This window comes from Botryllus schlosseri, chromosome 15 (genome assembly GCF_051294905.1).
Source record: "Botryllus schlosseri isolate E-star chromosome 15, Bs_hap1, whole genome shotgun sequence".
Classification (NCBI taxonomy): Eukaryota; Metazoa; Chordata; class Ascidiacea; order Stolidobranchia; family Styelidae; genus Botryllus; species Botryllus schlosseri.
This window is the reverse complement of record NC_137250.1, coordinates 9147430-9291608: the sequence shown is the minus strand read 5'-3', so window position 1 is coordinate 9291608 and position 144179 is coordinate 9147430. Positions and strand designations below refer to the sequence as shown.

At 40.3% G+C, this 144179-nt stretch overlaps 9 protein-coding genes and 5 long non-coding RNA genes across 14 annotated transcripts; 7 read left to right on the top strand and 7 right to left on the bottom strand.

Annotated features, from left to right (window-relative positions):
- Positions 1 to 2342: 2342 nt before the first annotated feature.
- LOC145456655 (uncharacterized) lies at positions 2343 to 3911 on the bottom strand. Its single transcript, XR_013920673.1, has 3 exons — positions 3577 to 3911; positions 3057 to 3187; positions 2343 to 2548 (listed from the first exon to the last, which is right to left on the bottom strand). It is a non-coding gene; the product is annotated as an uncharacterized LOC145456655 (long non-coding RNA).
- Positions 3912 to 32970: 29059 nt separating this feature from the next.
- LOC145457623 (uncharacterized) lies at positions 32971 to 41602 on the bottom strand. The gene is made up of 2 exons (XR_013920936.1): positions 39198 to 41602; positions 32971 to 33522 (listed from the first exon to the last, which is right to left on the bottom strand). It is a non-coding gene; the product is annotated as an uncharacterized LOC145457623 (long non-coding RNA).
- A 6406-nt stretch (positions 41603 to 48008) lies between these two features.
- Positions 48009 to 54598, top strand: LOC145457242 (uncharacterized). The gene is made up of 2 exons (XR_013920811.1): positions 48009 to 50866; positions 52668 to 54598. It is a non-coding gene; the product is annotated as an uncharacterized LOC145457242 (long non-coding RNA).
- Positions 54599 to 64441: 9843 nt separating this feature from the next.
- Positions 64442 to 86242, top strand: LOC145457238 (ephrin-A1-like). Its single transcript, XM_080335430.1, has 5 exons — positions 64442 to 66429; positions 82547 to 82704; positions 82827 to 82952; positions 83940 to 84140; positions 84988 to 86242. The coding sequence occupies exons 1-5, from the start codon at positions 66305 to 66307 to the stop codon at positions 85098 to 85100; spliced, it is 723 nt and encodes a 240-aa protein (XP_080191556.1). The 5' UTR covers positions 64442 to 66304; the 3' UTR covers positions 85101 to 86242.
- Positions 75224 to 77404, bottom strand: LOC145457244 (uncharacterized). The gene is made up of 2 exons (XR_013920814.1): positions 76401 to 77404; positions 75224 to 75640 (listed from the first exon to the last, which is right to left on the bottom strand). It is a non-coding gene; the product is annotated as an uncharacterized LOC145457244 (long non-coding RNA).
- LOC145457245 (uncharacterized) lies at positions 84572 to 86902 on the bottom strand. Its single transcript, XR_013920815.1, has 2 exons — positions 86825 to 86902; positions 84572 to 85495 (listed from the first exon to the last, which is right to left on the bottom strand). It is a non-coding gene; the product is annotated as an uncharacterized LOC145457245 (long non-coding RNA).
- Positions 86903 to 98622: 11720 nt separating this feature from the next.
- Positions 98623 to 104183, bottom strand: LOC145457597 (uncharacterized). Its single transcript, XM_080335818.1, has 3 exons — positions 103564 to 104183; positions 103138 to 103177; positions 98623 to 102978 (listed from the first exon to the last, which is right to left on the bottom strand). The coding sequence occupies exons 1-3, from the start codon at positions 104165 to 104167 to the stop codon at positions 99279 to 99281; spliced, it is 4344 nt and encodes a 1447-aa protein (XP_080191944.1). The 5' UTR covers positions 104168 to 104183; the 3' UTR covers positions 98623 to 99278.
- Positions 104184 to 113259: 9076 nt separating this feature from the next.
- Positions 113260 to 123021, bottom strand: LOC145457063 (flavin-containing monooxygenase 5-like). Its single transcript, XM_080335221.1, has 13 exons — positions 123003 to 123021; positions 120946 to 121077; positions 120704 to 120875; positions 120562 to 120645; positions 117564 to 117679; positions 117188 to 117330; positions 116466 to 116551; positions 116284 to 116410; positions 115237 to 115425; positions 114950 to 115100; positions 114226 to 114329; positions 114023 to 114121; positions 113260 to 113732 (listed from the first exon to the last, which is right to left on the bottom strand). The coding sequence occupies exons 2-13, from the start codon at positions 121052 to 121054 to the stop codon at positions 113520 to 113522; spliced, it is 1593 nt and encodes a 530-aa protein (XP_080191347.1). The 5' UTR covers positions 121055 to 121077; positions 123003 to 123021; the 3' UTR covers positions 113260 to 113519.
- Positions 123022 to 123472: 451 nt separating this feature from the next.
- LOC145457064 (solute carrier family 67 member A2-like) lies at positions 123473 to 127054 on the top strand. The gene has a single exon (XM_080335222.1). It carries the CDS (start codon positions 124010 to 124012, stop codon positions 125261 to 125263), a length of 1254 nt encoding a protein of 417 aa, XP_080191348.1. The 5' UTR covers positions 123473 to 124009; the 3' UTR covers positions 125264 to 127054.
- A 4803-nt stretch (positions 127055 to 131857) lies between these two features.
- Positions 131858 to 132820, top strand: LOC145457036 (ragulator complex protein LAMTOR2-like). The gene has a single exon (XM_080335192.1). The coding sequence runs from the start codon at positions 132006 to 132008 to the stop codon at positions 132381 to 132383; it is 378 nt and encodes a 125-aa protein (XP_080191318.1). The 5' UTR covers positions 131858 to 132005; the 3' UTR covers positions 132384 to 132820.
- A 37-nt stretch (positions 132821 to 132857) lies between these two features.
- Positions 132858 to 133343, top strand: LOC145457596 (mediator of RNA polymerase II transcription subunit 22-like). Its single transcript, XM_080335817.1, has one exon. It carries the CDS (start codon positions 132858 to 132860, stop codon positions 133341 to 133343), a length of 486 nt encoding a protein of 161 aa, XP_080191943.1.
- LOC145457033 (protein ecdysoneless homolog) lies at positions 133339 to 137682 on the top strand. Its single transcript, XM_080335188.1, has 6 exons — positions 133339 to 133816; positions 133881 to 133995; positions 134064 to 134151; positions 134216 to 134394; positions 134650 to 134842; positions 135518 to 137682. Exons 1-6 carry the CDS (start codon positions 133621 to 133623, stop codon positions 136550 to 136552), a joined length of 1806 nt encoding a protein of 601 aa, XP_080191314.1. The 5' UTR covers positions 133339 to 133620; the 3' UTR covers positions 136553 to 137682.
- Positions 137683 to 137809: 127 nt separating this feature from the next.
- Positions 137810 to 140075, top strand: LOC145457034 (uncharacterized). The gene is made up of 7 exons (XM_080335189.1): positions 137810 to 137937; positions 137980 to 138241; positions 138295 to 138466; positions 138529 to 138698; positions 138756 to 138910; positions 138967 to 139054; positions 139205 to 140075. Exons 2-7 carry the CDS (start codon positions 138116 to 138118, stop codon positions 139589 to 139591), a joined length of 1098 nt encoding a protein of 365 aa, XP_080191315.1. The 5' UTR covers positions 137810 to 137937; positions 137980 to 138115; the 3' UTR covers positions 139592 to 140075.
- On the bottom strand, positions 139872 to 140949 carry LOC145457035 (E3 ubiquitin-protein ligase RNF181-like). The gene has a single exon (XM_080335190.1). It carries the CDS (start codon positions 140745 to 140747, stop codon positions 140250 to 140252), a length of 498 nt encoding a protein of 165 aa, XP_080191316.1. The 5' UTR covers positions 140748 to 140949; the 3' UTR covers positions 139872 to 140249.
- Positions 140950 to 144179: the final 3230 nt, after the last annotated feature.

The following is a 144179-nucleotide window of genomic DNA, read 5'->3' as shown; positions in this document are numbered from 1 at the left end:
GACGCTACTATATCTGACCCGTGATTTGAACTTGCGAAACTTTTCAAAGGGACTATCCACTCTGTTATTTACTACCATGATCGGTGGTGTATGGTCAATGGTAATTCACTTTCACCCCGATAAAATCAAATAGAAACTGTGTCAGTCGATACCTGGTCTGCTGTTCACGTCTGACAGGCATACAAGCGAAAGGTTGCAACCAAATGATAGAGTAATCTCATCGGTAAATATTTCACACCAAATTCCGGTGTCAAGCTGAGAATAAAGGATGCATAATATGAATTCCGTAAAATGAAACAAAAACCCATAACATGCGCGGGATACCAGTAAACTACTGATCTGGATGATTTAGCTTTGAACACTAAAGTGAACATTTATTTCTAGCATTTCGCTGCATCGGTGCCATAAAATCGAAACCCTATGAATTTATATTCGTTTCGTTGCAGTTGGTTGGCAATATATATGTAACATGCATGGATTTACCGTAAGGTGTTAATTCAAAGATGTGAAGTATACACGTTTTGTGGTTTGTAGATTCTTCGTAATTGGGAGAAGTGTCTGTTATAACCGCAGCGTGGCCCGCTTAACGAATAAATAAGATTAGGTATATATGCTCGATAGCGTATATCCCAACACCATCCATAACGCCCACTATATCCGCCCATAACTGCATCATAAAGTATAGCTATACTGTATGATGCAAATCTGAGTGGGGCGGTGGAAATTCTGTGGGCCCGAAATTTCTCAACGGCATGACGTCTCAGAATCATTGTGACGCCGTAAAAAAGGTGATTCCACATTGTTCAACCGTAAGCTTTGGGGGAGGAAACGCGCCCCCTGGCTACGCCTATGGATGACATATATATTTCTGTTGGCCCATAGTAAATAAGAATATGATTTATTGCAGGCCGTGAATACTATAACATCTTCGGTGTGGTTTATTGCGGTTGTTCCCAACCAGTGGGTCGCGAAACATGTATACATACTACCACTTTCCATTCAAGATCTCATAAAGATGGCTTATTTTGGTTGTTAGAATGACACCAATCTTCCAAATGATATAGTGTCATTTTTTTAAGTATAAATAAAAAACTTTATGGCCACTGACGGTCTTACACGTGGCGGTAGGTCGAATATAGTCCTACCGCATTTCTGAATATTTTCCGAGCAGTAAAATCAACCCTATCAAGCCTAGATTTCAACTCATAATTTCTGATATGCAAACATAACTTTAATAAATAATAGATTGTAATGAAGCTTGCAGTAAAAGTGGGTCGCTAACTGAAAGAGGTTGCGAAGCCCTGCTTTATTGGCATCTTTTCATAAATATTCTGTACTCTGAGTATATTTTGATAAAATTATCAAATTAGAGAATTGACATATTTCACCAATGCAGAAATTGTTCCGACAAAAACGAATGTGATACGTTGGGTTCATTCCTGGTCAATATACCCACCACGCCAGATCGTCCGATATGCGTGACTGTGAGTCAGGATGTCAATGTTATCAGACGTTGTAAAAATTTTATTGTGTGAGCTTCGATAAATCTCTCACGCCATTTTCACGATAGCCGCCGTTAACTTGCTAGGTTGGCAACGGAATAAAATATCGGAACGGCCAACGATAACCTTTGTAGTCTAATCCGTCAATACCAACTCGTTAAATACCAGCAAGTGTTTTTCTTGGTTATTCGCTCAATGGTGTATCGTAACGAATCGTAGTGGGATATATTTCGCTACTGTTTTGACGCGTTTGTTGCGTTGCAACGTTGAGAACATATCTACTTTGAACGAAAATATGTGTTCAGGTGTAGATGTGTTTACTCTGTTTCGTATTTAACAGAGAGTTTGTTGATAGTCTGATCGAACGGGGCGAGTCGTGGCATCTACAAACAGATAAGCACATATGTTAATATTCGGAGAATTCGCATTGGTCGTTATAATATTCTACCAATCAGTCGACGACAACTGTATGTCACAGGAACAAGTGTTCTGCACACAAAAAAAAATTTACCTCGATTTACCGCGAAATGTCTGGAAGCAGGGTGGCCAGCCACTTGGCAGTAATATAACATTACCGTCACTCAATGTAAATTCAACTTACACCCGTCCGGTAATCTAGCTTTACACGCCAGACTGTAATGTTACAGTCACCTCTGGTATATTCAATCTACATTCTCTCCTGTACATTTACGAGGAGACTGTCATTTTACCTCCTACCTACAACCCTACATGCTGTCCTTTGTAAATCAGATTACATGCCAGCTTCTAAATTCACGTACACCCATACCTATCCCAAAGCAACGCGATGCCAAAATACAGCAAGTTTCTTCACGCTCTAAAAACGACATTGGGACAACTGTATATTCATTCATGATTCACGATGAAAAAGTATTGCTGCTGGAGGTCTAATTCTTCTGTAGGAGGAATGCAAATATAGCACAAGTGGTCCCAAGAAAAGGTGAATTAATTCCACCGCCGGATAAACTTCCAATTGTTTCTTTTTCTCGTCTTCATTCCTTCTGTGTGACTAGTATCTTGCAGTTCCACTAAAAAGAACTCATGCGTAAGTCGCTATATTGAGCAAAGTTCCTAATCTAGACATGACATTACAATAACTACTAAGACAAATAGGCTAACAAAAATATAACAATTTTTGAAGTACCGGTACTGGTACATTTTGTGACGACGGCTCCGCCTTTTACATGATATAGCAGAGATTCATGACTTACTTTATCTAATGCAGTGGTTCTCAACCTTTTTGGACATGCGCCACCCTCGGCGATGGCCAAAAAGTTTACGCCCCCCTGCACTTATCGTCACGTCAAAAAGAGCACATCATCTAATACAGAGATAGGCAACCTTTTTGCTAATCACGGTCACATTTCAATTACTTAGGTAGCCTAAGGCCGCATTCCAGGGCATAGCCGCCGCATAGCAACCTATATTGCATCCAAGTCTGTCTTAAGTAGTGCAGTTCGCCAGCTATTACCAACAGCTACCCAGCGCACTGAGCTTTAGGCTACTGCCAAATCTATGAAGTAATGAATGACTTACACGTGGGAATTGCTCTAAATCTTCAAAGAATATCAAAAATCTGCTCAAATGAAGTTGAATGCGACTGCTGGAGTTTGAATTTGGCGAGCTTTCTTGAATACGAAATAAGTTTCTTCTTCAACAATCGTCTTCTGAAAAGTGAAAATGGTTGTGAAACACATGTTTAGTCAGAATTCAGACAGACTTAGTCAATTTCTCGCGCCCCGCAGGTTGAGAACCACTGATCTAATGTATTGAAGCAAAAGGTTCCTCATTTGAGGTGGCATGTGTGCCAAACAAATCCAGCAGTGGATGGAAACATCTCTATGCTATGGCCCGAAAATTACATGAACAAACCAACAGTTTCAACTCCTCTGTGGCGGAGTATGTGGTATCACAGGTCACTATGTAAGTCGACTAATATCCCAAAATAGAACAGAGAATGCGGCGAATGAAATATTTCAATAATGAAATCAAAGTCATCCCGATGGTGTGCACAGTCGTAGATATTCACGGTAACAAATACTATGTAGTACTGTACCTTTTACGATGCGTATCCCATTCAGCATTCCTAGGAATCTTCAAGGATCCACTTTCTTCAAGCACAACAAGCTTCGCTCCACCCGGGTTGGAATCCCGGTACGTTTAGCGAGACACCGATGACCGATGCCATATTGGCGCTCCACCCTTTGCTCAAATCTCAATAATGGCCAGACGACGATACGACACTCGAACGATTTCAAATCGAGTGGTATTCATCCGCTGACATGCCACCAATAATATTTACCGGCCACGTTATAATGTTTGATTTAGGTCGTATTTTTTCATACAGAAACAATTATCATTACATATAGTCCCTTTCTTTTCCATCTAATCTCGTATGAATTTATTATATATTCCACGTGATGTTCACTACTTACTATACATATACTTACCCAGACGCTGCTTGTGATGTCACAGTTGTGCGTTGGTTGTTTACGACGAAACTCAGAAAAAGCAGTAACGCGTAACCCTAACCTACTGTAACCTATGACAGATCGCCATGTCCGCCATTAACAAATGGTCAACTTAGCATGCGGTGCTGATATTTCCAGTTTCCCGAACAATATTATACATCCTAAACTGATATTTTAACTTATCAGTCCTATCCCTGGTAACCAACGAAACCGGCCGTATAGCCATAGCCTTATAATATAATATAGTGGCTATGGTGTACCACATTAGCTACGATTGTCAGTTGTTTCTTTTACCCCAGTATGTACTTTACTGAAATTGGTACTAGGGCCAACAATTTCCGTATGATAGACCCCAGTCTCGCGAACGTGGTTGAATCAGGTCAAATCACCACAAAAAATGATATCAGTAACATTCAGTTCCACGTATAACATTGGCCGCAGCGATTTTCAAGCTAATCAATTTTGCCAATAGCCTGATATACTGCAGGAACGATTAACTGCCAGTAATTTTGCGAATAAATTCTGGTAACTTGACTTTACAGCTAAATTAAGGTAATATTACACATCAAAATGTAAAATTACAAGCTACTCACAGCTATTGGCTGCGACTAGTAATTCGTTGCAAAATTTACAAAGATTTCCCAGTAAATCTACCAGATTTTTTTGTGTGTGTATGACATCGTCCAAGCTTGTATGGGCTGTAAACAATGCCTTGGTCCTTGTGTCTATGGTAACTAAAACCCTAGTCAAATATTGCGCGTACGGTAAGGCGGAGTTGAGAGACAAATTGATGACCGTATTATGTGATTGAACGCACAGAGCACTTCTGTTACGGCAACGTGTCAACGGGACTATTACGAACCCATATTTGATATCAGTATGAGCGCAAAACTAAGGTAGTGTGAAATTCGATAATATGTTCACCGACGCTATTAGAAGATTGGTATTAAGAAAAAAACATGATTTTAATCTTTGAGATGGCTGACGTGTTGACAAGCTGAAGATATTGGTGGATTATAAATCCAAATACAGAGCTAACCCAAGTCCAGACTAGGTGGTGCGGTTTTACGTTCAAACACAATTCCATCTCAAACATTTCAATTCGGTCTATTGATACCCGAATGTGCGTGCAACGACATATAAACATAAAGTGCCACCCGAAAAAATCATTTCTTTTAGTTAATGTTAATTAATAAGTTCAACAGAGGTCGGCTACTTGCTCTAGATAAAAACAGAATAACACCAATTCACGAAAGAAGCGTACCAACTGGTACACTAGTCCAGGTTAATCGGCAATATTTTTATGTAGCGATAAAAATAATTTGGTGGAAGCAGCTTCTTGATTGTTTCTCTCCAACGATGACCTTACCCGCCTGCGTACTCCTTCAATGTCGTCATCAAATACTTGGACATTGTAATTTCCCCACGTTCGATATAATTGCCTTTGAAAGTTCATCGGAGTTGGTACGGTTCAGTCAGTCATGGCTGAACCCAACGGATATACAATTATACGTTCATTTTGAGTCAACTCATCGTTATAATTTTCTCCAAAACCGCAGTACAATTGTATGATTTTGCAATTACAAATCTTCGACTGAATAAACCCGTTTTACCCAGGATATCTTATCACAAAACTAATGTAGTGCGCACTGGATTCATTCTTTCAAAGTCGGTGACGTGTCCGAGAAACTTGACTGATGCTGCACATTGTTTATAAAGATATCAAAAGAGCGTCGCCGATATACTTGTCAGATCGTAGAGATCAGCATGAGTCTGCGGGGCTGTTTACTGAACCACAACCGCCACTGCCACGCGAACATTGCAATATGTTAAGGCCTACCTGCGATATGGAACGCATATTAAATGCTGAAATAACGTCGTCTTTTCATACTGAATGGTTTCTGTATCGCAGTGATCAAATATAGCAGAATTCGAAAAAAATATCAGTTTATCGTCAAAAATATTCATATGCGACGTCAGGTGTCAGTCTGGTGTTTTGGCCTTGTCAGTTTAGCTCAAACGTACCAGACTAAATTAGAAACCAATTCGTGAGCCTCAAATTTGGCACTCCTTCGCGGGCCGCATTCTTCTGCTATCGGGCCGCAGATTGTACCGCATCTCTAATCGTTGAAATGCGATGTATAGCACCAGTAAGGATAAAAGTTTTGCAAACATCTTGTTATCATATATGCGGACGTAGTGTATTACATAGTCTTCCTTTTCACCTGACACTGTATAGGCTACTTATAGTGCGATCGTTATGAAATAGGCTATAGAGGACGTGCAGGAGTCAGCGAATTATTTACAGAGTTTATGAGATTTGTCAATCTTCAGCTCGCATCTGCGTTGAAACACACAACTCCCAACGGCTTTCTCGAATATTTACGGACAACAGTACGTTGAGTGATACACGAATATATATAGATTTATATGAAGCGTCTATACCTACATGTTTTGACACTATGCTATGTGCACAATCTGCACATGTATTTCAAGGTCGTGTCTTCCACAGCTCACCATATATGAATTGTGACCTGTGGGCAAATATTATGGATACAATATATTACGTATACATGTAAAAGACCTACCGCACCACGGTTGAAATATCGTTTGAAATTATTTAGGTGCGGGATGTGAAAAAAATTATGATGTATTTTCTACATGTCGTATTTGAAAGAGACGTCGTATTTAAGGAGTTACCTTATGATATTCCCGACGATAAAATTAACGATGCTTTGGACCTAGAAGCGGAAAATATATTTTGCGACGTGTTCCCATTCCCGTTCTGATCACAAGAATGCTCATACGGTTGTTGAATCGAATGAGCGTCTGTAGGGGAAGCATGGTTTTGAACCTTTAGAATTCAATATTCGGATAGATAGGGTCGCTTGTACTAAACTAGAACAGGAGTTTAGAAAAGGTCTGTGCCACATTGACGTGTTGACCCGTCGTTTAAACAGTCTAGTATGGTTGTTTATTGTTTATACTCATGTTGAGGTGGATTTATGATAATACGCGCGTACTTATTGTATATGGTTTCATGAATCGAAGAGCTATCTGAACATGTCTAGATGTTTGCCGTAAAACATTGTACTAACAGCGATAGACACGCGCTCTTCTTCCATATACTCGTCTACACGTCATCACAGCCTAATGGCCCTAATGGATACATATCCCTTTCTGATGCTTTTAATGAAACTTGTTGTGCCTTCTATTAACCTTTAACACTCGATCTCGAAAGATGGTTGTGTCAATTTAATTTAAACATGGTTAGCAATATTCCTTACTAGACCCGTGGGAATATCTGACGTTAGTCACATGATATTATTATGTGACGTAATTAATTTCATATTTACGGACCGGAATACAGTGGGATGTCCAACGGGAAAATCTATAGTCACTCATGCGATCGGGTTTCTGTAGAAGCTTTCAACACTGCGATTTAAACATGAATCGAAATTTAGTGTGTATATGGCCTGGTCGATACGAATGCATAGATTATGTCTTGTGTCTTCTATGTCCTATCTATTGCATAGAAAGAGAACGCTTCGTAAGAGACCAAAATATACACCGAAGTATTGTAGCCTATACTAGACTGTTTTGAATTTTTTGCAAATTTAAGAAAGCAGCCAGCGTGAAGTGAAAGCAACTCATTCTTTTCTTTAGCTACATACGGCCTATTATGGATTTCGTGATCCCATTTCCGAAACGTACCATGCGTAAAGTCAAACACATTAATCTCCCTAAAACATTCCGCAAAATGGCGTAAGGTCAATCGGAATCTTCGAGAAAAAGAGACTGCGGAACCTTTGCAACATAACAGCATCGACCATCAGTTTATTTTGTTGCAGAATTTAACGGCCCGCAGACGAATGCCCACATTTTGAATGGGGTTATAATTTAGTGTCGTGTGATACGTTCGAGCTAAGCTCAAGTGGAATATGAGAAGGTTGAAAAACACTAAAATATGCATACGCTTACTTTGCACTGGAATATTTTGACGAGATTTATTCAACAACCTTAATTTTTTCGCGCGTCGCGCAGTTCCTCTCCAGCTATTCGCGATTTTTGAATGTATAGTCCAAAATAGAACTTTATTGATAAGTGTCGCCGTGCGATGACGGGCCTACGAAATAGCTATATAATATAATATTATGCACCACGATTTCACTTTTATTTATGACTGTTCTTGCTCAATGCACAGGCTTTCACACCCCTGCCTCTGGCATAGTTCATCAATATTTCGAAATGCGTGCAGTCCTCCGATATCACACACTTATATTGGGCCATTGATTAAACGCTATCGCTTTCCGTTTTTGCGATGTACCTCGATAGTGCAGCGGCAGCTTGGTATACGATTTTACAACCTACTTTCACGTCATATGTAGAGTTATGCTGTCCCGTAAAAATAACGCATGTTTTACGATTCAGCACGTATATGCAGAAGGTTGCACTGCATCCGAGGATACACATAGCAGCACCATTGATATTACAGTGAGGGGATGCAAGTCCCTCATTCAAGACAATTGCAAGTCCAAATGGAAATCAGATTGTACATTGTACACTGAACTTTCATCTGCATATATTTATATATTAGGGATTCACGATGCTGGACAGTGCCAAATCTGTGTGGCGTACCTGAAACAGTTGAAAATTCATTGCATCAAATATAGGAAGGCTCTCGACAGTATATCTGCGGGACCAAATAGTAGACGCCGTTCCTTTCCGCTTGGGAATATTACTGGCCAATCCTGTCACCATGCGTATTATTCTGATAGAATATGCCCTACTATAACTGTTCGAGAGTTATAAAGATATAAAACGATATACAATACTCTCATCATAGATCTGGTGCAAAAGACCATTAGAAGTGGAGCACAAGCAATATTAAACTTGTACAACAACAGCAACAAGGTTGCACTGGAAAATATGTAACAGAAATTCTCTAGTTTTTGTGCTGTGATTAACGTGATTAAGTCTTGATGGGCTTGATTCTATAGCAGGGGCCGGCAACCTTTCGTATGCAGCGTGCCAAAATATCAAAAAATGTCAAAATATTACCAACTGGCGTGCCAGACATTTTAAATCATCTCGTGTTCAGCGTTGCAAGCAAGGAGTTCCACCAACCGCTTTTCTGCAGCTGGCAACCGCATCGGTTACGCCGGTGATTCTTACTGTATTGGTCGCGACGGGTATAAATTTTGGTTATCGCCTCATGTACGTAATATTGGCATCATTTGATTTTAGTCGCGTAAGGATCGATCTTCTGGTCGTTTTCAAATCCACTGTGTTCGGTGCCATAGCCAATAAGTAACAATCCCATCAAAGATGTTACGATGATACGGGCTGACGATGTAAAATGTGCCCACCCCTGTATCGCACAGGTCGGTTTGATGTCACATTAGGGTTGGTCTGGGGTGGTCGATCTACCTGCAAAGCTCCAAAGATCGCGGTAAAGGTTGGGCGCCCGTTATTTGCCCGAAACGTGTGCTCCCTTGCGTTAAAATATCCAGCGCCGAAATGCTGGCTCATAAAATAGTCGCCCTCCAACAGGCTGCGCACAGTACATACCCCTAGCTAGACCAAAGCATTCAAACGGTTTCAGGCGATATCAGGTTGCCGTATATGCAATTTGGGGTTCCCCCATTAAGAAGAAATCAGGTTCCGGTAAATCGCGCGTATAGCGCGGGAAAAAAATTTAAAAAATGAAATCTGCCCAATAGGCGCTGTTTTATGTTCATTTACGAAAGCATTTTGGGTCGTCTACGAGCTTGTTCCATTTTGAAAACTTATGTTTTGCAACATGATTGGAATATGTCGTTTGCGTCCAATCATTTGGCGTGCTATGAAAAATCATCTCGCGTGCCAGCGGTTGCCAACCCCGTTTCTATAGGATCCGGAAATATATAAGAGATAGGCCATAGCTTGAGCTTCCCAGCATGATTGACCAGATCTATACCTGTACAGTGTACAGTGCACAGCGTACCGATAAGATCGCCAAGCAATAGCTTCATATTGTTTAACATTTATTCACTCTATGTGCTGATTTCCAAGTCTCCGTTGTTGGCGTTTTGTTCATATCTCATTTTTATCCAGCTTTCGAAGAGTTTAAACCCTATTTTGTGCTTCGATACGCTAGCATTTAGTAGACCAATTTTAATTGTGGTTGTGACTGAGTAGAAATTCTTCACCTCAATATTTGTTGTAGATCTTGGTCAAGTTGCGACATTTCTGTTATTGTTAGGCGTATCGATTATTCCCTTTCGTGCGAGAAGAAATATTTTGTAATGTTTCAAATTAGTCTTTCTTTCGGCCCGGACAAACAATGCGTTGGAAAATGGATAATATGAAAAATTAACCTCGTGGCACGCAATTCGGCTGTGCCCCGTTACATGTGGCATGACGGTATGATGATGAAAAGACGCCTGACATGTTACATCGGATTTATGATTAGATCAGGTGTCAGGAGTGGAAATGTTCACAGAGGAACAGGAAATATACTACCACAATATACCAATGGAAAATTTCTCTTTCCGTGTATGAACATACTGGTTGACTCTTTCGCATTTTTCCATAAGATAATGACGATGGATACACCATTGCAGCTGAGTGAAAAAAAGCGCCCACGCCCTCTCACTCACAAAGCGTATATAAATTGTGACTTGCTTAATCGTTGATTTGGGTTACAATATGTCGAAGATTTCACTTCACTTTGAAATTCTTATGCCCAGCGCAAACTTTCATTCTGCATCCGCCGCTGCATTCACCAGAATCCCCGTATTGTATTTTTTCGAAAGCTGAGACGTAAGTGTGGAGTTTTATTCCGTGAATGCAGATCTCACAAATAAGTCTGCCAAATGTGTAATTACGACTAACAAATGTTCTGTCTGCTGGCGTCGAATTTCGTAGTATCGACTATGGCAGCGGTAAATTTCAAAAAAGATTTGGCGGACCGGTGGATTTCAAAAATTGAAACCGACCCAAAATTTGAAGCATGCAATCGATTTTTTTGCAAGTGTATGATGCTATAGATAGTGATATTTTAAGGAATTTGATCGTAATTAATTATGCTCGTGATGGCATCCATGTGATTTTACGGTAGTGAGTCTGCTGAGTCGAGGTAAATTGCCTTGCCCAGATAAACGTGCTACCGCCGAGAGTCGTTGACAGTCTTTCGCGCCGAAGGCTCTGAATTTAACCGACCACGCTAACTCGAATATTCTTCTCTTCGACAATATCGTGAGAGGAAGTGTTCCGGACTCGAGCCAAGCACCTTGCCGTGCTACTTTACTCATTTCTCACTACCGCACCAGACATAGGCTACTCTGGCTACAACGAATACAATGTGCCGCACGAAAACACCCGGCAACAGCTATATCCACAACATCAGGACCAAAAAAGCACTTCGTCAGCCCCCCTGGCCCCCTCCCAAAAAAACCGTTGGTCTTGGGCCACTCACAGGGTGATAAACAGGGTTGTAATGATTTGAGTTATGACTCGATTCGATTTTTCAAATGTGTACAATGACTCGACTGACGGGCACAGACTTCGAAGAATAGTAAAGTTACCACATTATAGGTATATCGTCTATCAGTCCTGATACTTGGAAAATGGGACCAGAAACTGTAAAGACTGGGGAAAATTATACGATATTGTGAATGCGAGTCATTCTATATCACTCTAGCAGAGTTGAAAAAAGTGGGTCGAATCGAATTGAAAGTGACCAGTGAACATAATGACTTGGAGTCGAACTCAAGTCAAACACTATGACTTGGACTTGACCCTCTACTAGCTGACTTGGACTTGACCCTCTACTAGCTGACTTGGATTTGGACCTGACTCCGTGGTGAATTGCAAATGACTCGACTTGAATCGAGTCAAAACTATAAAAGTGAGGTTGACTCTTGACTCGGAACCAAGTGACTTGCTTATAACCCTTGTGATAAACCAAACTTCTGGGGGTTTCGCTCCCATGATCCCACAGCTAGTTGGATCCTTTTACCAGGATTTGTGAGCACATTCTTTCTACTCAGTGTAGGCGGAGAGTTTATGTAACCAAATTGCACCTAGCGCGAGTTTTTGTAAATAATTTGTGATTTAACCGATCAATAATATTGCAATATTATTTTATGGTAATTGCATATATATTGCTATAATTTTTTTGTTCTCCCAGAATTACCATATTTTCTGGCAGAGAAGAGTGAGGTGTCGTCTTGGAAAATTTATGGCACGCAATTATTAAGGGGGCTCTTCTTTTTCGAAATTAATTTTTCACCCACCTAGAACGGAAGTTTCACTCTCTTTCCAAATATGCAATTGCTCTTTTGATATTCCGACTCCTTCTTACTTAAATCTACCTTACTTTAGGGGGCATTTTAATTTTAAAAAAATAAAAAATTAGTCAAGTTTTTCATACAGCCGTGATCATTGACTTTTGCCGGTGGAAATAGCGCCACTTAATGAGATCTACACTGAACAGCTTAGAATAGGTGTTTTAGCCAGCCTGTCTGCTTCCATAAACTTGGCTGCTTCCATGGCTTCTTCACTGATACATTGTCAAGTAAACAGGTGAGCTGGAGGTTGTGTTCTTTTATTTTTATTTTGTTGATTCGTTAACTGATGAATGGCAATATCGGGTTGTATTTATTGTGCCTCATTTCTGGCTCTCAATATTCCTAGATAGAGTTCATCAGGAATATTCAGAGGTACCCTAAAGCAGTTTTGGAATGCCCTGTGATACGTCAACAAAATGGTGGTGTTTTAGACCTCGGTCACAAGTTTAGATGAATGGCATTTCCTGTTTCCGTTTTGCTCCGCACGAATAAAATGATTCTTCGTCAGATTAATGTCAAACTAATCAAAATTTCTAGCTATACCACAAGTTTCTATAAGTTGCGTAATTTATGAAGCGTGTTCAGGGATCTGGCCCAGAGACAGTCACGTTCTAGTAGGCTACATCTAGTTCCTCCGCACGTTTACGAGGATTACGATACATTTATCCGAAGACGGGGGCGTGCTCATTAAGATGGATCTTGCTTTCAGGGAAGTATACATCATTTGATTAATTAGCATTCGGCGTTCTTTCTGGGGAGTCCGGATTTGGGGTGCGATGTTTAGAGTTCGCGTCCGGCGTAGAACAAACACTGCTCGCGAATAAGTAACCATGACACGCTCCGTAATGGGGGATGCTCGTTACTTTGTCGGCTCAAAGGAATTCGGTAACGGATATAGCCCATCGCAGTGCTCTAAAAGCTGTTAGTTTGGCGTTAGCTCTCATATAGTAGTAGCATTAAATTGACATGTTAATAACAATCAGTATATTTTGCACATTGCAGACATTGGTGGTTTCTACTTCCGCCGATTTGTTACCCGCGTCCTCGCCGAAATTGTTGGGAAAGCGACGGAAGATACTGATTTTATGTAATTATTATAGCATTTGATTGTCCCAGTTGATTTATTTAGTGATGTGAATAAGTCAGTACGTATACTTGAATGTTACTCGAATGCTGTCATAATATGGCCTGGGTCGTCGTCACAGGTATCGTGTACGGAAATGCGGTATAATTCTGAACCTTCACTCAACTTGCAAAGTATATATGAACTTTTCGCGGACCATAACGAACTCTTCGCGGACTGCAAGCTACCGACCATTGCCAGAGATGACCGTGCCCTGTTCAGTGACAGATTATGGTGTGTTCCATACCCTATCTACGAATAGAACTTTTCACTCAATTCCACATCGAAACCACGTTTGTCTTCTTGGTATGAGGTAGTTCATGTCAAACCAGGTTGATATGACAATATCCTTTAATTTAGGTATGCGTTCCCACATCCTTCCCAACGTGATGATGCGCATGAAGGTTTGTTAGCCATTGTCGTTACAATCCATCGTTACAACAAATCGCTCATCGGATGTACTCCCGAAATTCCGAATCAGATTGCCAGAAGAATTCGTGGCTGGTTGCATCACGCCTCGGAAATGTCTCCCGCAATTAACGCACATTCCTGGTTATTCCTGAACACGCGGATCAACACCTGTCTTGTGATTAAATTATATTCAGTTTTTGAATTGTGAAGTATGGTGTGCAGGGTTGCATTTAAAACAAATAGTTGTTTAAAAACTTTGTTTAAAACATGTTTTAAACAGTGTTTTAAACAAAGGCCCTTTTTTAAAAGACAAAATTGTGTTTTTTTCAAGTAGTAAAATAATGCCATAATTGTGTAAATACTTTCCAAAAAAAGATGAGGTATGAGCCCGCGGACAATTACCACTCGATATAGTGACGTATATGCGATATGGTTGGAACCCTCAAAATAGTCCGTTGAACAGCTATAGTACATAGATGTTTCGTAAAAGGAGCTATATTAACCCTATATTTTGAATTGTCAATGTCAATCCACTATGACGTCATAATTGGATATTCGTGACGTCATGACTTAAAATAAAACAAAAAAAAGTATTAATAACATGTTTTAAATAAAGGCCTTGTTCTAAAAATGTTTGTTTTAAATTGATTATTGTTTTAAATACAATCCCAATGGTACGTATTTCCGTGAATGAAGAGTCGGATTTTGTTTCTCAAAGCAAGTGGTTGGGCTATTCGGATTTTCTCGATTTGAAATGTGCGATCATTTTTGAATTCATGATTTTAAAGATACTGTTTTGTTATTATATATGTGGATACATTTAATGTAGGACCTAAGCATCTATATCCAGCTGAAATGATAAACCATAATTCCATGTAAGCGGATTGAAGAATGATTGTTCCATATTGCTCTCGAATGGGGTCTACGTAATACGTATTGCGTAACCCCAGTTTGGACCTGATTTTAATTTTCAACGTGTCGTTTCAATTTGCAACATTCTCAAGGTTTTGACTACACCATAGTGAAAATTTATACATCCTTGCGTAGCGTGGTCTTCGGCCTTACACTCGCTCTCATATCTGAGAAAAACGGCAGAGTTTATGACCTAAATAGGAGAGGAAGTGACGCTTGCATTTCCGACGATAAGATGTCATATCTCAAGTTCTGCTGACACAGTCCAAACTGTCAAATTTCTCGCCTTATCTGAATATGACGCGTGACCGAACATTGCTATATCCTACTCCGTCCTTGCTCGAAAGTAGATAACAAATATTGTCTTTAATGTTAATTGAGTGCAATTTTGCGATGTTTATGATACGGCCGCCTGCCGCTGCAAATCCTTACTAAGTTTGCGGTTCCCGTTTTGATGGTATCAGCTGCAGGCCCGGATTGTGAAAGATCCTTAGCTTTGTCGAAGCGAAACTCCGCGCTGGCTTTGGTTACGCAAATCTTTTTATCTTTGATTATTTTTGTATACTTTTGAAGGCATGAGTATATATGGCGATAATGCTTCAACTTGACGTCCGGCGGGAACTAATCTAGCGAAAATCTTTTTAACAAAAATTCACAAAGCTGTCCGCTTTGAAGAAGAATCCTCATCGCCCTCCGTATCGCAATATGGAAGCATTAAGTTTAATCCGGCCAAAGGTGTTCTGTGGCAATATTTTCCCATATTGCAAACACGGCAGACTGAATGTATCAGTGGATTAAATATGCAAAGGACGATCATTCCACAAAGAAGTCTGACCGTAGGATCAACTGAGCGGTCGGTTTAGTTATTTTAATCGGTCGGGATACTGTTTAGATGTGTGCAACATGTGGTGCAAGACATGCTGCGGAAGTGCGTATCTTCTCGCTTTACGGGAATTTCCGAGATCGATTCTCGCGAATGATTGAATTTTCAATATTACCCAAAGTCAGATTAGACACTTTTCATTTCGAAAAGACCCACTCCATTATCATGAATTGGACAATGTAAAGATATTGTTTCAGTGTCTGCAAGAGTTATACTGAAATCAGTGGGTGAAACATGGTCGCATGGATCTCCTCTTGGAGACGGGAATCCACAGAGTTCATGCGACATCTTGTGGTACGGTAGTTGTCGGGGGTATTCTATAAATTTGTAGTGCTCTGCGGTTTTCAGTCGTTCAGTGCGAAATTATTTGAATTCTGCAAAGGTTAATTCGCCCTGCATTCGTGATACAGTGAATAAATTGACCAATAGCGCAGCAGGGGCCAATTTATTGCGCAAATGGTAAAGCATCTGGCTTCGTGATCGGGGGGTCGTGTGTTCAAAGGCTGTGATGTAGGCCTACCATTAGAACTAGTCTCCGCATTTCGTATAAGTCGTCTGTGAAGAATGAGTGACGATTCTGTTTGATAAATTAGATTAGTTTATTTGTAGTTCGTATATTTACCGTGATACTATCTGATGAATGATCATTGTCAACAGTCTATGATAGTTCTTGAAGAGGTACCGGTAGTCGTCTATGCACGTTTGCTCCCTACAACAATAGACGCGTTAGGATGTGATTCATTTCACTTACAACGAATAAGCAGCGCACAATTTTCCAATTTGACACGAAGCGCAAATAGTTGATAATAATTAGCGAGTTTTTCGAGCTAGACAAAACTTTAACAATGACACGACGCCATGGGCTATAGCTCGTTCACAGGCGCCCGTATTATTTCCCGGAAGACCGTATTCCCGGATTCGACAGTCGTGATGTCGGTCGCTTTGTAAGCAAAGTTCAATTGCAGCGATGGAATTCCTCAGTATTCTATTGTTATAATTTTTGTAATATTTATTATTATCTCTTTGGCAATAATTAACGGTCAAAACAATGGAGGAAGCGTTAATGTACGCGCAATTTTCATGAGATTCTGAACACGGATGGGCACAATAAAAATCGACGTTGTTTATCATGGCCTTTTGACTGATCTGTACTGGTCCGCGCTATTTGAGATTATTTGTAACTGTATGCAGTAGTTCATGAACCTAAGAGGGCATAGACGTTTGACAGTAATGTTGCAAAGTGGAGAAAATGTATGAAATGATTTTACTGGCCCCTGATTTACATCGGGGGTTCCCAACCTTCTTTACACCGTGGTCCCCTTTGATAATTTTGACAAATCAATGCCACCCCACCCCCCCAATTTTTTCAGCCTTATTAAACAATCAAGAGACGCTATTTCGTTGAAAAAGTAATATCTTTGATAAACATAAAACACATTGTGGCTTGCGCATTTCTTTGTCATGTAGATATGTAAAACAAAGCTCAAGGTATAACTTTCATCAAATCATCGCACTTCCTTCTTTTAGCAGGGGTAGCCAATACGCAGATTTATAAAATAATAATATATGTAAAAGTAAAAGAAAGAGAACTGATGATTAAGAAGTAGCTTATTGAGGTACTATAGCATTTAAATTACATTTTTATTTGTTTCTTTTGTTAGTGAAATAGACTTGCAGTTGATAAATTTTTTCATGGCCTCCCTGGAAAATGGGCCCAGAGGGGGGCATAAACCCCAGGTTGGCAACCCCTGAGTTACATGAACTTTTACTGTCGGTATAATTATATTAATGACTTTAGATTCGCGGTACAATTATCCCCTATCGCACCTATGCCAAAAACTATTGTCAATTGTTGTCAGCTATTGTCAACCCGGTGCTATAGTAAGAGACAAATATGGTGCGGGGATTTCGTGTCTTCTACCGTTGCCGTTCTATCGTACGGCAAGCAACCCCATTCTATCTTTAGCTATACTCAGATCGACCATTACAGTAAATTGCCCCGTATTAAAAGAAATGTAGGATTGGAACAATTACATCATTTACACACTCCGCGCGTTTACTAGACACTGTCGGTTGGATTTAGAGTTTCATTACCATATTTGGACTGCGTTACACACTTGGTTGTTTGCTACAGGGGCGGGCACAATGCATGCCACTACGTGTGATTTGCTTAGTGTATGTTCCTGATACGCCAGACTTCTTTTCGATGTCATACCAACAAAAAAGCCATCAGGACGTGAGCACGTGGTTGATTCATAACTTTCGTGACATTTAGATAACTGTCGCCCATTTGTTTTGGGACCAAGTCCCGTCAACGTGTCATCATATAGCTGGTAAACACGCTGCGACTGCGGGTTATATTGCTAACTTCGCCGATTCCACGAGACAACTTGTTGTTTGCAACTTATTCGAAATCTGATTTTTTAAACTTATTCAAATTTGTTCTGGGAGGCAAATTCTTTACGTGGCGAGCCTGGCATCTGCATCGATGGATTTTTTGTTAATCAACTACCGCGGCACCGATGACATCATTTTGCGTTAGTTGCTGATAATTCAATTATCTCAGTAGACTTTGTCTCCTAAATCTGATATTGTACAATGTACAAAGGCCGTTAGCAGAGAACAAATCGGTGGCTAATTCTCCCTTCTGTAGTTGATATGCTGTATATATATAGTGTATTTTTTATGTACTATGAGGCGCAAGCTAGAAAGAAGCCAAATATCAGAGTTGAAGCAATACCAAGTTGTAAAATATGATTGTTCGAACCGTTTTGTCTGCAATCAATGTACTATCCATTCACCAAGTCAAATTATCTGAACCTTCGCTGACGGAATCGTGCAATTTGGAATCGAACTATAGTAGTCTACTCCTCGTGCCATATTTGGGCGTATATTGTCCGGTTGTAACATGTTAAGGAATCTTGACCGTTGAGCGAACCTAACCAAGCCTAAATCATTAAGTCTCTTTTGATTTGTTGCGGTGAATTGATCATATACAGATAACCCAGGCACGTTGCTGATTTTATCTGTAGATCTGGTTCTGCGATCGCGATATGTCTACCGACAATTTTCTTATTTTGCGACTTTGAAAGACAATTAAAACATGTCACTTGCGGCCATGGTGCATTGTCTGCTTTGTTAAATAGTTTTGTTATCGACGTTGATGCATCGTAAGAGAAAACACACACACTATGCCAAACCTTTGTTTAGTGAGTCTATTTATTTTTTCCTCCCTGCCTATCATGCTTACGCCCGTTTGTTATTTGATTCAATGAGACTTGTCGTAATGACAAATTTGCAGCAGAATGGTAAAAAGCCACATGAATGGAATGAGTCATTTCCTCACGTCGACGGTGTATGACCGGCCCTGTTTCATTTGCCTTCTTCCCGATATTCTATTCTGGGATCGCCTGTGACTATGATATATACCGATCGCTAGTCTATTCCAATAAGTAACATAAATGAGTGAGCGGTATCCAATCCATTCGATTACATGTTATATATAAAATAAAATGTTCGGAAAATGATGAAGGCATCTCTTTTACGTGGAATTCCATTAACAGCGTGTGTGTTTGTTATTCCAGTACACGTGGTGTTCTGACTTACGTTGGTCATTGCACGAATCCACACCAAACTGATTTTAAAAATTATGATTCCCGATCTGCCGACTTGTAGCACGGCCGCTTTCGTTCTAGGCCTCCGCAGATTGAATGGCGAGCAGAAGCCTGGATAAACTCCCAATTAGTTAGGGTTGCTATACTATAAACTCAGAACGAAAAACATGTATTCACCGCTGTCGACCTTATCGTAGGTTGCTATTGAATCAAATGCTTATTCTGTCGCAAAATGTCGCTTTCACACCTATTTCAACATGACGAAAATGAGCCAGAAACACGACTGGATACAGGGATACGCATCTGAGGTATTTTTGTTTGTGGTATTCATGGTGTTTGTCGACTACTACTATGGGCACTTACACCAAGCCAATTTTCTTGATTTTATTCTGGTGATACCCCCTTGTAGCATGGCCCACTTCTAGCCTTTTTATAAGACAGCGCTTGCGCGGATGAGATGGCAAGGAGGGGAGTAGATATACCTCCAACACGTAGATAGGACTTCTGGAGTCGACCCTGGTCGGACTCGAACCCGCAACACATTGGTGTGGCAGCTGTGGATTATACCACTACGCTATCTCGCCACCGTCCCAGAGATGATGTAGGCTCTGTATGCGTACTGTACGACTGTACCATAGGGGTCTTCAAAAATGACTTTTTTCTCAAATCGTATTGGCTACTTGATAAAATTGTTAGGTTACCTAATTCAAGACTGCACAACAAATTTGGTTCAATTCCAACCAGTAGCCGCATTGCTACAAGAGAAGGAAGTTTCTATTTATTATATAAAAGTATATAACAAAAAATTCGAAAAATTTCTGTTCACCCCATGAAAGTGTTAGGTTGTCTATAGAAACGATGTTCACCAAATTTGGTTCAATTCCAACCAGTGGAAGCGGAGTTATTGCCGTCGAAAAATTTGGATTATGAATAAAATAGTATTTACGGTGACCAATTCTTTAATTCTTTATTATAGCCCACCGTAAATACTATTTTATGCAAATCCAAATTTTTCGACGGCAATAACTTTTTTGTTATTTATTTTTATGCAATAAATAGAAACTTTCTTCTCCTGTAGCAATGCGGCTATATACCGGTTGGAATTGAACCAAATTTGGTGTGTGCGACTTGAGAAAAAAGTCATTTTTCAAGACCCCTACTTTACCACTGTGTACCAGTGTACCATACACCTTCTGTGGCGGTAATACGCACTTTTTTGCTAATAGTTTAAATACGACAACGGTCGTACTAGATCCCACAACCCATTGGTGTTGCAGTAGAACATTGCGTCACTACGCTGTCAACCACATAATCTGTAACGTCTGTGCAGCATCCAAAACAAAGAGCAAAATGACGAAGTTGCGTATTTTTCCTTCTTTAAATTCTGGTCACATGCGGGCCGCCGGATATATACAAGCTGCATGCGGTTGCTCGGAATCAATATGTCGTCCTGACAAAAGATTTTACAGAGTAAGCGACAATTATAGCCATAAATTGCGAAATAACAATTTTATCCATGGATTTCCATTATGGAATGGAATGCTCACTAGATAGACCACACCTGGCTTGCGGTACGCCCGCGTTGTCAAGTCTCGAGCGAACTCTGGATAATGACGATTGACAAGGTTACGCCAAGCAGTCGTACATGATCTTTCACACATTTCGACCAACGGTAGTCATAATATTATTGACACACCACACCTTGCATTGAGGTGATGTCGATGTCGGACTGCGCGCCAAGTTTGATTCCGATTTATCCATGTTCTTTTAGACTTTACTTTGTAAATGTGACCATGACCATGAACAGAATGCAAGCAATGACCCATCATGTTTCATCTGTGAGTAATAATGTCGTTAACTTGTTTTTTAAGTTGGGTTTTTAATTATAACGTGGTAGGATAGACGTTTGTTAGTACTCTCGTGGCCTACTTCTGTTTTAAAGAGGCCATGACAATCTTATATGATACACGCAGCCATTTACTGACATCAGCCACTATTTTGAAGTGTCTATTATAACCTTGGAATTAGATCAGTTGGGCCGTGAACGATTTCGTGTTCAGGAAGGTACAAGTCAGTAAAACCACAACGTTTGCAATCACGTCATACGTCTATTGTGTTAGTTTTCAAGAAAATCATCACATTTAACTTTATACACAATTACACATATTTATATACAGTTTCAGTGATTTAGCAACTAATAGCCTTTTGGTCTGAACGCTGAACGAGTGAAAGTCTACTCAATTCATCAACTCTAAATTTTTGTTGCATCGTTTAAAATTTATGACTGTAAATTAGTGTATACGAATGCACAATCACACATCCATTGAATAATAATTCTGTCCCCAACTTCTGCCTGGCCACGCACAAGCTTGCGATACGAGTCCGTTGTCCATCAATTTCGTCACAATGCAACTGCGAAGTTCATCGAAGGAATAGGTTATGAGCTGGACGCACTCGCGTGAGTGTGAACTGTTTGTGAGTTTCGTGTTAGGTAATAGTTTGAGCGTATGAGATATAATGATGTATAGCAAACGTTGATTAGGAACAAACACGGAATATGTTTACAAAATCCAGTGAAAAATGCGCTGTTCGTCTGATATTCCACTACATTAGTTGCGTGAAAGCGTTCTGTCCCCTTACCTGGAAATTAGCCATTGAAGAATCCCATTGTTCAAAGGACGTCAGCGTTCTATCATGATAGTAATTATCCGGTAGCAATTTTCAAAACAAGTAAAATCGTTTGTAGCGCGGGTTGTTTACCAAATTTCGCGTGCTCGTTTTCCATATCAATTACCGAAATTATCCGGCTTGGGAGCCGCAGACTAGTCATTCCGCCAGCGGACCTACTCCGTCACGAGTGTTTTCTTTAACTTTTCGAGAGAAACGTGGAAATCTCTCACGGCCTCCTAATAACGTGCAATTACCTCTGCGGTTTTTCCTCTGCCTAATATTGGTTGAAAAATTGCTGCCCGCAAGGGATTAACAATTATAACGGAATGATACTGCGTAATTTGGGACCTTTGCAACGTCTGTTGCAACGATACTTATACCTCAATCACGAACTCGTGTTTTTATTCGAGTGTACCGATGATTAATACGACAAATATAATAAAATTACGTAACGATTATGTGTCCTGTCTTGAAGACAACCATTGAAATGGTTATGGACATGTGGCCATGGTATGCGTATATTATATTGCATTTTGACCGGAGACTACCTATTAAAAACTCACTCTATGCATACTAAGAAAAACTTGTTAATTTACATCCCTAATACATGATTATTACTCCTGACAATATTTATTAAGCTTGTGAGATAATTTTGTTGTCTCAGCCTCAAGTTTTGATTCCTCTTGACAGATCTGCGTACTTCCCGTTACAATAACAATGTCGAGGTTCAGCATCAAAGTCTCGATATGCGGTCGATGTAACCATGTAATTACTGTTCCAGCACACTGTGATGTTGCAGCAATTGATCGCATGGCCTGTGCTTGGAACAATGAACATGCAACGGGTGCATCACTACGAAACGAGAATTAAGTGTAAGACGATGTCAAGTTTACTTTCCGACTTTGAATCATCTTATTTAATCGGATTCTGGTTGCGAATATTCGTTACAAATCTGAAAGGTAATTTGTCAATGTCAATGGCTAAACCGGTGCTAGTTTTGGCAACGACAATCGAAGAAGAGTAATTTCACAATATTTCAGATTCTGTCTTAGCGGTGTCGGTAAACATCACCCGAAACCGACCTCGTGCATCTTCTCGTTTTTGGGAATGTTTTGAGAGTTGAGATCTTGATTATGAAGAGCATGAGCTTTTTATGAAGCTCCAATTTAATAACTTTAGATGATTTTAATAGCGTCTAATCCACGGGTCCTGTGCTGAATTTTAGAACGTTATGTGGGAGTTACCTAAAATATTAATAATGTGTCGGTTACGGTCGTAAAAGTGTCAAAGTACTCGTAACACAAAGGTTTTGCGGGCGTATGTTGGATAGCTTATTGCCTAGCCACATTCGTGTTCTAATTAGAATACAGACGGTCCTGATAGAATCGGTTTAGTATACTAAAACAACTATGGCTCATATACCCAAGTCATAACCTGCACGCATATTTCGCTTCAGAGCTTATACAACTATATCAACGAGACTTTTTTCGGATAAAAAGAAGAGTGAATGTTGTATTGTTAGATTGTTTTGTGGTATGAGAAATAAAATGACATAGCCCCACCCCCCGCAATGCTCCATGGAGGGCGCCTTCTTGCGCAATCAACATTCAAAAGTCTACTATGTACCAAATGAATGAAAACCAGCCACTCTTACTCCATGTGCAACAACTTCGCTATCAATGTTTATAGTTCTGCTTTTATCAGGATACGTTTTTGCAGTTTAACACTTTGCTGTCGCATGCAGGTCGAACATATCAAATTCTGTGACGATGAAAACCGTTATCATCGAATTTCGTCTTCAGATAAAATATGTATAATTCCATTTCCGTCAAGGGGTGTGTTTTTCATGTAATGGCAAATTAATAGCATCTCATGTCTCAAAATAGTAGTTTGAATTTATCTGTGAACTTATCTTTCGGTTTGTTTTTGTTATGATTTACGACTTCTCTTATATTCACAAATCAAACACAAGTATATGGCCTGTTATCGTTATTTATGCTTGACGTTTGAGTAGATTATGAGACGATTATGAATGTTAATGTTTGCTTCCAAGTTGACTCGAAGACAAACAGTCATAAAATTACTTGTTTGCTGTTGTGCAAACGTACGTCATCCGATACGTACCGACATGTTTGCCACTCTCTGTACTTAAACCACGAAAATTCATCTTGTTTCTGACGATTTTGCGTATATTTGAATTTGAATGCGAGTACATTTATTGAGAAAAAGTAACGGATCAAATCTTACTAAATTAAATCTGACCGAGGCCATCATTAGGACATAAATGTTTGACATTAACATAGCATCTATTTTGGACTGTCAAGTGAGGCTTAATATCTGTGATGCCGTTAGCAAATTTTCCGATCTTCTCCAAGTGCACTAGTCACAATTATAATGCTTCAACTGGCGGGTCCACGTAATTAGTACGCAAGCGAGAGTATATTATGATTCTATATCGGTGGTACTCAATAGTTACTAACCTAGGGAGCACTTACGCACATCTGCAAGCCGTCGCGGAACCCCAAATTTTCGCTAGGACACAATAATAAAAATCTGCCGCAGTACACATCTATTGCATCACTATAAATCACTGATGCACAAATTGAACTGCACCAACGCAGTGTTAAATAATAGAAACATTAAAATATTGTTTTAATACAAATCGAAAACATTATGATGAATGCATATTGCCTATCAGTGTGACTTCGGATGTTCCTTTTCAGTTACCAGTTGAGAAATACGAGGCTTCACCTTGGTATCATATTGTTTGGACAAAACGACGCAGCGTGAGATATCAATTGCTCAACTTCAAATAATCTTAGAAATATTGGAGATGGAATTGGCATATCAGAACGACGGGGTTTCAAGTGCAAATCCCAACCCATATTATGTACGCCACTGCACACGACGTAGCACCACAACAGCCACAATTCACTACACTGACCGGTCCAAATTGCCTGTAACTAGGGCTGCATTTAAAACAAAAACCAATTTGAGACAAACATGTTTAAAACAAGTCCCTCGTTTAAAACATGTTTTTATTTCTTTTTGTTATTTTTAGCCATGACGTCACAAATATTTGATTGTGACGTCACAGTGGATTGACATTGTCAAATGAAAGTATAGGGTAAATGTGGCTCCTTTGACGAAATGGGCTTCTGATCACTGTCATAAACAGACCAAAAATATCTTTAACCAGGACTACATCGCCATGCAGCATTTTTACGGTCGGCGGTCATCTCTTGAACCGACGACGATTTAGAGGGTTCCAGGTTCCCCACATCGTGTACGTCGAATATTTTGGGTGCAAATCGGCCGTAGGCTCATAATACATGTTTTTTCGGACGTATTTACACAATCATGGCATAATTAGACGACGTTTAAAAAAAATTGCTTTTTCAAAAAAGCATTTGTTTAAAACACTGTTTAAAAGATGTTTTAAACAAATTGTTTTAAAACACCGTTTGTGTTCACGCAGCGTAGAACCTTGCGAAGTTCGTTAACGAGCACGAACCTCAGCAAGGCACGCATACCGAACACGAACGCGAACAAAATATACGCCCCATCTCTAATATCTACGTACGGCTTATGAACAAATAAAATTATTTTGTGTGGCGATTGCCCAATTCAATGCCCAATTCAATGCCGGAATGGATTCAAATATACCAGTGGTCGGGAACCTTTTTTGTCAGAAGAGCAATGTTATCCCTATTTTCCATCTCAGCTCCCAAAGAGCCATACATGCCAACCAACTGTTACGTTATAATTGAAAATTCGTGTCGTCATTGTAGCACTAATTCGAGCTCACTACGTCGGATTCCTCGTGCGCGCCATATTTTCTCTGTAAAAACTAGTATATTTATAATATAAAAATAATGCTCGAAACGAGAGGTAAGGCACTGACGGGCCAAGCCTCACCATTGGTAACGCAATTCATAGTAAGTAGCATATAATTTATTATAACTGATATTAATCGAATGTGAATGATTCCGAAAATCTAAATACTTATCGACTTCTGAATTCTCAAAGTATTCGGCGGTAACATAACGTTGCGTTACATGCCTACATTTTCTCGCCGGTACTAAGCAGAGCTATTACTTACCAATCAAGAACGTGGATAGCTATGACGTTGTTTGTAATTCGAGTTTGTAATTTTCACATCCCCAACAGTTCATTTCGTGCCGTAGATCAGGAAGACTACGTTTTGAAATGGGCGTTGCCATGTCCGCTATACTCAAGATTTCAAGTCGGGTAGCCTACAGAATTCGTGAGTGATATTGGCCGCCGGCGTGACGTAACTTAAACTTAATGATTTTGAAAAGATAAAGTCGGAACCCCTAAACCTGAAGACGGCATTGTCTTTACCTCTCAAAGACATGTTTACACTGCCACCAGAATATAATTATTGTGGCCGTGATGAAAATTTACCAACAAGTCGATGCAATATTGATCAATTTAGTACAAAAATAAATATTTGGCAAAGAGCCATATCTTATACCCAAAAGAGCCATATATGGCTCGCGAGCCATAGGTTCCCGACCACTGAAATATACGATATATACTATAAATATCAAATCACTCGTGATGAAACTCCACGAAATATACAAGATATGTAGAAGCCGGGCGGACCGTTTCCCAATGTTTTATTGGTATAAAAAAAATAGATTCGATGTTCAATGATATTTCGGACTGTAACGAAAGCGAATTCGTCACATGCATACTGCTGCAGTGACTATAGCTTCAACTAGAACACAACATGAAAAGAAATATGTAGTTATTGGAAATATATAGATAGTACAGATGTTAAAATTTGAAAATATAAATGAAATCACGGACATGCTGTCGTCAATGGAAATATGTAGTACAAATGTTGAAATTTGAAAATATAAATGAAGTCACGGACATGCTGTTGTCAATAACAAAGACAGTCTCGCAATCAGTGCCCAAAAAATTAGCGAATATGCAGGTGCGATTGCGCGTTCTTAGCGGGAGTCTAAAATATATATGATGTCTTTGTTTCAACTGTTGAAATCAGTTGAAAACGTATCCTGATGCTTCACACTAAATGGTGTAAAATGCGCCTATTTCTCTCGTTTTTCCTCAAAATGGCATCTTCTCCTGGGCAGAAAAGTTCGTTTTATTATATATATTTATGAGCATAAGATAAAATCGCGATATTTTTAGCTTCAAACTTTCTGGTGTTATGATTTCTGAAAAAGGGCTATTTGTGTAACAGGTCGATTCATGTTGACCTCGGGTCCATAATCAGAATGCCTTTTCTGTCATTACACGTTTCCGTAATCCCAAAGATAGATTTTGTTCATGTGGCAGCGCGTTGTTTGTATGGATTTACAGAATTATAGTTCGTATGTAAACGCATTGGCAGACATCCTGGTGCCTTTTGATTCGATTTTTTTCCTTTCTCATGAGAATCGTTGGCAAGTCGTTTCATATTGGCCTGTCGTATGCTCAACATGAAGTCTTGCACGCATGTTCCGCAAACCATTCTGTACGTTTCGGGTTGAATGATTTAATCTTGACGTATCCCATCCTTACTGTATATCTTTACCCGCCTAATTCTGGAAACGTTATCTCTCATACCTCCGATTTTCCTTATTTGAACAAAAAGGTAGGAAATGAATTACTCCCTGTATTCACCATCTCAACTGTGTCCCTGCCAATACTGGTATGTCCTAAAATCCACATACAAAAAGTCCAAATTCTACATTTTCATTACCCCAGAAGGTGAACATGACCTTGAAGGATTGTAAACTCACTCACGAGACATAGGATGCCGTACAATCATATGGTGTTTATTGAGATCTATGTTAGGGTTAGTCAGCTTTAAAGATTCCCCAATACCAAATTATCGAGGCCGTAGTGGTTCTTAACCCTTTTCGCTGTTTCGGTTAGTTTATTAATTTGCTGCACTGAACAGAACACACGAGGGGCTTTGTGTACCATCTTTCTCATTATCCCACAAATGAAAAGGTATATGGAACATAGCTGACATTCCATGTTGGGGCTCGTAAGCCTTTTTCATCAGAGGAGCCATATTCAGCCTATATCTCCAATTGTCAATACCAATCTACTGTCACGTCTCACAACTGAAGATTCGTGACGTCATGGTTAAAACAGAAACAAGACAACAATAAAAAAACATATTTTAAACAAGGGCCTCGTTTTAAACATGTTTATGTTAAATTGATTTTTGTTTTAAATGCAACCCTAGCTTCATCCGTATCTATACATTGTCATAATCCGTAGGCCAAATCTACCCCTACTCTCAATTTGAATTTTTACGTATTGTCGTCTTATGTATGAACTTATCTAAGCCCACCGACTCCGCATGCCTTTTCAGGGACATTGAAATTATTGCTTGTTTGTGGTACAATTAAAGAGAACGTGTGGAGTAGAGACACGTGTCCGACTTGTAACACAGGATAATCTGAGGAGTTATATAAGCTGTGGTGATCTATTCTCATTCAGCTGCGCTCAATCCTGATGCAACTACAACGACATAAACGATTTCGGCGCATTGATGCAATCGAAAGTATCAATATCTTTTTTAGATTGATGCCGGGATCGTGGCAACATTGCTCTGTTTGATTAACTTGGATTTCTCCTCGAATCGTGACCAAGCCGTTAAAATACACAAACCGCAACGGCAACACGACTTTGCAAATGTTTAGACAATATAGATAACATTTCCGTCATCGATCACGTCCAAAATGTCGATTTCACCATGAAATGCGTGAATGTTGCGGTAAATACCATCACTGAAAAAGTTCCCGGAAGTCACAAGTGTCGCTTCTCTTTGTGTTACTTATGGGAAACCGCATTCCGCAATCATCTTCATGAACTCAGAGTGCCATTTATTTTTCCAAAACTTTTGAACCATACATTATATGATCAAATCTAGTAGTTTGGTAGGTGCCGCTATGATGAGGGTTCATGCATCTGTCAAAATCAAGTGGCATTGAACCAGTATCTCTTTGTCTATTTTTTCGTGCACGCGTGTATGTTTTGTTCCAATATTTCTCGCCCCGTTGCATTCTGCAATCCCCCTATGCTAATTTTAAATCATATGCCTTGTCTTCGACAGAGGGGGTCAAAATGTCATCAAATTTCAAGAATTATATATTTGAAGCAGTGATGGGATGACTCGAGTCATGACTTGACTCGAGTCAGACTCGAGTCAACTTTTTCGTATGACTTGACTTGACTCGAGTCACTTTGCAAAAACGACTTGACTTGACTTGACTTGACTCGGCCCCTCGGAAATGCGGATTGACTCGTGACCACAGGTGGTCAAAGTAGTCAAGAAAGCTAATCAAGTAGAAGTAGAAGTAGCGACGAAAAAATCTACTCAAGTACAAGTAGAAGTACTTCTTTCATAAGCAACCTAAAACTACTTGAAGTAGAAGTAGAATTGACTGACTTTAAAAGTACTCAAGTAAGTAAGTAGTTATGAAAACGATCCTAATTCGTTCACATGGATTGTAAGAAGGTGCAAATTGAGCTATGTGATAGGTGACGAGCTTGATTCATATTGATGCATACCAGCAGATATCCAATCTTCGATAGCATAAGTATTCGTCCACATCATGGGATGAAAATGATAGTATTGATATGGAAATGCGATGCTAATCCTCTGTTTCCTCGAAATGCACGTTTTGGAAAATAGCATGGTATAGCGCCATTCCCCATATTATAAGGCCCGTAGTTTAGTCGAAGAGCAATGCAGAGAAGTTGTGTAGCTGTATAGGATACGGTGTAAACACTTTACGCGATTAGTAAACGGTAATAAAAAATATGGTGGACCGTAAAAATGCCATATTGTGTAGCTTTATTTCCAGAAATTAAAGGCATTACTACACTTGCTTTTATACTTCAACATGTATGTTATCCAGACAAAAGAACTGATAATAATTATAACTCAAAGTATATGATACTGGGAATTAAAAGTGAAATATAAATACTACTTCTAAAAGCAGAACATGTATTTCATGTTTTTAGTCCAGAAAGTTTCAAAGGTGGTCTGCTAAAACAGCTCTAAAACTTTTAAAAAGTCAGAGTCCACTTTTCCAGATTTGGACACGCCATCGACATGCTAGATTACGATATGACAAGTATATGCTAGATTGCGAAACATCAGTTTCAAACGTTATGATGAGCCATATATACTGTGATGAATTATTTGAAATGGACGAAGGGCGACAATGTGGTGTGAGCGGAACCACGCCAACACTCTACCTAAATTATATTCACCGATACTATCGTCAAATCATATTGGCCACTTCGCATCCAGCACTGCGCGCGAAGCGCGACGAAAATTCTGGGCTTTACTAAACTTTTATGAAAATTAAATGTTGATACTCCGTGAAAATAGCCCCGAAATTCCTCAGGTTATCTTCCTTATTGGAAGATTGAACTACTTCTACTTGACAAACTGAAAATAGCGAAAAGTAAGTAAGTAAATCACAAAATATTACGAAGTTGAAGTAGAAGTAGCGAAAATCAGATCTACTTGAGTAAGTACCAGAAGTAGAGGAAAACTACTTGAGTACTTCGAAAAAGTAGAAGTACTTCGTTACTGACCACCTCTGCTCGTGACTCGGAGCAAAATTCACGAGTCAATTTCAAGTCATTGAGTAAACAGTGTCGATTAAATCCCCCTAGATATTATGTATGTTTAGGTTGTTAGCGATACGCCGGTGTCACTTGTGAGAGCAATCAGTCTTCAATTATTGTATGTTTTATTGATCATCCATTGGTACATCACAAATAAATTGACCGCTAACGAAACCATCACACCTACGTTGTCGTAGTAGCAGTAGATTTATCTAATAGCATCGTATCTCTGTTTCTTAGGCAGCGCAGTGCGTACATTGCGCAGTGCTCACCTTTACCAACACTCCTGTACGATTTAAATCGAACGAATATAGCTTATGCCTTTCACGGATGTGTATTAGGTGGGTAGTGCCTATTGTACCACATCAATTTTTTCAACTTCTCGTGGCTTGGTATTCGATCCTTTATATTGGCAGATAAAATCAGACTGTAGCATGTAGCTATACAGCTACTCACGTACTTTATTAGCAGTTCTACGTGGGCGTGAGCGATACAACGCCTTTTTGCATGCATATTTAACTTATAATCGTCATTTGATTCAAGATAAATGGCCAATTATTCGATCCTTCACACAGTTAGCAAAATGTAATGACTTTGCATCATCACACATACTTAGAAAATTCAATTTGACTTGAGTCCTGACTTGACTCGTGACTTGACCTGAATTGACTCGATTTGACTCGAGTCACCTCGAAAAACGAGTGACTTGACTTGACTCGAGTCACCTTTGAAAATCGATTGACTTGACTTGACTCGAGTCAAAATGTGCAATGACTCGAGATGACTCGTGACTCGAAGGTATTGACTTGATCCCAACACTGATTTGAAGTAGAAGATGTGAAGTTTGAATTGAACAAGTAGATTGCGATGTAGCGTCGCTGAATTTTGTCAATTACTCCCTGTTGACAGCATTGGAAATTGTAGCTTGCTTGTTGATCACGAATGCGAAAGTACTGATGATCTACAGGTGCGTTCTGTTATCGTGATGTGGAGGATGCATTATCCGATCCTTGTGACAGTTTCACTAAAAACTGAAGGAAATCCATTAACATTCCACACGCTACCTTGTACTTGACGGAATTTAAGAATGTAAAAAGTGAATTGAAGTATGGAGGCGGAATTTGTCCAAAGACATAACCGCACGGATAGCGCAGGGTTGCAACCAAGTCACAAGTTTTGACTCGAGTCAAGTCGAGTCATTTTCAGTTCACGTCAAGTCCGAGTCCAAGTCCGTGAGTAGAGGGTCGAGTCCGAGTCATAGTTTAATGATTCGAGTCCGAGTCCAAGTCATTGTGTTCCCTGTTCAGTTTTGGGGTAAATCCGGTCCAACCCACTTTTTCAACGATGGTCGAGTGTTATAGAATGACTCGCATTGATAATATCGCAATTTTCCTCAGTTCCAACAGTTTCTGGCCCTATTTTTTAAGTATCAGGACCGATAGAGAAAATGCTAATAATGGACTTTACTATTCTTTGAAATTACAATGAAATGTCTGTCGTGGCCGTCCTACTCTCAAGTCATATGACTTGGTTCGAGTCATGCACAATGACGTACAAGTCGAGTCCATACACAAATTGACTCGACTCGCGTCGAGTCATTTCAAGCATTTGAAAAAATGACTCGAGCTAAGTCGAGTCACCAAAAAATCGTGACTCAGGTGGGACTCTAGTCGAGTCATGACTAGAGTCATTACAACCCTGTAGATAGGTATATACTTCTCGATCGACCGGATCATCAAAAGTTGTAATAGTTGTTTTACGCGCGAGGTATAGACAAGGTGTCGCTTGAAAATTGAATTCTTGTTTATAGTCTAATCGTTGTTTCTCCATACAGGAAGTAGGGACGCCTGGTCGATTTTATGTGTCGCTATATATGATTTAACACGATAGCCATAAATGAGGTTCTAAATCAGGGGTAACCAATACGCTGCCGTAGAGGTCATATTTTTCAGCCCATGACCAGATTTGAGATTTGCGAAGAACGCTTAGTAAAGCAGTTTGAATTGCTGAAATTTATTTCAGTTTAAATATATTGTTGTTTTCGTTCAAAATGATAATATACTATCCTGTGCCGAACATCACTTTTCTTCACTATAACTGATACGGCTTTGGCGACGATAATGACATTCCATGGAGGAAGAATTCGCAGATGCGAATGGGCATATTGTTTTGACCTGAAATTGGCCCAGACACTGTCAAGACCGATACGCTTCCCACAAAATCAAAAATTTCGAGGAGATATTTTTCCAGCAAGTATACCGTGTCTAACTGCAATATCGATTCGCTAGTCACTGAAACGGGGCCTACGATAAGTTATCGTCGGCTCGACTGAAACTTATTGACAGGTATCGCGTGCAGCTCGTATAGGTCAAAATAGAATGGAAATGATGATCACGATATTTTATTTTTATTTAATTTTTTTAATAAATAATATTCAGTATTAATGCCCTTCACCCATGTTAGAGAGCGCAGCGTTGTTAAACTGTGTGGCCTATTTATTCTGATATTGAATTCATGCGACCCGCGGCCTCTACGAAATTTGAAAAGTGATCCACGACCCGTTTTGAGTTGGCGACCATGTTCTATAAATGATAAAATTGCCATTCCTCGCACTGCTCCTTATTTTTTGGCTGTTTTTCCACAGCGTCGCCCGCTAGCTTGCCGGTTAAAGGAAGTTCAGATAATAATGTAAAAACATTGTAATATTGTCATCTGACGTAACAATGTAACGAATTTCCGCGATAAATTAGTCATTTCCCTCGCCGCGTAGGCTGGCGGACGTCGAACAAAATGCGGTTGAAAATATTGACAGAGTCCGTCCGCTGCGAATAGTGCAGTCGACTGAGAAAGTCACTGATCAATTCTCGTCGTCTTTTCTGTCGAGATGTCCAAATATGGTGTACACTGTGTTCTGAGTCAACATATCTTTCTGAAGCGAGGAATATTGGCATCTGCAATACATAATAGATTAGCGTTGGGATGCTGAGAACGGATTAGTATTTAGTATATGCTGAGCCTGAGAACATATGCAGAAATAGACATGAGGCTATCACTGAATTGATATAGATAGATGTAATATTCCAAGTTTTATTCGGATATTTGCAGAGGTGCTCGTTTAAGAAATACTTCTACTTTTTCTCAATACTCGATTGGGTATTTTGAGATGAAGGATTTCCAGTTAACATTCATTCCTCTTTTTTCGTTTTATATGCGAAATCAAATCAACCCGATATCACGTGAATTAGTTTTAATTTTTAATATCATTTCCAACTGTCCAAATCGTGTTTGGCAAATCTCTTAGAAATACAGGTATGCACTAAATGCGCCTGTTTGTGCATAAAAGTGCTTTGAACTCAACAATGACTCGGAACTAAGGGTGAATCATTTCCGTGTTATTGCACGCGAGCCGCGTAGGCAAAATGAGAAACAGGCCGTATTACTGAGGGCCGCGGAAGACAATTTCACACCTCAACTCTTAATTTCCGTTCTCGAGTTCGCATGCCGCTTACGAAAAATACAGCAGTTCACCTCTATTATTATGATGCCTGCGATTGCGCCTTAGCTAGAACGACGGTTCCGCATGCTTGAATTTTTCGAAAGAACTGCAGCTCGGTCCTACAATTATTATCGATGGTCTCACGGATATGCATATAGTTGGATATCAGTTCAATTAATGATGACTTAATATACGATGATGTCATTAAGTCCAGTGGTCGGCAACATGTGGTCCGCAGACCGGTGCCGGTCCCCTAAGAGTTCGTTACTGGTCACCACAAGTTAGTATAGTTTGGCAAGTTTGGTGAAGTTTCAGAAATATAGTGCATGGTCAAGATCACCGATGGTCAAGATCACCTTGTGGTACGTGCGGTGCAATATATTTTCAATGTTGAACATTTGTGTTTTTGAAAATCTCATTTTGAAACCAGTTCGTAGAAATAAAAAGGTTGCCGACCCCGGAAATGGAGTACATTACAATATTCCTATATTCGTCGACCACTTGACACATTTGGGCATTGCGTACAAAATCAATCATCTTGCTCGTTTCTGACGTCTATTTTCAGTAACTGGTGATCACGAAACCACACCTGTGACGCGTTATCATCGAAATTCAGCGTATACCCGAACAGTCGAAACACATCCAAACCCCTTTTCGGCTTCATCAGTATCGGTGCCTTGGTTGCAAAAAATCCGATAGTCAACGATCATCACTGCGATCAATTTGCATGTAGATTCTCGCATCAATTGTTACATCGACATGTGAAGTAACGATGTGTTCGTAACGATGACGAAATAGCCTCTTTCAGTCAAATATGGTTGTTTCTATTTGTTGCTGGGATTACAACGTCGAAGCGTGGCAGCAGAACGTGCCAGATAAAACACTGCACGCATGGTCTTATCGGACTAACTACAAATAGCCAAAGCCGGAGATGCCTTGTACAGATAGCGAGTCTAAATTTGCGGTCTTCTAATGTAAAATGATTGTAATTTGACGGGATTTCGTTTCCGGGGTATTTTCTATCGTATACCATTGTTTCGGAGTTATCGAAAAAACAAATTACCATAGCTTTCGCTGTGAGCTTAAACTTCATTGGTAGTAAGAATGCCGTTGCTCTCGTCAGAATTTCTATCTTCATGGACTTAATTTGTCGATATAAGCGAAAGCAATTCCTCCACTATTCCCTAAATCAATGGTTCTCAACCGCCGTGCCATGGACCGGGGCCTGTATGTGGCAAGTTTACTGCCCGTCAGATATATTAGAATTTCATATCTCAATTCCAAAATGCACGATGTTGGTCGCATTGTCATTAATTAGAGAAATAAAATATCAAATTTACATTTATTTAGAAGTGTGAACGTATTTTTGTATGGTGTCATAATAGAAAGTTCATCGTCTACTTGGCCTATGTCACAATGATGCAACTGTTATAAAAAAAAACTGTTTAGAAGTAGCCTACAATTCATTTCGGACGAAGCTATATGTGTAAGCTAGAGAAACTTTTTGAACAACTTGTTCAAGCTGATTAGGATGACTTGAATCGTTCAAAGTCATAATTTGGTACTTGTGGGAAGATTCAACATTATTTATCAAAAGTGTGATTGTGCAGAAACTGGATTCGTGCATTTAAATCAAGATTGAAATCAATACGAAGAAATACACTCTCTTCAATTATTACCATAAAAATAGCTTATTAAGTTTGTTCATTATCTAAATATCAGCAATGCAGCGTTATGTATTTTCCCTGACTATACGAGATATTATTAAATACGAAATGCGCAATCATACAGAAGTATTACTGTTTACTTTGATAAGCGATTGCAATACCGTAGTTTGTGCAACGATAGCGATAGTTCTTGATCATAATACAGAATGGTTTCCGTATTCCCGAGGAAACTAAATTGAGTATCCTCACGAACACAAAAGTCATCGGTCCTCATAATCACCGATGATGCTTACTATTTTTAATCTCATGCTTTCTTGTCCTAATTACCTGGTGATGCGGAATGCTGCAGATGTGCGCCATTCTTACATGGTCTTTAACATATACTGTTATCGTCATATATGAAATCTAATGTAGCCGGGAATCAGACAGGCCACAGGCAACTCTTGACAAGGTATATTTGACGGAGACTATAGGCCTACATTTATATTGCGTATATGAGAGTGGAGCACTTCTCGTACACACTACACAAGAATGATTTCTGAGGTACACCTCGTTTGTAAGCACCTTATAGGATTTATTTGTGATGGATGAGGCCCGTCACCGTCATCTGAAAAAATGCGGATTGGTGCAGTAAATCATTCTCGTTGCTCGTTGCTGACACACTTCCCATGCAGTTACGTTGACTCCCAGCATGAGTATCTATATAGAGTCCCTACTTTAATTAGGGTATAGTTTGTGGCTGCTATTTGGAGTAGACAAGTTGATGGATGACATCGCACGTTCACAGTGAGAAATCTGCCTAATTACAGAATGTTTCACTATAAACGAAAGTCGGGGCGTTATGATACATGACGTGCCGCCATTTCATAGCTTTTCGCCGACTTTAGAAGTTAAATTACAGAAACTCTGCATTCCTTGCCAAATTTTCTGTCATTCGTGTACAATAACATGATCTATAACGGTTGACTTTTACAAATCGACGATTGAAGTGTGAACGACAACTATAGACTATAATATTATCATACTGTGGAAGGTGGTCACTGCTTAGTAAAAAATTAATATAGAGTATATTTTCGGGAAATACTCATATGTTTTGTTTATTATTCGTGCAGTCGTGCACTAGGCCGACCTACCCAAGTGCTGGTGTTTTAGACTACTTTCACTTTTACATTAACAGATTATAAGCAAACCTACTTACTTTTTTCAATGTTAATTTTGAAAAGTATAAAATATGTTTGGGATCTAAGTTTGGATCACGTTTGTGGGTGAAATTATCAGAAGAACCGCGTGCAATAGCATCTGTATCAGAGTATATTTTCAAAACTTTTACCTATATCCGTAGTGCCATTGGTAATTTTGCGTTAGTCGCAGTCTCGCAGACCCTGATATTACAATGTCGAAAGTAGCAATTTCCAATTACACGCTAAAAGTATGCTGCTATCGACTATTCAACTTCATAAAACTACTTTCTTGAGTACATATAGCTGTGCGACCCTCATTTCATCACTTCCACTTGAGCTAGTTTTTCCTTGTCTTGGGAATTGCTACTTAAACTATACTTGTGATCGAGTAGAATTTTACCGCGATACTTGAGCGGCAACGTTGACTACTTTGACCACCTCAACACGTGTTACCTGGATTCGCAGCAACTCTTTATTGACTTCAGCCAGGCAATCATATATAGGAGATTTATCAGTATATTTCAAACCTTTGCGTCGATATACTCAGATGGGAAATGCTAGTATGGTTTGATAATATCTTCGGATTTTATTGTTGGAATTATTATAGGAAAGAATTTGCCAAATGGAAGGTCAAACTACCAAGACTCTGTAGTAAAACTCGTCGCTGTCATCCCATTTTACGGAGCAGATGGGGCTCAAAAGCGTATGGAAACACAGTTACAGATATCTACATTCTACATATCCCTGGTCGACATATTTGGAATAACAGTTTTCATTTTGTAACAATTATGATAAAATCATCAAATATTAGGCTTGTGGAATTATTCCGCCATTGTCGAACACAAAACCTGTGGGATATTTGCATGCGAAATTGCTACGATACGAACAAAGGAAGATCCGGTGCCTACACAGTTAGACCTGTAATTATTCCAATTCGCTACAAAAAGACAAAAGACCTTTGCAGATATATGAGGTAATTACATTCCCTAACCTGTGATTTGATGAATTTATCCTGCCACTTCACACCAAAAAAAGTAACTGAATGAGTAGCATGTTATGTCCACTCTTCGCGAGAAAAAGAGATATACTTCACATATTAATCTTCTCAAATCGGCGTTGGAATCGACTCGCCACCTACTTTCCGCGAGTGATTTCGAGTCACAGCATATGCCATACTAAATACCATGCGGGTATGTGTTGTTTGTAGTATTCATGGTGTTTTTTCGACATTAATGGTTATTTACACCAGGCCGATATTCCTTATTTTAGATTCCGTAGCTGCAGACCAGTAGCACGGCTCACTTTTAGGCTTTTTAGACACCGCTCACCCGTATCAGATGGCGAGGAGGAGCCGAGATGATAAATTAACCATGTGGGTATAATTCCATGTGGTCGAAGTTAATTGAATCCCATGCTGCGTGAAGGCTGCTATTGGCAGTGCCAATCTCGTGTGTCTTGAACAGCCTTTTCTACCGTCCTCTACTTAACTTCTTGATAAAAGAATATAACCTTCACTCGTGCAAAGATGGCGTTTTCTGGGTGCGCGAAGTCATATTAGACTATACTCGAATGGTCGGTCGCGTGGTAAAGGTGAAACCGCGATTAGTAGTAAGCGGCAAGGCGATACCGGTAATTATATCAAGGATTCTCTTGAAATCCAATCAAGGCGATGGCGGGACGGTTCACGGCCACCTGAATCATTGACAACTCTCAAAATTCGTTCGCCAGTCCATGCAAGGCATGGCGAGACTTTGGAATGACTTTTCTGAGAAGTCTATTTGCGCCGGAAACTTATGATGGAAAAACAACGATAATGCGATATATGCTCATGCTCAGCTGTTCAAGGTGAAAGCAGAAAATAAGAGAGAGTTTCTCGGTCACAGCGGATCAGTGATCAGTCCTCTGCGCAATGCTTTCGCTTACTTTTGTAACGTATACGCACAGTTCAGAGAAGCTCATGAACTCTATATTAGGCTGCTACTCCATGCAGAAAAAATACTTCCCAAATTTCCAGATGGATTTAAAATGTGATGTTCCATTTCTCTATTAATGGACAAGCGTCAACTTCTTGCATTTCCTGTATATATGCAGGGAAATTGACACGGTCCGCTGACATGATAGATCAGCAATTAAGACCGTACTGAAACATGTCTGTTTTGTTTATATACAGCATCGCGTATACAGATTGGTCAGTTCTTTTGTTGTTGTTTTCGCTGTTGTTATCTGAACTTGAGTATACATTTGCATCACTTAATCCGCCATCCACCGTGATAGTCACTTACCTGGTGCCACATTATGATGTCGAGATGAGTGGGATTATTTCCTTATATACGTTCCCAAACCACCGTTCCGGGTTCCTTTCGTTAATGCAAAGGACTCTCAGCTGTTGCGGAAATTTTAATTAAGAGAACTATTTGTAAACATGAAACCAAAATGAAGATTAATGTCTGATTTATGTCTTTACCAGACATATTTCGATCGTTTTGGGACATCAGTCAGCTCAGCATCCAAACAGCAAAATGGTTATCTTCGGCGATACTTGATTCATTGCCGATCACAGCTTACAATTAGGTTGCGTGAAAACTTGCCAATACTCGGCTTTAGCAAGAATGTCGTCTTCAGTAAACGGCATGAAGAAGAATTCGCGTTGGCGTTATCTACCCTTATCTGACGCGTGTAATCTATCATCTCCGTGGTACGCGAGTTTTGTAATGCTAAATGTCAATGAAAGGTTATGCGGTTTTAAGGGATGGAAGTTTATTTATACTTACGGTCGAAGCCTAAACGTGGTTTCGAAATTTAGAAATACGCGCAAATCAGCAATACGTCTATCGCTATCATTTGGGATACTTATTCCCATCTTTCGAAAGCTAAAATTTTTCCCATTAAATGATCTCAGCAGGAAAGGCATCATTATGAGGCCTATCTTAATGAGTGAGAGATAGGGAAATATATTCGTCAGTAGCAGATAAAATATGTGCAAAACGTTACAGTTAAGCATACATTAGGCTGAATATAGCGATAACACTGACAAGTTGACCCGAAGCGACGTTTTCTTATAGCTGAGACCACCCTTGATTTTGATTTGTCACACTTGAAAAATTCAAAAGGGAAAGATGCAGGCATATAGTTAATCAATAAAGTATTATCATTATCACCAATATCGCAACAGCGCTAATACAGATACAGCATAGAGTTGTGGATACGTAGGCCTACTGCAAAATTTGAAAGTTTGTGTTACCATATTTCACTCTGATAACAGATGGTGGCACATGTCAATTTATCTTTACACATTATGGATATGTCGAGAAAGGTTTGCATACACGAATTGTGATCTAGCTCAAGATCATTTCTGCGTCTCCAATCCCTGGATCTCCACAAATCCTATTTATATATAAATATCGGGTCTTGCTCGGCATGCCGTGACAAAATTTCACTGCAATCTGCGTCAACACAAGAACTCATCTTTCTTCATTCCGATGAGCTGCCCTGACGTTGAACGTCTCAGTTCGCTAACTTTTGTTTGCTCATTTAGTAAAATCGTAAACGAATACCCTTTAGCCGTGGGATTTCTATCAAATATTGCAGCTTTTCTCTTGATATCCTTTCATAAAATCGTGTCTGAAATACAGAAATACACATAATTGCTGTTTACTGGATTTTCTGGGGATTTTACTCCCTGAATGGAATGAGTGGATGCGAAATACCAATGGGGTAAATTTGTATTTTGCTGGTAAGTAATGCGACGATGATAAGACGATAATCACAGGGTTGGAATAATTTGAAAGTATTTCTTTTTAATCATCATCATCATGTCTGCTGTACCGTACGGAAACAAACAACTCAAACAGCAAGATAGGCATTCCTGCACAATCAACACAATACGTCAAGTTTAGTTGAAACAAATTAAAAATTTGAATTCATCGCAAAATGTTTCAGATATACGGAATTGCATTCCTGCTTCTGGACCTCCCACCAGAGAGCTTTATGATAGGGAAAATATAGTGACTGATGACGGGAGACGAACTTAGTCGTACAGGTATTTAATGTGTGTAAGCATTATATTAGTAAGGGTGGGTTGGATCACAGTGATGGTATAGTGGGTCGATTTACCAACAGGCTTTAATTTTCAGCCCAATCACATAGGTATATTATACCAGAGCTTGTCAAAGTAGTTATCGTTGGTAGTCAAGTAGGGTGACGTCATACATTTCTACTCACTCACGTAGAAATAGAGATGGCGATTTCTTGGTAAAAAAATATGTATTCTAAGCCTATATAGTTTTACCTAAAACACTGTGTAGTATAAAACAAGTAAAAAATCATAACTATCACGTAAGCATATGAAGTTGACAAAACCTACTTGTACCTCGTTACTGACCATCCCTGTTGTTTGCCCCTTACCTTGCCATCTGCTAACCTTTTTACATGGCTGGATCTCGGAGGAATTAACACATGTGAACTTGAAAACATGGTTGTGATCACTGAGAGAGAGAGAGAGAGAGAGAGAGAGAGAGAAGACTCGTATTGTCGCAAAATGCTAATGAGTTATGATGAGATGACATCAATTAGAACTTAACTTTACTAAAATGGTCCTCGGTGTCTTTCACATAACGTTCGTTATAGGTAAATAAACAAAGGGCTGAAGGATGATCCTTTACTCGTGCTTTCGCGGTAACTGTTATCGCGAATAATCTCATATTTTAATATACTGTATACTGTAAGATTCGAATGACGTGATTTTTACGATGATTCGAGTTCGACATAGCATGCTGAATAAACAGCTTTAATCCCCCCAAACAATCATCTTTAAGAACATGTTCAACGCGATTATATGTCAAATCAGGATTGGATCGTGGCTGCTTTGCATCATCGCCTGCTGTGTATGGGTTCAGATTGTCCAACAAAATAAGGCGTTACGAACGACGGGAAAGTCATGCGTCAAATGTACACGCGCAAACAGTAGAATCAACTCCTGTTATCATGTCCTTTTCGATCTTCGGTTACGTTTATTGTAACGCGTTAGAAAACGTAACGTCATTGATTTTGAAAATAATCAATTCTGTCCACTCTATAAATGCAATTTGTATTCCTAACGACACAAGGTGCATGGGACGTTGCTGAACTGTCCAAACCCTTGCCTTCCTTATCTGCCGCACACGAATACGTGCGTGAATGATTGTAGGCAGGCATACGTGTGTGTTGGTGTACTAGCTTTCTATCCATTGCGGCTTACGGTAATGCTTCAAAGTTTTAATGAAGGCACCAAAATGGGACTTACTCACAGGCATATGAGGTGTGCAGTTGTTGTTAAGACATGGGGTTTCAACAGCTATGATCCTTTCACACCAGGTCGATAATCCTATTGTCATGCCTGAGCTATCGACTTATAGCACGGCGCACTTTTGTCCCAGGCGTTTGTAAAACAGCGCTTGCGCGGATCTTATGGTGATGACGAGCCTAAACCTCGAATACTTATAGGTAGAGATTCTGGAGTCAGACTGCAACCTGCAACCCGTTTGAATTGCAGTGGTGTAAGCTACCAGTCACAACTGCAGAAGTGTGGAGCTCTTAGTCACGCCTTTGCTTTGCTGTATGTTTATTGATAAATGTGTTTTAGCAACCCTCATCTGGTATACTGTCGTCACTCTTCTCGCCGCACAGCTCTCGCGATAGGTCCGTTTCTATTTTCTCATCGAAAATCTGCGATAGAAATTTCGTGCGTTGCTGAAAATGATGTCGTATCGTGACCGAATTTTTCTCGCACGTTTGAAAGCTATAGTTCATGGCCCTTTGTTAATGCCTCCATACATTTGTCACGATAATCGACCATGATGCCACGTTTATATACAGATATATGCACATCTTAATGCGTGACATACTTTTTGATAGACCGTCACGTGCCACTTCATTTTCATCACTTTTACTGTTTATGATATCTTATGTTACTTTTCCTTCAGTATGCAGTGTAAGTGCAAATGCCAAGGCGGTTGTCTGATTGAAAGACTACTGCAAGTCGTTTCGACACCTGTCTATATTTTCATTTTTATCGTAATCTCGTAGTGTTTTGAACTGGTGAAAATATTTAGAAAACGAACCAAACATCAAGCCGATATAGCTTGCAGACTTTCTGCGCATTTCTGAATAACGTTTTAACGTTTTAAGAATGGGGATACGGAAAATGCTTGGACGGCTTAGATTCCAGGGCCGTTGGTAAATTCTTGTATACTGTATCTTCTCTACACTTTACGGCCTTTCTGTGACTCAGGCTGCACCAAGTTCACGAAGTCTACAAGACCAAGAGCTGTAAAATCAATTATAATAAAAAATAAACAGATATGCGAAAGTGCATTTTAAGTGGAATTATTGTGCTTTAGTAAATGTAAATTTCAGGTGGACGCACCAGCTTTGCACACAATGGGTTTTCGACGAAAAGTCAAATTCACGAATTTAATGTGATATGCTTCCAGTAAATCGCAATCGTGATAGACTAGTCAAAACAATTCCTCAAGGCTCTGCTCTCAAATTGACACTGAATTGATTTAAATAGTAGCTGTGGAACACACTGATAACAGCAGGCCTACATTGAAAGCGTATATTCCTAGAACTGCATATCGATGTACTTGCAAACGCTCATTATACAGGGCATCTATAGATACGAACACATAATTTCGCGATAGCATCATGTCGTGATGGAGTCACATAAAATATATGAAACGTGAATCGCATCGTGTACAAATACAAACATGTGTAAAGTGATAATAGCTGAAGATGGTAAAATCATATTCTTCAAATTATATAGAAAGATATATATAGCTCGGCCCAGAGCATATATCAAAGGAGAATGTTTCCAAAATTTTGCTGTGAATGCCGGAGTAGGATTAACGGCGTTTCGTGTGTTTATGGCATAGTGAGATATGCGGCAGATCATGCCCCATCGGTCGCGAGGCATTGAGCTCCCCATACACACGTTTATTTATGCTGGAAGAATGCAGGCCCGTATGTTATATGTTCAAAGTTACTCGATATTTACAATAAATATTAACTAATGTTAGTGAACAGCAAAGTTTTTCTACATTACTCTGCACCACGCTTACGTCTCCAGATTTTTTAATGAATAGCTATACTATAGAGGTCTACTCAACCTGTTCTCGAAAGCGAAGTTATCCTTATCAAATTTTGCATCACTTAAAAAGTAGTTATGTATGTAGATTGTAGATTCGCGTCATTTTTGGTGTGGGAATAGTCACAAGCACAGCGAGAAGTGCAGTAGCCTACCTAGGGTTGCATTTAAAACAAGTGGTTGTTTAAAAACTCTTTGTTTGAAACATGTTTTAAACAGCGTTTTAAACAAAGGCCTTTTTGAAAAAAAAAATTGTTTTTTTTAAAAGTTGTATAATTATGCCATAATTGTGTAAATACTTCCAAAAAACATGTTGTATGAGCCTACGGACGATTAAAACCCGGTAAAGCCAATATATACGATATGAGATGGTTGGAATCCTCAAATTAGTCGGTTCAACAGCTATTTTGCGTAGATATTTCGTCAAGGGAGCTGTATTTACCCTATATTTTCAATTGTCAATGTCAATCCACTATGATGTCACAATTGAATATTCGTGGAGTCATGGCTTGAAAAAAATAAATTTGAAAAAAAACATGCTTTAAACAGGGCCTTGTTTTAAACATGTTTCTTTTAAATTGATTTTTGTTTTAAACTCAACCCTAAGCCCACGATAACGGGTTATATTCGAATTATCTAAGTCAGGGGTGTCAAACATACGGCCCGCGGGCCGCATCCGGCCCGCGAGACCATTTCTGGATAATTGAAAAAGACGCATGCTCAGATTGCTCAGTTTTAGCAGTGCTTTGTATTTATCATATAACATTACGAAAGCAATCAGTCAAACGCGTTGTAGCGCGTTGCTCTCAATTGTTACGTATAAATGCTGCTAATCAGCAGGAATGAACAGTACACAGTTGTACTATAGAAATTAAACATGGAACGGCAACGACCGATTTTGCAGCTTCGTTCCGCTTCGCCGAGACTGGAGTGGAGAGTGGTTTTGCGTAAGCGACTGTAGGATTTCTGGCAATCCAAAAGCTATCTTCCCGAGCACAGAAATTATTGAATATGGTCTTGATGGAAAGCCAGTGTTGCACCGATTCCGAAAATATAAATTAAAATAATGATCAGGCACTGATCCACCTAGAATCCGTCCTTCAAGTCGAAATATCGGCATTGTTCGAACAATCGGAGAGTCCCAACGGGTCATTGTTATGGTCATTGTGTTGCGGTTACCCGATTGTTCTGAACAATGCCGATATTTCAGACTTGGAGGACAGATTCTAGGTAGATCAGTGCCTGTTCATTATTTAAATTTATATTTTCGGAATCGGTGCAACAGTAGCTTTCGATCAAGACCAGATTCAATAATTTCTGCGCTCGGGAAGATAGCTTTTGGATTGCGAGAAATCCTTAATCGCTTACGCAAAACCATTCTCCTCTCCAGCCTCTGCGAAGCGGAACGAAGCTGCGAAATCGGTCGTTGCCGTTCCATGTTTAATTTCTATGGTTGTACTACAGAGATTGTAGTTGTACAATCTCTATAGTTGTACGCAAATTCGAGTGACTGGCATCTGCCGGAGGCAATATGATACGCTTGTTATTGACATCGCATCTCGCTGGTAATAGTCACAAGTGACGACCGAATGTAATTACACTTTGTTAGTTTGCGAGCTCTTATCTCAGCGTGGGGCACTGAAGATTGTAACGACATAAAGACAGTCATATTGCTAACCGACCCAGTTATTATTATATCATGATATTCGTGGCAAGAAAATCCACATTCCGAAAATGGGAAAAATGAGAAGAGTGGATACCGAGTGCCGAATATTCAAACAAAAATGGACCGAGAGTTTTTTATTCATAGAGGTGGACGCGAAGCCAGTATGCTTGGTTTGTAATCAGCAAGTTTCTGTCCTCAAAGAATATAATATTCGACGCCACTACGAGCCTCACCATAAAAAGATATACGGAGATTTCGAAGGACAGTCACGAAGTGACGAAATAAAAAAAAACGAAATAAAAAGATCCAGCAATCCACTTTTACCCGCCGCCGGGATATAGCTGAGGATCTGTGATGGCAAGCTACCTTATTTCTTATGAGTTGGTTCGGGCATCCAAGCCATATTCTGATGGAGAGGTGGTAAAAACGTGCATGTTGAAGGCTGCGGAGGTAGTGTGTCCTGAAAAGCGGCAAGCATTTGCCAATATCACGAACTTCAATCCAAAGAATGGATTCATGATCTTGCTTTTATGATTGACATTACGCAACACTTGAACACGCTTAACACTAAATTGCAGGGGCGCGATAAGGTTGTGACCCAGTATGAAGACGACATACGCGCGTTCAAAATGAAACTGTCACTGTGTCACTTTCCCGAGGTGACCTGGAACATTTCCCATGTCTAACGGCTGTGAGATCAAATGCACCATACTGTACAGGCGCGGAAAACTACAAGGCAAACATAGCAGATTTACTGCAAGAGTTTGAACGGAGGTTTCAGGTCTTCCACGAGCTCAAGAATACATTTGCCGTGTTCCGATCGCCATTTACAGTCGAGCCATCTGAAATGGCTGCTGAAATTCAACTCGAGCTAATTGACCTGCAGTGTGATACCACAATGAAGGATAAATTTGCGTCAGTGGACTTGAACAAGTTTTATCAGTATCTTACACCGCAGTACCCCATTTTAACAGCCATGGCCGCCACGGTTTTATCCATGTTTGGAACTACATATCTTTGCGAACAAGTGTTCTCTGTAATGAACAATAATAAAACAGTTCAACGCTCACGGCTAACCAATAAACATCTTAACGACATCGTTAAGTGTGCTGCTAGTCGGGATTTGCATCCAAATATTGAGGCGATCGTTAAGGAAAAGAGATGTCAAGTTTCAAGATTAAGCAGCAATACGGGAGCGCAGTGAGAGAAGACAAACCGTGTGTACTTAAAGAGGATATATAATTCCTTCCGTTAGTTCGACCTACAAATCTGGTTGGTCACACTCCCTTACCTTTCGTTCAATTTCATTTTCGGTCGATTTTTGTTCTGCGTACAATTGTCAATATATGTACATTTTCCAAAAATATTGTTTCAATAGACCCCACTTCATTTTGTGTGGACATGATTGTGTCATTGATTTAAAGGGCTAATCTACCATTCGATGTGAAAAACCAGTCATATACCCATAACTTTAAAATTGATTAAGGCATATTCCTGCAATTTGGAGCCAAGTGGCATGGTAAATACCATAACGTGGGTGACAGTTCTTCAACCACTTTCATTTATACTACGATACCCAGTGCGCATCGAATAGATCAGCTTGGGCGATAATCCCACATCCAAACGGCGTCATGGTAAAATTTGATTTGACGAACCCTGACTATAGGACGGGGCTCGCGTACTTTCGGTTTTTAAAGTTATTTTCTCCGTATGGCTGTAGTGACTTTGGTCCGAAAGTGCATGAGCCCCACAGGTCCGTCGGTTTGTCTGTCCGTCACCAGAACACACTTGTCCGATCATCAGAAGGTTTAGGTGCAGGGAATATGACATCAAACAGAACAAATATCAAAAACAAATAATTTTTGAAAGTCTTGCCGTTCGAGGGGTAGCGTATCCCCGTAACGTGAACATGTTTACACAGTAAACTGCATGTGTATGCAATACACCAGTAACTTCATTTTTATGTGTGTTGAAACACATTTTACTGATCCGGCCCGCGAGACGTTTGAAGGTCTGAATCCGGCCCGCGACCCGAATTGAGTTTGACACCCCTGATCTAAGTCATTATTCATTTTTGACACTAAATATATCTGGTACGCAACGAACCGTCCCACGTTGCATTAAGCTGCTTGATTGATTTCATGCGAAAAAAGTAATTTCTGAATGACTTCGGAAGCACTACTTCCCCTGGTACATCAATAAAATTGTAAATGTAGAGCATTACTTAAAAGTAGCATCCCTTGCATCACTTGCGACTTTGATCACCGCGACTCGAAACTTCTGTACTGCTGTGTCAAAGTGATATACTGTTTACGAGTCTTCGCCACAGCCAAGTGTGTTGAGCGGTCGATAAATGATGTAGATCTTTGTTTTGCGCCGTTGTGAGCGTCATGGGAGACACGATCTTCTGACAACGCTGAAATCTTTTTGCCTTGATTGATCTGTCCAGATCTTCCATTCACATTTCATGTCTCCAGCATCCCCATGCGGTTGTATTTTTGCACTGATAGGAGCAGACGTTGGCGGTTTTCATTGTCGAAATAAATTAACGATAAATCAGTCGTTCCAACCTGCAGAACACCATTTCAAAATATAAAATCGTGATTTCGTCCTGGAATAAAGCTAGAATCTGATTAACCACATAACTTTGTGTGTATTCGTTTTTGTGTATTTAATGTAAGCCCTACTTATTTTTAAATATCCAGCATGGGCAAAAACGATGCGCAAAGTCTATACGATTAACGTATTTACAAATAGATTCTCCCACAAATGGTATTTGTGAAAACGTACTTTAAAATATTTTGATTGCAATGCAATGCGTGTACGACGCAATTCACAAAGTTAGGCGATCGAGATGTAACGCTCAATTCGACCTATAGTAGGCCTATACTTAAATTCTGCAAATCATGATTAATAATGTACCACTAAGGTCTCTATTAGAAAAAAGTCAATTAATTATATATTTATGGTAATGCAAACAGGTATTCTTGCAACAAATCACCGAACATTGCCTTCGTGACAATCCCAAAGTTCGACTCGGTCTCACCACATGACTCTAACAAGTGAGCAAAGCAGTTTTGTAATTGTTGCTACGTGGTCTGCAGCCTTCCAAATTATGTATACTATTTACGTTGACGCTTATCAGGTACAAAAATCTGAAAGATATCATATTTATCGAGTTATGTTTCACTTAATTACGTCGGCACCGTTCATTCCAAACATGCGTTGTAATCAGAAATATCCAATTGTAAGTGTTGATACTGATCTTGCAGATCTTCAACCAGGTTATATGGCGTTTTGAAAATTTTACCGGAACACTGCGAGCAGTTCTCAGGTGTGTAGTTCAGGCCTAATTTCAAATCTTGTACGCCTTGCAAAGTCAGGCACAGGTGTTGGATATACTTGAGAGGTATATACGATATTTGACGGCCGAATCATCTGTGACAAAGGGGCGACAAGTCAAGAGGCGCTACATTTATCAAGTGGCATATATTCTATTTATAGTTGCGCATATGAATACTACATGTCAGCCGTGTCACACTTAATTATGTTTTCACTCAAAGTCCTTGAATATGTTTGATTGTTAGGTGGTTATCGGGGAAACCCTACACACGATTTATCGATTATTATGCATCGTGCAAAGACCTTGCAGCAAACATGTAAAACACACAAACAAACGATTTCATCCGTCTCGTGTTACATGTTTGGGTAAATGAAAAAATACTAGTATCCAGCACATTTTTATCAGTTAGTACGACTTTTTCATAAAAGTACTTCTGACCAAATAATCTGTGTAGCCGCTAAATGACAGAAAACGTGGAACATTGCGCCACATTACAATCGTTCCGCAAGATCTTGATCTTTCGGTGCTGTCGTCGGGCGAAAAATTGTCTCTGGCTCTGAGAAAGAATGAATTGATACCTTTGTATCCAAATTTTTTATTTCTACGTGGAGGATAGCACAGTCGTATCCATATCAGCAATACTTCGTCATTGTGACCAGAAAATGCCTTTTGTTCCGCAAGGTCTGTTGTAGGCCTAAACGATCACGTAGCATATAAAACGAAAGTAGGCCACGCTAAAACGTCGGAAGCTCGAATCGTAATGACGAAAAGTGGCCGGGTGTAAAATTGACCACTGACCATGACCAGTGTAGTCGAAACAACATTAATACTAAAATTGGTACCAGGTAAAGCTAAACTAAACTGATACGGTATTCGTAATGCTCCCTTTATAACACCACACATATATCGTTTGGGAGATATTTATCGTAGCATATAAAAATTATTCAAATTTAGTATTGTCATCAGGATATTGCCGCAACCAACCGCGAAAAATGGGTTCAGTGCCCAAGATAGCTGATACGCAGTACTGTAACAGCAACAGAACCAATTGAGCGCAAGAATATACGTAGGTAAGTAAGATTTGCAATTAATATTGCGACAACGTAAATAACCAACAATTGGTGGTTCGCAGACGCTTTACATAGCAGTGGGAACCGGCTATTTCTGAAAAGGATCGATTACTAATGAATGCTAAAATGCAAATTGAAATCAAGATTAACAGATTGTATACGTAATCGCAAACAGTAACGTTAAGGCATCATATAATACTGGTCCTGTGCGTGTGCACTCAAAAGGTTTTGAACGGGCATGGATACCCAAAATGAGTTCCACGTGCCGGCCTCACAGCATTTGGTTTCAATTGTACGCTTTGCTTTATAAAAGTCACGGCCCTCACTCACGGGTCATGTTTTGTGTATAGTCATTGTCAACGTAAGCACAGGGACGCAGATTATGATTGATGAGATGCCCGCGATTTGCCTTCGGTCGCGATTTGTATATCGAAATTTTCGAGACACATCGTTGAAGCTTTTGCATGACTTGTTTATTTTGCTCGGGTTGTGCCCATTGTCGCGTTATGCACATATTGTCAAGACGTTGGCGACGATATCATCGTGCTCGTTATCGACTTTGCAAACCTCATCCGTGACTCAGGCTGGTTGGGAAAGCGGAAAATGTGAGATTACAAGATAAAGACTGGATCTGCCAACCGGTATGGAAATCGACATCACGCTGTCCGACTATTGCGAAATAGAAGACTGGTTAATTCCGCGTTTGAGTCAGTGGGAAGATCTCATCGATGGCTTGGCGGATCAGGAAAGTAATTCGTCCTCGTGGTTGGCATGGTGAAATCCGAGTATAGTGAATTCCGATTATAAATATTCATTTTTGAAAATATTAACCCTACTTTCACGCTATTTATGACTGCATCAGACTTTTTGCTACCTTCTACCCTGTGCTACCAAATACTTCTCTGTTTTATAAAATTTTGAATTATTTGAATTCTTGGACACGATAAATACATTCTCTTTCTCTGTCGACACCACTACACCAAGGTGTGTACCACAATCAGTGCTTTGGATGCTCTATGTGAAATTAAAATAGAGCTGGAGTCGGAGTCATTTGATTGAAAAGTAGCTCCGGATCCGATGTATTTCATAAGATGATGGCTGAATTCACATGATTTAACAGCAACTCTTCACAAAATTGACTGTTGTTGCCTCTTTGGCGCCACATTTTTTCACAGACCACGTTGCTTGGAATTTGACAGCAGACCAGTCACATGATCGTAGGTGCAACCGATGGTACTGATTACCGACTGACGCATTTCATAGATTTCACTAAGGTACTCACTGGGGCCGGAGCAGTGAAATCAATGAGCTCCAGAGCTAGAGCCGGAGCTAATTTATGACAGAAGAGGACTTCGGAGCAGGAGCAACTTAACATTTAAACCTGCTCCAAAGCCCTGATTACAAGACCAGTCTGCAGATGGCAATGGTTGCACGTTATGTTCATTATGTTGCATAGTGAACTTTTACGGGTCATATTTTGCTCGTCTTGGGTTACGTAATGCTCATTTTATGAGGACAGCACAATTAGTTGACCGCATTTTGCGCCGTGTCGAAAAATGAAATACATGCTTCGCGGCGAGCGCCCAATTAGCGTAATGCGCCGGTAGTTTATGACTGTTCGCTAAACAATCGCCGTTTCCAAGTATAACTCCCATATATAGTGTCATAAAGGTCTGCCGGTATCTTGTGTGAATTATGATATTAAACTAAATGCTGAATATCTTTCGCTTCATTTGCATGGTTATCACGCTGAACAATGGCGCAAATATGCGTGGAATGATCATGTGTGGTTTATGTGCTGAGATGCGCGTATAGACGCAAATGCTTATCATTACACTATCTTTCTACGAAGCAGCAACTTTAGAAAGGGTATGGTTTAGCAAGCAAAATTACACAAATATCCGAAGCAACTATGCTATCGTCCTATTTTATTATGATTATAATTATGATTCCGACGCAAGCGTATTGCCAAACAATGCGCCACTCTTTTATGCTAACAAGCGACCGTACGCAGCGTTGTTTAGACACAATCGATCGAAAATGACAATTGTCATTACCGTTAGAGAATATTGGTATAGGCGTCAAATTCTTCTGGATTAAACTTAATGCGCCGCGCATTCCTTTCGTGACGATATTGTCTAAAAATGTTAAACACCTAAATATTTGCTACAAGGACTGATGTCTCGTTATGAATTAGTGAGACGAATCTCCCAGTTATCCACTTGAATGAGTATGAGTATAGCTTTGATCAAGGCTTATTGCTCATGCTCGCAAATGCATCCTATATAGCTCGAATATAATCTTTGGCGAGACTGCAGTATCAAGATATCGCTAAGGCATGCTTATTCGCACGGTGTCTTTTGTTCTTGTATCCCCATCCTATGCATGGAATAATGAATTTCTGAGCAGATATTGACTATGCGCAATAATTGTGCATTGATGATTACACACTTAGATAAGATTACAAAATATTTATTTTCTATACTACTTGTTTCCATTCCATGGGTGTTCGACTGTCCTACAGACGATAGTGTTTCTTATCCCTTTCAGCTTGGGGACCTTGGGAACATCGAGGTCAATGTCCCCCAACGACTACTTCGCCTCGGAGTCAAAAGCGCACAAGTACAGCACACGCGCGTCAACGAAGAACAACTACCATATGATCAGGACGGAATACTAGAAAAGGCATTGCTCCATCAAGTATGCCGGACCCCAATTGTGGAACAGCACCTCGCCGGCTATCCGATAGTCGTCGAGCATGTCCGCATTCAAGTCGAAATTTAAGCAATTTCTTCTAAATGAATACTAGCCAGCCTTCAGGATTACCGGACAACGACCTAACATCGACCTCGCCTTCCGCCACATGCCTTCTTATTTTGTCGCTTGCGTCTTATATTCTCTGCATTACTTTTCACTCAGTGTGCATGGCTCTGCTTTACTTCGCCTAGGCCAAGGTGGGTGTATGATTTTAAAGACTACTCCAAGTTGTTTCGACACCTTCCTATCTTTTAATTGTATCGCAGTTTTGTGGTGTTTTGAAACGATGAAAATACTAATAAAACTGATTGATTGATTCACCTGTCAAATTTCGGAACAAATTTTGCGGACCAGTGAACCAACAAAAATCAAAATTAATCCAAATTGCATTTACGACTAATGTATGCAACTCATAAGTAAATATTGGGTTCGTCGATTTAATGAGAATTCGTGTGATTCTGTTGAAGTTTCTCCAAGTAAGAGACTTGAAACCACTTACTTAACATCGATTGTTTCTTTGCTAGCCGCTATTATACTGCCAAATGACGCTAAATTGTGGTGTCTAAATCATCGAATTTCGTTTTAAAGGTATTCTTAACTTTAACATTTCATTCTTCTTAACGAGTTGTTGCTTACTTGCATTCCGGTACTACGTTTGCGACGTGCGCCAACTCCAAAGTCGTCCTTTAACTTTATATTACGACATGATGCAGAAAGAAACACGTTCCACATATTTAAATCAATGATAAATGGATGCTTCATTTCCCTAATGAACGGGCACGCAATTAACTATATCCAACATTTATTTTGCAAATGAGATATAAATTGTAATTAATTTGGCGGACCGACAGGAAAGATCATTAGCGGCTGAGAACCACTGCTCAAGAGACTACAGAAACTCATGTTTTAACTTAATTTTGAAACCGCATATCTCTTGCCACTTCAAATTATAACTCATTTTGTTTTCAGCGTATTATAAAGATTCCATATAACACTGCAACCTATATGTCACACTGGCCTTAATCTACAACAATCGCATTTCCACGCATATAAAACCAATTCGCTCGGAAATGGTTAGATCCATCACGTTTCTAAATAAGGTCCTATTTTTGTGCAGCACCGATATACACATTTTCGTATGCACTGGTGATCTATAAATTTTAATTCCCATTTTGCCGCAACACAAGCAGTCTTGCATCTCGCGAGATCAAATCATTTCATGATTGTCACCAAAACAGGCTTATAAACCGTAAGAATAAGTCAGAGGATTTGATGGGATTCACACCTATACAAATGCAGGTTGTACGACTTTCGGTGGATTTCCTAACCTCCTTTTTTTCTTTTAACAAAATACTTCGGAAATCTCCATTACCTCATGCCTGATCAGAATCGCGATAAAGTCTTCTGGCGGCTGCTTACGTTGCGCAAAATGCCTCCGGAAAAACGAACGACGGTATTCGTTATTTTTTCACATATCCGTGAATTGCCTTATAATAGATTCAAAAAAGCCCTACTTGATCACCTCTTGTCGTTACACTAACACTGTTGCCCTACCTCGCCCAGACATTGCTTCATTGATCATTTGCTACTATTGTTAGATTTTTTTTCTATTTTACTTTCTTAACTAAACATTTTTTTACAGCCAGACTGTTCAGAGTCGAGTGTACCTGTTTGATGCTGGTGTGATCAGACTAGATGACCTTCACGGTCTTATCGATCATTCCTATCTAATACCGAATACTGTGCACGCATATTTCCTGTACCACCATCACTGCCGTTTGTTATGTATTTTGGTTTGATGAAAATAAAGACTCTCTCTCTCTCTCTCTCTTTGCGGATTGTTAGGATATATATGCCACGTCGACATATGACGACGGCGGACTAAACATAATTTACCTTAAACCTATCATCCACGAAAATGAATGCTTTTCTCAAACTGCAGGGACATGCCGCTTTCGCGAAGCAGTCTAATAGATTGAACATATATGCCATCTTGCAATATTGGCAAACACTAAAGGAAGCAAGATATGTCAGTAACTAAGTGCTTTTACTTTTCTGTAAGTACAAAAGGGTGTCATTTTTATTTTTTACTCAAGTGGTGCTGTTTTGGTTATTGGTCCGATTCCACTTTAGGAGTTTTAAACCCGAATCGATTTGTCAAGTAGAATATACTTATTGGATAGGTTTGCATCGTGGAATTGGTTTGACCAATTGACAATATATACGACCAATGGGGATGTAGCATATAGTTTCGAAATTACGTCTATTTAGGTTCTATATGATTACATGGGCCTCTCTATATTTGTCGCAAAACTTGCCGATAATTTGACGAAAAAAGTCTTCCACGCATGGTCGCTAGCTACTTTTAAAACCATATAGTATACTTTTCGAGATTTTACCGTTACTTCGGGGAACTTCGAACTGAGATCATGGAAATCTCTGCTTCTCACCGGCAAGATAGCGTATTGATAGAGCGCCCGGCTTCTTGATGGGTAGGTCGTGGCTTCAGCCCCAGGCCGGGTCAGACCAAAGACCTGATCAGTAGAACTGGTATCCGTGTCTTCCTCTCTTGGCGCTCAGCATTTCCGGATAATAGCAGAGGGGCGTTGCAAGACTTAGAAAAATCCTTACAACCTTTGCTGTCCAGCTGAATGTGCACATCATCAACTCATGCATATAGGATAGGGCCTATATATCCTATGCGCAGATCGTGTATATCATGAATAGGTGTTTATACCGCAAAAACATCAAGGACAACAACGTCATATTCACCTTCCTATCCCTACTTGTGCTTCAATAATGTTCTTTTAATGCAATAGTTCCACTGCTCCTTCACTCTTGCATCCGGGGCTATGCTTGCAACCAATGGCTGAATTCTGCCGGTTCTGTAATTTTAAGATATCTTGAAATCTATGAGATGTGACTTTTTGTAGCAGAACCGACTGAAAAATCTGGCTTTTGTAATAGAACCGGCTGTCAAAAAAAATTTGAATCCCAATACTGCTTGTAACTATGGAGCAGGCTGTTATCTTTTAATGATCGTAATTCCGTTCAACTATTATTAAATGAGAAAGTGGCTCGGCGATTTTGAATAAGATTTGAACATAGAGGCCGCGGTGCGTACCGCGTGGTACTAATCACTGTTGATTCGGGTTTATGCATTTAGTCGTAAGATTAACAAAAGGCGCTAAGTACATTTACCAAATTCCAGATTATGAGCAGGCATAAACACTTGAAATCACACATCAAAAGTTCAAATCCTATAGACACCAATAAACTTAAGTTACTGTCAGTTTAAATACGATTAAATAGAATCTCAGGATTGTCGAAAACTTTGAGATTAAATGGATAATTTAGCATGCGACCTGAGCTTTTAACTTTGTTTAGGGATACCATATTTTGGCAATGTGAAAAGAGGGCACTTACTTACAATACCGGAGTTAAATCCGAAAAAATTGGTAAATTAATTCCGAGTTTGTAGATGGTTGACTAAAAAAGGTCTCTTTTCTGGCTCTACTCCCGAAAGGCACGCCGGAACGTTACTTGAGTACTGATTTCCTATATCTCAGTTTAATTTTCACATGCACTTGACGAAAATTTTCAAAAAAAGGACAAATTCTCAAAAAGAGGACATCTGGGCGTCCTCCGAGGACACTTTCAAAGAAGTCAAAAAACAGGAATTTTGGTAACTCTAACTTTGCTGTATCCATGACCTCTCTGGGACCCTATTTCTGCGCTTAGAATACCCATAGGCCAACGTCAGAGGCTATCAAACGACGCTTGTAGGCTACTGCCCCGGGCTAACACCTTGTCAGTCATTACGTGATACCATACCGGCTCTGTGTAGCCTTAGCCTACTACGGCTCGTGTAGGCAGACCGTCAGACTATTCTCAGCAGGCCAGAGCTTAAGAGGTAAAACATCGGATTTTTTTGTCGATACTTATAGTTCATATATGCAGATTAGGTCTAGCTTGTGTATGTGTGTATTCCCTGAGATTACAACACCTCCTCATCTTTATACTTACATTTACGCACGTCTGGGTCCAGTCAATGTATCATCCGCAAGAATGCGCTAGAGAGGCGCTTATTTAGAATCCCAAGATATAATGTGTTAGGGCGCGTGCTGTTGTGGGTACTTCCTCAGTCGCGACATTGGTTGCGGCTCCAAATCTGACTAGGTGTGACACGACTTGAAGGATTATCTCTGGGTTCCGCATCGGCACCTGAGCCTCGTGTTCTTGTGGAATTGTACACTTGTACAGTATCTAACTAACAAAAAGCCTGGAACGAAAAGTGAACAATAGGCCTATATCCAGGGTTGCCATACCGTCCTTATTTCTAAGATTTGTCCTTATTTTGAAGGGCCACGTCTTAGAAAACTCAACTGTCCTTATTTCTAAGAAATGTCCTTATTTTCGACTCGCGTCCTTATTTTGTCTTATTTTCAACCACTACCGAACTTCGATCGTTTTCCTCTGGTATCTGTGTTGCATAATATTCTCAAATTATGCTTTTGCGTTGAGATTTCATGTCATCATAGATGAAAGGAACTCTCGTGACGTACACACCACAAGATTTGTCTTCTAAGTGGTGAGATAGTTAGGGCAGTGAGTGGTAGTATAGCAGTTTCGTGTGTGCCAAGCTACCGCAGCGGACGTAATTTTAGCATTAAACAGCAGTACCGGGTTCCTGCTGTTTGGTCTACAGCAGGGCTGGCCAACCTTTTTGGCCAAAGGGCCACATTCGATTGACGAACTTTTGCGCGGGCCACTATCCGCGCGAAGCGCGAAAATATTTTGAAGTTCATAGGTCAATTATGTTGTCATTTGATTATATTGCGGGCCTGCTGTATATCGCTGGGCCAAGTTTGCGAGGACTGGGATATTCGGCGCATGGACATATCGACATCGAAAGCTGCGACCAAGAAGGGTCAAGCATTTCGTGCCTGGGTTTCATAGTCGACGGTCTTACCGCGTGCGGGAACGCAAGGTCGCATATGTTGAACGACACATTGTCTCGTAATCGCGAATATTGTTAGACTCAATCTGATACATTAGGTGCTCTTCCATTTTCAAAAAATGGCAACAATATTAAAAACAAGCAATCGAGTGACCACATATTGCGCTAAGCTTGTAGAATTTTTTACCTTTGATACATCTATCGCAAATTATTCTGCTTTATTGTAGTGTACGAAGATATATACCAATATGTGAATGACTGATGGACCAGTCAATTCGTCGGAACTGATATTTTAGCCATAACATCTCAAGTGTGGCGGCCAGACTAATCAAATTTTTGGTTGGCCTTGCAAGTTCAAAATCTGTGCAATCCATTTTTGATGATATTAGAAATTTCGGAAATTACCTCGCGGGCCACTCAAAACCTTCTCGCGGGCCACATGTGGCCCGCGGGCCACGGGTTGGCCGGCCCTGGTCTACAGCAACATATGCTCAAGCTGTGGGGAAGGCAGCATTTATTGCGTAGTGAAAAAAGGCGCAGTGCAGTCGACACATTGATTAAAAAGTAGTAAAGCTATAATTCATTGATAAATTCATCTAGATTATATTACACTTGCGCATAGTTTTAGCTACTAATAAGGCTAAATCTGATTAGTTAAAATGAGCAGGCGTAAAAACGTTTTTCGTGACGATTATCATCAGAGAGAATTCAAAGGTATCTAACGAAGCTTGAAGGGCGAGTGTTTCGCACATTGCAATATCTGCAATTGTGACATTAACCTGGAGGCCATAGGAAAGACCGCTATTTCAACTCACATTGATACCACAAAACACAAGAAGTGTGTCATAATGATTAATTTGAGCCTATCGCTGAATAATTTTTCCACAAGTCGATCAGCACCAACGACCACAGACTACAAGGCAGCTGCTGCTGAGAGTACCTGAGCATTCCATACTGTCAAACACCAGCAATCATTCCTCACCAACGACTACACATCGCAATTGTTTAAAGTAATATTCCCCGATTTCAACGTCGCAAAGAAGTGTTCTTCGGCCAGGACCAAGACCACAAGCATTGTTGCTGGAGTTCTTGCTCAATACGCTCAAAAAATGACTTCGTCTAAACTTGGTGTATGGCCTTTTTCCATCTTGGTTGACGCCTCTAATCACAACGAGGTGAAGGAGTTTGGTTTATCACCCTATGGGGGGGGGGCAAGACCAAATTATTATATTTTTTTGGCGGGGGGGGGGGCGGGCGGGACTGACAAAGAGCTGTTTCGGCCCGGAGTAAAGTTGAACCTAGACCTGAACTATCGTGAGATCCATGAAGCACTATCTAATAACAGGGAATTGCTGGAGCAGATTGTTTTTGGCGAAAAGTATGGAATGTGATATGCCACGGCTAGTATAAATTCAAATTATGTATAAAAACGCTTTTTCATGCTTATCTAATTTCTCGACTGTCCTTATTTTTGGGAACATATCGATGGCAACCCTGCATATATCTCTCGTTCTTACGGCTTCCTTCCCATCCCAGAACCAAACGAGATAGGATAAATATGATAGAGCCGCCGACTATTTAGTAGGGATGGTGTGAACGTGAGGTTCACGTTCGCGTTCTGTGTGTGAACCTCGGAAATTTGGAGGTTCGCGTTCACAACAGAACCTTGGTAGGTTCTGCACTGTGAACCTTTTCAATAAATTGTAATTTGCACTTCATTATAAAATCTTTGGTTCAAATTTGTTGCATTTCAACTGCGGGTCACTCTATGCATGGCGCTGGCAGCATAAAAAAATTAACGCTAAAGGAGCATGCACCATGACAACCTTAAAAGTTTTACTTGCTTTTTTGTTGCAAAAAATTTCTCGAAGTATCCAGCTTTCCGTTTGTGAATATTTAGTGACTCTCTGATGTGCGCTTGACCCGCAACCACACATCACGAGCGATATACGTAGTCAGCGAATGATGCTTATTCAATCAATCAATGACATTGATATCGTTTTCTGATGTAAAAAATCGAGCGAGCGTACGGGGTCAATCTTGACTTCATATCTTTACTGTATCATTAAAACCAAATCCGTGCGATTAAGGTGCTGGCTACTGCTATATAACTTGTGTTTATGGTATCAGTAGCGAGTAGAGAAACCCGTTTTACACTCTGCTCAATATAAATGTCGCAATACTCAGACTCCGAACACATTGTCCGGTCTGGCTAAGACCGTAAAGGCGTAAGCTTATATTCCCTGGTAAGTCCTCGTCGAAATTGTTGGCAAAGCGACGGAATGTATTGATTTTATGAGATTATTATATCCTTTGATAACCGCGGTTGATACATTTAGCGACGTTTAAAACGCCAATATGTACTTCAGCAATGTGACATTATGTGGCCCGAGTCTTCGCTGGGTATCGTGTACATTAATATAGGCTATCACTTCATTGAAAGATAGGGTTGGAATTAGCAATATGACGTCACGAGGTTCACGTTCGTGTTCACACAGAACCTTTCAAAAAGGTTCGCGTTCACACGAACCCGAACCTTTCAGAGGTTCACACCATCCCTACTATTTAGTATATTCTTATTCACAGTAAAACTGGTAAATACACACCTAATTCGCGAATCAACCTGCCACTAAGGAAAATGGCGAGACTGAAGTGGTTAAAATTTCAGAAATAGAGTCAAATTGTTATTCCTATGCAATACATGAAGGTGCAAGATTACAAAATTGCGGTAGATTTAAATTTGGCAATGGCTGCGGAGGTAGAGATGATTCAAAACGAAGAATCGAAATTACAAAAAGTATGCTGTGATTTTCGAGAACAAGCATAATTCAGTCCGGTGGTGCATTCAATATATATATCGGCTTTCAATTAAATAAAAGGGCAAAAGAAAACAGGAAACAAAGGAACATCAAGATAATCAGTTTTGGGCCCTTATTAAGCACCTCCAGCGTGGGCGGTCGTGGGCGTCTTCGAGCGATAGCCCGCGTTGCGCTAGCTCGGTCTCTATTGTTGAGCGCCATGTGGTTCTATTCCAGCCACCTCTGCGCCATGGCTCCGTCGGAATGTGGTTGATGATGGCGGCGGCTGGTTGATCGTCTTGATGCCGCACTAGATGACCGATTAAGCGTAAGCGTCGTTCAGCAGCCAGCAAACGGCATGGGACCGTTTTTGTGAGTTTGCGCAGAGCATTGGTGGATATGTGCTCCGGGTGGTGGATGCCGAGTGCGTAGCGGAGGAGTGCATCGTAGTTGGCGTTGAGTGTCTTAGCCAGCTTTTCTGTCAGTGTGAGTGCTTCTATTCCATAAAGAAGAACCTGCTCGACAGTGGCACGGAAAATGCGGGTCTTGAGTCGGGGTGAGGCACTTGAGTGGAAGAGGCAATGTAGCCGCCTTGCCGCGCCCCAGGCCTTTGCTCGCCTCGCCTTCAGTGCTTTTCCAGAGTCTGCGACGTCAATACCGAGGTATATAAAACTCTTGACATTCAAGGTCTTCCGAATGATATGCACTTTGCACATTGCACAGTGCCCAATAAAGTGATCTTTTGGATCCTTATTATTATTAAACATTGGGAAACCTCAAGTTCACCCAAATAATGATCGAAGTCGCTAGTAATATTTTACTCATATATCAGAAATGTGTATTTTCAAGGCAAGACGTCCCACTGTAATCCGATTACAATAGGAGTCATCGGTGTTACTTTGCCTTCACCATCATATACACGCAATGAGATAATGAGTTGGAGCCGCTCGTTCGTTGATCTATCTAACTGTCAGAAGAGGGTGGCTACTATCCTCCAGGTTCAAGTGAATCGATAGAACTGCAGGTTTGACGGATATATTGCAAGGAAAGCATGGGTACAAACAGCAACCGATTCAAGTCAGACAGGCACATAGCAGCAAACAAATATCATAACAAACTTAATTCTTCCGGTGGTACACTTGACTACAACGATCTACTCGGTCAACCCTACCTGAGGACTTTTGAAACGCGAGCGCAACGCGTGGCCGGGTCTCGAGCCGCCGCCCGTCAAAACAATTGCACGCGCTTGAGTGGAAACGGAATAACCAGAATACCGTGTTTGAGATTAAATTGCGGGAAAGCGAGACTCAATGGGCTTAGGACTGCTTTTCGGACGTAAGTCAATTCCTGAAACTACTGTTAGGGGTAGGTAAGGTTACGTCACTGCAAACAGAGTTGCTATTCCATCAAAATCCTTCTGCGGTGACAGTATATACATTCGCTATGATGGCTCTGTGTTTTACATTTTACGAATTACATATGCGCGCACCGTCCTACGTTGTATGGTACTTTTGCGGAGTATGAATTGTGGTCTGAAGCATTAGCATTGAGCATGCCCGGTTTAGAAACTTCAGACAAGTGGCTGCTGACAAAAATTTCCCGTTTAATGCTCTGTGGTCACATCCTCCTAGACCAGGGTTGTCAAACTCAACCTGGGTCGCGTGCCGAATTCAAACCTTTCGTCAGCTCGTGGTTTGGACCAATGAAATGATTCCGAAATGTTAGCTCCAAATACGTACCTTTGGTTTTCACTGGAATAATTTGTTATCAAGGCTATACATAATAGCCTTACACAATATATTACGGATCATGTAGGCTGTATTCTAGCAAGACCGTTTTCTGCAAACAACGGAATTGGCAAAAATACGACGATTGGTCGATTGAATACAGTTATAAACCACTTAAACAGTGGCTATGACGGCGTTATAAGTTGATATATTTCTATCCTCCCTTTGTTTTAGTCGTGATGCGGCGTTGGCCCTGCGCGTATACTTTGTCAGGAATACAAGAGATTTAACTGTAAAGTGTAAACATGGCCGTCATTATTTTCAAGTCGCCATTCGGGTTTCTCTGGAAACCGGGGCTGGGGGCTTTCGGGTCAGAATAAGGTATACAGCGGTGCGTTACTGTTATAGTCTCAATATACCGTATACATAGAACTGTTTTGCATTGGAGTTTTCGCCTCTATGAATAACTATTATTTTGGTCCATTTTTTTTTTTGAAAACTCTGAACTGAGTGTGCACTTTTTTGCATCCTATAGATGTGATGTCAATGTCACCGACTTGTTCCTAATATTGTGACTTGACTGGCATATGAACATGTTCGACATTTGATTCTTGTGAAATATGTTCGTCAAAGTCGTAAAAAGTATAGTAGAAATCCTAACAGCTGTCAGAAATATGATGGATAAAACAAGCATTTTTGCATTTACTTCGCGGGCCGGATACAATCGTCTGGCGGGCGTCTAGCTAGGGATCCCCTGATACAGTCCCAGGGGTTACCTGGTGGTTAAGAGACACACTCAATTCCAACATATGATTTGTGATGATACGCCCGTCTTGGTCATCATTGGTTGTAGACATTTAGGACCGATCAGCAGTAGAATTGTGCATTGGTGGTCCGTCGTGTGCAATAGGGTACGCAGTGAAGGTTTGGATTCGAAATCGAGGGCCAATCCTTCTGAAATGCAAGTTTTCTTCCCAAGATTTATGAGCTCATTTTTAATCAAGCAATTGGTACCGCGCTCGCGTTTCGACCGTTCAATACGATGACACGTTCCAAGATGAAGCCTCGTATTTCTGAACTTGTTTCTGAAAGGGAACATCAGATTTGCGATAAATATTAATTATAATGTTTTCATTTTGTGTGGACATCATATTTCAACGGCTTTGTTTTTTAACACTGTTGGTCCACGGTTTGCGCACCAGCAATCTATAGTAATGCATTGGATGTGTAGATGGATGTGTGTTGTGGTCGCTTTTTGTTTTTATGACTCAGTGAAAGTTTGGGGTTCCGCAAAGACTTGCAGATTGGCATAAGCGGGGCCCCGGCATAAGTGTTCCACGGGTTGGCCAAGGTTAAGAACTATACTGCAAGGGGAAATCTTTTTCACAACTTTATTCTGAATTAGACACCGAAACGCGATCATGATGTTAGTTTCTCTTCCAATCCGGATTTCATTCCTCATAAAAGTGGGATGTAAAAACACATTTTGGATATCGGTTGTACTTATCTTCGAAGATACAAGGTAGCTCCGATAAGTAGATGCGCCCGGCATAGTTCGTATTTCATTCGCTATTATTCTTATTAAATTCATGAACGCCTAACGCCATTGCTAGTTGCGCTTGACAACTTCATCATCCCTGTAATCGCCGTAATCATAATAATTATATCTCGGCTCTGTGCAACCAGTCGCAGAAATAAAGGTCTCAAAGCGAAATGAATCTAATACAACGCATATTGATGCCGCCTCATAAGTTAGACGTTAGAGCTTAGATGAGTTACCGGCAAAAACTGGAAATATAGTAATACGCTAGCCATTTACAATCTATAATACCCAATCTGGCAGTAACGGGCGAACGGGGCTGTACTCCGCCGCTAAAAAACGTTATTACGATCATAATTACAAGGCCTTTATTACATACTTTTGAAAACGGGCTAAGGGCAACGTTTTTGACCGGAGAGCAGAGAAGTGAGAGATTCACTGTCTCTCACATCATCACGTCGTATAGGTTCTGCTTCTATTCGCGAAGTATTATTTGATCAGAGCTTATGTAGACACGCGACTAGGCCGAGTACTTGGTGAGAGCGAAAGAGACATGATTATTAGTGAAGTATTCTTGGTGTGTAACTTCGTACACGAGTTTAGCACTACTGCTGCTACTAAATTCGTATTTGTCACCAGCGAGACGTAGAGTTGATCGTAGGTGCTTGTGACATATCTGGACTTGTGCGTATGCTAAATATGAACTCTTGTGACAGCAATGGATTAGGAGTTAGGAGTCAAACACAGCTTTGAGTAAATCAAAATTAGGCCACCCGCGTAATTGGTGAGTGTTTGTTGAAGATACGTTATCGGGCAGACATCGCTGGAACTACCAGCGGCATGAATCTCGTTAGTTACTGTTTGGACGATTGGGTTCGTAATGATTGGATATCCTTCGTTGGTCCAACTTCGTTAAATCTGAATTGGTTGATGCAGTCATCCAAGTAAGAGATTGAAAATAATTTGCATACTTTCCGACTGAAACGCTTGCAATGCAAATGAGTTGACTATAATCGATGGCGTAACGCATCATTGGTGACAGTGACGACACTATTCATTTATTGCTTATACCAGCACCTTCTTTTTTGTATTTTCATCCAAGTTGCGTGCAATGTTTCGAGATCGTGTAAGACCGATCCTCTTTGCCTAAAATACGTGTCTAGTGTTCCGGCAGGAATGAGAAACATTACAGGCGTTTTACTATTCCGTATGCGTGTAGTGATCGTATTGAATGTCCGATTTGATTGTTCTCAATCAAGCATATTCGGGTGTCGCTCCAATTCTCGGGAGTTTCGTAAAAAATATGCAAAGTACATTATTCACAACAAGATTGTGATCAATTATCAGGGTTTCTGTATATGATAAAATAGCTGCAGGGCGCCATTTGGAATATCCGTACTAGAAAACCGTAGATAGCGATCAAAATCACAACAATCTCGCTTCTTCTTAGCCGTGCCATATTTGCTAGAAAGAATCTTTACGGTTTTGCTTGCGTGTAAATATGACAACATACCACTTGCCTCTGGGGCATAGTTAACGAAACTTTGCAAGACATTTGCAATGGAAATAGACATTAACAGACTGAGATTTAGCGATTATGTGACCGGAGTTATTTTTGAGTGATAAGCTCATTATAATTGCTTGTGTATCGGAGTGGATGTGGACAGACGTTCCTATATACGCTCTCGTATGATAAATGCAGAGACGTGTGTTAAAAGACCAGTAGGCCTCTATTAAACCCAGTATTCAGAATTTTTACTTGAATACGTGGAGCGTATTCACAGTCATGCAGTTGTTATTTGAAAATCGTATCGTAATATTAAATACAAGGCAGACTCATCCGGTTGAAGATATAAGTGATATTGTGATTAATCACAGAGAATATTCATAATAGAGTATGTATATTGTATATTGTATATTGTATATGATACACTTGCCTTTCCAATTTCCCGTTCCTGGCAAAAGAAATTGACAGAATAACGGCGATATTCTTCTGTCACCATAATCAACTGAATTAGACCTCGCGTTGTTGAAAGTAATATTTACTTAGCTGCTTCTTCAGTTGATCCCGTGACTATACAGAGGTTATTGTACTAAGTCGTGAATTACAAAAGAGTTGAGTGGGGCTTGGTCAATAGGAGATGAGTTGGGGAGGCTAAAATCCAAACAAATTATCCATAGTGTCTGTGATGTGTGGGTAGAGTGACGGGGAAGTTGTAGAAATATATAACCCGATTGATGAATCCCAGTTAGGCTCCGTGTGTTCTCGACAGGAAGGTTTAAATGTCCTATTTGACACAAAAACCGCAAAATTTGACCGCTCCGTTTCCAGATTTACGCTTCGTGAAAACTATATAGTCTATATGAAAGATAGATTGGATATTTTCACTTGAAACCTGGAAACGATGGATCATCGCAGATTATTGAACGTGTTGTTTGCTCTTAATATGACGATCCTAACTCTGGCGTCGCCGTACCGGAGAAGCGCCGAAAAGCATACGATTGACATGAATCCCGAAACACACCCAAGGTTAGTACTCAGTCAACTTTCGCTTTATGTTCAGTCAATCACAGGCGTATGACAAGACCAACTTAACCATTGCGTCACCGCAATGTGGTATTTTCCACTTTCAACGATAATTTTGGGGATCCGTCATTAATAGCGTGGATAAGTTCACAGTCATTTCACCTTCGACCAAAATTGTGTGGCAAGTACTGTTACTACGACCCTTTGAACGCGAAACCAAAAGCATGGTAACTAATATAGTGGGATTGAAATCGGATTGATCATATTTTAGATATTAGATACATATATTTGTTGTATACCAAATCAGCTACAAACTAGAGCAGTTTGCATTTTATCAAAGACCTGTTCCGTCGTACAAACAATCAATCTATTCTATATTATGACATCATATCTGACTCATGAATCAAAATAGATTATTTTTGATATAAGTTGGATTGTCAAAGGAAGTTGATACCACCTTACAAATAGCTCACCTATAGGCATTACCGTGTTTAGTACAAAGTCATCCTCATTAGGCATGGATCATGTTGGATTCTCTTTGTAAATTTACTGTCTGCGCCTTGTGTTTATGCGTCAGTAGCCTCAAGATATTCGCAAATGGCACTTCACCGTACCGGTGATAGCACTTGATGTTGTTTCTCACTTAGGAATCATCTTATGTGTAGAAAGTTTGACATCAAGTAGTGTTAGATCAGCGGGTGGCGGTGAAGCTGTTCCGACATTTGAGCCCTCTTATGAGTCCCTGTGACCGAACCATCGTGCTGCTTAAGATGTTACTTTCGCCATTTCACGTAGTTAAATTCTCATTACTAAATTGCAGAAGTAAACGATTTGTATTTGTGACCCCGCGTGTAATATCAAATATCAGCGCAGACATTTGCGATTGCTATCAAATACATGTGACTTGATCGAAACATTCAAGACTGAATTAATTTCATTTATCTCATACACTTGCGCGTACAGTACAACATTCTATCACATAAGTTGTATGGTTGAAATACTTTTGGATGACTTTTCTCAAGATCGGTCCTACATGCGACAAATGTACGGAAATAGGGTGAATTTTGGGATTAGTATTGGAGTTCTAAAGTCACATGTTCACTTGCTCAAGTGTCTCTTGTTAAATTCTCGCATGCTCAAATGTCGGGCAACCAAATTTGCAGAGACTTGTTTTATCCCAAGCTTGGTATAGTAGAGATTCCCCCAACCTAATCCAGAATTGCAGCCCCTTCCAGTAAATCTCGCGTGCTGTATGCTATATCGTCCCGTATTATTTGAGTAGCTGTCACTTTCAAGTATACGACCATGAGAAGTTTGTTTAGCAACTCCAGACCTCGCATAATGGACAAAACTCTGCTAATCCGTAGTTAAATTTGATTGATGGGAGGGTTATATTGGGATGTCGGGTGTGTCTATCGGGCAGTCGCTTCGAGACACTGCACAGTTCACTAGCGATGTATGACCCCATTAAGCTCCATGTGTTTCTTAATTCGTGTATCAATAACTCTTCGTACAGCGACTCGTAATTTGACAGGAAAAGTTTATCCAAACTTGATTAAATGATTAGGTGAAAAGAGTGGGTTTATTCAATATCATCTAGGCAGGCGCTGTCATAACAACGCATCGCAATTGCGACTCAAGCCGTGACATTAAAAAAGACCTCGTTGATGTGTAGACCATAGAGAACTTGTACTGTATACGATAAAATTTTGTACCTATTTTTCGTTCCGTGCCTTCGGTACATGCATCAAACATTCAAAGCCTTAGACTTCTATAGATAACGTAAATAGTAACTAACGCCTACGGAATTCCACTTCGGCCTGAGATCAACATGTGTTGGAATGCGTACGGTTGGATCACTATGTTCGATTATGAAGAGGATTACTTGGAATATCCGAGAATAATACGTGTCATCGCAATGCATCACCGGGTCTTAAAGTTTCAAAAATGTGGCATGACGAGCTTATGATTCATTCGCGCTAAGGAATCGAACCTCTGGCCAAACCAATATAATCGAATTAGAGTGAGAGCTATCTGGTAATAACGCGCAGTTTTGGTGTTGTTACGGTTCAAAAGTAGGCATCATAGGGTCCAGAACCGTACATGAACGGGCACTCCGATAACGTAAACATGATTGGTTCTGAAATATCAACCCGTGCTGTTTAATTGGAGAGGTATGACATGTTAAATTAGTAATACTGAATTTAGATTAAAGTTATTCTTGGTCACACGCGAAAACCGTAGACACGAAAAATTTGACAATTGCCCCGTTCCGCGTATTTGAACAGATAAGCCATGTGGCAGTAAATCAGTTGCTATGATATGTACGCGAAATTAACTTCGTCAGATAATCTATATCTAGTACCAGTTTTCGATGCCGTCGCTCCAAATTACAATCTGTAGTTCGCGAAATTTAAAGTTAATGGATGTTAGTGTGTCGTTATCGTGGAGACTGGAAATCAATCTTGAATTTCTTCTTTTCAGTAGGAAATGCGCCGATAAACGCGCCAGAATATAGACCATAAGCTGATGCAATATTATCAAATCCCAATTCTGAATTTCGTGTCCTTTCCTTTATCCAAAACCAGGCCCGTATAGGTTTTTGTGACTCGAATTCACTCGTGAGTTCTGGTAAAGGCCTTCAAAATTATATGGGCCAATTGTAGGCAATAAGCGCTTGCCAAGCCATTCCATGGCCGTTCTATTTTAATGGTTGTGGGATTTCGCCGCACCTGTGTGTGGTAACGATTTGTTTTCATCGGATCACTTACTAGTTTTTGAAAATTAACGGAGAGAAATGTGAAAAAATAACGATGAGGTCGAATTGCTATTTATTTAAGGTCGTGCCATTTACGAGAAGGGATCCTACACACCGACGATGATAATTTCACATTGACCCCTCATTGACTGCTATGAGCATATGCCATCTGCTCACGCTGCGTAATACGCCTATATCGAAGTTGTACTTAATTGTTACGATGGCAGAAAAAGCTTCCTAGAAATTCTCTTAATTATATTTTGCGTGTGACATTCTGGGGGAATTCGCTCACGATTTTTGATTTAATTACAGCTTCGCGTAATTAAGTAGCGATACATTGTCTGACTTCATTATTAACCGGTGAGAGGAAGAACTTTCTCCATATCATGGCATTGTGCCTTGATCAATGAAGGCAAAAGCGTGAATATATACACCCGAAGATGAAGTCTAATTCATGGAGCGTTCTGATGTGGCGCTTTTCCGATTGTTTTGGCCTTCTCAAGCGTCATACTTATGACGTATGATAGCGAAACAAACGCGCAACGTCCAGGCAATATTACGTCGAAAACAATAGTATCTAAGAAGACACATTGATGTAGAACACTTGATATGGGTTGACACGTAGCCCAACTGTCCACGTAAAGGTCATTTTATACCAGATCCCATCCTCGCTTCAATGCCACTGTCATTGGGTTGTAAATAATCGTGGCTATCTAACTTCTCGATATTTGATATTGAAGCCTCAGTCATCGGTACATATTACGATATTAGGAATCCGGTAGAATAGGCTAGTTCAAAACAAGATTCCGGATGTCAATGTTACTCGAAAACCATGTCAACATTCCATCATCGCCAGACTATGCCTCGTGGATTACGCGTAAACCCAGTTCCTCAATTACAGCTATATTACCCAATCCCGAACGCAGTTTCTCACGCAATTAAGATACCAAAAGCGGGCAAAGCTTAATTATTTGAAGGCAAGTGGTGATTTTTTGAAAAAGAAACTCTAATAAAACCATTGTCAAGCGGTAAGTTTATAAATAATGATTTACGGCGATGACAAAAGACTGCTTGATCACGTTTCTTAACTGTAAGTTGCTTTGAAATTCTAACCTGAGAAGATTAAAACCTATTCTGTACTATTATAACACTAAAAATAAACAAACAATTTTTTGTTAAATGGATAAAAAAGAAGGATCCTGTTTTGAACATCCTTTTGTAACTTGTACCCAGAACCAATTCGCCTCATCAACACAAAATTCCACTGCATATGATAGTAATCAACACGGTGTATGTATCTGTAGAGCCAGAGTAGCGAGATGAAATAAACCATCGGGTTCGACCCCAATTTACACGCCCCGATGTCACAGATTAGGCTCCATTGTATATTAACCAATGAAAACGTTGGATGAGCATCGCAAATGGCGACATGTTCATTTAGATTATTGGAGCAAACATCGTATGATTCGCACCATGGATAGATGCATTCTCTCATCCCCCAGACGTCTTCCCGCTAGATATAATATAACTTAAGTGCTTTAAATTTTTCACACGTAATTTGAAAATGAAAAATAGCTGGTTCCGCCTACACTTTATGAGATTTGTGCGCCCCAGAGTACACGCAAGGTTCCCTATTCCGCATGCACTCTGGCTATCATAAGACTTTCAGTCCGCTACAAGTTTGCGAATGCGAACAAGCAAACGACACGGCACACTTGCGAAAATATCACAGAGCCCGTATTTCACCAACGCTTTGTAGTAATCGATTGCTGAATGATCCCAGAGTGTTTCGACTGTAAAAATTTAGAAGGCTTCAAAAATCTGACGCTATTGTCCACTATGCCAGTAGGTTCATTTATATTTGGAGTCTTTATCTAGCTCTATCATCAGATACTAAAACGCTATATTTGTTTTGCCGTGGAGAAGTTTAGACGTGCCAATATAACAAAGGGCTCAATAAACACCACGTCTGTCTTTGCAAAATACAGAGACTATTGTGATGGATATGGTATTATTCTTATGTATAGTGGCTTGGATAAATATAGGAACGGACTCTGACGTTGATACTACAGCAAATCAAACGTCGCTCCGTTGGAACAAAACGTCCATCAGCGATAACGCATTATACTTACAATGTTGTAAAGGCTTTCAATGGTGCTTACTCGAAGATTAACAATGTGATTCGCGGAACACAATAATTTCAACAGCACTGACACACTGCTTAAGATGTGAGTTATCACGCTTAGGTGAGTTAGACCCCGGTGAATTGGAATTAGGGATAGGCCATATCGAAGCACAGCCGATATTAATGGGACACGCCTCAATCGGATTGAATCACTAATTTTTCAATATTTTTAATAAGCAAAACAGAGTACCAGCAATCAGCATAGTAGCACATTGAACACCTATATTTTAAATGAGGACGTGCAGTGCAATCGTAATTGTATTGTGTATCGTGTATGCTTACAATGCGACATCCCAAGTCGTAAGATATTTTGTGATCGACACGCGGAGGTCAGGTGACATGTTTATTGGTAGCTGTCATCCAAAACAGCTTTTCTCAATGATAATATACAAAGTACACACATATGATTAATTGATTATGCGTGTTGATTCTCTTCAAATCATCTTTTTATCGATTTATCTATAGCAGGGGTTCTCAACCCGCGGCCCGCAGACGTATATTTTGTGACCCGCGACATCTTTGATTATAAACGCAATTACTAATGACACTGTATTGTTACAAATTAGTTTAGATACTTAGCTCTTTTATCGCACCGTCTCTGTTTCGTTCGATTACTCATTCTTGAAGACAGTGGTTCTCAAACTGGGGGCACGCGCCCTCTTTGGTGCGTGAAGCATCTGAAGGGGGCGCGAAGGTGCGGTCAACTGAAAAAAAAATTCGCGCTGCGCGCAATTTATCCCCAATTCATAGTTATTTCTCTGTGTATAGTTCGAATTTCGTATTTGAGAATTCTCTGATCAACGGCTATAACCTTCCATGCCATCAAACTAGCCGTTTGTATTGCATTGCATTTGTATTGCATTTTGTTATATGACGATAAGGGGGCACGAAATTTTTCCCCATCAAAAGGGGGGGGGGCGTGACTAAAAAATGTTTGAGAACCACTGCTTCAATGTGCTCTCGTTTCTTGAAATATGCTCGACTTCAGATTGTTATTGTTTTAAATCGTTATTCGGCTGGACTCTGGTTCAAGAGAATCCCGCTACTTAGTAGGCCTACACCGGGGCCTACGCCTACACTTTTAAAGAGTGTTTGACTCACTGCGAACGGTTGTTGAGATTGCCGACGACGTTACAGACGCATCGTTTAAAATGGCTTCGAATATCGGTTAACCCAAGACATCTGATATAGAAGGTGTGATTTCAATAAAATCGTAACATACTTTGCGAATAATTGCTGTTTCCGGAACTTAGCAGCAAGGACAACATCAGCTGACAAATTTCGAAGATACAATCGTCTGATTCAATCCTGACCAGACGAGTAACATCAATATCAGTCAATCTTTTATCGCCTGTTCTGAAACACGTTGCCGCGTAGACTACTTTTACGCAGCCTTGGATGAATCCACCGACATTGCATAACTAATTATCTGGTTGAATTTCATCAGAGTGGACATATATGCAGAGAAATACTGGCTGGGCAAACGTGGGGAGGGGACCAGCGAAAAATATCAACTTGACAAAGCTGACTTCTGTAACTATTGGTACAGTGCCCTAGGCATGAACGGAAAGGAGAACTGTTGATTGTTTTGCTCAGAAATGCCCCCAAACACCAGACTTCTTCTCATATCACTCAGAGCTCAATGTGATAATGGTCTCTGTAACAGAGATGCCACTCCTGGGTTTTTCCACCCAGATCTGGGTTTTTCGAGCATCACCTGGGTTTCTGGGTTTTTGTGCTTGAAATCTGGGTTTTTTTCAACATCATGTTTGTCAGGTCAATTTTACGGCGCAAAATTGAATATTAGCTTAGTAAGATCTCATAATATCGACGGATTCTACTGTGATTGAGTCTAAAGAGACCCATTTACTATTAAAATGAGAGGTCTTGGCGTGATGAGAGAGCTTAATTGAATACTGACTACTAGGTCGCAGAAAGTCATTTTCACAAGGCAACTCTGGAGCATTTGTTTTGCAATTCAAAACGATTTAGGACTTGAATGCTAGCGCTGCAACAAATTCGTTGCGTGTCAGTAAATAGTATGTATTACTGCTGTAAAGTATGCAATTAATGCACATGGAAAGACCAAATGTTGATCTAACTAATTTACCATGTTGATATTAGAGTATATTCACTTTCAACAGAGACACTCAAAGAGACAGTTTGGCCACCCGGGCAAGTTATTCAGAGGGAGAGGGGTTTGTCAAATTCAAATGTACCCTTAATTTCATGATCTGGCAGTTTCTTTTTCGACTAAACATCCCAGATAAAAGTGCTTGTCCCAGGTTTAATGAATCGAAAGCTATTTTTAATATATCTGGTCAGCTCACAGTCACTGGAACTACCCTATAATCATCCTCATCATAGATGGGAATTAGCATTGTGACAAACATTACGAATATATAATAAACTACGTATTGACCACCCCTCCATACCGAATGCCCGTAGCAATGTGTCGAGAGGAAAGCATCATATTTCGAGGGATTTGCTCATTTAACTGAGCAAAATGTATATTACGAAAATGAACAGTTGGGATTTCAATATCAAGGGCTAAAACTTCTTCTATGTCCGTATAACTGTCATTGATGACTCTCAGTCACTGTTTTGCAGCTATATCATATAAATTTGAGTGAAATATAGGATCTGGGTTTTTCTGGGTTTTTTCAACGTCCAAATCTGGGTTTTTCCAAAATATCTCAGTGGCATCTCTGCTCTGTAACGCAAAAGTTATAGTAATTTTATACTTGCTCGGCAACGCATTGGATAAAAGAGTTCGGCTCTTTGGTGGAAGGATTTGAAGTTGCATATACCGACTTGACAACGAATGTAATGCACGCTCCATGAAGGGATTTACATGCGCCGCTAGAAGATTCATATTCTCACAAGCAGCAGCTGCAAACTTACGAACGCTGTTCATTATTACTTTATAATGCATAGAAATGTACTAAATGCCGGTACACGACTGGTAAATCGGCTACAATAGCCTAAATTTAATAGTAGCCCATGAATACAAGGTAACATAGTTCTGCGGCCCGCAGTGTCTTTTGCTGTTAAAATGCGGCCCGTTATACAAGGGAAGTTGAGAACCCCTGATCTATTATAGGCTACTATTCGCCATCCACTGCGCGTGAACGGTGCCTTATAAAAGCCATGCCGCCGTCAGTCGGCAACTCAAGAATCATACAAGAAGATTAGCAGTCTAACGTAAAAGAACCAGAGATTCCGGCACGCCATGAATACGTAAACAACAACAACATATGATTCACTATTAGAAACAGATGGTTCAATTCGGAAGCCCGGTTTTAAACATTACGACATCAAAAATAATTCGAATCGACTTGTAACCTGTGAACTGTATTGCCCGTTCATCAGCGCAGGCTTGGAGACCTTATTAGATAGTGTTAACTTCAAATAACGGCAACAGATCGCTGTATTATGCCCACATATCCTTACCACCGTTTTGTCAAGGTATTGACAGAGACAACAGTAAAGAAATATTTAAATAATAGAAAACCGACATTATTCCATTGTGACGCATGAACTTGTAAGTCGAGAGTGCTTTTTGCAGTCGATTCGTGACTAGACATAACTTTCGCCATATCCCCTACTTGTGATTGCCCTCTCTGATTTCATCACGGAGGATTAAAAATTTAAAATCCTCTCTAAACATGAGATTGTGTATTCCTAGCATGTATTTTATGCTGTAGGCGCTATTATTTAAAATGTGGAGTTTGAAATGTGCATCGTAAATATCGGATATCATTTCAACAGCTAACGCTGTATGCCGACTTACTTTTGAATGACTTTCAGCATTCCACTGACAACCATTAGGTCTTTGACCTGAACTTCAGTCACAGCTTAAACACTTTCTATTGACATCTGTCGACAAATCGATCGAGGCCGCCTATTTTGTCATTCACATTTCCATTCGAGAGCTAAGACCTGGAACAACTTATATAACGCTTGCAACGATGCACATTCTAACAACTTGAAAATATTACCAGTAATATTATATCGGAACGTTTTCACAATTATTTTATGGTTTCTAATTGCACAGTTGTCGGTGTTAAATGTGTAAGGGTTTAAACATAAAACTGTTACATACAATGCCGGTTAACGTCGAGAACAAATCAAATATTAATAGTAATTTCAGACATGAACATTGAACAATGCAACTTTGTGTTCTTGTGAATGCTATGAATCTGCTTCGATTGATAAATGCGGCGATCTTGCGCGAGCAGAGGAGGTACCTATATGAGCGTTCGTCGTTGCTGCAGTATAATGGAAAATATAGCCACTAAATTACGATCACATATGCTATTTCGGACAATATTGGCTTACTGGGTGTAAACGAAGGTAATGGAACTGTGAAAGTAGATATATGTACTCCCACCCACGGTTAAACATTAATGCCTTGAAAATCATATTTGATATGACATTTAACTACGACACGCTGCAAAGGAATGGTAAAAAAGGGCATAGCGTTAAAGTTCACATTGGCCATGGCTAGTTTTTATTCTGATTTAAAATCATGCACCATTCCACTCAGGAATGAACATTAACAGAGATATCTTCTGACAAAGATAGCTAATGCTTAGAAGTAGTTTTGGTATCACGGGGTCAAATTGGGATTCACCAAGTAGCATCAATATTCCAATATGATGCAGCGGCTTGACCATCGCATCATACAATGTTGCATTTCTGCCGTGGCAGGATTCGTGATTACATAAGTCTCGTAATAAATCATTATCAGCAATTGATCGCGATTCGAAAACATGAACCTGCGCCATGTCTTTCGCCATCTCTTACGATCGTACGCTATGGCGAAAACACATTTCGCCGAAGGCGCACTTTCAGTACGCGTTTGTACGAATTTATTAATTCAAATGCTTGCGTTTGACATGTGTCATCAACACTAATCTGATATCCTCATCTTCCAGTCTCCGCAAAATCGAATACCGAATATCATAGTTTTGAATGAATCAATGCCACAGTATAGGTTGAGCAAGTTTAATCCGTATTATGACTCACCGCCACATGATGATGCGTGTTCCTTCTGTTCCCAAATCGGATCATGTTAGGAAAAGAGTCAGCCGCCACGGAAAAGGGCCCGGCGTAATTTTATGGAATAAAGAATAGTCAGAGGCGTAATCCGACAAATTCCCAGTCGTTTGCCGTTATCCTCGCTAAAGAAAACAAATCATACATAGCTTAAAATTAGAAGGGTTGAATAGAAAGCTAAATATAAACGGCCTGGACGCGTGAGCCCAGGAAATAGATGGATGTGTTGTATATGTTTTCGATATTGTTACTGAATAAACATTCTGCCGTGATTCATGTATGGAATATGTAAACTCTGCAGTTTTGAAAACTTACACGAGGAATTTGACATAGAATAAACAAACACAGGAGGTCGTTCAAAGTAACGAAACTAATAACATTTTCGAAGTGCGCCGATTGGCAATGGTAATGTGTGCGGTGCGCATGTGTGTGAACTGTGAATACGTCTTGCTGATTGACGCCTCGGGTTGAATTTGAGCGGTGTTGATTCAAATCTGAATTCGCCAGAAATATAATATAGCGGTGTGTATTTATATACGCAGACAATGCTTCGTGGAACAAGAATTCGGCAGATTTGTTAAATTTATCCTATTTCATGCCGTTTTTTGGTCTTGTTAGATTGGAAAAAGTTTGAAATTCGCAATATACAACCAAACGATCTTTGTAATATCATATCGTTAGTTCGCTTATTCTCAGCCACCAAGAAAACAACTTTTATTACTGTAGACACTGAGGGCATAGTGATCGTTCACGGGCTATATAATTACGGTGCTTCCATAAATTTCATAGCACGCCGTGCCAGTCACTCGTCTCATCGACTCCAACCGCGCTCACTTGGCTAATTGGCAGGTGTTTCTCGCGTCAATAGAATATCGGCGAAGATCCCACGCTGTAGAAAAGGCCTGATAAATTCGTTTGTTTTGGACTTGTGGCACCAGCATTTCCACGACGCAGCGTAATATAGACGGAGGCATCAACTTTTTGATAGTGACGCTTACCTATATTTGTTGGTATATTGAAGAAGTGTAGGCTTAGTACCGTTTTATTTTGCCATCGGTTTGTCGTTCGAAGGTCCATTATTATATGATGGGGTATTCCGAGGACAATAATGTAGCATTGCAGCCCGCATATTCTTTTGAGTTGTTGGGTTGTGAATATATTGTCATCTTTTACGATATTCATCAGTATGTCGATAAGATATTCATGATCACGCCCTGTACTGCGGGCCTCCTGCAGCCCGACAAATCACTACTCTGATTTATTTGATAAAACGACAATTTGGAATAATTTGTCGTTCTCTATAATTATGTGGTTCTTCCTATAGTAAGATCGTTGATGTGTCCATGTATTGCAAAAGATTTCCCTCTCGCCCAATCTAAATGGCTAGCAATTACATCGAGTGGTTTTCCAGCAAATTTGAGATGCTGAAGGATCGTGTTCAAAATCGTGACTGAATTCCGAACGGTAATCACTGCTTCGCAAACCGTAGTACCGCATCTTCTTTGGGCTTCTGCTATATCCGTCTTCCCAAACCGCGATCCATTTTGATCCTATCACGATTTTGATTTATACCATAATTTATTGAAGACGATATTTTGGAAAGCGTATTCGGGGAATGGTCTATTGTTGCTTCCGCGGTTACACAAATACACGTTCCATATTGGATTTGTATCGTTTTGATAGAACATTCAGTTGCAATTCTGCATGCTCGCAATTTGGGTAAAACACGATGCAGCGGTGCCCGATTGTTCGAACTACATGATGCCGGCCGTATATCAAAGTTACAATACTCTGTGATTCGGATTCAGGCGACTGAATTAGGTATAAGGATTCGAGTTCGGAATGGCCAATTTGCGATAGGATGGTGTCGATATCAATCCAGGTCATCATTTTGTTGTTTGCATGATGGAAGCATATTCACAACAGACTTAAATCGAACCCGAAATTCATGGCGTCATTTTGACACCGAGGTATAAAACTATATCGACTTTTGGTGTTTTTTGTCAAGCACCATTGTCAACTACGCATGTATTGCGTATATTCAGCATAGGCACGCTCTCTCCAAACATTTTATATCGTGACGCCAACACCTTGTTTGCGACTAGTTTTGGCGTCATCTCAGGATTGGAACTTGTTTGCCTTTCCTCAAAATTCAGTACCGCGTGAGACTTGAAAAGCACTGACATATGTGATTTCGCACGCTGCAACTATAGTTAATTACATCACCGACGGGATTACCATGGCAGTTATCGTATTGGAAGAGCAGTGGTCGCACGCAAACACCCCCGATCTCCATGGATATTCTACCGTGTCGCTGTGTCAATATGATAAGTCGACAGGCTTGTTACGTTCGCATCAAACAGCGGCGAGTTTGTAAGCTGAATTCGGGCAAACATCGAAATTGGAACAGCCAACGATATCCAGCGTTGAGTCATATTATATCTCGTCGCTAAGCATCATTCGGAACTGCCATCATTTTTAATGAATATATAATACGCTTGAAGATGCGCATGACATCGACGGCTGTAGCGTGTATAAATCGACGGGTTTCTACACGGACACTTTCCCAGGATAGTGTTGTCGGAGGATCGCGAGAAATACTACGATCGCATTAGGATTAATAACGGGGTGTTTTGTTTGAATTGGTAGCGAGATATCCTCTGTTGAAAAGCAATATATCATTCTGCGGGCGAGGACTTCGGGTCAGCCCATAAATTACACGAGTTCCTTCTAATCCTCTTGCAAAACACGAGTGATATTATTTATTCTGCGCTTAAATAGTGGATGTTTATATTGTCGTAAAATTACCTGGCGAGTTTGCGCTGAAATATGTAATTTACGATCGTCGCGACAGTCTTTGTGGCGTCAGAATCGTCCATTGTATTGTTCTTACTGTTTGTCGTCCGCTTCCATATACTATACTAGAACTCGTACTATACTATGATATACTATGGTATTGAGATAGTTGTGCAAAGTAGCTGATGCACTTCGAGCCCACTGCCCAGATATCACTTGCAAATAAAGCTCTGCAGAAATGGACAAGAGTATAGGTGTAGAATTGTACACCGTAAATCAGGGCCGGCCAAACCGTGGCCCGCGGGCCGCATGCGGCCCGCGAGAAGGTTTTGAGTGGCCCGCGAGGTAATTTCCGAAATTAGTAATATTATCAAAAATGGACTGCACAGATTGTGGTGTCAACTTACAAGGCCAACCAAAACGCTGATTAGTGTGGCTGCAACACTTGAGATGTGATGACTAAAATATCAGATCCAACGCATTGGCAGATCCATGAGCCAGTCACATTTTGGTTTATCTTCGTACACTACAATAAAGCAGAATAATTTGCGATAGATTTATCAAAAGTAAAAATTTTCTACATACTTCGCGCAACATGTTGTCACTCGATTTCTTGCTTTTAATATTGTTACCCCTTTGTGAAGATGAAAGAACGCCTAATGTATCAAATTGAGTCTTACTTTATTCGCGATTACGACACAAAGTGTCGTTTAGCATATGCGACCTGCGTTTGCGCTCGCAGAAAGACCGTCGACTATATGAAACCTAGGCACAAAATGATTGACCCATGTTGGTCGAAGCTTTCGATATCGATATGTCCAGGCGCCGAATAGTCCTTCCCTTGCAAGCCTAGCGATATACAGCAGACCCGCATTATATTCAAGTGACGATATTATTGACCTATGGACTTCGAAAAATTTTCGCGCTTCGCGCGGCTTGTGGCCCGCACAGTCATTTGTCAATCAAATGTGGCCCTTTGGCTGAAAAGGTTGGCCACCCCGCCGTAAATGAATGGGCGGAAAGTAGGTGTAGGCTATTTTGTCGATTTATACAAGTACGGTAGGATGCAAATCAGGTAAACTGTACTTCCTGGCACCAAAGATTGCCTTCACGCCTTGGTGATTAAGTCAACTACACTATTCATTGTGGAGATATGTCCCTGAGGTTTAGTGCGTATCGTGCCTCCTTGGTTTGGTACACGAGAACATAACCCATTCCACCCCTGGGATAAATGCTCAAGAATTGGTGTATTTGACTCGATTTCGCCTATCGGAATTGATATGAACACAAGATATAGACCCGTTTAATTGATTTGCACCCTATGCTGTGGTGTAAATCGACGAAATACTCGTATATGAAATACAGTGTACTTAGGAAGCTGTGTTGGAGCTAGTTGGAACGACAAAAACATCGTAGTTGTGACTTCACAAATTCTCGGTCATTCCGGTCCTGAACGAAATATTTACCCGTCACAAATATTTGCGTACTCACCGCGCTAATCAGCAGTCTGCGAAACGCTAATTTGTCAACGTCCGACTCGAATTGTGGTGTTAAATGAGAGTTAGTCGTGAGAGCGTCGAGGTCACAGCGGGTCGAACAAAACCACGCTGTACAGGGCGCTGGCAATTTTCTAAAACAAACTATCGGCAGGCCTACTGCATATCGCGCGCGTGCTATAAATTCGACTTCTAGCTTCCCAACACTGAACAGTTCGACCACTTTGCGCTGTTTTTTCATGGGTACCAAAAGTGTAACGAAGGCTCCGTCAAACGAATGTGAATAGCGCCTGCAGGTTATTAATATCTATTCCGTCATTTTCGACATACCCGAAATATCTTGAATACTCGGTTTGCACATTGACGTCACAGATCGGTGCTATATTAGTACTTTGCATGAATATTTATTTACAGTTGACGCCTTCTGTCGCGATTACATTAGAGATTTTCGATATTCTGACGTCACGCTTTTGTGATACGGCAACGCGCTCTGTGCGCGAAAGCGTTTGACACGAGTAAGCCGATTCTCGACGCTTGTAAATTGTTTTCGACTTCTGAGCTCGTCGGATATATTACTAGCCACAACTCCGTGTCAGGACCGCAAACTTCTGACCTTGTAAAGCGGAGAGTATAATTGCGAGATATCAACAGAAGATTGAATAAAATTTTGTGATTCACATGTTTACAAATCCGGAGACCCTACGTTGCCCTCCTAAATTTAAAACAGCGTCCCATAATTAGGGCTAGGCACGATGTTTCAAGTACTCAAATCCATCTCGAGTATGTTGTCGTGTCGAGTAGCGAGAGACGGACTTTTCGTTTGCTGGAATTATGCACCCCTTCCCATTACATAACGAGCATTAGAGTGTCTAAGTCTATATATAGGCTACTTCTTTCTCAGCGTGGACGTTTTGAGACCCCGATTGATCGCATCACATCATCCGTAATATGTTTGTGGTATTCATGGTGTTTGTCGAGTACAATGGTCATTTACACCAGGCCGATATTTTTCATTTTTATTCCGTATCTGCCGACTTGTACCACGAACCACTTCTAGGCTTTTTGTAAGACACTGCGTATGCGGATCACATGGCGAGGAGGAGCCTAAATATGAATTCTGGAGTCAACCTCGGTCGGACTCAAACCCGCAACCCATTGGTGTTGCAGCCGTGGTTCATACCACTGCGGTATCTCGCCACTATTCGTGATATGTAGTAGTGTACAAAGCTACGCAGTACGCACGTATTGATGGAAATAATATTTCTGTGATATCGTGATCGACCCGTGGCATCGTCACAAAGTCCAGGAAATAGGTATCGTAAAATAACACTAAATGATGTGATGTAGAGCTAGTAATATTTCTTTGTGGTCGCATAAAAGGCACACAGGACCTACCATAACCCCCAAGAGGTTCATTGATCCCGGTTTAGGAACCCCTGGCTTGCTAAGAGTAGTTCCAGGTCAGAATTCATACAGATCTGTTCAAACAGTTAACTCAAGTTATCGTAACCCCCGATGTGCATATTTGAACTTTCCCCGTCATTCATGTTTTATCACGTCATAATATGTGGTATTCGACACGAGTCGAAGCTCAATATTCGATTCGTAATCGAATCACTCATCTACCAGATATTGCCCATACCTTGTTGTAATTTCAAGTGACATTGAACACGCACAAACTCGCTATTCGTGGAGATGATGTTTGATCAGATCTAGTTTTCAAGGGCGGACTCGTTTGTAGTTTTATGATGTTTTACTACAGTCGAGTCGCGCTTATATCTAAGTGAAATACCAGCCGTCAAAAGGCCGTGTTTACTTTTGCAGCCTGAGTCACGAGCCGTTGATAATAGACGTCAGAATCGGGGAATTCATGGAGATCACGTGCCCACAATACGATCCGGCCACACCGAACTACGCGACCTTGCAGTTCGTACTGCGGGACATGCACGACAAAGACTCATTCGAAAAATGCGACATCGCAGGTGAGCCGGCGTGACATCTTTTCCGCGGCTTGCCACGTCGGCAAGTGAGCCGCTGTAGCTATTCCGAATTAGTGGTGAGAAAGCTCAATGTGTATCGCTGGTAAATCTTTCGCTTTCTACAGACAAGCACATCGTGCTGCCGTGCGACAGGCCGTTCCATCCTACAAAACTCACAATGAAATTCCAGGAGATGAGTCCCTACCCGTTGGGATTCACTTTTCACGAAGGAATGTCGTATTATTACACGGGTAAGATGCGTTTTTTAAATCTTGCTCTGTATTGGAATCTCAAATTGCGGGGTGAAGCAGTGGCACCTTTCAGAGATTAGGAGATTTAATATTTTCCATCCGAATCCAATTCTAGAGCTCATTTCCTATTATGTTCCAAGTCCATGTCTGGTAACGACTTAATTCAAAAGTCGCATGGAAATTGTCTACTGTTAGAAATTTACAATTGAATAGTATATTGGTATTGAAATGAACCCGAATATTTGCAGCTGACACTCGTCAGGGGTAGTCGTCAGCAACTAGCAGAGAATTGGAAATTTCATGCGTGTGACGTTACGTGTCATGTTGGTGACGTCATATATTGTGATACGATTGTTGATATACAATGTTCTTTCCAATTCTCTACTGGTTGCTGACTGTTACCACGGACGAGTGTCAGCCGAAAATATCCTGGTCCATTTCAATATGAATATGCTGTTCAATTGTATATTGCAGTTATGTACCTCCAACTTCAAGAAGCTCTAAGAAATTTCATGTCCAACACCAAATCCAAAGTTAGCTTCAAAGAAATATTGAATCCGGCCAAAATCTTCAAACCTGTTTATATTTTAATCCAAATTTCTAGCATCTTGTGAGTTTGCCAATAGCTGTAATACGAATCCAGCACTAAATTTATATTCTGTGTGCAATGGGCTTAGTACGTAGGCATAGGCGTTGCCGGTGAGAAATTTCGGGAGGGCAACAGCAATGTCGTGACCGTCACTGATACATTGTAACCACAGCGAACACGGGTGACGTCCGTCACAATGTGTAAAAAAGTAGGGGAAAAGACGCCTTTAGCACCATGCTACTCCACTGAGTGCTGGCTATAACATATAAGCCACACGTATCAGAAATCTTAATTGCAAATTCTCATGCTTAAGAGATTCTTGGAGATACAGAACTTCAGCCGAAAATATTCGGGTTTATTTCAATAGCATAGTATTCAATTGTTGAATTTCCTTACAGCAATACCACTCGGAGAGCAGGATTGTCGGAATGCGATGAGGCTAATTGTGAACGTGATTAAAGATTCGGAAATTAACATTCCTCCCATCAGCCCAATCTACAAGGACAGCAGCAAAGCGACGCCCTTACCAACTACTACTACCACAACAACGACGACAAAATCGACCGCCAAAACCACGACCAAGTCCGCGCTGCCCTCGAGTAAGATGTGTATCTGTGTCTGAGTCTATGCAGAGGCAAATTCAGTAACCGTAACGGGTATGACCGTTTCCAATTTCGTAAAATTGATCAGGGAGCATTTGAGCAGTGTCTGGATCTGCTAATACGCGATGTACGAACTCTAACAGGGTTTACCGAGATCGGGCGGAGGTGGTCAAGACACTCAGTGTTGTTATACTCCAGTATAAGTAGTTACGTAAACTTCTACCCAATTGCAAGCACGAGTAGTGATTTTTAAAAGATATTAAAACTACTTCAAGTCAACTGGAAGCAAAAAAGGGGATTTGGTAGAGAGGTCGCCACTTTTAGCAGTCAAGAGGTGCTGGATTCATTCGAAATTGTACGACGCAGCAGCGCGACTAACGCAAAATATCTACTGGCTACAGGAATGGACGCAATTTCCGGAAATATATTCAGTTTTCGTTATACACGGGCTATGTTTCGACCATTCGTTATGACAAATTCTCTCGTAAACGTGATAGATACAAATGTAAAATTCAAAACTATACTATATACTTCGCTAAGTCCAAAGTGTCTAAAGTAAGTCGTTTCCAGTAAAAGACTAAAATTGTAAAAACCTTAGGAGTCTAAAAGTATGGCCATACAAAGTAGTGTGGGTAGGCAGAACCTACTTCAGTAATGATAGCAGTACGCTATGCCAGTAGCAGTAAGATAAACATCACATTCGATAAGCCGTTTCCAGCCGGGCCAATGACCAATTGTCAACACTCCACCACTGGTACGCGCTCACATAACCCACACATGAAATGAGTACAGTGTTTCTTGGCTGCGCTATCTTTACGAGTGCTCGAATGTCGTTCTCGTACAGAAGCGTCCAAAGGACCGCAGACCGGTGAGGGAGGCAACGGATCAAGTCGCGTGACGCAACAGCTCACGCTTGTGATATTACTCGGCCTCATTGGCTCCTGGCTGAATTGGTGATTGAAACTGCCTCGTCAATCGGGGATCAAGTTTAGAAGCGAAAGCAGTTGGAACAGACTACAAAGGCGTGAATGTCAAGGAAAGAAAATGTCGCTCACTCGAGCAATTGTGACGCAAAGGAGGCGCGGTCGTGCAGCGCGGGTCGCAGTTTACCGAAAAATGAAAGATTATGTTATCCACTTTGCACTTATAAAGGCAAATATCACTTGCTCTGTGACAAAACAGAGGGACTGGACCTGTGTCAGCGTGAGTCCGCCAGAAATGGCAGTTCTCAACGCCTTTGCCTACAGCTCTTTTGATACTGCATTTTCTTTACCAGTCCGTACGTGCGCGCCGTGTCGAAGTATGAGCCGGCGCATCCAATGATCTCATGCTGGTCTTTGCGACTTATTCTCCTGGCAAACAAGAAAATAACACTTGTTGACGTCATATAAGATAGGATTATGCGTGTCGAAAAGTAACCTTATCCTCTCACGTACAGCTATAGGATGGAATAGTATTTTTCTCCACCCAAATCACAAGTAATGAGTATCGTTCGCGTCGAGTTATACTGGAAATAAGACGCAGTCACACAGCTCTAAATTTCTGCCGTTTCGGCACACGCCGTGTAGCGACTTGTCGCTTGTCAATTCATCGCGGTGGACTTTAAACGATCTATAAGATTATGAAGATTGACCGATCGATAACCCTCCGCAGTCATAAGTACATGAACTGTATGTGCTCTGAGCTGAGCTTATTCTAATTAATGTCAAACTGCGTTTGTGAATATTACATTGTGCATTTATGCTCAAAGTCTGTTGGTAGCAAATTTTTCGAATTGACTGCTATCCTCGTCTCTTGAGTTTTTGTTATTCACTTTTGTAAACCGTCACTGTGAAATATTGATTTCATATATATTTATCGCATCTATAATTCCATATTTTGCTCAACAATTCGCGTTGTCGGTCCAAATTGTATTGTATACTGTCGTTGGGACTTTGCCGATTTTGGTTTACTTGAACCAACATATCATCAACAGGATCACCTGTTCCGAAATATATCACTCCGAATCTACAAAACCAGGAATAGGCTAATCATGTCAGCGAGCCTTTGAATGTAATTCACGATAAAAGGATACAAATAAAGTTACAAAAATGCTTGAATGTCTGATTATATAAGTTGTGATTTACATTTGAAGCAAAGAACGGAAGAACCGGTATTTGTAAGTCAAGTTTAATTGACCAAATACGGTCAACTGTCTTTTGCTAGTATAGTCTATAGTTTATTCTGTTAGCAGAATGAGGTTGAACTGAATGCCTTCAAAATGTTGAAATATTTATAGATCGAGATAGCTAGCGCGAGAGAAGCGTCGTAGGCTGTATGCTAAGTTCCATCTAATAGTCTAATAGCAGTGGCCAGAAGAATGCCATATCTTGGATAATTTTGTATAGAACGCGCTTTCACGCCAGTCTATTTCTAATGCAATCATCTATATATCATAGGGTTACCATACGTCTTCTTTTAAGAGGATTTGTCTTTTTTTTTTAGTCATCTACCTAGCAATGCGGGAAGAAAAACGGTATTATGAGCTCTGAGCGGATGACCTTTTTTTTTTAGTCAACCCATCACAAGGTGGGAAAAAATTACCGGTTTTTGAGAATTCTTCTCCGGTTTTGCAAGTCTCAAATTTCTGAAAAAGTGTCCTCCTTTTAGATTTCCAAAATATGGTAAGCCTAATATATCACCTTGACCAGATTGGTGTCCTTCTTGCTACTGCCAGCCGATAGCGGTCTCTAAAATTGCTGATAGATTGCGTTATCCCCACTCCAACCATCAGACATCATGGCCTGAGACCCTTCATGAGTGCCTTGGTGGTTGAAATGAAGGTAAGCAAAGATTATAATGCAAATTCCCTTCGCATCTCTAGTAACCCACAGTCGTAAATTGGCTGCATCGTCAATCTCTCATCCAAATGGCACTAATGGCAACAAAAGACAAACGCATCTAGAGCCGAGATGGTTGAAAGGTCGACAATGAGCATGGGACGAAGCATGAGCATGAGACGAGCATGAGACTTCCCTGAAGTCATATCTATTGTTACTCCGGTAGCTTTCGTTAGTTGTTTCTGTCTGAAATGCAAGCAAGGATGAAACTTCGTGGAAATCAGTTCGTATTATATACTTGAAAGGAAGCTCATTTTTGCACCTAAGTGATATTTTCGCAAATCCGGGAAACTGATCTCAATTCGCATTTGCTTAAATTCGCGAAATTCACAGCCTGGTGTTAACCATGGTGTGAGATATAGAGATGAATAAATGTGCTTGAAGGTTGTCTTCCGTGCAAAGGAGTTCTCAAGGGTTCAGCTCGATGTATTATTATAGTGTGAACCTCTAAGGAATTTTGACATTCACACTCATGGTTTTGTCCAGTCAATTTGATAAAAATCTCGGATTGACGGAAGCATCCGATCGATCACGGATGTGTCCACTGTCCACTCCTTCCCGCTAGCTGTGTGATTCGGTTTACGTTTTCACGCAATCCGCCCCACTACGCAATTATGAATTGGTCCTACTTAGGGTTGCATTTAAAACAAACCGTGTTCTAAAATGTTTTGTTTAAAACATGTTCTAAACAAAGGCCTTTAAAAAAAATTGCGTCTTTTAAGTTGTAAAATTATGCCCTAATTGTGTAAATACTTTCCAAAAAACATGTTCTATGAACCTACAGACAATTACCACCCGATGTATAGCCAACGTATATCGATATGGAATGGTTTGAACCCTCAAAATAGTCGGTTCAACACCAATGGTACAAATATTTCGTCAAATGAGCTATATTTACCCTTCATTTTCATTTGTCAATGTCAATCCACTATGACGTCATAATCGAATATTCGTGACGTCATGGCTTGAAAAAACATGTTTTAAATATGTCTGTTTTAAATTGATTTTTATTTTAAATGCAACCCTACACTCCTAATTTTCACAGCGAATCGTTGGTGATTTAATCACGGTCACCAAGACAGATGACAAGTATAGCGAAAGGGGTGTTCCGTCGGTGCAACAGCAATGAGTTGTGGGTTCAAGTCCAACTACGGTCGATTATTATAGACTCCCTGCTGCTAACTATCGGGTTTTTACCTCGGTTCCTGAACGCCACACCATCAACTTAAGTAATATTTGACAAAAGGCAAGTGTCCCGCACTTGACTAGAAACATCATACGGTAATTTCCGTTCCGTAATTTTAGTACCGCACCAATCACTTGTCACCAACATTTGCTGGTGTAAAGCAACGTGCTGCATCTTCTGAACACGTGGCATATCGCAAGGTCGTAAAATATATCGAAAAATATCGGCGTGGTATAAGAATGCAGCGGTGTTGGCTGCAGGAAATTAAGCGCGATCAGCAATCGATTTGCGACTGTTGTGGTGTTATGTCGTGTGCAGTAGGGGTGTTCAAAAATGACTGTTTTTCTTAAATTGTACTGGCTATTTGATAAAATTGTTAGGTTACCTAATTTAAGCCTGCACACCATAATTGGTTCGATTCCAGCCGGTAGCCGCATTGCTACAGGAGACGAAAGTTTCTATATATTATTTTTAAAATAAATGAACAAAAATTTCAAAATTTTCTGTTCTTCATATGAAAGTGTTAGGTTGTCTATAGAAACGATGTTCACCAAATTTGGCATGATTCCAACCAGTCGAAGCGGAGTTATTGCCGTCGAAAAATTTGGATTTGAATAAAATAATATTTACGGTGACCAATTCTTCAATTATTTATTATAGGTGTGCTCACCGTAAATACTATTTTATTCAAATACAAATTTCTCGAAGTATAAAGTGTGCAATTAGTTTGTGTAATGCGGTAGGTTTTCGGTTTAGTGACTCGGCGAGAATGTGGGGTCACATAAGGTCTGCATTTCAGCGTAACGCTTCGCTATAAATTAGATGAGTTGGTGATAAAGTTGATACTGTGAGATATTCCAAAAAATACTAGGGCGCTGCACAAGTGTACATGTACATAAAAGGCAATATAATATAAAATCAAACGATATGTATAAAAGACGGAGTGCAGAGTTGTCGGACAGAATGAATACTACTGTAGTGTGGTTAGAACGCTCGTGTGAATAAAAACGGCATTGATTTTGCGCTTGCGCATATAGTGAGTCAGATAGTCTGATAGAGACTGGAAGATTGATCCACAGAATGACGGCCGAGGAAGAGAAGGTTCTTTCGCCTCAGGTCGATGCTGTGACTCTTGAAACTGATTTCGTTTTAAAAAAATGTGTTTTTTGTTCCAAACGCTATATAATTATGCCATAGTTGTTTAAATACTTTTCAAAAATCATGCGGTATGAGCCTACAGACGATTTGCACCCAATACAGTCGACGTATACGGCGTGGAGTGACCGGAACCGTCGAAATCGTCCTTGGTTCAACAGTTATAGCAAGTAGATAAGGCACATTGTTACGGAATGGGTGTTCTGATGATGATGACCGCTGACCGAAAAAATGCTGCCTAACGATGTAGTCCTGGTTAAAGATATTTATGGCCTGTTTATGACAGTGGTCGGGGGCCCTTCTCGTCGAAGGAGCCAATTTACCCTATATTTTCGATGGTCAATGACAATCCACTGTGACGCCACAATTAAAGATTCGTGACGTCATAGTTGAAAAATAATAATAAGTAAAATATACATGTTTGTTGATTTTTGTTTTAAATGCAACCCTAGTCAAAGCCCGTATATTTGTACATCATACATCATTCCTTCCACAACAATTCCTGGCTGTAGCAGCTGCTTTCTACATGCCTGGCAGGTTAGTCAGATTTCCATAGTGTCAAAGAGTTTAATAACTGATATGCTCAACAGCCTAATCATCACTATTGATTTGTGGTGATTGTTGCCAATATTATAGTAAATTATCTATATAGTTGATGGTCGTGTGAGATATCAAGTCCCATAAATGTAGCTTCCACGACCTACAATGTCGCACACATCAAACGGTCAGATGTATCCTACAACACTATGCATCATTGCTGGCAATTCGTTTTATTGATAGCATATAGTCCTGTAAATCTCTATTTTGAAACGTGGTGCTGATAAGAAAAGTCGAAATACAAAATCAATATATCAAAACTTACATGGTCTATCGTTTCACATTTCATTTCACAGGATTAACAAGACAATTAGCGCACTTTAAGCCCGAATAAATTTATAAAAGGTGATTGACATTCAGTACGGTACAGAACGGTAAAACGATTAGATCAATCCCATTAGCCACGCAATCGCTGCAACAACCAATGCATAGAGGAAAAGCCGTTTCAATCCGCTGGATTTTCCTAACTTGACTTTCCTCGTTGCGAGGGGGTAAAACACTCCTTCGTCCACAGACATAACGGCGTCCCGTGCCCCGGGCCATGCTCCGGTTCCTTGTAGTCTATAAATGTATGGAGCAGCCGGTCCGAAAAATACCTGTGAAAACGTTGCGAACATGTTCTGAATAACTCCCATTGATGCCTGCCACTATTTGAGAACCATATCCCTGAATAATCTGTCTTTGACACTAGGGTCAGTCATTTCTTATTGACTGTGCGGTGTGCATCTCTGTACATCTCTATTGGCCATGTTCGCTTATTTCATTATTAGAAAAGAAGCGAAAGCCTTCTCCAAACCTGTCTGATAGATCAGGAAATCCTGTGTAGATATTTGCTAGACCATGGGTTTTCAACCGATGGGCCATATGGCCCCACCGATGGACCATTGAGGTGGGCTAAGGAGCTATTTCGAACATAGTGGTGCAATAATTAACGATGCAGCACAGCTCGTGATGAAATGAAATAACGACTACGTCACTTTCATATCGTATGATAGAAAACAGCAAGCAAGTGGAAGATCACCGGCAAAGATTTCCAAATTTCGGAAAATCAACATTTTTATCCACCCGCTTGATATCGCATTTATGCTGAGATATTCCATCTCTTCGTTATGCTGTTGCGTTTCATTAAATATTTAGATGCCCATTATAAGGATGTGTGAATGGATGTAGCATTGGATGGTACGTGGTACAGCCTTTTAATTGATGAATCATGTAACATGATGACCAAGTCTATATAAAAACTAGCAAACGATTTTTCGAGTAGTTCTAGTTCAGAGGTCTCAAACACGCGGCCCGCGGGCCGCATGCGGCCCTCGAGAACATTTTGTGCGGCCCGCGAAGGCATTTTTCAATTTCAAGTATTCGACAATATCTTCTAGTGTCATACATATTTTTTTAGATTTAGGAACTTAAAGTTCACCCTAAAACTACTACAAAAACCTGAAATCTAAATAAACTTCACTATCACATAAGTAGTGTAGTAGATCGCTCATGATGTGCGCTTTTTAACATGGGGCTCTTATGGGCGGGGTGGCACGGTGCCGAGAAACCGGGGGTGGCACGGTGACCCTTATCTCTTATGGCGGGGTGGCACGGTGCCATTGTGTCTTATGGCGGGGGTCGCATGGTTACCTTTTCGGGTATAGGCTGCGGCGGCACGGTGACGTGAAAACTCGTGGTGGCATGGTTACCTTTTCAGGTATAGGCGCGGTGACATGGTGACCTTTCAGGTAGAGATGATTTGACTAACGTTGTGGGTATAGGTGCGGCGGCACGGTGTTGAATATGTACCAGATGAATAGTCATGTGAATGAACCTTTGTTAATGTGCATATCGTAAATTATTATATATGATGTAGTTTAGTCGTGACAAATGACCGATCGTGTTCTAACTCAAGTCTTTTCGCGCTGTGCCTATTGATCCCTACGTAACCCGAATAGCACGCCGACTTTCAGATCGGGTTATTCGCACCTTGTATACCGCTGTTTCGCACCTACAGAATAGTCTGCTGTTCACAGTCGCAACAAGAATCACAAGTATACACATTACACATTCATTTATTACTCTGAAATCAAACTCTTCACAAAAACACGCACAATCGTATCATTCACTTTTTTATCATCCCCAAAATTATTCAAGTATTCCTTGGCTGAAAATCCTTGTGTTCTTTTTATCAAAAATGCAATAGCATGATCTCCACACACATCCGAAGTTTTACTCTGTAGCTGTTTCCCAGTTACAGAAAATTCATCCGGCTCCAGGAATTCGATTATCTGGGGTTTTAGTGGTCCGAAACCTAGTGAATCATGAAAATGAGTATCGTCAGCTCTGTATATAGACACCCAGTGAGACCCAGGCAAACTCGACTCGTCGTAATTAATGGTGATAGCGAATTTTCCGCTAGTTGGTTTCTTTGGTAACTGGTCTACTGGATAAGTTCCTAGATATAGACTTTGTGTGTCAGGGTGGTTATAGAGAATATCATTGATCTCAGACGTATTCATATTTCGACGACTTGTCTTTTTTGATTCAACTGTAGAAGATGTTGAAACTCCTTCAAACATAACAAGGTTACGGAGGTTGGTAAAGGCTTCGACGTAGTCAAAACCAGATGCACAGTTCCTGTCTTATGAAGTTGATAACATCCCAAGCTATTATCGGGTGTCAAATCAAACACAAAAAGAGTGTACCCATTGACATAATCTTTGCGAGAAATATTTAAAGGTGCCTCGGATTCCCAGCGACCTGTCTGAGAGAATAGTGTCATATAACCCTCGAGTCCGCCGTGTTTATCAAAATCGAAATGAAATTCGCGTCCGTTAATTTGACGCCCATCCACACTTAACGAAAGATTTTGAACATCAAAGTGTTTAAAGTTGAATGGGTTTTTGGTCCGAACACCGTTAAATGTCGTGGTCTCGACTAAACCAATTACGATCTTCTTTGGCATGGTGCCGCTAACTAACTCTCTATCAATTTTCGATAAACCCGCGGCGAATGTATGAGTCGACATTTGTAAGCGTATCCAGGGATACTTGGCAGTATTCTTCTGTAGTACAGACTTGTGTGCTAGGCTTACACTTTCAGCGATCTTCATCTGTTTGACATACACCTCCATTTCGAGTAAAACAATTTGTACATCCTCCGCGTCGCCGAGAAGACAGAAATTATCTTCGTTACGTGTAAATTTTAATTTCATGTCGACATTATCCAACATACATCTAGACTGTTCAAAAAGACCCATTCGAATTTTTCCGATCAACTCTAGCGGAGTGCTGTTTTTTGTAAGGTCTTTTCGTTTAACATATCCAGTATTCGCTGCACCAAGAACATCCATAGATCCAGCGACATCTTTATAAAAACCTTGTCCTTGCACAAAACTCTCCGAGGCACCATGTGTATCATTCAACAACCGAGAGATATAAGCTTTGTAGGCATGACAATTATCCGAATTTGTGATAACCTCATTTGAAATAGTTACATCGATTTGTTTGAAAAGAGAATCCAACATGTTATTGACCAGGCCCACTTGTGTATCGTTTGCTAAATCAGTTCCATCGCGTTTAGTGAGCTTCAAACGTAATCTCAAGAACGTGTTTTGTAGATCCATATATCGATCCGTCCTTGGTAATTGTACTTCCATGACATTACCTAAACTATGGGGTTTGACGACGACATATTGCGATTCCTCAATACTGGTTTGTGTGTGGGGTATACTAAATATGTTTAACCCCGAGTTATGACATTCTCGGGAACCCGCATGCATCAACATATTTCTTAGTCGAATATATCCTGTTGTTTACGACGACGTTTGGATGAAGTGTTCTTTGACTTTGTTTTTTTCCTTTTTATAGCTTTTGGGGTTAAAATTTTATCAATCACTCGACCACCAGCTTGTTTACTTCTCTTGACAACACTAGACTTGATCGAGTTACCCCGTAATAGATCTCTCGCTATTTCACCGCCAGTCCGTAACAATTAACCACCGGCGTATTTCGCAATAGGTGTCACTAAACGACCGAGTGATTTAAACAAACTCCCGATACCGGAACCGGCTTGAACTCCACCACTGAAATATCCATAACCATCACCTGTCTGGTTATAATGACGATGGACAGAATGATGATCACACGTGAAAACAACTTTCATAATCGCTTCCTAATGTTAAATGTAGCTTGCAATGAACGACTTATTATATTTATAGGTTCCCCAAACTCATCCCTGAGGTAAAGACATACAGAATCTACAACATCTTTTGAAACAGGGAAATAATACGGATTTGTCGCTACCCAATTATGTGTGACATCACCAGGTGTCAGCGGTATAACTCGTAATAAACGCGCTAACGTATCTCCAAGTAAGTGAGGGTGAATAATATCGCAATACACAAACAAATATTGACCAATCGCCGGTTCGGTTAAAGTGAAATCGATCTCCATGAGGGCTAATTCGCAATATCTCGTCGGGATGTTGTTGATGGTGAGTAGTCTGTGTTCAAAATCAGCACCAAGCATAGAGGTGGTTAACGTCACTATTTTCATCGTGCGTGGAGTGTCAATGTGGTCTCTATATCATGTACTAACTGACCGTATTGGTCTCGGATGGTGATTTTTATATCGCGGATGTGGTTAATCGACACTGGGAAATAAAACGGTTTTTCATATACAACTTCTTGTCTCATACACGTCTCGTTATTTACTTGGATCACGCGAAGCAATTGACTCATGTAATCACCCACCGGATGATGTCGTAGTACATTGATATACACAAAAAGATATCTGAGGTGGGGTTGAGTTGGTTTAGGTTTGATCGACGTGACATTACATACCGGTGTCGACACTTGATCAACTACACTGAAATAATTCGTGAATATATCCGTGGGGTGGAGTGTGATACGTTTCGAGTAACGAATTCGGAAAAGTTCATCGTTGATTCTTTCGGTGAAACAGTGTTTGAAACTTTCAGATAATATTCTTCGCGTCAACTCGAGGTTGTTTGCATAATTCCCAAGTGGTGCTAGGTACGCATCTACTATTCGGTCTTTCTCATTATGTAGCTCCCAGAGTGCTTGATCGTGATTGATTATAATTCGAGCAAGAGATTCACTGACAAAACTCATATCCATCAACGCGAGTTCATTACAAATAATTTCATTCGGTAACACCGCTGAGAATTCGCCCTGGGTGCCAGACAACGTGATGTAACTCATATTGAATCAACAGCTCTACGACGGAAGCGTAGGGTCACTGTCACTGGTGCTTTTCGAAATTTAATGGGGTTGCCAGCCGCATCACGTAGATAAATTCGTATTGTTCTAAAATTGTTTTTCGCTAAAGCAAAGAAGTATGGTTTTGGGAATATGTTGATTTGGTTTTCATTCGGTTTAGCGGTTACAGTAACCACCCGTAAAAGTTGTTGCAGCTTGTCACCGTGTGGTCTTGGTTGTATCAGATCACAATACACATAAACCTTATCAATCCGTTCCAACTTTATCGCGGGTGTGAAGATAAATTCTACCACTCCACGGCGACGAGATACAACACGTCTAAATGTTATTGTATCCAACACAGAACCAAGTGGTATCAATCCGTAAGGCTCGGGTGAATCATGCGTGGTACGGGGTATGTGTTTGGCGCTAGAGTCTGCGGTATCGGTATTTATGGGTACACCCCGCTTGTGTCTTTTTTTACTCGTGACTAATCTTCTGAATGTGATTCTAAAGTCTCCGAATCCTTGTAAAATGAAAATGTCCCCCATGTAATATTTCTCGTACGATTCTAACATTTCACCGATGCTGTAATACGAGCCTTCGGGAATATAATACCGATCGGTGTATCCATTCGCATCGACAAATCCAAAACCGATACTTTTCGCTGTCACTTCAATTCGCGGTTGAAAATCATGGGGGAAGGTCAGCTCACACAATCCCAGCTCATGGCGATTCATTTCTAATTCTTTGTAAAGTTCCGTTTGAAAATCTGTGCTAGTATTCGGAAATTTATCCAAACTCGCATTCGAAGGTAGAGTCAACAACATTTTATTGTTTCTTTCAACATATACGGTGAGGTGATGGATTCGGTAATAAATACCCAAGTGAAGAAGACAGTAGCGTTAAATATATTTCACGATCCACCCCGACAGAAATTTGATATAACGAAAACACGATTACACACACTAACATACAAATCTGTACAATAAACACAATCTGGTTTTTCAGACTGTTCGAGACTTGACCCATGCGAGATGAGACGGAATCAGAATCCATAGTTTGGTTGAACAACATTTTCGGTGTCTATTTATACAAATCCGAGACCCAGGAATTAAATTTAGACGGGTAACCCAACCATTTTACAAGATATTGTGTTTTCTTTCCTTTCCCGCGAGTAGACAGGATTTTTTCGATATTGTAAATATTATTATTTTTAGTTATTGGTTGTAATTCTTCACGTTGGAAGCGACCGTCTATAACTTCACCATGGTAGTCTTTCAATTGATAAGTAGGAGGGTCACCTTTACGACATTGAGATACGAAAAAGATTTCTTCGGTCCAACTCGCCAAGGCACTTTTCACAAAATTACCACGTGATTTCGAAATCCTGACGGGTGTGCCGATAGTTAGTTTGGGTTTTTTAGGGGTCATGTCACCGTATAACCTATGGAAAATTTGTTCTTGATTTGAATAATTAACATCCACTGGAGGGCACCCTATAGCCACGTGAAAAGTAGTGTTGTACCCCTGACATATCTCGGACAGGACACTGACATAATTCAAAGTCTTATTATGCGTGAAATAACGGTATAACACTTGCTTCACAGTACGAATAACACGCTCGCATATCGATGCTTTCAGTTCACTATTTGTATGAAAATGTCGCACATTGTTATCTTTCAAGAAAGTCTGAAACGCACGGTTAGTAAACTCAGAACCCTGATCACTTTGAATAACATGAGGTATACGATCCTTAAATATCTCCTTGAATCCGCGAATAATACCTTGCGAGGTTTTGTTTTTGAGTGGATACAGATATAAAAATCGGCTGAAACAATCGATCGTCACCAACACATATTTAAAATTATCGTTTTCTTTTGAAAGATTTTGCATATGCATGAGATCGGTTTGATACTGAACACCAAGACCGGACGTAATCACTCTAGGTCTCTTAAATTTCTTTCGGTAGGGAAAATGTTTTGTGTACGCGTCCTTGCTCGAAAGAAACTCCTTGACTTTGGCTCTATTCCGCCCTCTAGAGAATACGTATGCACCGCGATAACTACCGGGTAGCCCTGGCGTGAAATACTTAGTATGGCTCCCATCCGTATCGTCTCGGGGTCTTGGGTGTACGACCGCTTTTCGTCTTGGCATGCTGAGTCTTTACTTTGCTTCGTTGGCTACTCGGTGATGGTGTAGGAATCCTTGATGGTTCACCCTTGATCAGACGTCGCAGTGCGTCCAACTCACTAGCCGAAAATAGATTCCTTTGTTCTGATATATCGATTTTCATCGGTTGATTCAATGTGTCGTGTTTTATTTGATAACGATTTAGCGCGTCGTTATATAAGGCTAATTTTCGTTCTTGGGGTATGTTCATCTGTAATATGTCGCTCATACATTTGTCGATATCCAAATTCAATTTCTGAACGTCAGCTCCGTTGATCGGGCTCGGATTTATGAAGATTTTTTTAAAAGAAGTCATTTTTTGAAAAGATTACCGAGTAAACCAGTGACGACGGGTAGGATGCTTGATAATAGAGTCATAAACATACCCCCATGCTGGTTAACCATACGTTTTTTATGTCGAATGGGGATGTCTTTCCTGACAAGTCGACGTAAACTACATTTATGAGCTGATAGTCGCTTTCTTTTATACTTTGAAAGAGGGATGTTGCCGTTTAAAATGTTCTTTGTACAATCGCATATACACTCGATCAATTCTTTGCTGGCTCCCGATATAATTTGCTTGCGTATCTCGGGTTTACTTTTATGTAGGAACTCTAGTGTGGGTATATGCCGCCGTGTCCGAGCTGGTACCTTGGTCATTTTGAGTTTAAAGTCGTCTCTGTGCCTGGCTATTTATACCATCGGGCTATAAACCACCATGGTTTCACCAGGAAATATATTGGTCATAACTCGTCGATTTTCAGGCGCTTCTTGCGTGACATCAAGAAATAAATAACCATGAGGTCGTCTAGCAGCGTCACGATAAGCCTCTGTTAAAAATCTAGAGTTTGGGTACATTTGTCGACCAAGAAAACTGATCTGCTGTTGGTCGCGCGGATTCTTGAAAATCACCATATACGAGCTTGAAAGACTCAAGTCACGTGCTCCTTTACCCTTGTGATACAGGTTCTGTGTGATATAGCAAATTGACTTTGCCGAATGATGAGAAAATCTTGTAAAGTAGTCTGCAATTTTCGCTGTCTCAGTCATGAAATCATCCACTATAATCAAGGTGTCTTCAGAGCAAACCTTCAACTCTTCTAAAATATCTAGACCGGCGTGGAATTCTACATTATGCATCGTCTTGAAAACCTCCTGATAATTATTGTAACAATATACGACCCTGGATACACTTGGTTTAATCATGGATGTCGCATGTCTAATCAGCTTGGCAACGAAAGTAGTCTTCCCACTTCTCGAAGGACCACTCACAATACACGCGAATGGGTGGATCAATTCCATCGTTTGTTGTTTATTGAAAACTCGATAAGTGTACGTGTTTATATATCAACAAGGTTGGGAATATCCACTGTTGTAGTCATCTTGTTCTAGTGGAATATATAAACCCAGTAGAGTTCGATTTAACAATTTTCCCCGGGTTATGAAATCTTCATCTGTTCCTCATCATCGTTGGAAGTTGTAGTGTTACAAACGCTTCAGGTCGTCGAGTAGCTGATCCCAATCTGTAAAATAATAAATCACATAAGAGGATTCATAACACGTTCATAGCGCTTTAAAATCTAACAGTGTTTCTATACAAAACTTTAGACCTCACCATGGAGCACAATTTCTAGTTGTCTGCTTTTCATCAATTGGGTATCGTCGGTGTTGTGAGTTGTTGGTAGAGTCAAGAATCATGAACTGTGGTAATTCCTGCTCCAATGTAATCATCTACATATAAACTATGTAAATCTAATGACATGACAGACTTTAGATATGAAATAGTGTTATCCATCTGGAAAACAAATGATACGTTACCACACACAAGTCAATCAAACATATAAACAAGTAATAAATAAGTAAATCAAAATAATATCAAACACCCACACACACACACACAGAATATACAAATAAAATGCAATAACACACAAAATATACAATTACACATTCAGCGGTAGGGTCGACACACCATCCTCAAGTACTCTACGTTTGGCGTAGAAATAGGACAATGTTTTACGCTGTTGTTTGTACGTATAAACACCCCCATCTCTGCAGCGAAACCCCTTGTTCACTCCCCCTGCGGCTTCCTTAGATGTCAAGACTTCCAGAAAAGTGTTGAAGTCGATTTGAGCGGATTTCTGGAGACCTTTGGAAGCCAGTTTTTTCTTTGGCCCATCGCAAAAGTAATTTTTGGATTGGAGTCCGCAGAAGGATGTACCGCCTTCGTACTCCACTTTCATCAAACCCGGTTGACGAAGGTAATACGCATACGTATCTTTGCAACACTGCCTCGAGCGATCAAAAGAAACCGGATCAGCCAAAAACTCAGTTCGGTGCTCATCGCAAAAATAGCGCGGAAACCAGTTCTCGTATTCAAGATAAAATTCATCTCTTTTCTCAGGGATAAGAATATCGTCGAATGAGGCTGAATGCGAAAGATAGAGGGAGTCTGTGTCCATCATTAATAGCATGAAGCACTCGTCACGGAAATATTTACACAGACAATCATAAAAAAACGACAACATCTTGAGCTTAGCGTTGTTATACACCCAGAATCCTACTTGAATACAGTTACCCCACTTGATCGTTTTAAGTCGCTTCGTTATTTCAAACAGATCAGCGTGTAATTCGTCACATTTCACAAAAAAACGATCCTTCACATTGGTGCCCAATTCACTTTTATCACAGTAGGAGGTTCGTTTGAATTTACGGGGGTTCATCAAGACGCGGCCATAGCTGCTATTTCCGGCTAATTTTTGTGTCAGGGCAATGATCTCTAGGTTAGGGTCGCGGTCCCCAGCTCGTCGACAGTCTGAGACATTTTTCGCAAAGTTGTCAAAACAGGTCTTTTTTGTGAATTCGACCGCCTCATGAATTTTGGATATAATCAACCCGTGCTCTACATACCACTTGATCAAGTCGGAGGTCAACAAGATTTTCTTGCCCCAGTATGAAGCAACCAACATGCGCGTGGGTTTGGGGAGCAATTTACGATCAATGGCGAACTGTTTCATGTGACCTGACAAATGCTCGCGAGACACCATCGTATTTTTGAATATCGGACATAGTTCAACAAACTTCCTTTGCAAATGTTTTGGCGTAAAAATATCGACTGATAAACATCCGAAGAATGTACCAGTCATTACCATCTCCATCAATTTATGCGCGGTGACAGACTTGGTTCGAGTCAATTGTGGTTGAATACCATTAAGATATCGCACAATATCAGGATTTTCCTGTTTCTCCGTGCGCCAGTCGCATTCCCATTTACATATGACTTGATAATTGAGGCTTTTGTAATAATCATGAACGCGTTTAGTTCGTTCTCGACGCTCCAAGTCATCACAACCAAATCTGCACTGATGCGCATGAAAATGACATCCAAGAAAAGACAAGATTATCCCTTGACCAGCTGAATTACGATAGAACCCATCAGCAGGATAATTACGAGCTCCTACGCAGATTTCAGGTCCGTTAAAAGCATGGTGGACATGTACATTGTGAATGTGCGAATACCAGTTTAACCATTGAGCTGCTGTCTCCCCCCATTTCGGTGCGGTCTTGACAGGTTTGAATTTAGTACACTCAGCATCGAGTGGTTGCCAATGTACCGGGAAACCGGTTGGACTAGGTTCACTCAAAGCAAAAAGGTATAACGAATTGCTGTCCAGCCCTGTTACATGTTGGGTAATCTGAGCGTTTTCCTTGTAAAAAAATTCTTTGATTCGAGTTTCACCCTGTTTTTGATATCGATGGAAAATGACTGACGGTCCACCCACTAAATTGTCTCTGAATAGTGAAACCAGATCCTGGTGTTTATCATTGAACAAGGTGAAATCACGCGGAATGCTATTGAAAAGATGTCTTGATACAACCCCAGGTAGGGAGACAGCTTCCTTGAATATATCCACACTGAACTGACTTTTGAAAGATTGAAATTGTTTCTCTAACCCCTCAATGAAGTAGTGAGTATCGATTGCATTGTACCATTTGAGATAATCACGTAAAGTCGTCATTTTGTTGTCGTTCCAAACCTTCAAGCAGTTTTCATATTCAGCTGTGGATATATTACGACCTTTCAGCGAGCTGTAAAAGTCGCTGTGGCTAGGAAGACTCGTATAATCTAGCTTTTCCAAACTAGTCAGAAACTCATACGGAAAATGACCTTTAGCGGCGCTACATTTGAAGGCTTTCAAATAAGCATCGTACGAGAACCCAGGTGCCAAGTAATTCACAATGTCCAAAAATTTAAGTCTGTTAGTTGTCAACGAGAGGAAGTTGTTACCCCGTTTCAATACACTCAGATTTTCATCAACGAGTAAACCCATCAAGTATTCTTTGAGACAGTTCAAGTCATACCGGCCGCCATTGAACGATAAAACAGGGATTTGTTTTAAATATCGCATGAGCTCCTCTTGTAAACGTTCAAGTGGTATTTTTCTCTCGGAAGGATCGAGCGCGTTCATTTCGGTAATTTTAGATTCGAGCATGTCCAAGTAATGTTGATATTCCATCTGTAACAACCTGAATGACTCACTTTGAATATCATGAAAATGATCAACCATTTCCGCACACAAGTCGTTTGGGTCACCGCTCGAGACAATTACATACGGTTCCAAGAACCCTTCCACATTAGAAGATATACTAACAGAAATGGGAATATGTTTGCACTCCCATGAAGTTTTGGAGGAATCTGGAATATCACACTTCTCAAACATGCTCTCGATATCAAACGCGATACGGTATTTGAAATAACGAAGCTGGTGGGGAACGAACACCCCTTCTAGATCGAGTTTTTCAAAAATGTTCAAAGGAGGGCTATAAACGCCACCCGGAAACACTTCAACAGGACCCGTTGCACATTTGTGTCTGGTCAATTCATACTGCAAATTGAAAAATCTTTGACAGACATCACATCGATAGCTCTCCATATATCGCTTAATATCTGTAATGAGACAGAAGTGTGCATTTTCTAAATGTAAGTACACGGGTTTCCCTTCAAACGTACTACGACGTAGTGCGACAGCTTTACCCTCGGTCTTGGTGTACACGAATATAGCAATATTAAACAAATCCTCGATATCGTCCAACATGTCAAGAGTTACACCAGATTCTACATTGATGCCGTATACCGAAGTAAATTGTCGAGCTAAATCTTTGGTGTCTTTTCCTAGTGAGTGAGCGATACAGCGAAAAGCGCACAGATTGTCATTGTACAGATGCCGATTTTTTCGACGTAGCATTGTCAAGATACATTTCGATTTTGTAAGCCATGTCGGTAGCTTAATACCAACACAACCAATCAACACACCATCGGTAGGATATACATATAACCGTGGGTTGATCAGACAGACCGATTGGGAATCACAGAAAACATCCAACCGCTTACGATTGCTGACGCTAGTATTGTGCACGTGGCTACTGTTTACTACATACGATTTCACCGCTTGCCAGTTCTGGGGTGTAATTTGTTGGTGTTGGTTGTCGATCTCTGGCGCTGCATTCCCATCCTCGTGATTCCACAGACATCGACTCATCTGTAAAATTGATAACGCGTGGTTACATTCAACACTTGGTAATATTAAACTAGTGTTACTTACAATGCGGTTTCTTTTTCGGTATCTTCCTTGGCTCTTTATACTAAACAAGTAACACGTCGAACTATGTCGCTAACATAGTGCTATAGCAGATAACTTACCAGTAGACTTATGCATCCCACTTAATCATTGAGTTCGCTTTGTCTGTTCAACAACAAAATCATTACATCATGCTCACTAGTTCTGTGTAGTAATAACTCACCGTTTCAATTCTTTAATTCCACGCTTGTTTTGTCTGGCGACTGAATAAATAACAAATTATATTCATAAATCAAAGTATTCGCACCGAATAACTTACCTATTAAACCCTTAATCTCTGTGTCGATGTAATCTCTATATGTAAACTATTTAAATCTAATGACATAACCGACTTGAGATATGAAATAATGTTATCCACCTGGAAAACAAATGATACATTAACAACAATACAAAAAATCATAATAAACAAACAAAATGTACAAATATATCCCAATAACACCACACACAATACATACAAGTACATCTCAATAGAATTCAATGACAGGATTATTTTCTTGGATCATTATGAAAATGATTGAGATCATGAAAAGACACGGCGTGACACATCTTGATTGTGCAAGCCCTGGCTGTATTTAGATATCAGCTCAACCAATCAACAAACCATCAGTGGGGTATACGTAAAACTGTACATTAGCCAGACAGACCGCCCGGTATTTTGTATCTGGTCGAGAGTCTTGTAACACATCTAGCGCCGTTTCCAATCTTATAGATTCAACAAATTCGTCGAATTCAGCTAGTGATGTAATCCCCGCTGGGACTTCTAATACGCTATCGATGTTCGCCGATGCATGAAAATACCGAAATCTCCCAGCGGGGATGTTATGTAAAATGACTCCATACGCGAAATTCACTTTGAAACGGGTCGACTCTGAGAAAAATATCGCTTGGATATCGCGGAAAACATCCGGTAGCTCACGATCGATGACACGGATATTATACACGCGCCGACTCTGATTCACTACATACGATTTTATCGCTTGCCAGTTCTGGGATACAATTTCTTGGTATTGGTCGTCTGTCTCTGGTGGTGTGTCTTCTTCCTCGCGAATGCGATTTCTCCGTCGTCGACTCATCTGTAGAAGTGATAACACAGGGTCAAATTCAACACTTTCTAATATTAAACCAGCGTTACTTACAATGCGGTTTCTTTGGTGGTATCTTCCTTTGGTCTTTATACTAAACAAGTAACACATCAAACTATGTCGCTAACATAGTGCTATAGCAGACAACTTACCAGTAGACTTGTGTATTCAACTTGAGTTTGCTCTGTCTGTTCAACAACAAAATCGTTACATCGGGCTCCTGTTGTTCTGAACAGTAATAACTCACCGATACAATTCTTTAATTCCACGTTTGTTGTGTCTGTAGGATATTCGAATAACAAATTATATTCATAAATCAAAGTAGTCATATCAGATAACTTACCTATTAGGTAGTTAACCATAGAATCGCTCTGGAATACGCTCAGCTCACCAAATACGTCGTTACGATAACTCAATTTTAACTGTTTCAACCCGCGGTTTATGTCCGGATCAATAAAGTACGGCACGGGGTGATGTCTTTTTATGGAGCTCATTTTCGCACGCTTAGGCGATTCGCTTTTTATTGCTATTGTGTAACAACCCTTTCCCTCTCGATGCCGCGCGGCGTTTCACACCTTATTGAGGTTCTCTTCGCGGTTATCGTTACAGACATCTGTTATGGCAACTAGCGCGATTATTGAGAATTATCTTCTGTACTACCATAACTTAACAACTCCCGCCTTGAGCGAAATGGAAAAATTCATCCACATAGTACTAGATTTCTATGTACATGGAGAAAACGTGAACCGTGTTCGAAAGTGCGATTTTACCGCATTGGTTAACTCGATTCGATCATACGCCATCGATTGGAATGGAGTGTTTAGTATCATAAGCATTGCGGCGATGAAAAGCGACATTCATACCATCGCGGTGTACAGAGATTTAACAACAGACATCTTGAATACTCACTACAGTACATTGATAAGTGACTGGGTAAGAAGAAAATTCATTTGTGTCATTTGTAACTTGTGAATGGTGTAATTTCCTACAGAATTCGTGTAAAGTCTACTTCAAACCAAGTCTATTCACGTGGATTATCAGTGTTATACAAAGCCAGTTAACCCGTTTTATAACACGTGGTTAATTCTATAAATGACGATTGATTTGCTGATGACTCTCACTTTACCAAACGATATGACATCGAACAGCGTCACCAGTATGGAAGTCGGAGCAATTTCAAATTTTCACGTCGGTGTCAAATTCGTTTCATCACCCAAAAGAGGCGGCGTTTGTCAATATCTTAAAGGTATATTCATCGACGGTAATAATGAAGAGATATCTTTCACGTGCTTCAATCGTGAATTATTCGGGAACATTGAGAAAGCATTCAACAAACGAAAAAAACTCATGGTCAAATCCGGTTGGGTCCAAATTGATAAATTTACTGGAAAACCTACTGTATTACTGTGTCGGGCTTCGTCAGTAACCGCACATGGAAAATCGAGACATACGACTGAAGAATATCCATTATTGACCTGTGAATCGGTATATGAGAATAAGGATGAATACATCTCGATCGCCGCTACGTGTGTTTCTCGAGAGGAGAAGACGGTCAATTTCGGCACCGGAAAGGAGTTGAAATTATACAGTTTTACATTGAAGGATGATACCGGCGAGGTGGTTTTGGATCAATGGAACAAAGCCTCGCTCGTACCCCCGAAGAAATATCAACTCACTCGTGTTAAAAACTGTGTTGGTAGATTGAAAATCGATCAGTTAACTAGACTTGTTGAATTGAAAGAATAGTTTGCGTATTTGTATACCACAATACAATATTTCATTTCGTGTAAAATGCTTGGCCTATGTGATTCGACAACTGGGTTAGTGCGGCGTTGTTCTACTGATCGAGGTGTGAAAATTGCGCTATCGCGGTGAAGTCGAGACTGTGAACAGCATACTATTCTGTAGGTGCGAAACAGCGGTATACAAGGTGCGAATAACCCGATCTGAAAGTCGGCGTGCTATTCGGGTTACGTAGGGATCAATAGGCACAGCGCGAAAAGACTTGAGTTAGAACACGATCGGTCATTTGTCACGACTAAACTACATCATATATAATAATTTACGATATGCACGTTAACAAAGGTTCATTCACATGACTATTCATCTGGTACATATTCAACACCGTGCCGCCGCACCTATACCCACAACGTTAGTCAAATCATCTCTACCTGAAAGGTCACCATGTCACCGCGCCTATACCTGAAAAGGTAACCATGCCACCACGAGTTTTCACGTCACCGTGCCGCCGCAGCCTATACCCGAAAAGGTAACCATGCGACCCCCGCCATAAGACACAATGGCACCGTGCCACCCCGCCATAAGAGATAAGGGTCACCGTGCCACCCCCGGTTTCTCGGCACCGTGCCACCCCGCCCATAAGAGCCCCATGTTAAAAAGCGCACATCATGAGCGATCTACTACACTACTCACATAACTTCCGTAAATCTACCATGCAGTGGATGATCGCTATTACGTCACATTTCAGGTTCATGATGACAAAACATGAACCGTTGATGATTCGTGACTGAAAATAGTGATTTGGTTTGGTGCGACCTTTCGTCAAATTACTCGATTTTGGATTGACTGAGTGACAAACTAAAAATGACTCGAGTTGAGTAAGGTCGAACGTTAAAATCAGAGAAGGAATAGATACTTGGCAATCCTACGGACGCAGTAATTTAGAAAGGTGTCGTGGGGAATAGTAATATATCAAAAGCCCGTAGCTTGCGCTGCGTAGAGTATATAGAATATAGAAATCTAATCAGGTCTGTATGGAAAACATTGACATTCTGTGGCCCCCGTGACGTATATTTGGTTACATCCTGGATGTTGTTTGCTCTCTCTCTGCCCATGTTATTATCGGTGGCGAGTAAGGTAGTGGTACGCTCCACAGTCCACAGCTATAACACCAATGGATTCTTCGGCGATTAGTAAATTCTATTCCAGAGGTTTCTTAACCAGGGCCCGTATCCCCTTCGTGGTACAAAGCACCACATCAGGGGGTACCAGATGCATTGTGGAAATTGGCCTATATGCTGTGGATATTTTCTTGGCTATTTTATTCAACTGGAAAATATTCTTCGCGCTACGCGCGATTTTATGTAAATGGACTTTCTGATTTTTATAGGTCTCATCAGAAATTGTGTTGAAAATCGACAAGGTTCACTGGAAATCTAATAAAAGTACCAGGGGTACGATCGCTAAAACGGTTAAGAAACAATGCTATTACTATGGATTGGGAACAATAATAATTATATTTAAGTTGTTATTGATATGTTCCAATATTAATCGAGGAAAACCCTAACGCTGGTTTAATTTGACTTTGGCAATGACAGTAACTATAGCCTATACTTATCACGAGTATATGAGAAACCCTGATTAGGCTACACCGCTCACATTCTCTGATATTAGATCAATCTTTAATGAATTCTAAAATATTCTTCATAAAATTGTGGCATTTCAAAGGTCCAATAGCTGCAATATTACAATCCGACAGCTTTTACGATATCATCATGCGTCTTCTCGCATGATGTCTAAACTCATTATTTCTAACAAATTATGCCCGACACAAAAACTATTTTATTCAAATAATTGAAAATATTATTTGTTCGTGCCAAGCGTGAATAGTAAATTACATTTTCTCGATGGTTGTGGAATGCCTGTTCGCAAGGTGCCGTTAAATAATGCCTAGTTGCATATTGAATAACCCTATTTATTGATGCTGCGGCCCGCGGGTCATCACAAATTAGGAAATTGGCCCGCGAGCACATTTGAGTTTGAGACCTCTGTTCTAGTTGTAGTTGCTGATTTTGAAAATTGAGTAGTTCTAGTTCTAGTTGTAGTTGTGGATTTTGAAAATTGAGTAGTTCTAGTTCTAGTTGTAATTGCAAATTTTAACAATTCAGTAGTTCTCGTTCTAGTTGTAGTTGTGGATTTTGAAAATTGAGTAGTTCTAGTTCTAGTTGTAATTGCAAAGTATAAAAATTCAGTAGTTCTAGTTCCAGTTCTAGTTGCACATCTGAAAAAAAATATTAGTTGCTGAACAACTAGAAAATACGTGTCGTGGTTTTGGGCGAATTGCGATGCCGGTGTTCTGTTGAATCATGTTTGTGTACTGTGCACTGTGCAGTGTGCAGCCATTACTCGCTCGGATCTATCATGATAGCGGTGCACTGCTAACAGTGGCGGCGTAGCCAGCTTGTGGCTTCTTGGGGTCGGAATCTCTCCCATTTCAAACTCGAAACCACCTTCTTTTGATATTTCTGGTGAAATAAAATTTAATGTGTTGTCTAGGAGAATGAAATCAAGTTCTGTACGGTTCTAAACCTTTAACCCTTTGTGATCGGCCGGCCTACCGACCAAAATTTTACTGCATCCATAAAAATACCGATAAAATGCGATCCATAGGGCTTAAATCGACGCCCAATATATTGCCGTAAACCTGAAGTAGCCGCCTAGCGGACTGAGACAATCGCACGGCTCAGACGCGAGAGGGAATGGCGTTATGCGAGGAAATGTTGTCAATTTTTTGAAAATGGAAGAGAATTTTGTTCTTCAATTTATCCTGATGTCATTCATATGGCTTCTATTGGTATATGACCACCTGATTGTTCACCGCATGAATCTCTACGTTCCAACGAGCCATTACACTCTACTATAACGCTTCATAGCCCAGCGCTACGATATTGGAAAGACAGAGAGGATATGCATGACTCACGCGGCCGCCGCTGATAAGTAATCATTACGTAATCGCGTATTCTCGTTGAAGGCAACGCGCGTGTCCAGTTCTACGTAACATAATACATAATAGTGCCTAAGTTATATATCTCCCTGCTATTCAAGTGTTATTAGCTTCAGTTGGTTATTGTGTGTAACTGCAATAAGGCAAAATCCAAGTGAACATATATTGGCTTATCCTTGTTCGTCACTGCCCATATGCGCTTGAGAATTCATTTTACACGATACAGTATTGCTTCATTTCAGATCCATTTGAACCGTCTTCTATAGCGCGAATGTTTTACGTATGATCAACACTATTCATAGAAGTGAACAGTAAATTTCTGTGCCATCTAAAACAGATATAGGCTGCCTCTATGTGATGTTGTTATTACAGGCTCGGCTACCGAAATGGCCTAACTCACACGCTTATTTGTTCAGTGTTAGGGCTGGTGTCGGTTGTCTTGTACAAAACTAGGCTCCGCGATAGGGATATTGATGGATTTGCCAGGATAATGGCTAACTATATATATCATTTGCAATTGCCTGAAGCAATTATACATCTGTCTGAAACCGCAACCAGCCAGGTGCTCTTACGCAGCCATGATTTTCACGTGGCAAGGTATTGCTTTCTTTCACGTCAATTTGAAACATCTTCTACGTGCTAATCTTCGATATAAGGGCTTTCATACAATGGTATAATATACAGCAAGTCATGGAAGATAACTGTAACTGGTTATATGACGTCTAGAACGGAAGTTACAATGGTGTACATTTCAGGCGTCCATTCAAGCGAACATCGTTACAAATTCAATTTTGCTGGAAACGTTTTTGCGTGTTCAATCTTCATTTCAAATAGGATATACATTGATATAATAGATTATACATGGTTCGATGTATGCGAATTCATAAGAGCTATCCTTATAAAACGATTGTAACAGTTTATGACCAATACAGGTGTAGCTATCTTGGATTAAATAACGACTCCTCTGTGTTAAACAGTGGCGGTCCAGTATACTGGACAGCCGGTCGCAAAGGGTTAAAGGCTTGGGAACCGCTTCGTCACAGATCGGCAACTATTTTATGAGAATGACAGGCAGGAAATACGTTAGCCTGGCACGCGCGCACTGGTCTACATTATAAGTTCAGAATTTCCTGCCCTATATTTTGAGCAGAGCTAAGCTTTAGGATGTGGATCACATTACTTTTTCAATCCAGAAAATAGGCCACTACCGAAAAAAGGTTGAAAGTTCCTGTTCTAAACAAGCATATCTGTAAGTGGCCGCTAAGTAACAACATATACAATACGAGTTGTGCGACGATGCTTGATTTCATAGCATCGTAGATTTATATTTGTTAACCATTAAGCTCCTTGCGATGCATACCTGTGACATAACTCCATGCACTGGACGCAGCCCGTATTTTTCATGGTCAAGTCTGGCATTTAAAGAATTCTATCGGCCGACATCTACCAATGAATGTGGAATGAAGCCCCGCATTACTCATGTACGAGTAGAAGTACTTCTTTCATGAGCAACCTAAAACTACTTGAAGTAGAAGTAGAATTGACTGACTTTAAATCTACTCAAATAAGTAAGTAGTTGTGAAAACGATCGTAATTCGTTCGCATGGACTGTCAAAAGCTTCGTATGGAGCTATGCGACAGGTGTAGAGAGCTTGATCATATTGATGCATCCCAGGAGGTGTCAAGTTTTGACGGAATAAGCAGTCGTCTCCATCATGGGATGTAAATGATAGCATTATTATGAAAATGCGATACTAATTCTTTGTGTGAACATCCCGTTTTGAGAATATCATGGCATGGCACCTTCTCCTTTATTATAAGGCCCCTAGCTCAGTCGAAGAGCAATACGGAGAAGTTGTGTCGGATATGGCTTTAACACCTTGCGCGATTAGTATACGTTAATTAAAAATATGGCAGATCGTAAAAATGCCATATGGTGTATAACTTTTCGGCATTGCTACACTTGCTCTAATATTTCAACATGTATGTTTTCCAGACAAAGGAACTGAAACTATGATTAGAGCTCAACGCATAATACTCGTAATTGAAAGAAAAATACAAATATTATCTCTAAAAACCAGAAAATATATTTCATGTCTTTTGTCCAGCTAGTTTCAACGGTGGTCTGATAAAACCGGTCTAACGTTAAAAAAAGTCAAGGTCCACTTTTCCAGATTAGGATACATCATGGGCTGATAGGTATGATAGGTTATTGCTAGATTGCGAAACGCAAGTTTAAAACGTTATGGGGGGCCATACTTACTATGATAAAATATTTGGTATAGGCGACAATGCGTTGTGAACGGAACTACGCAACCCGGTATCTAAATTATATTCAGTGGTACTTTCGTTGAAACATATTTGTCACTCCAACGAAAGCGAAGCGCAACGAAAATTCTGGGTATTACATGACTTTTATGCAAATTAAATGTTGGTACTACGTGAAAACAGCCCCAAAATTCCTTAGGCTATCTTTCTTATAGGGGGATTCAACTACTTCTACTTGACAAACTGAAAATAGCGAAAAGTGAGTAAGTAGTTCACAAAATATTACGAGGTAGAAGTAGCGAAAAAAAAGATCTACTTGAGTACTTCGAAAAAGTAGAAGTACTTCGTTACTGACCACCTCTTCCTATATCCAAATCACGGAATATAGATTAAAAATTCCAGCTTTTCCAAGCACTAGCACCATTAGCCTTCCCACGTCGTCCATCAATCTTCGAAGAAACGTAGGCCTACTGCATTTTCTAATATGCCCCATTGAAACACCCAGCCTCCTATAGCAACACGCACCGCATTATGGCCCCTGTTTACATCAACTCGCGACAATGCTCAAATTGCTCAGTGCGTAGGCTACTGCGTGCTGCAATCACATTTTCGGATTGTGTTTGCTCTGCACGCTTCATATAGTTTTATAGAAAGAGTCTGCCGAAAGTTCACATCATAAACCATGTTCATCGTTCATTCCATGCGGTCAAGGATATTCATGGTAGGTTTTGGCGTGTTAGCTGCGGGCGGGCCTGTTGTGACAGTAATCATCTGTTGAAGCTTGTTCTTATTGCGCGACCTCGCGCAAATATTGCTGATGGTTGACAGATAACGAAAAATTCCTTTGGTGAGACGCATACGACTCCAAATTCCTATTTCTTCAAAAGGTGCAATATTTTTCTCCGTTGGTCTAATTTGTGACGCGGGGCCCAGCTTGTAAGTACAGAACTAGATATATCGATATCGACGGATTCGGCCATCGTGCGTCGGTGATTTCAGACCACGGTTTCGCCGTCAATCTTTCTCGGAGCTCACATCGCGGAGTCGCATGTCGTGTCAGATGTCATGAAGATGCCTGTTGCCTAAATAGTCCCGCACCCGCGTCCTGCACGTTACATAGCCTACCTCTAGACCTGTGATTCTTGACCGCTAATAACCTGGAGAATATGCCTTAAGCCAGGGTCGGCAACTTTTTGTATGCAGCGTGCCAAAATGTCATAAAATGTCAAATTATTATCAACTAGTGTCCCAAATATTTTCAATTTTGTCATATTTAGCGTTTCAAGCAAGGAATCCCGCTAACCGTTTATCTGCAGCTGGCATCGGTTACGCCAGTGATTCTTAAAGTATTCGTCGCGACGGCCACATGAGATTTACGGACCATTGTGCGGGCCACTTGAATGTTAATCTCCTTTTTTAAGTCGTTCGATATAAGCGCGAGCCTGATTATGTAACGGTAAAAATTGGATTTATATTACTACGCATCAAATTCGACAACAATTATATCATGGAAACTCGGTGTATATGTCCTAGCCGCGCGAAATATCTTCAAAGTTATTGCATGATTTCGGGCAATAATGATGTTAGTTTCATATATTGTGGGTGGCCTCTGTATACCGCTGGCTCATTTGGCCAGGACATGATTAATCGGCGATTGTACCGAAAATTTCAGCGAACATGTGCTGTCTAATATTTTGTGGAAAGATTTCATCGCCGACAGTCTTTCTGCGATTGAAGACGCGAAGTCGCATGTTGGACGACACATTATCTCATAATTGCTAATATAGTTATGCTCAATTCCGGTATTTGGGCGGGTTTATAATTTTCATGAAGGCGCACCAATACTATAAAAGCTAGAAATCGAGTGACAATAAATCGCACGAAGTGCTAAGAAAACTATCAAGTCAAATAATTTACGATATCGCATCTACATCTACTTGAGATAGCAATGGATTTTTACCCTTATATGAAGCAGAACTCACTGGGTGCGGTAAAAAATGTTCGAAATGAATACGCGAATTTCTATGGACCAAATGATCCTAAATAGGCAAGCCATCGGGTTCTGGCTCACAAAAATGCGTGTCGCCCAGACACCTAAAGGTACCTTCGATCACCTTCATTGCCGCAGACTTCGAACAGTCAAATGCATCCTTATCCACCCTGGCATCAACAGAACCTCTACGATAAAGCATCGCTGTTACAAGTTCATTTTATTAATTGCATAGTCAAGTAAATTATATATATCTAAATTTACAGACGTGGAACTGATACGAAAATTCGAAATACAAAAACATAACAACGGAACTTACGAAACCTATTCGTTTCACATTTCACAGAGGATTGACAACGCAATTAGCGCACCACGCACCACTTTGGAGCGCGAATAAATTTACAATAGGTGATTATTGAGAGTGACTGAGATGCATTGACCATACAGAACGGTAAAATGGATTAGATCAATCCCATCAGCCATGCAATTGCCGCTATAACCAATGCATAGAAGAAAAGTGTTTTCAATCCGCTGGTTTTTCCTGGCTTGACTTTCCTGGTTGCGAGGGGGTAAAACACCCTGTCGTCCACAGACATAACGGCGTCCCGTGCCCCGCTCCATGCGCCGGGTCCTTGCAGTCTATAAATGTATGGGGCAGCCGGTCCGAAAAATACCTGTGAAAACGTGTCGTTGTATATTACTCCTAGTTGACTATATGCCGACTTGGATGTAACTAGACACGAAAAGCTGTAGTCTATACAGAGATGCAAAAATAAACAAGCCAACCAGGCGTTCGCTGTCAAATGACCCATCTCCATCTAGGACTGTCATTACCAATACTAACGCAAAATCATCATTACTCATACTCATGCATAATTTATTTTAGTGTAGGCAATTCCTTATTGTGTCATTCATATCTTCGGTCACTATAAAATCAAACAATCACACAATTAAGATATCCCACCTTCACCGCAAGCAAGGGGTCCTTGAAAAACATCTTTGTCACCTCGGGTCTAACCGATATGAGATCGGCGAGCTCATCCATGTAGTTAATGTAATCAACCTAAAAGCATACACGCATAAAAACTTGTACAGTAGACGTGGGAGTTCGAGTGTAAAATGGATCGGAGATACATTTGCGAAACGCAAGCTGTTTCCGATTTATACCTGAACAGTGTGACGACGTGACTTTACGTATCTCTTTCGCATTTCAAATTTCTTCTGATAGATATCTCTCTGCATTTCAGGATTGGACGGTAGTTCTACCTCTCCTAAAGTATTATAAAACGGATGTCACTTCGTTTCCAAAACGTTACTTGCCCCCCAACCAGTTACATATGAAACATGCTAGCGACCATGTCTACAATGTTTGCGTGTATACTGTACACTGTGTATGGTCAGTGGTCACGTTGAGTCATTTGCATAGATTCAAGTGCTGGTCTGAATCGTAGTGGTATAGCACCAAGTAAAAGTTACGGTTTTAATGATAAATATCAGGCATGCAGCTGTATTACATGGAATGTGAAAAGTACATGACACTACGGCTTGAATCGCCAATTGACATATGTTGGCAAGATAACAACAATCTAAACTTAATACTAAAATTTGGGTGGATCAATACGCGGTATATACGTATGTTGCACAGGGTGACTAGTAAGGAGCTAGCTTCTAGCATGGTCTTAGTTGATCAAATTCTGACTTGTTTGAGGAATTAAAATTAGTCGCATCCAAGTCATTACAGATCAGCCTACAACCTACATTTATCCGAAAGTTCTACCAGCTTCGAATCAAATAGGCAACGGCGGATTTGATGGTGGCCATGATTATCGACGATATATTGGTCGAATCGGTTATCTAAAACTGCACAGTGCTGCTAAAAAAAACTATTTACCTTTGAATACGCGCGTAACCCATCGACATTGCATCTCAGAAATGGGGTTGACGGCGCCAAGTGGTTGAATACAGCCAATAACGGCCAGGGTGTTCTTCGCCAATGTAGTTGGAAATACGAACTTGTACAGATCGGCGTCATTCTCATCAACCTACAAACATAGCCATAGCCGATTGGCAATCATTTGTTGGTGCTTACATGTCTTAATTACTGATGGCACGGCTGAGGTCTTCAAATATATGCTCTGGGGCCGAATGTGATGTGTAATGTTTATCACTAGAATTTACCTTCAGAATACCTTCTTCCAAAAACGGATATTGAATGGAATATCCTGTTGCAAAGACAACTGCATCTAGTTCTTCTTCCGTTCCATCTTCGAAAACAGCGGTCTTTTCCGTAAATCGGGCGATATTAGTCTTAATCTGGATTGACCCGGTTATGATACGATTCGCCATGTCATCGTTCACCATAGGATGCTGAAGAATGTTGATAGTGAAATTATAATATTTTCATCTACATTGAATGAGAGGTTCCCGCATGTAATGGACCTCATTATTCACAGCAATATAGCAAGCGCTTGTGATATTTGTGCCAATATTAGCATTGCAGCCTCGCTGATTTACCATTTTTGCAAATTGAGAAAGCCAACATGTTGACTAACTCCCCTATTTATTCATCTGATTTCACCAAATAGTTATTTATATGGCAGAAGCATCTCAACAATTAGATTGTATAGGAATTAACACCACGAATGCGATCTGAATGATGAACCTTATTACACAGAGTTCGTGACCTCATAAAGTAATTATTTGCATTGAGTTGAGTTTATGAGAGATGTGAGTCCATAGCGCCAAGCAAAACTATATCACATCAATATAATTACGAAACTCTCGTCAAAGTATTGCTCTGAATGAATGTACTGATGTAGTATTGGATGGTCTCCGTGCAAGATTCGAAATGAATATAAATAACACTGGGTCAATAATAGAATTCGGTCTAATCTTGCAGAAATTTGGAAGACAGATGACTAAAATCCATGAACTAATTCTTGAATAAATATTTTTGTGGTGCAATATAAGTCAAGAAACTAGCATCGTACAACATTCAATTGTGTTGGTGCGCTTGCATTTATTACGACGAAAAGAGGCAAAGATCCGCCCTAAACCAGTCCGAGAAAACAGGAAAATCTACATAGTCTAATTCCGGACAAACAGATTTGAAATGGGCCACTAAGTAACAAAATGCATAATACGTCACGCGAGAACGTGATTTCATTAAGAACGTACTATAATATTTTTCACTAACGAAACGATTAAGGTATTTGTTATGGATACCTGCGAGAAAACTCCATACTCTGGACGCAGCCCGTATTTTTCGTGATCAAGTCTGGCATTAACAGTTTTCTGCGCGAGCACCTCAACCAATGAATCTGGAACAAAATGCCGCATGCCCAGCACCGCCCTGCAATATTTCCTCAATAGCGAATCTCTTAATTTATCAACACGTCAACGCCTACTTTCGTGTCATTGCATAGTCGAGAGGCATTCCATATTTGTGCATCCTGTTTAATATCCACGTGCCGTTTCTTGTGCTCAAATATACCTGCCGTGACACAGGAAAAGTACAGTGAAATGCTGTCCATGCTGTTCGGGCATGTTCAAGTATTTTTGCCAACTTAAACTACTTACTCACGTGATTATGGTTTTACAGTACTTCCACTTTTATATCTATAATTTTTGATGCCAAACTATGTACTTATATCATTCTCGATTTTGTCCAGTAGAAAGTAGAGTGTTGGGATGGATTTCCTTCACATTCATCGCAGAATAATCCTAACATTCGTACGACGTAGTGATTGACTGATGGTAGCATGTTAGAACTTGGAAAATTGCACCTATTTCTGGTAGCAGCCAGTTATTGTGTTAGTCACGAAGATGCAACTTACCATTTTAGAAGCTGTCACGGGCGATAGACCAACAAAAGTCTCCGAATCTACTTCGCCAAACAGACTAGACACCTGAGTAATCTTCATACCTGTCATTTACTATTTCTGCAATTCAAGTAATTTTTACTTGAAATTCGCTACTTCTACTTCTAACTGAGTGGGAATTTACGACATTAGTTCTACCTATTGAGTATCATCAAATACTATGTGAGCTATTGCTATTTCCAATAAGATCATGTACAATAATTGAGCACAGCATGTCACTTCCTTCAACGAAATTATATTGGACATACTTGTTTCGAATGTCTGCTTAGTTCCACAGCGATATCTCCACCAGAGTTGCCGATGCCGATAACAGCAACTCTGAGATTCTCAAACCCGGTCTGATCGCGATAATCATGACTGTGGATGATCTTTCCTTTGAATTCTTTAACTCCTAAGAAAACGTAGGTTTTGAATTGAGGCCTCGACATGTTATGTCTCATGTATAAGTCGTGAGAGAGTGAGCTGGGGACGAACTTCTTATCAATCTAGCAAGTTGGAAATTGATTACAGTTTTGCCAGGTTTCCACCGCCTCTGGGCGTCTGCAGATAGCAGTTATACTAATATAGACTGGGGCAAAAATGACTTTGCAATCTTCTAAATCATGTCGGGAACAAACGACCTACCTGAAAAGTCTGACAATGGAAAATACGGCACGGCGTGGTGACCAATGCACACCATCACGCCGTCAAAATAGTCGGTCGTTGTTTGTTGACTTTCAACGTGTCTCGTGGTCAATTTCCTAAAAAGAATAACATGACATAATATGACATGGGAAAACGCTCATCTAAGCATGTTGTTTTCATACCGATAGGTCCACTAAATTAATTGTAGAGGAAGAAACGTAATAGCCTACTGCCTTATGTTTATAATATTTGAGAATACAGCATATAAAGCTTTGTGACACGGGACTGGTCAAGACGTGTCAACGCCAGAAACCGTTACTCATTAACCAGTTATAGTGAATTAAGGCAACACCCTCTTACTAAAACAACGATCACAAACAGACCCTTAAACGACTGTTTCAATATAATGTTGCAACATAAAGCCTATGTTATCCTGTGATGCCATAGGACAAGAATGTATATAGCAGGGTTGTAACCAAGTCACACTGTTCCGAGTCACGAGTCAATCTTACTTTTGTGGTTTTGACTCGAGTCAAGTCGAGTCATTTTCAATTCATCACCGAGTCGAGTCCGAGTCCAAGTCATCGTTTAAGGGTCAAGTCCGAGTCATAGTGTTATGACTCGAGTCCGAGTCCAAGTCACAGTATTGAAGTCATGTTCAACTTATGTTTACAATCCTACTTGGGTGATATCGAATTTCTTGCTTGCCGAACATGGTCATTTTGTCCCTCTCTGAGTCTTGGCACATGTTTATTTAGGCAGATAACGGACAGTTCCTGGCCTCATTTACCGATCCTACAGATAGACGAGACAGGCCGCTAATATGATAACTTTAGCCTAATAATAATAATTAAATTAAATATATGTCTTGTCAGTCTGATACATCACAAATACAAGCATTCAGTTTTTATTACGAGCACATCGACGACACCTCACAAATAGCTTATAGAGAACCAACGAATTCACGTCTACATATACTATCTGATAGAGAACCAACGACTTCACGTCTATATACCAGCTGATAGAGAATCAACAGATGCATGCTTCTGTAGAGGTACAGATTTTCTTTCACGCTATCAGGTGGTTGACTAAAAAAAAAGGTTGACTAAAGAAAAGGTCAACTATCCTGCTCAGCTCCCGAAATAGCCGCCGGAGCTTTACTTCAGTGCTGATTTACTTTATCGTAGTCGAATTTGCCCTACATTTACCAAAAATTCTCAAAAAAGGACAAAATCTTAAAAAGGAGACTACTTGTTAAATTTGTTAGATTGCCTAAAAGTACTTAAATCTGGCTTAATTCTAACTTGTAGAAAGCAATGCTATGAGATAAAATTCTGGAATAATTACAAATAGAGACTTTCGAATTTTACCGGCTACCTCATGATACTGTTAGATTGTGTAAAAATATGATTCATAGCAAATTTGGCCCAATACCAACCAGAAGAAGCGAAGGTATTCGAGTGGAATATTTTGGATATGAAAAAATAGTCGGCTTACTACTATAGTGTGTAGTTATATTATATGAAGAATTTCCCTCTAAAAATACTCCATTTATTTTGAAATCCAAAATTTTCTCCACTCATATCACTGATTCTACTTTTTAAAATCAAGACAGATTCTGTGTTCTTTTTATGCAACATAATAATTTTATCAAAGCTACCAAATAGAATAAAAAAGAAGTTATTTTTGAACAGCCTTATTGTACAAACATCACACAACATTAGCCATTCATTAGTACTCACGTGCACAATGCGCATACCTAACAAAACGTCAAATGGACGGGGGGGGGGTATTGTGTGTTTTCACAGACAGCAGATCAAATCAATGAGTTACACTTCAAAAATACTAAAGTGGAAAGGAGATCCTCGGATAGGTTAAAGCGGCATGGCCTTAGAATATATCCACATCTACTGAATACACGTTCCACTGGCGCACTAGATGCTGGAATTGACAAGCATCTTTGAACCACGCTGAAGAGCATTGGATACTCATTCTTTCTAGTCGCTCAAAAATGCAAAGAATCATCACCTTCAGATCTACACATGAGCTTACAGTCTCTTCCAAGTACTTGGCCATCTGAGTCATTTCATTGGCTCTAATTGAACTTTGCTTCGACTATTTGCTTATATAACTGAAAAGTCTTGAGTACTTAGATTGCGGAGGATCTATTATCTCTCACTGGATGATTGCAATGCAATATGCATTGCTACTATGTACCAGTGTCTATTCTTTTTACGGCGACATATCTGATATCAGACGAGTGCAACAAAAGCAGTGGTGACAAATAGCGATGTCGGCAGAATTCGTCAGATGAATTGATCTAACCATTACGATTCGCAAATTTCTTTATCTTCAAGTCATATAAAATAAGCCGAGTCAATGACTTGGGTCGAGTCATGCGTAATGACTCGAGTACAAGTCGAGTCAATCCAAATATTGACTCGAGTCGAGTCGAGTCATTTTCCCATTTCAAGAAAATGACTCGAGTCAAGTCGAGTCACAAAAAAATCGTGACTCGAGTCTGACTCGAGTCGAGTCATGACTCGAGTCATTACAACCCTGGTATATAGCCTACCCATATATAATAGCTTCTTACACATTGTTGGAAGTAGAGTTCATTACTAGCTAACGTTTAAAAAAAGGCATTACATGGTAGCATCTCAGAAATTTTGCAGATTGCATTTAAATAAAAAATGTTGTTGTAATTAAAATATTCATATCCTATATACATTTAAATATTTATCTTCAACACAAGTTATAATAAACTCAAGAAAAACACAATTGACAGTTTGAGTTGGATAAATTACATACTCTGTGTGTTGCTATTTGTACCAAATGTTTTTTTGACAAGTGAGAAAAGGGTATGATGTATCCTTACTTCAAAAATGAACTTGAAAAACATAAAAAATGGATCAAAGTCGATTTAATTGAAGACCTATAGTACTTCATATTGCGATTACATGTAATGCTAACTGCAGCAGAGGAAATCATCATTTACCATTTTCCATTGCTTGCGAATCCCTCCGCAGGTGCACAAGATAAAACCTCGGTTGAGAAAGTGATATGCTCTTTTAATGAGAATCTGAGAAATTATTTATAGTGATTGAGCATCGAAGATGTATGCAAATAATCTTGCACACCTTTCGGCATATAATTCAAAATATTCCTTGATTTTTGTGTTGTGCATGAAGTTCGGAAACTCCTTTGGAATTAAGAAGTCTGAATAACACATCATTTCCTTGCTAGTGTTGATTACGGTGGTGCGATACACAGTGGCTCCGTCCCTTTCTCCCGGTGAATAATGCCACAAACCTGCACAAATAATAGGAACAACGCAGTATTAAAGCATAGCCTGTAACATTTACGAATCCGATGCAGTTACCTCCGATAAAACTTTGCTTCTCAAAGCAGTATGGCTTCAAACCTTCATCGAGGCAGGACTTGATAGCAGCCAAGCCACTGGCACCAGACCCAATTATTGCGATTTTCATTTTTGTTTAGAAATTTAAGCCAACTGAAAATTAAAATCGCATGTTTACAAAACAGGTAATTATCTGTATTCCATTTAATTCCAAAATGATCATATTGTAATATTTACTTAGATGCAGCGTATGTCAGCGACTGAATTCTCTATCGGTAGACCAGGAGTATAAACCCCATCTAGGTAAGACCAAATAATTAACTGTAAAACTGCTATCCACGGCTGTCCCGCCTTGGTGCCAAAAACTCTGGGATAGCATGGTGGGGGGGGGAATGTGGTGCTGTCCCTGATTGGAATCTCGTAACGTTTTGCCTGATATATCAGGGGAGCATTGAAGATTCCTCTGTGAGCACAGGCGATTTTGGTGTGAGACAATCTCGTTACCTGTGAGACACTGACGATTTTGCTGTGAGACTATCTCGACACAGGTGATTCTGCTGTGAGACAATCTCGTTCCCTGTGAGACACCGAGGATTTTCCTGCGAGAAAATCACCATTGCCAATAAGAAATACATAGGCCACCCGCACAAAAGTGATTTACTCGCAGGAAAATCCTCCCTATCACTTTTTGTCGAGAGTGATCTTCAAGAAAAACTATAGAGAGAATAGCGTGGGTAAGACAAGCAGTGAGCAAGAGCCTCCCTGTCAGGTGAGCACGGGGCGCCAATTCATGAGGAACACTGTGAGCAGTGAGCAAGGCACCCGGCAAGCCATCAGGTGATCACCGGCCACCGATTCCAAACGGGGTGCTGTCTCTTTGTAGTGCCTTGGCATCGTCATGTCAAAGCAGTTTGTGAGTTCAGATCAAAATATATCTTTTTTCTTCCATATTGGCATGAAGACAATTCTATACTAATATCTCCAAAGCTATAGGACTGCTGAGTGGTCTTCGTCACAGCAGCATTGCTACGATTTATCGATACCTGTGACCACAGTTCGGATAGAAATCGTCGCGAATATTCTTGAGTTAGAACAATTTCCGACGAACACACGGTCAATGTTTGGAGTCACCAATAATCCACATGTTGTTGGCGTCAAAATTTGAATTGATTGTTTTGCTCCGGTGCTTGGCACATACGTAATATTTTAATGACTGAGTGAGGACTATCAGACACTTCGGCCCAAGACGCACGTTTCGCCTAAGTCTGTGCAGCAGGGCTGTGGAGTCCAACTCGAACTCCGACTCCAGACATTTTCTTTATACAGACTCCAACTCCGACTCCTAAGTCTTTAAACGTGCCGACTCCGGCTCCGACTATCTTCTCAAGATAACTCCGACTCCAAAATTGTTCTATTGTGGAAAAGATTTATTCACAATGCAATTAACATGGAAGGATGTCATTCTAAATATCCTTCCTCTTTTCATATTTTACAAGTTTTTATACTATCGACTCTCTAATACTCTAATATGTATGAATCATTCAACGATGACAAAATGTAGATAAAACAATCGTTGTGTAGCTCTCGTGTATGAGTCAGCAACTAATACAGAGATGTAACTTACTAATTTTCTCATTACACACTGATTACAAGCACACACAGTCTCACTACTAGGAAACATTGGTCAAAACCGAAATTTAGCAAGTAGTCAACTAGCATATGTCTATCTACATGTACTTAGTCAAGTATTCAAGGACTAGGGCAAGCAGCTGAGATACAGTACAAATATTTTTAATTTTGTCAAGTAGGAAGCAGCGTTTGGTTATATTTACATCTACTTTACAATTATACAAAACCAGATGATATAACTACTCTGTCACAGTATCATCGTATAATTCCAAAATATGAATCAATTTGTGTCTGCATCGCAAATATGCATATTGAAATTTTCTTCCTCTATGCGACTGAATTGCAATTTACAAATAATGTCCAATTTGATCAATATCGTTACTAATAACAGTGATTGATGGTGCATAAAAATCCTATTCTAGTTGTTATTATTAGTAATTTAAAGATACATTTGAAAGCAGTTGTTTCCGTAATAAAGAAGTTGGAGTCGGAGTCAGGGTCATTTCACAAACTCCGACTCCACAGCCCTGCTGCAGACCCTGAAGACCCACACGTTCTAAATTCAGACGTGGTATGTAACGATGCACTTGCTTCTCAAGACTAAAATCGAAATAGAGCCGATACGTCCCATATCAGTAACACAAATATAGATACCAAATCCGTCTTTTTCTAGCACTAGCACCCTCAGCCATTCCACAGATCCATAGATCTTCGAACATACGTATTGCATCTACTAATTTGCCCGACTTGAAGCAACCAGCCTCCTCGCAGTGCAGACCGCATTCCAGTCCTGTTTACATCAGCTACACACGATAACAAGTGCGTAGTGCGTACTGCTCTCCGACTGCGAGTATTGTATTGTTTGCTTTGCACGCGTGACCTGGTTTTGCAAAATGAGTCTGCAGCAATCGATTGTGACATTCGATACTGCGGCATTCTGAGCAGCGAATCTGATTGCGGTGAGTTGAAAACTTGAGCAGATTTAAAAACGATCGGAAATATTACTGAAAAATATCCGTATGGCGTATGTGCACCTGACTGACTGCATTAGCACACCACTGCTGTGTGTTTGCCAGATTACAAAACCACGGTGGTTTGCCAGATGTTCCACTGCGTTCAAAATATGAAATGACGGCTGTTATTATGTGACTCAGCTGAAAATTCTAGACGTAAATGGAGATGGCATATTACGTGGCTGATTGAACTATTCGGGTACCTGAAAAGGTAACACTGAATAGCACAATGGAATATATCCGAAGACTGTAGTCAGACCCGGATGAGACATCAGCTGTTATATTCACGACACCGTGACGATGCCCAGATTACGAAGCCGGCTTTGCCGGCCGTTGATGTCGTGAGCGTGGTGGCGAAGCTCAGAAGGTCGGCGTTGAAATATGCAACTGATAATTAGGATAACTTTTTACCAGATGTCTGTTTAAAACATTTCACCGCATCAATGGGTGAGCTTAGCAACGATCAGCGCCGTTTGGTTATCTTTGTGATAGGCTTTCTCGATCTTCTGGCAGTCAGTCTGATCATTCCTGCCTTCCCTGTCTATTTAAAATCACTGAGTACTTCATCTACTCTACGCGGCGTTATCACGTCGATATATGGTGCGTTGCAATTTTTCTCCAGTCCCGTTATTGGAAGATGGAGCGACAAAAAAGGACGTATGAAAGTTATGAGTATATGCCTCATAATATGTGCCATGGGTTATGGCTCTCAAGGGTATGCCATGCATGATCTTATTTTGATATCAATTCTGCGAGTGGTTCCTGGTATCTTCAAGCATACGCAAGATATAAGTCGGTGTTTACTTCTGGAAGATAAGACTCATTCAACAAATAAAGCACTCGGGACATTCAATGCAATTTCCAGCATTGGATTCATTATTGGTCCAGTAATGCATGGCCAGTTGGTTGACCATTTTGGATTGGATGATGGCTTTCGGATTAGTAACATTATCTGCTTTTTCATTTTTCTCATCAATTTTGTCATCTCAAATGTATGTAGATCTCACTTTGATGTTGAAAAGACTGAAATATGCACAAGTGCCCCAGAGACTGAGAAGCTTCTTGATGATTTTCATAAAACAGACTGTGACAACGCCAGTAACTATAAACTCTCAGCTTTTCACTATGGAGTATTAGCGTCGAGATTTTTCCTAGCTTTGTCCGTTATAATTTTTCGTTCGTCTTTTGTATTATGGCTCATTGATACTCATTCGGATATTTCATCTGCGGAAATTGGATATCTACTGTCTTACAATGGCTTTTTAGGTTTATGCTGTGGGTTTTTAGTAGGGCCTATTTCTACCTTGTCTGTTTATCAGAGAAATGAAGAAAAATTGCAGTTCCATGCCTCTGTTTTATGCATTACATCCTTCATTCTGATGCTGATATCGAATAGCCTGACTGTGTTGATTATCGCTTTGGCAGCATTAACTATGTCTACGTCAATATTGCGTGTGTGCGGAGTTACACTTTCTTCAAAACATATGCCAAGAGATCATATTGGTAGTATACAAGGGTTAGGGTCATCCATAATATCAATTTCACGATTTGCGGCACCCCTACTGGTTGGAATTTTGCAGGAGTACTCATTTTCCGCACCAAATCATGCAGCATTTTTGCTGTCTTTGGTTGGAACGGGAGTTTACTGCAAGCTTTCGTACCAGTGTTATCATTCTAAAAAAGGTAAATTTGAATAAGAAGATATCATATACCACAGATTGATACACTGGCAATATCGCTGTGGTTATTGATTATAAATTATTACAAAATACAAATTGGTACAAAAAATTAAATAAACATCTAAATATGAAATCATTAATTCACGTTTGTTTCATTACACCCATGATTTTATTGCTTGATAAAAACGTTTTTATTCAGATAAGCTATCTGAAAGATGCATAGTGATATATAAGCTCATGGTTTTATGTAACTACGACCTACTGTTCCATTTTGTACAGATTTCTGAGTGTCTTCCTTGCAGTGTTTGTGTGCTCATACTCACGATATGCAGCTATTTTTATACTATTTCTCATCGCATTCCGATCCCTTATTTAGAGCAAAAAGATGTCGATCAGTACTTAATGACAGTTGAAGAAATATCGCTGGAGATTTACTGTCATTAATGTATGTTGTCAATCTTTTGTGGAATAACTGCATTGAAGTAACCCTTGTAATATACAAACCGCCAAAATGTAGTTTCTTCAACTATTAGTCAACCTATGCCACATCTGCGGTGTTTATTTCCTATAGGCCTACAGCAAATTGTAAATTTTGCCTGCCAATGCTATCGTGACACTGTTGCATGCCTTTCATTGCCTCGATTAGTGAATGTTTAAGCACCGACTTGCCCAGTTACGTTTCTGTTATGTGCGATGTTTACTGTGATCAGACTTTTTCTCGTTGCACCGAATAACTATTGACTGGATTAATTTTCATTGCACATTTCGAGTCCGATGACTAGACATATGTTCATCAAGACAATTACAGACTATATTATGTTGTGTTTATGTGTAATGGTATGAAATGATATTGTGTTTTCAGATCATGTCTGTTCAAGTAAATGGTTCTGTTATATTCAAATTGCGGCATCTATGTCTCACCACAGTTTCCGTGCGATACAATTCAATTAAAGCTGTTGCAAGCAAGCAAACTAGGACAACATACCCAAGAATGTATCGGACTTTGTTAGTCAAGCCGGACGGTTCCACCATCACCATTCGCTGTGCGGAGCCGAGAAAGCTTCTAAAGCTGCCTATTGATATAACTATTATGAGTGATAATGACCGTACAAACTTGTGGTTAAGCAGACAAGAAAGAGTCGTTGAATCGTACGATGAAAGCATGAAGGACGATTTCAAAGTTGACGATTATAAACATTTCTGGAAATGAACACATGTGACATATAGGATTAACCGTGTGCAGATCGTTCTCTTCCGCATTCTCTGTGTCTTGATGTTCACAACCAGATGACATAGGGTAGTGAACTGAGTGAGGCGACCCTCCGTGTTATCAAACTGATAATCTTGGAGGTTTAGATTTTACTGATTAAACTGATATAATTCTCGCTTTCTCACAGCCGAATGGTTCATATCCAGAGGTGGTCAGTAACGAAGTACTTCTACTTTTTGAAGTACTTGAAGTAGATTTTGCCTACTCACACTACTTTTTAAGTAGTTGTGATTTTAGACTACTTCTACTTGACAGTGTGCAGTTTTGTAGCCAAAAATAAGTGTAGAATACCTACTTACTTGTGAACCACCATTCCTACTTCTACTTGGGTAGAAATTCCTGTGCTACTTCTACTTGAGTAGCGACGGTGACTACTTTGACCACCTATGTTCATATCAGTGGGAAAATTGCCATTGGAAGTGCAGCAGTATACCCTGATATGAAATGAGTAGAATTATTCAATTGATTCAGTTCAGTTGATGTTCTATTTCCATTGCATCGAGTATATTTTACCAAAAACTACTTCACACTTATACAGATTGCTATTTGTCTGATGCCGAGTTATGGATTGTGAAATGTTATGATCAGGGAGGGAAAAACGCACATGTGGGTGTCTATAATGTTCGATTTTTGTTGCCAGAAATGAATGGATGTAATACTTTCACAACAAAATCCTGTTAGAATTTCGACCTTGAAATCTGAGTTCGAATCTGGCAATACCTCAAAATTTGTTTCAAAGTCGCATGAAAATTGAAAAATATTTTGTATGATATGTGCAATTGTGAATCCAGTTTCGCAGATCTGATTGAAAAATGGTTGAAATCTTCGAATTCCTTCTTTCCAAATCAATGGTGAAGTTCCACAACACCATAGTCCAGCGGTGGGCAAACTTTTGAGCTCGCGGGCCGCATTCAACATCTAAATCCATGCGCGGGCCGCGCTATAAAAAATTGAGATTATAAACTAAAACGCAATATTGGTGTTTGATTATATAGTGAGGACATGGAGATAATATATCTGCTTATTTAAAACAAAACATTGCTTTGATTATATCGTACACACATCAGAAACATAGTGGCGAGATTTCATAGGCTGGTCGACCTCAATAACCAATTTGTCAAAACTATAGAGATGAAAGTCGGTTGTGCCGATTCTTATAACAGGATTGAAATTTAAATCTGTGAGCAGCGATCTGTTCATAGATTTACTAATTCCAATTTTGGTTCAGTTCCAGGACACACGATGTTGACAGCATGATTACCATGTTGGCTTCAAACAAGCTTCTACGATGTGTAGATAAAATATAAATACCTCAATCCTACGCCTACAGAGAACGGATCTACCTAAGACACGCGCGAATCGTTTGTATAAGCACATCACTGAAATATTTAAAACTGGAGTGGCCAATATGAAATCCCACTCGTGATCCGAATTATGTCAACCTCGTTTAGGATTTCTGTGATGTTTAGTAGCTGAAACCTTTCAAACATCGTGGGCCTTGAGATCGGCCTGTCGCGCCACAAATTAAACATAAAGTAAGGAAGTATTTGCCTTGGAACAGTGGTTCTCAAACTTTTTAAGACACGGCCCCCCTTATGATGGTGAAAGATTTCGCGCCCCCTTATCGTCATATCACAAAACGCAACCGGGGTGCTAGCAAACCTAACGGACAGTTTGATGGTGAAATATACTAAGAAAAATTTTAATCAATTCTCTGCATTAATTCGATTTTTAGTACGCATTTTATCAATATTTAAAAAAGTTTCTTTAGACTTTCGCGGGCCGCACAGAACGGTGTTGCGGGCCGCGTGCCGTTGTTTGCCCACCCCTACCATAGTCAATAGTATCAGATGTGACCACATTATAGTTCTCGTTCTGTTAATTACTGGGATCATCAGAGCGCAGTCGACTATAGTCTCATTCAATAATGATATATTGTAGTTGGATGTGGACTATTGCTACTATTCTAGCAAAGTATGCAGTGTTGAGACGTGACGACAGGGGTGTGCTAGTGCTAGAGTATGCTGCAAATTGTAAACCGCGAAATATAGTGAGACGTAGGCGGGTACGGGTAGGCCTATCCATAAGGTGTGCTGCACCCTCTGGCCCCTGCTGCATTGTATGATGGTTATGAGCTAGATGCAGTAACTAACCAAAGCTACTTCAAATCCAAGATTTATGCATCTGCGCTCGCTGATGACGACGCTGTATTCTTGATTCTCCAATATCCAGAGGTGTTTAGCAACGATGTATTACAGTTTTGGACGACGAATCCTGCGGAGTGGTGATCCATATAAAATGTGTATGAGATAAGGAGCTCAGATATAGCATGGTGTTGCAGCAACTGCAGAGACAGAGACAGAGATATTCATTACATTCCAAAATCTCATCGGAAGAATCCCTCATTTTGTCCCCGACAAGCAGGCATGGAAAAAAATATCAGTCACATTCGATAATAAAACGTATTTCATCATTGGTTTATTAGCAATTTTTATCAATTAAATACACCACAAAAATGCGATACAATGAAAAGATAGGACGGCATCGAAGCGACTTGAGTACAGACATAAGGCATAATTCGTGAGAAACTGACTGAGAACAAGGGATTTTTGAAAGATGATCAACCTTGAACCATAGTGTCCTATATGGTGTCGACACAAGCAAATCGCACGGTTCAATGAAATTGTATCACGTCACAGTTTCCATTTGGCTACAGGCAATTTGACGGTGATTTTTGACCGGCTTGCCGAGCATTAAATTTGATGAATCGGATATCAATCGAAAGCTGACTCTGCACTAATTACGAAAATATAAATTTTATTCCGCTCGCAGCCCTGGAACCCCCACAATCAGCCCTCAATTATTCATTGTCGAGTAGATAGGCAGTGTGACGCAACAATGCTGTCTGACGAAACGAGAGACTAGCTCAAGAGCAAGGATGCGGCCGAGCGGCGAGAGTGGGATCAGCTGACGTCGCGGCAATAGCAATGTACAAACGCGCCACAGAGAAACGCTGCGCTGTTGATACTTTTTCTATGCGTTTCGGTACAAGCGAGCACACACCAGCCTTTCCTTGACTTGTAAGGGTAGAACTGGGTCCACAGAATGTATTAGGGCCCTACCAATTTTCGCGCAATATCCTTCAGCTGATAAAGATATGTAGGCTACGTCTAAGTCTACATTGGATATGTCAGATTATTATGATATCGATTGCCTTAGCCCGCTTGTTGCGTAGGGCTCCAGAGCAGAGATGGCCACAGTCCGGTTCAGGAGCCGGAGCCGGAGCAGGATTTCATTGATTATTCACCTGGCCGGACTGGATCCGGATTTTGAATTTGCGGTGACGGTCGGATTTTAGCCGGATTTTTTGCTGCAATTTGAATAATTAGCATTGTTCTGGCAGGATTTTTTCGGATTCCGAACTGGACCTTCACCAGCCGGATTTTTTCGGACTCTGAATTTCCAATTGCCAGCCGGATCCGGATAGATTCGGATCCCGAAATTTTGGAATCCGCCCATCTCTGCTCCAGAGACACGTCGCGCTGTTGATGGCGGGTGTCGATACTTTCTATAGACGCTTTTATGGTTAAGTGTGAGCAAGGAGCATTGAGCATGAGCAATTGAGCATACATTACAAGCTTTTATTTGATCCGTATGGGTAGGACTTGGTCCGCGAATGCAGCAGGTAAAATGTTGATTGTTGAATAAAGTTTAACAGCAGGAGTGTCGAATTAAACTGGTATCGCTGTCCGGATTCAATCCGTTACTAGAAAGCTAGCTTGCGGGCCATACCTGCCAAATGATTCCAAAATGTTACCACCAAATTCATACCTTTGTTTTTCACTGGAATATATCTGATATCACTATAAACGTTGACGTTGGAATTTGGTTTAGCATTTTTCAATCACCAAATAGTTTTTTTGAATGCCGGGGACCTCTTTTGCGTCAAAAGTAATACAGTGGTATCACGGATATTTGAATTATATCTATTCTGTAGCCTGTATATATATTCCTAATGTAACTTACGTAAAACGGATTTGCAGTATTTTTTTCGCATCTGTGAATAACTGAATGTCCATTGTCCATTCGGCCCAACAGAGTCTGCACTTTTTCGCCTTCTCGGAATTTGGCAAGGTCACCGACGTGGTGCTTATGGGGACTAGAGTGAAAACTCAACACTGTAGTTGTATTACTACAATATGATATATTTACATTATCTAAATTTGCTGTCTTGAGTGAATCTTATTACTTGAAAGTATATTTTTCTTACTAGAAATATCTCTTAACAGCTGAAGGATTGCGCGAAAATTGGTAGGGACCAAATACAGTCTGTGGATCCAGTTCTACCATTACAAGTCAAGGAAAGGTTGGTGTGTGCTCGCTTTTAGCGAAGCGCATAGAAAAAGTATCAACAGCGCCACGCATCTCTGGAGCCCTACGCAACAAGCGGGCTAAGGCAATCGATATCATAATAATCTGACATATCCAATGTAGACTACTTAGACGTAGCCTACATATCTCTATCAGCTGAAGAATATTGCGCGAAAATTGGTAGGGCCCTAATACATTCCGTGGACCCAGTTCTACCCTTACAAGTCAAGGAAAGGCTGGTGTGTGCTCGCTTGTACCGAAACGCATAGAAAAAGTATCAACAGCGCAGCGTTTCTCTGTGGCGCGTTTGCACATCGCTATTGCCGCGACGTCAGCTGATCCCACTCTCGCCGCTCGGCCGCATCCTTGCTCTTGAGCTAGTCTCTCGTTTCGCTAGACATCATTGTTGCGTCACACTGCCAATCTACTCGACAATGAATAATTTGGGGCAGATTGTGGGGGTTCCAGGGCCATGAGTGGAATAAAATTTATATTTTCGCAAGCAGTACAGCGTCAGCTTTCGATTGATACCCGATTCATCAAATTCAATGCTCGGCAAGTCGGTCATAAATCACCGTCAAATTGCCTGTAGCCAAATGGAAACTGTGACGTGATACAATTTCATTGAACCGTGCGATTTGCTTGTGTCGACACCATATAGGACACTATGCTTGAACTATTCAGCCCTCAAGAATTCCAGACCACAATTATGACTTGTCGACCTCGCTCGCCTATACCGACACATGCAACATTCCATTTTTCGCTGTACCCCAAGGTGGCTGTCTGATTAAATGACTACCCCAAGTCGTTTCGGCACCCTCCTATCTTTTCATTATATCGCAATCTTGTGGTGCATTGATTTGATAAAATAAACGTAATAAAATGATGATGATGAACAGGTTACGGATTTACTGGTGATTCGTGCGTTGCTACGTTGCACAAGGCATAGGCAAACCCAGTTTCATGTGATCGCCGCATTGGCGCAGTTTGTTTAGGTTAGTGATAGTGATCCTATGCCGAAATCTGTGTGAGGCCTTTGCATTATAGACTGAAAGCTTTGCATTTCAATTTACAAAGATCACTGGAGCCTAAAATTGCCTGAATTGAAAGTCCACCGATATGTTGAACCCGCAAGATCTCACGCAAGTACTGAGTCAAGCGAATACCGGAGGAATTCAAAGCACTCTTCTTGTGAACAGCGAGGGCTCGTTAGTCGCCTTCTCGGGCTATGGAGATATGAATGTAGGTGTGCAAGCAGCAATAACAAGTAGCGTTTGGTCAGCCTACGAGAAAAGCGGCGGGAATGCCATGAATAACGAGTCCATCGACCACATGATTTTGGAATGTGAGCAAGGAAGAATTGTGATGACGAAGGTGACGACTTTGATATTATGCGTATTTGCCGAAAAGTCAGTAAGCTTTGGGATGCTCAAAGCAAAGGCAGATGCAATACGCGAATATTTGACTGAGCCGCTGAGAAATCTCGCCATTTCCTGACATTAGCAGCGAACACCTCTTGAAACGAAATACTGAACTGCAAAATTCAATACTTGATGTCGTTTCATATTTTGCAACCTATATATTATATTCCTTATTATATTTTGACAGTTTACTGTCATATGAATTACCATATATTGTGGACAGAAGTTGCATGTGTCAACATTAGTTCTATAACAGTGCCAGAGTGCTGACCTCTTTTCGGGCAATGTGACAGTAAATTACCGACCCCTCATACATGATGTAAATTGTATAAGGCGAGGCGCTGTTCATTTGACTTGAGTGTGTGGTTTCATTCTGTTCAGATATTCCTATTTAGTTTGAACCGTGAATCATAAACAATGGTGTAGCAACAATTTCTATCGCTCTTATGTTGTGATATATTTGTTTTGTGTTCTGATCATATTCCTGTGTTTCACATTATCTTTTTTATTCAGCTATATGATGAATCTATAATTTCATTTGATATTTACTATGTCAGCGAATCCCAGCAGATCCAGCCAACTTTCTCACTCGACTCAAAACTTATTGAAATCATACAAGAGCCGACTGCAAGAAGACATACGTGTGATGCATGATAACTTCAATGAGATCATCAAATCCGCAAAAATTAATGCCGACGAAAAGCAACTGGTACAAAAGGAATTACAAGGACATTTTGACATTTATCAAATGAAGGTCAGAGCCGCGAATATAGTGCGGGCCGGAGAATCACTCCAAAAACTAATATCGGACCTAAAGACTTTTGTTATTCTCAACGACTTCCCGAGCATCAACGAACAGCTGAATCAGCAAAACCTGACTTTGAAAACCAACGGAGATCTTCTTCTGCAGAAACTGATGGAAATGAGAGACCAATTCTCGATAGCCCTCATTGACTTGGAAAATGAATATTATAACAGCATTCGAGTGCCAAGACCAGTGACAAAAGATGATGATCAAAGCATCTCTCTTGGTTGATCACGCATCTTACCCCGCCTACGATTAAATAGTAACACTGCCATTTTATGAAACAAGACCACTTTTATCGACTCCATCAAAGAATGCCAGCCGTTATCTTAGGTCAAAATATCTTTGTTTCTGCATTTCAGAAAACAATATTAAAAAGATTGAATGTTCTTGTTGCTTTGCTGCATGTTCAGAAATTGTGATCAGTAAAGTTTCCAACCATCCTCGATTAAGTATTTTCTTCATTGTTTTTTTCTCAAACATTTTCAACTATAGTTGAAGCATTGATATGGAAGAAATATTTGGGTCCAACTTATCTAGAAAGACAATATCTTCCGAGATAGTGAAGTATGAACTTTTTCTCCTGCAAAGTAAGGATGCTGTTGCTGAGGAAATTCTTATCGAGTGCCTGGCGCACGCAACGAGCTTGACCAAGGATTATGTCTGGCACAACGAGGGTTTCAACTTGGCATTAGGCAGTTGCGGTAAGATATGAATTTGTGACTGCAGTCGTGAAGTGAACTTGTAATTGTAACATATTCTGAACAGATGGAGTTCCGTGCTTTGAGGGTTCCACAGATTTTGGGGATTTCATCGAAGACGAATGGATAATAGTTTGGTTATTGCAGCAAATAACTCTGAAGTTTCGCAATACAAGTGCAAGGTAGTTTTCATAGTGATTGCAATTATGCTTTTACTGAAATTCACGTACATCCTGTATTCCTGTTTCAGAATCAGAGATGCAGACGGTGAATTTTTGCTTGTCGAGTCTGCGGATTTTTTACCAAAATGGTTAAATATCGACACTGCAAAGAACAGGGTAAGGCAGAATTTTTAAACAATGTTGCCGACGTTTAATGGTCAATTTCGGTTCTCTAATGCAGGTGTTTATACATAATGGAAGCGTCCATATCGTCACGCAGCCATCGAATCCTGGTCAGATTGGAAAATTACCGATAGGACAGCCAAGCCTTCAAGCATCGTTAAAGTCCATCCAATATCACCCGACATTGACACAAGCCGATGCTAGCATTAATGGATGCATGGAGAAACGTACTGCAAAGTAAGATACTTTACCAATTATTAACATTTTACCTCTGATTAGCACATGCTGGTCTTGATACCTGCTTACAATGAGGCAACATCACTTTCTGTAATATGGCATATAGACAATTAGACATAGTAGGAGTATTAACTGTACACATCTAAGACATGACTCTTAGCTTAAGTTTCTTTCATGTTGCCATTCTGGTTTTATTTGATGCTTGCGCCTACACTGTGTTTCCATCATGCGTTCTTTCCATTTGGCCATTTATAGGTTTCCAGGAGCACTTGTAGAATACGTGCAAAAAGTGAATGTCTTCATACCAGAAATGATTGCGCGTGTTCTTGATCGAGACAAGAGCCTGGTTTCTGCCGCCATCGGGGCGTTTTACTTGCGTGATCCTATTGACCTTCGGGCATGTCGGGTGTTTAAGGAATTCGTGCCAAGCACGAGAGTTTGGAGCCAAGTGAGAAAATTACATTGCCATTCACGTAGGTTCTACTTTGTACTCTAGTTGTTAGTACCATGCGTAGTTGTCTCATTTTTATATCATTGCATAGACAGGAGACCTGATGCATATCTGGCTCCACTAAACCAGCGGTGGTCGCGTGGTTGATATCAAATTTTGTCTGTTGTTCAGCATACTTGAGTAGGCTTTGTCCATCTCCGCTAGGCTACTTATTCAAGCTGTGCTGCTTCTAGGCTACTTCCAGTTTTCGATTTTCTAATTACGGGGGAGGGCGGAGAGTAGTTTTTGAAAAGAATCGTGTTATTTCTATGAGTAAAATAGTCAAGGCTACTTTCATTTCTACTTTTAACAGTTTGAGTACTTTGTAATTTTTGAATTTCGTGTGATCGTCGCAGAGATGCACTTTGCGTAGTTCAAAATAATCTCGCTACAACCGACAAATGAAATTGTCTGATGCCTCGTACAAAAAATGACTTCTACCGCTACTTGATTAGTTTCCTGGCCTTTCGTGTCTCTACTCGCTTCAAGTAGTTATTAAAGTTTCAGAAGTTCCTGCTTGTACTTGGACGAAACTTGATTCTTTACAATGAGTTTGAATGAGCCCTGAGGTTTTGCAACGTATTTGTGAATTGTTGAAAACTGATTGTAATCGCTGGCCCTCTTTATTTTCAGGTGTCAATGAACAGGTGCGGGTACGCCCAGCTCATGCAACAGGTATTCACCGCCGACAAACGCAGCGGATACGCGATTCCCAAGAATTCCGGAAACGATTTCAAGGGCATGGACCTCGGCTCGAAAATAGCTCACGGATTCGAAATCCTCTGTTCTAGCTGCAGTGCGTCGCTGGACGACTCGAATGCTTTTGACGAGCAGGCTTTCCAGAGATATCTGTCCGCCTTGAGAACGAGAGACTATTTCTGTGGCGAAATCGAAGGTTCCAAGAGACACCAAGAATTGATGTACAACGCGAGGTCTTATTTTGTCAAATTTTCTTCGGAAAACGTCAAAAGCGATTGTCCCAGCGTTTCGAAATCGACAGGTCGCAGAATTTTGGAGTTAAAAAAGGAGATTTCAAGCGATAATTTTAGCACTATCTCTTGTCCTGTTAGAGAGAAACGGTCTGAATTGCCTCCGGAAGACGAGGATGGTTGGATGTATCTGGACGATGAGAAATTGGCCGCGTTGCTTTCGGGAATGCAAAGCGGGTTTGAGAAACTCGGCAAATCTCAAGTGAAACAAGATCGAGAGGAAGAGACTAATCTGAATGATTTATCGGAAAAAATGCAGTCGTTCATCAAAAACGTGTCGGATTACGAGGGTGTAGAACAATGCGGTGATGAAAGTGATGTAAATTTTGACCCGTCCGATTTTGAAAACGCACTCAGGCGTCTTTGTAATTTTGGCGTGTCTGAAGAAAATGGAAGTCTGAGCGACGATTTTCTCTCCAGTGATGAAGACTCAGACTATGATTGTAAAGATGACGAGGTGGTCGGCGCGATGGAGCAGATGGACGCTGAACTGGCCAATACCGCGGTGGGCAAGAGTTTTGTTAAAGACAGTGATGCCGATGAGAATGACGATTACAAGCCTGTCGACATCGACTTGAACTTGGTTGAGAACTTCCTGCAGAGCTGCGAAAGCGAAACGGACACGCCGGGCGCCGTCACTACTTTGCTGCAATCTTTGGGCTTGAAATCGAACGGTTGATGGATGTATCCGGTTATGCTGCTGCTATGACATGCGCGATTGTCTGCCTGGGGCTGCGGTTGCAAAATGCTTGCGCCATATCATTGTGGTTGAGATTCGGAATTCGTTGCCGACTTTCGGTCAGACTAACTCAATTGATATTCAAATTGAAGGTGTCAGGGAGGGTACTAGCTGCAATTTTAATCACCAGGAGTCATTGATTGCATTCGTGAAGGTTTGGAACTCGCTGTCCCTGCTAATCTTCGAATGGAAATGTATCTGACAGAATATTGAGTGGGTACACGGCGGTCATAAGCCGTAATTGAAATCAAGTATGTCTGTCGAGGATTGCAATTTGGACTTTTGCGACGAGAGTCCGTGGTAAAAAACGCAACCCACCTCAGTTATTCACTAAGTGATAAAATTTTGAAACGATCGACGTATTGCCCACGATTAGTGTACTTTAGTGTCTTGAGAACGTGGGTCAGCAACCTTTTTTGCTCTGCGGACCGGTTTCAAAATTAAATTTGTTTCGTCTTATGTCTTCAAAAATCAAATGTTCCGCATTGAAGCTTATTGCAGCTAATACGCTACAAGATCACTAAAGGGTGGTCAGTAATGTAGTAACATGCATGTTTCGATACAATAAATTAACTTGATTTTTTTTTAAATTCTTACCGTGGATCTTGACCACTAGAATTCAGAACCTACACTTAACTTGGAAAAGTGTACAAACTTTTCCTGGACTAGTAACAAACTCCGTGCCAGTCCACAGACCACAGGTTGCTTAGCACTGTCTTGAAAAAAGATACAGAAATAATCCAATTCAATGTGGATCGGCATATAGGCCTAGCTAGACAGTCCTGTGGTGTGTGGAACTTGAGAAATGAACATGTAATTAAAACAGTTGCCAGACAAACAATAACCAAAATTACGTTTGCTGATTATGGAAACCTGAGAGATAACGCAGTGATATTTGCACACAAAGTTTGTATGGAAATGTGTTTTCTGCCATGTTATTATAGTCATGTGAATTTCATCCAGATGGGGTCAACTACTGTCTATTTCTATCATGTCCTGCTTAGCTAGACACTGCCTTCTACTTAACCTGCCGATTGAGTATTTAATTACACAGCTGAATTCCATCACAATCTGTATTCCGTCCTTTTGTTGTGTTATTTGACAAGAACCATTGTTCTCAGGACCGCGCCACGAAGGACAATATTTATGTGTCATTTTGCAGCTGAGGATTAAGTTGAACTCATTTCATGAGTCCTTGTCTTATTGAGATGGTATCCAGACTTGGTAGATGTATATGTAATGAAGTTGTGGGGAAATGCATGCTGTCTGATGGCCTGATAAGTCTGAGCTAGTTGTTGGTAGCAGACTTATAGTATACTTACATGGTTGTAAAATAGGTATAGTATACTTACATGGTTGTAAAATAGGTAACAGCGTTACCTGCAATATTCAAGCTCAGATCAATTCATTTGACGTCGTAGTCTCAGTCATTGCATACGGCTACACACAGCATATTATCTTGACGATGTGCTTGTTTCACCAAACTAGTAGATCCTTTATACCATGAATGTATCATCAAACGATGCAGCTAATAGGAAGTACAGGAATATAAAGCCATGGTTATGCAGATTGCTTGGAACGGATAATAATTCATGTGAAATATCGAGGAAACCACATTCGAGAAGAAAAGTGAGTATGTTTGGACCGAGAATTCTCATCAGTTACTAATGGAGGATTTATAGGGGCTTGACAAGCTTGGTCCTGCCGTTGAATTCAACAGTATTCCTGTCACATGTTTCCTTGAAAGTACGCAACATCTAGTTACATCAGAATTTGCAACACCCAGTGTTAAAAGCTGCCAGATTCAAATTTTCAATGGTAAAGGGGGTCTTGTGAATACATTCCCAACGGAAGGTAAAATCAATGCCTTTTTTTCAATTCAACTGAATATATATACTAACAGCAGAATATTCAAGTTCAGAGTGTCGGATCATCTACATTTGGGATTTGTGCTATTCCAGAATATCACTCTGGAATTGCGGTTTGCATGGGAAACGGTATCGGAATATGGCATGCTAATGGTAGACTGCTATCGAAAATGGTTGACAAAAATGTTGAAAATTGTTGCCACGTCACCAGTATGAAAGTATGTATACATGACAATAGCGTAACTTAGCTAATTATACATACAAAATCTATCTAGAATGGCCTCTTGGTATCAACTTGTATAACCGAAACAAAAGGAAGATGTGTTACACTATGGGATCCCAAATCTGGAAAAGTGGTGGGTCAGTTCGGATCGAGACCTGAAGTGGTCGAGAAAAACCCATTGAAGGCAACTCACAGAGTGCTAATAAGGTGAAAACTCATCAGTATTGAGAGGCGTCCGAGATATTCAACTTTTTTATTTCCAGAGTCAGTGACATTCGCCTGCCTTGGTTTTTGGCAGCTAACAGCCAGGATGAAGTCTTCGTATCTGATAGGAACGCCAAATGTATTAAGGTGATGTAAACAAAATGATACAGAGTCGCCATGGCTTCCTGAAAATACAGCAGTCAGTCTTTAAACGTTCGTGCCAGCTGCTTATTAGGCTCAAAAATATGAACTTTCTAGATGTCTAATGCTGAGGAGCCGATATTATTTTACATTCAGGTGTTTGATGTCAGAAATGGGTCCTTCATAAAATGCTTCGATGTCCATGGCGTTGACACCAGATGTAAGAAAACTCTACACCCACAAGGCCTATGTTTTGATGAAGATGACAATCTCATCGTGGTGGACAATGCTAAAAAGTCATTGCTTCTGTTCGACCGTCATGGGGAATATGTGAGAACATTGGACCACACAGATCAGCTAACCCAGGGAGAGCCGTGGGCGATATCGATGACGACGCAACAGTATTTTCCTAGACCGATTATGAGGTCGAGAGTGGCCGGTAATGATAATGCCAGGACGCTGGCTTTAACTGTGGCAACTCCGGACCCCGTCGTGGGACTTTATAAATTCAGTTTCTGTCCACACTACACTGATTTCATTTAGGTGAAACTACTACTACAGGACAAGTTCACTTTAGGGCACAATAAGAACAGTTGGTATGTGCGCTACTAGGACAAATCCTAATCTTAATACTACTCTTTGTCATACTGAAATTCACATTCCATATCTTGAATTGGATTCACGATGCAAATTCCAATTTTATGCATGATGAACTGAATGTGCACTTAATCGAACCATCCACTTCAAGTGCGGCTACCCTGCATTCATCGAACTGAACTCCTCGAAATTGCGTAAAAAGATCTACTATTATTATTGTGATAAGTTCAGTGTTTACATTATTTTATTAGCGGGCTGCCAAAAGATATATACTATGCAACTTTGAATTGCCTGTAAAATAAGTAGGCGATAGCACTGGAATAAGTCATAAAATGCATACGGTATAGGATGTAGTGTAGGCCTACTAATTCAAATGAAATGTTCGAGCCCTTTTGATGTCCATAATCATTTCATTAAACGATCTTGAACGGACATAGCGCGAGTAGGCTAGTCAAAGTCCTGTTGCAGGAGTGGCTTCGTTCAAAGCAGTTTTCTCGATGTATTTCATCCGTTACTATTGCACTTTAAAAAGCTGCAAAGGATACTTTTACCTGGTGATTGCAGGGTAAAATCTGGCAAGAAATATGTGTCCGGGAAACAGACATCATCCAAACATAGCGTCCTGATAACTTTCAGCGCGAGCTTCTCTCTCCTCCTGTTCTCGTTTCTCTCTTTTTCGATTTTCATAAGAAGGGTTGTCAGTGGGCAGCTCGTGGCGACAATTGGGACAGGAGTTCGTTTTTTCTAGCCAAGGTAGGATGCATTGTTTATGGAAAGCGTGCTGGCACGGTAATTCCACCAATGTATCCTCAGCATCAAACGGAACGATACAAACTGGGCACTTTTTTTCATCCTCGTACTCGCTTCTGCTTATGCCTCGCCGTAACAATTCAGCCACTGCTTTTTTGGCCGCAGGTGGGGCGAGACCTTCATTTGAAGTGTCTTCAACTCCAGTCAGTTCGGTGAACCATCCAGGTACATCGTCTCCAGCTAGGAGCGAGCGTACCAGACGTAGTAGATTTGGATGCCTGTCTAATGTGTTCTGTTGTGATGGCGAAAGTTCGCTTGTCTCGCAATCGTGCTCGTCGAAATATGATGCCATTGCTTGTATTGCTAGCTTGTCTTGCCCACCATGCGAAAGTTACCAAGGGTTACCGTACTACTACTACTATCGAGCCTGCGCTAATCTCGAGAATTCGTAAACAACTTCTGTTATTCAGCAATTTTATTAACCATGACGCAGCATTAAATGGCGGAATAGTCGTTATATATTGAAATTTTCATCAGATTAAAGCAGCACGAGATTGCGATATAGTGAGAGAATACGAATAGCGAATGCATCATCACCCAGTTTTGAACACAAACGGCTTGTGGGCAGGGCTGGGAAAAAATCTTGCTCCGCTCCTTATGACGTCACAGAAACAAGGATGGGGAAAGTTCAACTGCCACTTACATTAGATTGAAGATAATTTGGTATTTTTGGAACATATCTATTATTATACGCTAATACTGCGGGCCAATCACTATTTCACAGAAATCTCCCTTCCGCCAACCAACGTGCGCACTGCGCAGCCTTTGCGCTACAAATTTTGGATGCATAGTGTCCTATGGTGTCGACCCAAACAAATCTCACGGCTCAGTGAAATTGGTTTACGTCACAATTTCCATTTGGCTACAGGCAATTTGACGGTCATTTTTGACCGGCTTGCCGAGCATTAAATTTGGTAAAACGGGTATCAATCGAAAGCTGACTCTGCACTGATTACGAAAATATAAACTTTTTATCCGCTCGCGGCCCTGGAACCCCCACAATCAGCCTCGATTTTTTCATTGTTATGGAGATTGGCATTGGGACATATAGGTTTAATTGTCCATAGGCGTCTATGACTGGCGCCGAATGTTACTGTTTTGGGCGATTCTATGTTTTTGATATAGCAGGCAGAGGTCACGAAATAGCATCATGTTGCGGAGTCCTACCATGCAACGGGCCCTACAGTTTCCAAGACACGTCACTAGCTCTACCGGTAAATATGATTACGTGAACAGAGAGGACAAGAAATTGATAGCAATATATATGCAATTCTCGATCTTATTGACCGATTTTATCATGAATTATCGAAAATGTTCGTGCATCGCGCTGGCTCACTGAACAGTACGACTAATTTCATGGCAGAAGCAAACAACATGACTGGGGGTTGGGAGCCAAAGACCAAATTTTTTTAGGGGGGGGGCTGACGAAGTGCTGTTTCGTTCCTGCCACCGCCCGAAGATGTTTGATTATTATTGAGGGGTCCTACCTTTTCAAGTACATCTCACTCAGCTCTACCTGTAAATCTGATTAAGGGGGAGCAGAGAGAGGATAAATATGATAGCAATATATATGCAATTCAGATCATATTGACCGATTCAATCATGAAATATATAAAATTTTCGCGCTTTGCGCGTTTAGGCGAAACAAGCTGACTCAGTAAACGGCCCCCAATGTAGATGATATATATGTAGCAGTAAACAGCGCACAGCCTGAGGGGGATCTGGGGGCGAAGCCCCCCTGAAGTTCGGTTTATCATCATATGAGGGGCCCAAGACCAACGTTTTTTTTGGGGGGCGACGAAGTGCTGTTACGGCCCTGACTTCAACAAATTAAGTAATGTAGTGTACGAATATAAGTGCCACTGTCATTGTGGCTACGTGGGAAGAACGACAAAGCGTCTGCAGGAACGCATAAACCAGCGTGTCCCCAGATTTATCAGAACACGTGCGTCACGCTCGGTGAAAAGTTCACCCTTACTCATCCACTCAAAGGCCATTAATTCTGCAATCGGCAAACATTTGTTGGATAATCCGATTTCTGCGAATAATTATCGAGACGACAAATTTCACGATATTGGGAGGGGCCGTTCACACTTCCATTTGTGTGCCTTGGAGTCAGGGTTGTAATGACTCGAGTCATGACTCGACTCGAGTCAGACTCGAGTCACGATTTTTTTATGACTCGACTTGACTCGAGTCATTTTCTTGAAATGGGAAAATGACTCGACTCGACTCGAGTCAATATTTGTATTGACTCGACTTGTACTCGAGTCATTACGCATGACTCGACCCAAGTCATTGACTCGGCTTATTTTATATGACTTGAAGATGAAGAAATTTGCGAATCATAATGGCTAGATCAACGCATCCGACGAATTCTGCCGACATCGCTATTTGTCACCACTGCTTTCGTTGCACTTGTCTGATATATCAGATATGCCGCCGTAAAAACAACAGAAAATGATACATAGTAGCAATGCATTGTACAAAATCGTCCAGTGATGAAGAGGTAATAGATCCTCCGCAATTAAAGTACTCAAGACTTTTCAATTATACAAGCAAACAATTGAATCAAAATTCAATTAGAGCCAATGAAATGACTCAGATGGTGAAGAGACTGATAAGCTCATGTGTAGATTTGAAGGCGATGATTCTTTGCATTTTTGGGCGACTAGAAAGAATGAGTATTCAATGCATGCTCTTCAGTGTGGTTCAAAAATGCTTGTCAATTCCTGCATCTAGTGCACTAGTGGAACGTGTATTCAGTAGATGTGGATTCATTCTACGGCCATGCCGCTTTAACATATTTGAGGATCTCCTTTCCACATTAGTATTTTTGAGGTGTAACTCATTGATTTGATCTGCTGTCTGTGATGAAAACACACAATGCCCTTCGTCCATTTGACGTTTTGTTAGGTATGTGCATTGTGCACGTGAGTAATAATGAATGGCTAATGTTGTGTGATGTTTGTACAATATGGCTGTTCTAAAATAACTTCTTTTTTATTTTACTGGGTGGTTACTTGATAAAATTGTTATGTTGCATAAAAGGAACACTGAATCTGGCTTAATTTGAAAAAAGTGGAATCAATGATCTGAGAGGAGAATATTCTGGATTTGAAAATAAATGGAGTATTTTAGTGAGAAATTCTTTCATATAATATAATTACATAGTAGTAAGCCGACTATTTTTTCATATCCAAAACATTCTACTCTAATAACTTCACTTTTTCTAGTTGGAATTGAGTCAAATTTGTAATGAATCATATTTTTACACAATGTAACAATATCATGAGATAGCCGGTAAAATTCGAAAATCTCTATTTGTAATTAGTCTAAAATTTTCTTTCATAGTATTGCTTTCTACTGGTTGGAATTGAGCCAAATTTGATTTTTAGGCAATCTAGCAATTTTAAGAAGTAGCCAGAAAATTTGAAAAAATGTTTTTGAACAGCCCCATTGTGCAATTATTTCTCCAATGCTGTAACTGCGATGTAGTCGGTAATGCAATTGGGAAAACCTTTAGTATAATCAAAAGGTATCTGTTCTGTTGTCACTGCACAATGCACATAGTTGCATGCACGCTTTTACAGCATGCTGGCCTGTTGTAAATACCTCTACATAAACATGCATCTATTGATTCTCTATCAACTAGTATCTTGACGTGAATTTGTTGGTTCTCTATCAGATAGTATGTAGACGTGAATTCGTTGATTCTCTATCA

Excerpts from the sequence above, each read along its gene's own strand:
- LOC145457238 (XM_080335430.1), top strand. The coding sequence starts at position 66,305 with ATGGATCATCGCAGATTATTGAACGTGTTGTTTGCTCTTAATATGACG. Across the intron at positions 82,705-82,826 it reads CGAAAAATGCGACATCGCAG|ACAAGCACATCGTGCTGCCG; the intron begins GTGAGCCGGCGT and ends CGCTTTCTACAG. Across the intron at positions 84,141-84,987 it reads CAAGTCCGCGCTGCCCTCGA|AAGCGTCCAAAGGACCGCAG; the intron begins GTAAGATGTGTA and ends GTTCTCGTACAG.
- LOC145457597 (XM_080335818.1), bottom strand. The coding sequence starts at position 104,167 with ATGTGTTACTTGTTTAGTATAAAGACCAAAGGAAGATACCACCAAAGA. Across the intron at positions 103,178-103,563 it reads CACTGATGGTTTGTTGATTG|TCGCCAGACAAAACAAGCGT; the intron begins GTTGAGCTGATA and ends TTATTTATTCAG. Across the intron at positions 102,979-103,137 it reads GGAATTAAAGAATTGAAACG|TATAAAGAGCCAAGGAAGAT; the intron begins GTGAGTTATTAC and ends TTACTTGTTTAG.
- LOC145457063 (XM_080335221.1), bottom strand. The coding sequence starts at position 121,054 with ATGAAAATCGCAATAATTGGGTCTGGTGCCAGTGGCTTGGCTGCTATC. Across the intron at positions 120,646-120,703 it reads TTTGAATTATATGCCGAAAG|ATTCTCATTAAAAGAGCATA; the intron begins GTGTGCAAGATT and ends ATAATTTCTCAG. Across the intron at positions 117,680-120,561 it reads TTCGCAAGCAATGGAAAATG|GAAATTGACCACGAGACACG; the intron begins GTAAATGATGAT and ends TATTCTTTTTAG.
- LOC145457064 (XM_080335222.1), top strand. The coding sequence starts at position 124,010 with ATGGGTGAGCTTAGCAACGATCAGCGCCGTTTGGTTATCTTTGTGATA.
- LOC145457036 (XM_080335192.1), top strand. The coding sequence starts at position 132,006 with ATGTTGAACCCGCAAGATCTCACGCAAGTACTGAGTCAAGCGAATACC.
- LOC145457596 (XM_080335817.1), top strand. The coding sequence starts at position 132,858 with ATGTCAGCGAATCCCAGCAGATCCAGCCAACTTTCTCACTCGACTCAA.
- LOC145457033 (XM_080335188.1), top strand. The coding sequence starts at position 133,621 with ATGGAAGAAATATTTGGGTCCAACTTATCTAGAAAGACAATATCTTCC. Across the intron at positions 133,817-133,880 it reads CTTGGCATTAGGCAGTTGCG|ATGGAGTTCCGTGCTTTGAG; the intron begins GTAAGATATGAA and ends TATTCTGAACAG. Across the intron at positions 133,996-134,063 it reads TTTCGCAATACAAGTGCAAG|AATCAGAGATGCAGACGGTG; the intron begins GTAGTTTTCATA and ends TTCCTGTTTCAG.
- LOC145457034 (XM_080335189.1), top strand. The coding sequence starts at position 138,116 with ATGAATGTATCATCAAACGATGCAGCTAATAGGAAGTACAGGAATATA. Across the intron at positions 138,911-138,966 it reads ACTCACAGAGTGCTAATAAG|AGTCAGTGACATTCGCCTGC; the intron begins GTGAAAACTCAT and ends TTTTATTTCCAG. Across the intron at positions 139,055-139,204 it reads GGAACGCCAAATGTATTAAG|GTGTTTGATGTCAGAAATGG; the intron begins GTGATGTAAACA and ends TTTTACATTCAG.
- LOC145457035 (XM_080335190.1), bottom strand. The coding sequence starts at position 140,747 with ATGGCATCATATTTCGACGAGCACGATTGCGAGACAAGCGAACTTTCG.